This window comes from Bubalus kerabau, chromosome 17 (assembly GCF_029407905.1).
Source record: "Bubalus kerabau isolate K-KA32 ecotype Philippines breed swamp buffalo chromosome 17, PCC_UOA_SB_1v2, whole genome shotgun sequence".
Lineage (NCBI taxonomy): Eukaryota > Metazoa > Chordata > Mammalia > Artiodactyla > Bovidae > Bubalus > Bubalus kerabau.
Window position 1 is genome coordinate 42,106,007 of NC_073640.1, and position 121,896 is coordinate 42,227,902.

At 45.0% G+C, this 121,896-nt stretch overlaps 4 protein-coding genes across 5 annotated transcripts; 2 read left to right on the forward strand and 2 right to left on the reverse strand.

Moving 5' to 3' along the window:
- Nucleotides 1–41,618: 41,618 nt before the first annotated feature.
- On the forward strand, nt 41,619–82,488 carry PMFBP1 (polyamine modulated factor 1 binding protein 1; the record flags this gene model as incomplete). The annotated part of the gene is made up of 19 exons (XM_055551129.1): nt 41,619–41,780; nt 50,600–50,842; nt 54,474–54,695; nt 60,689–60,859; nt 62,239–62,349; nt 64,556–64,682; nt 64,776–64,933; nt 68,296–68,536; nt 70,772–70,961; nt 71,145–71,298; nt 71,990–72,157; nt 72,425–72,562; nt 74,499–74,663; nt 75,434–75,601; nt 75,943–76,110; nt 76,943–77,043; nt 77,545–77,619; nt 78,876–79,114; nt 82,373–82,488. Coding segments are annotated over 19 exons (3,117 nt in total), but the record flags the coding sequence as incomplete, so codon positions are not given.
- Nucleotides 82,198–100,186, reverse strand: DHX38 (DEAH-box helicase 38). Its single transcript, XM_055551964.1, has 27 exons — nt 100,032–100,186; nt 97,664–98,004; nt 97,114–97,301; nt 96,325–96,429; nt 95,586–95,733; nt 95,364–95,482; nt 95,173–95,249; nt 94,559–94,714; nt 93,867–94,028; nt 93,580–93,687; nt 93,121–93,233; nt 91,312–91,449; nt 90,779–90,965; nt 90,449–90,634; nt 89,702–89,842; nt 89,255–89,365; nt 89,048–89,164; nt 88,756–88,863; nt 88,257–88,369; nt 87,211–87,419; nt 86,963–87,117; nt 86,394–86,549; nt 86,160–86,294; nt 85,837–85,962; nt 85,231–85,326; nt 83,763–83,884; nt 82,198–82,684 (listed from the first exon to the last, which is right to left on the reverse strand). The coding sequence occupies exons 2-27, from the start codon at nt 97,984–97,986 to the stop codon at nt 82,600–82,602; spliced, it is 3,684 nt and encodes a 1,227-aa protein (XP_055407939.1). The 5' UTR covers nt 97,987–98,004; nt 100,032–100,186; the 3' UTR covers nt 82,198–82,599.
- Nucleotides 100,187–100,203: 17 nt separating this feature from the next.
- On the forward strand, nt 100,204–107,803 carry TXNL4B (thioredoxin like 4B). Of its 2 annotated transcripts, none has more exons than XM_055551965.1 (5): nt 100,204–100,328; nt 100,534–100,711; nt 103,681–103,849; nt 105,193–105,344; nt 106,231–107,803. In XM_055551965.1, the coding sequence occupies exons 3-5, from the start codon at nt 103,718–103,720 to the stop codon at nt 106,394–106,396; spliced, it is 450 nt and encodes a 149-aa protein (XP_055407940.1). In that variant the 5' UTR covers nt 100,204–100,328; nt 100,534–100,711; nt 103,681–103,717; the 3' UTR covers nt 106,397–107,803. The 2 variants fall into 2 exon arrangements, with proteins under 2 accessions (XP_055407940.1, XP_055407941.1); XM_055551966.1 differs by lacking the exon at nt 100,204–100,328 and adding an exon at nt 102,921–103,113 and having other exon boundaries at nt 100,420–100,711.
- Nucleotides 107,804–110,161: 2,358 nt separating this feature from the next.
- Nucleotides 110,162–116,358, reverse strand: LOC129631231 (haptoglobin). Its single transcript, XM_055552089.1, has 7 exons — nt 116,303–116,358; nt 114,305–114,378; nt 113,925–114,023; nt 113,571–113,642; nt 112,915–113,016; nt 112,009–112,083; nt 110,162–111,056 (listed from the first exon to the last, which is right to left on the reverse strand). Exons 1-7 carry the CDS (start codon nt 116,305–116,307, stop codon nt 110,278–110,280), a joined length of 1,206 nt encoding a protein of 401 aa, XP_055408064.1. The 5' UTR covers nt 116,308–116,358; the 3' UTR covers nt 110,162–110,277.
- Nucleotides 116,359–121,896: the final 5,538 nt, after the last annotated feature.

Genomic DNA, 121,896 nt, shown 5'->3' on the forward strand with positions numbered 1-121,896 from the left:
AGAGGTTCAGGACAAGTAAGAAACTAGAGTTGAAAGAGAAGGAGGAGGAGGAAGTTGAAACATGAGAGAGGTTGCTGTCCTCTCCGTCCTCCCCTTTAGGCGAATCACCCAGAAGCTCCTGCTTTCAAGGGTGGAGCTGCACCTGGGCTTCTAAGACAGTGCACAGCAAGGGAGGGTGCACGCAGCGGTAAGGAGAGAGGAGCAGGGTGAGCTGGAACAAAGGGAAAAGCTCACCGAACGTGTGGCACCTCCTCCAGTGGAGCCATTTACTCCAGGGGGGAAGGCCCTGTGCTTTCCACTCAGGATTCCAGATTCAGATCCCTCCCTGAATCAAGCCAGTGTGCTTGTCTTCCCAGAAGTCCACCCAAAATTGTTTGCAGGTCAGCCAGAACCAAACCAGTATTAAGATGATTCCCCTAGTGCCACTAAACTGTGACCATGGATATACGATTGTGTGCCTAAATCTGTGTGCCCAGCAGGAAAAAAGAAATAGTATATGTGAGAGAATTCAGAAAGAGGAAACTATTGTTTAGGTAAGAACATGAGCACTTAGCAGAGTGAAACCAAATGTGAGTGTGATTATATCCTCCTCTGGCAAGTCCCTGGTGGCTCAGATGGTAAAGAATCTGCCTGTAATGCAGGATACCTGGGCTCAATCCCTGGGTCAGGAACATCCCCTGGAGAAGGGAATGGCAACCCACTCCAGTGTTCTTGCCTGGAGAATCTCATGGACAGAGGAGCCTGGCAGGCTACAGTCCATGCGGTCACAAAGAGCCGGACACAACTGAGGAACTAACACTTTCACACTTTCTGGCAAGTTCACTGAAGAAGTGACTAAATCCAAGAACTGGTTTCTCTCAGGATCTGAAACCCTGATCTCTAAGAATTCTATGAAAGAGATCACTGTAAGCGAAAGGGCCCTACACGAACATTCTTAGAACTTCATGGACGGGAAGCACTCCATAGACAGAGGACCACGTGTCCGTCCGGAGCAAATACCGTGCTCTGTGTCTGCCACAGTGATCCCAGTCCTGTCCTGGCATCATACCCTTTCCTGTATGTGTAGCAAGAGCTATCAAAGTTGGGATCAACATACCCACAGCAGTCCAGGATGCCCACAGGAGGTGGCTTTCATCCTTGACATCCAGATCTAGTTTGACATACACTTGTGGTTGCTGTAGAAGATGCCACAGAGAGGAGGAAAGTCTTGATGAGAACGTGATTATCCTTTCCAAAAAGAATCATCCATTCAGCATCAATTCATGGGAGGAGATCCACTCAACACGTAGCCAAACAATTCTTCTAGCAACTTTCTGCCTTTCTGCTCCCACAGCCCTGCACTTCAATGGGGCAAGATGTAGGAAGAATCATTTGCTCTAAAGAGTCAGGTCACTTTTTTAAATTATGAAAAAGAGTGTTTGAAAACAGTCCCCTGTTTATAGAATCTTTGATGAAGCTTCCACTTCTCTGTCTTTCTCTTAAGCTTTAAACCTGGTCCATTGCCAGAAAGACAAACTCCCGGCCCACTAAATACCAGAATGACATCCACAGCGTTCTGGCCTCCTGTGACAGAATGAACAGTTAATACAGACTGGTCTGTGTGCCGGTTAGAACAGTATGGACTCTTCTGTTGCAGCGTCCACTACAGCAGCCAGTAGCCGCTATGGCTCCTTCAAGTTACATTCATTAAAGTTAAACAAAATTTTAAAATTCCATTCTTCATCCACACTAGCCATGTTCAAGTGGTCCAAAGTCACCTATCCTAGGGACTATCACACTGGACAGTGCAGATCTAGAACATTTCCACCATCACAGAAAGCTATGGGGCAAATTTACTCCTCTCACACCATCATTTAAATCAGCATGAGGCCTTTGAAGGGCCCCAAAATCCATGAAAAAACAAATGATGAAAAAAAAAATCATCAATTGGTTGCTTGCCGGGGAGTATAGCTAGGCACAGACCCTCTCCTCTGGTCTTTCCTTCCTGTCTTGTATGTTATCATGCATCTCCCAGGGGTGGGGGTTCTCAGGATCTACCAAAACAATTCAGATTCTGCTCTTAAAGGACTAACAGTCTGATTCAGGAGCTAAGAACTTTTACAGAAGTACGATAATACCAGTAGAAAGTGATCCTTTCTTTGGAGAAGTGTGCTGACTGTTCATAGAGTTCAGAGAAGCAAAAACTACTTCCAGCTCAAGAAAAGAAGTGGCTGTCAGAGCAGGAGTAATGTGGTGGTGAAGGAAGGACTCCTGAGCTGGAGGAAGCGTCTGGGCACAGGCACAGAGGGAGAGAGCTTCTTCCCTTGGCAGAACGCCAGCCTCCTCTCTCCCAGCCTCCAGCCTGAGGCAGACCCCTGCCGGCTAGCTGATTACCTCCTCTCATCCCCACCAAGCAGTGGGGGGGAAGCGTGTCTGGCCCAGTTGCCCTCTGTTTTGATTAAGGGTCAGTCATAGAGAAGAGAATTCACTCTAGCAAGTCAAAGCAGGATATTAAATGATTTACAAAATTACCAGCGAAGCCAAAGACACAGACACTAGGTGGAGTTTTCAAGAGTGACTCTGAGCACCAGACCACAGAAGGGACTGCTGTCTGGTTTGTGACCAGGAAGCCACCCTAATCAGGAAGTCATACAGTGAGGAACCTGCCACCATGGGAAACCCCAACACGGTGGCAGTGGTGCCCCTGGAGAAACTGGCCCCAGAGAACATGGGCTTCCCCCGCCCCATGCCACCTTCTGCGTCTCATGCAGGGTCAGCTAAGTGGCAGGACTTAAATCACATTCAAAACCTTAGGTGCAAAAACACCTGGTAAATAAAAAATAGTATGGAAAATAATGGTTGCTAGTTTTCCAGGCTCTGAAGCACAGGAAGGAATGTTGGAAAAAGTGGGAATTCGTTCCACCTCCAACTTGCCACAGCCTCATACCCCCAGTGATGGGAGACTTAATGGACAGTCGTACTGCCTGATGATTAGAACAACTTTCAAAGGTCAGAAACTAAGACCTTTGGGAACGCTGCCAAAAGCAGAAAGCAGGAGGCAACACTCATATAATCACATTAACAGGGAAGAAAAATCTAGAAACATTTTAAGGCAACTGCTTTCCAGGCAGCGCTAGAGGTAAAGAATCCGCCTGCCAATGCAGGAGACACAGGAGACATGGGTTCGATCCCTAGGTCAGAAAGATCTCCTAGAGGAGAGCATGGCAACCTACGCCAGTACTCTTGGCTGGAGAATCCCATGGACAGAGGTACCTGGTGGGCTATGGTCCATGGGGTTGCAAAGAGTCGGACACGACTAAGTGACTGAGCATGCATGCATGGGAGTCCTTTAAAAATCAAGAGTTCTAGAACTATGCAACCCCTTTGCTTGGATGTAGCCACTGTGATTTCTAGTTTTTTGCAAAGAACTACAGGAACTGGTGGAGTTGTACAACATCTCACCCAGCCACACACTGATGAAGACTGAGGGAGGCTCTTTTTGGGGTGAATTTCCAAGTCTGACAAATGCTAGCAGGAAGCTGGCACCCAGCTCCTGGTTTTGTTTGTCATATCAGTCCCTGCTGAGGAAAGCAAACAGCAGGTAACTGTAGAACACACCTGTCTATAGCGGCTGTTTGATGTTAGCAGGCTTTGATTGTCAACTGAGCAATTTGCTTAGAATTTGGAAACAAAGGAAGGAGACTGTCAAGAGCTGGAGGAGCAGGTGACATGTAGCATGCCTACGTGCTCCCAGCAGTCAGGAGGAGGACGCGGGAGCAAGAGATTGGCACCAGAGGCGGTACACTTAGGGGACTGACAGCCTCCTATGGGGAAGTGATGGGATCTCTGCAACAAAGTGCCAACTCCCTCTTCCAATAAAGCCTTGATGTCACTAAAGACCGTGTTACTAGGGAACAGTTCTAATGAGTATCAAGGTCGGACCTAGGGGAGGAAACGTGCATGGGTAAACAACAGTAAGTACTCCAGAAGGATGCTAGCCAAAAGGGTCTATAGCTTATAGTGATTGACTTATTACTTTTTAAAAAGCATCTCAACCTGCCTGTCTGTCCTTCAAGATCCAGCTCAAGATGCATATCAATTCATTCACTCATTCATTCATTCATTCAAGACTATCTATTCAACTTACATCACACCATGCTAATCAAGGTGTCCACAGGGAGATAAATGAAAGAGACAATCTTCTCTAAAGCAACTTCTGTCTAATAGAGAGGTAAGACACAAATAAGTAACTCTAGGACAGGAAAGCAGGTGAAATAAAGTTATGTGAACATTTGAGGATGAGATCGTTTACTTCACTTTGGTGAAGGGAAATGAGGAGAAAGATCTGGGAAACCTTCCTGGAAGAAGAAACCTCCATGAAAGCCTTCAGGAGTGGCCCTATATTTGGGGTTCAGCCCCTCCAAACAACCAGAGCACCTTGTCGCTGAGCTAGTACCTATGGTGTAAATGTAGTGGTCTGTCAATATATCTATTCTTCTAGTTATATGTGATCTAAATAATGCACTTTGAGTGTTTATTCATATGCTGTTCAGTCGATAAGTTGTGTCCGACTCTGCGACCTCATGGACTGTAGCATGCCAGTCTTCTTTGTCCTTCACTGTCTCCTAGAGTTTGCTCAAATTCATGTCCATTGAGTCAGTGATGCTATCTAACCATCTCATTCTCTGCTGCCCCCTTCTCCTTTTGTCTTCAATCTTTCCCAGCCTCAGGGTCTTTTCCAATGAGTCTGCTCTTCATATCAGGTGGCCAAAGAATTGGAGCTTTGGCTTCAGCAGCAGTTTTTCCAATGAATATTCAGGGTTGATTTCCTTTAGGATTGACTAGTTTGATCTCCTTGCAGTTCAAGGGACTCTCAAGCGTCTTCTCCAGCACCTCAATTTCAAAGCATCAATTCTTCAGTGCTCAGCCTTCTTTATGATCCAACTCTCACGTCCATACATGACTACTGGAAAAACCATAGCTTTGACTATATGGACCTTTCTCTGCTTTTTAAAATGCTCTCTAGGTCTGTCGTAGCTTTCCTTCCAAGGAGCAAGCATCTTTTAATTTCATGGCTGTAGTCACTGTCCACAGTGATTTTGGAGCCCAAGAAAATAAAATCTCTGACTGCTTCCACTTTTTCCCCTTCTCTTTGGCATGAAGTGATGGAACTGGATGCTATGATCTTCATTTTTTTAATGTTGAGTTTTAGTTCAGCTTTTTCACTCTCTTCTTTCACCCTCATCAAGAGGCTCTTTAGTTCCTCTCCACTTTCTGCCATTCGAGTGGTATCATCTGCATATCTGAGGTTGTTTGTATTTCTCCCAGCAATCTTGATTCCAGTTTAGCCATCTAGTTGACAATTAATAAATATATTAAATAATATATTAATATATTGATAAATTATTTATTTTCTGAGATGGGAATGAACCCCAGAGGGAAAGAAAAATGTTATGATGGAATATCGGCTGGAAACGCAGGACAAGCCCTGGACAAACTTCAGTGTTAAGGATTGGTATTGGCAGCTTTGCTTGAATTCTTTATTATTATTTGTTTTAGAGCCAGTCCCTTCTGTACTCTGGAAGAGTTCTCACTGTCATGTTGGAGAGAATTGCTCTGAAAATCGCTATTTGTTTCTAACTATGACAAACAGAAGAGGCACGCGTGATTCTAATGAATTAAAAACCAGATGTAATGTGGGAAGTGTTGAAGATCTTTCTAACAACTGTTGGGAATGAGGAGTATCTATAATGAAAATGTGGACATGGTACTTTTGACTTTTACACCTCTCAAACTCCAATTTAAATTTAAATCCAAATGCTCTGTTCTAAGGGTATAAAATTTGAACTGAAATGAGCATAAAATTTGAACTGAAATTAGCATCTCATCACCCTCACAAGGGGAAGCCTGAAAACTGACTCAAAGCCCAGTGTTAGCTTTCCCATCAGACCCTTCCAGGTCATTGCTGAAGCATCACTGGAAAAGAGCTGGAAAAGCACTGGAAAAGCAAAGATGCCCTCACAATTCTGTGACAGTCTGGGGAGCTCTGTGAATCCATCCCACGGGTAGGGTGGGGACAAGGAGTTCTTCAGACTATGAAACAGAAAGTGGAGGCGCGATGAGTGGACAGTCGTCCAGGGGATTGTAATGCAGCTAAAGCACCCAGTGTGTGCATGCTAAGTCGTCTCAGTCGTGTCCAACTCTTTGCGACCCCATGGACTGTTGCCCACCAGATTCCTCTGTCCATGGGATTCTCCAAGCAAGAATACTGGAGTGGGTTGCCGTGCCCTCCTCCAGGGGATCTTCCCGACCCAGAAATCGAACCCAGGTCTCATTATATCTCCTGCCTTGGCAGGTGGGTTCCCAGAGACCCCACCAAGGACAGTCTCCATGTACGTCTCCAGCAGCATGCAGAATTGGGGCCCATAGCCTACTGCCCACTTCCCCAGGTATCCTGCCATCACCCAAGCCCTGATGAAGAATGCCCAGCTAAGACACGAGCTGTTTCCTTCAGGCAAAGCCCATCACTAAGTGAACTGTTCCTTGCCTCCCAAATGCAGAAGAGGTGGGATGAAAGCGCAGGGTATGGTAAATTCTGGACGTGCACCCAACTTCTACAGATGTTCCACGGAAGCTAAAAATCTTGTGCTGCCCACATACAAGAGGATGTAGCTCAGATGAAAGTTCCACACACTGCTGAAGCCAAGACATACCTAACACTGCGTGCTTTAAAACACTCACCTATTTTTGTCAATTCAGTAAGTCTTCTCATTGCAGCAATGCTTGTTGAATATAGAAGCATTTGTATCACAGGAGACTGTAAGAGCCCTTAATACTTAAAAAGTGAACGTTCTCTCCCTGAGTTGATAGGCAAGGTAAATAAACTGACTTCAATAAAGGGAAATGGTGCAGTAGTCAGGCCTTAGAGCAGAGAGAAGCTGGGGCTCTGGGATCACAGGGCCTGAGTGCAAATGCTTACCCTTCACTTACTAGTGTGTGAGTTTCGGTGAGTTTCTTAGTCTCTCTGTGCCTCGGTTTCTTCATTTGTAAGATGAGGTTGTGCCTGCTTCATAGGGTAATAGTGAGGATTAAATGAATTAAAATGTCTAAAGTGTTTAGAATGGTGTCTGGCACTCACAGAAGAGTTCACTGTTGCTGCTGCTGTTCCTGTTGTGGTCATCGTTGTCACCTGGTTGCTATACCAGTTGAGTTTGCAACCCCTGGCCTAGAGCAGTGGCTCTCAACTAGGGACAGGTTTGCCCACCAGGAGGTGCTTGGCAACATCTGGAGACATTTGAGCTGTGACTGAGGAGGAGCTTGCTATTGGCTTTTAGTGGGTAGAGGTAAAGAACACTGCTGAACGTCTTAAATACACAGGAAAGTCTCACAACAATTATCTGGCCTAATGTCATCCGTGCCAACTGCGTCAAGGTTGAGGACGCCTCAGCCTTGTGTGTAGATGCATCCCACACGCACGGTACTCTGAGGTCTTGCCCCTCATGTAGAGGGAACCAGGGAACAGGGAACCAATCTCTTCTGCAGTCAGGATGCCGAGTTCTCTCTACTCTTCCTCTTCTCCTTCCCGCTCCTCCCCTTTCACTCTTCCCAACTTTGGGGGAATCTCTTTTAGGCTGTCATCTTTCTGCCTTCATGTTTCTTCAAAACTCCTGCCCGTTCATTCACTGTTAGTTGTTTACCATCCCCAGCTCCTTAGAGAACAAAGTGCCAATGATACCTCCCAGCCATTTCAACTACCAGTAACATTCAGGAGGGCCATTCATTTCCAACACCCCTTTTAGGTCTAGTGACACCTTTATCAGAACCATTATGCTAAGAAGTTAAGCTTTAGTATTATGGAAGTCAGAAGGACCTTCACCCTGCCTTACAACATGCCCACCTTGGAGGCAGAGACCAGACTACATGCCTGTAGAAAGAAAAGGAGAAGAAAGAGAAAATAGATTATGTCTAAATAATATCTGGCCACATTCAGGATACTTTCTGCAATAGATGTTCAGTGCAAGGATCCCGAGAAACTTGGAGCAGCACAGGGACCTTTTTTCCATCAGCCAGAGAGTCATCAAGCTAGATGTTTTCGTGGGGCCATTTCCATGAAGCTTCTTCACAACAGCCAGTGTGGAAACTCTGGGTGTTTTTTTTTTTTTTTTTTTACTGCTAGTAATGTATCTATCAGACATCCCTAACTCTCAACCCATCACTGACCCTGTCCCTGTAGCACCAAGGACTGGGTAGGGAAGAGGGTGGGGAAGGAGGGAGGCACAGGAAAATGTCTATTTCTTCTGTTACTCAGTAACTGAGATGTGGTGGCTTGTGTTTCGGCAGTCAAAAGTGCTACATCAAAACCTCAAATGCCATCTTCACTCTGAGTCCTGCTGCTTATTAGGCACATTTGTGCATCAGGCTTCTTGCAAGAAGAATTAGACCCACCTCCTCATTTTCCACCAGGATTCACACTTCCCAAAGAAGAAGCTGGGTTGAGTTGGGTTGTCTCTATTCAATCTGAAAAACCCTAATGAGCAGAATCTACACCAAACTTGTACAGAGGCACTGACCCTCATGTTCAACCCATAGACAGTGCCAACCCCTCTCCGTTTACCCATGGGCCAGTCCTTTCTGCACATAGAACTATAGCAAATTGTGCAGGAAGGAGCCTCTTTGGGCCATTTTCCCTGAGAAAAGGCAGGTACTCCGGCTCTCAGCCTGGCCAGCACAAAGGGTGGTAGAAAGAACACAGCATCTAGTGTCCTAAGATCTAGACTGTGTCCTTACTCTGTGTGATTTTGTTCCAGTCCCTACTTTTGTAGCTCTTAATCTCTCAGCTGAAAACTGTGCCCCACCTACATTATAAGGTTGCTGTGCAGTTCAAATAAGGTAAAAGTCATGAAAGCACTTTGAAAAGCTATAAGAACTGTAATAATGTTATTCCTTGGCTATAGATTAATGAATATAATAAGACTTCTATTGCAGGTATTAGCATAATAGCACAGATTGTCCTTCCCTTTAATGAAATTCATCACAGATAAAGCCTCAGGCTCTTTTCTTAACCTTCTCTTGCCATCTTTGTTCAGTCAGAGGCCATGAGGTTCAGTGGTCCCCCAGCCAAGTACCTCTGTGTGGATAAAGTTTCCAGGCCACCTTGCCTAAATAGACATTGCTTAGGTAGATATTAGACAACCTCCTGGAATGTTTCAAGGCTCTGATTGCCTGAATGACTCTCACAAGAGGGTCAACAAGCATTTCTAACTAGTAAGTGTGGAAATGCTTCAGTACAAACCAAACCAACTTTGATTAGAAAACATGTTCAAAGTTGTAGATAACTGAGCGTTTTGCCATTTACAAAGACAGTGCTACTCCTTCCTAGTTAGAAGTACCTTGAGCTGATACAACTTCCCTGGTGGTCCAGTGGTTAAGAATCCACCTGCCAGTACAGGGGACATGGGTTTGATCCCCAGTCTGGGTAGATCCCACGTGCTGCAGAGTAACTAAGCCCGTGCACCACAACTTCTGAGCCTGCACTCTAGAGCCCACATGCCTAGAGCCTGTGCTCTGCAACAAGAGAAGCCACTGCAATGAGAAACCTGTCCTCCACAACAAAGAGTAGCCCCCACTCACCTCAACTAGAGAAAGCCTGCTCACAGCAGCAAAGACCCAACGCAGTCAAAAAATAAAATTTTTTTAATAAAAAAATAAATGAAGTCCCTGATAGAGGCTGAAGGGCTGGCTTGACCTGAGCTACCCAGACAAGTGGACAGGCAGTTGTGGGGCAAAGCTGTCTGGCAAAGGCCTTCCAGAGACTTCGGTGCAGTAGGGCAGGCACAGAGCCATGCGTGCTGCCAATAGCTTGGCATGTGGTTTTCTCTCTCCAGATCCAAATGTCACACTACTGATAGAAAATTCCTTGCAGTGCTTCTCTGCATTTCCTCTCTGGCTTCTTTTCTCTCACAGCCTCCATGGATACATCTGCAGTCATCAGGTTCTCTGTGTAGAGTCAGGAACCACTACCAATAGCTCGTCCAATTCCATGCTGCTGCCATTCTGCCTCTTCTCAGTTTCTCTCCATGTTTCCTGTCCCAGCATAGCATTAGAAAAACGGCTTGGTAGTAGCTGAGTAAGTGAATTGTGACTACATTTTCCCCTGTATTAGAGGACCCTACCCTCTAAAGGAAACCACTTCAGAAACTATCTTTTTTTTCTCCCTTCAAAAGACCTTTCCATAATCTCCCTATATTTTTAAGTTTCCCATTGCTTGACCTTTAGAATGTGGACTGTTTCAGGCCCATCTCTGCCTTGTCTTCATTTGGCTATTAAAGCTGGCTTTCTGTCTTTTTAAAAGAGATATTCATAAAGTAGAGAGATCATCCAAGAACTAGAGCCACATCCAAGAACTAGAGCAAAGACCATCAGCCTGGAGAATGCTATCTCCGGCCTGGGAACACAGGCAGGCTGCTGACAACACCTTGATGCAGGGAGAGGTGACCTTCCGTGGGAAAGAAAGGGCTGGGCCCCGGAAGCAGGCCTCTTAGCCCCCACAACAATACAGCCACTCACCCTGGGAAGAGCAAGAGTGCAGAAAACAAAGACTCATTTGGCATCTCTGATATCATCTTTGGAAGTGAATAAGACAAATAACTTAAAAGGGCCAAGGGAGATCAATGATGCTGCTAACTTGAGACTGTCCATACGAGAGTCTCTGATTTATCAGCCTTCATAAGAGCGGATAAGCTCTCGAAATGAGTGCTCTGTGATCGGCGGCTGGACCTCCTGCTAACCTGTGTCTCTCTCCTGGTTGGGGTTGTACATGTGGAGGGGGAGGTGACTGTCACAGGGATTGAAAATATGCACTTTGATTCCATTATTCACTGATCCAGAAGTTTGCCTTCTTACTCCGGGGCTGTTAATTGTGGCATTCCAAGGTACAAGCCAAAGCTGGCAGGAATTGTATTTCACAACAGGTTTGGGACGGGGAAAAAAGAAAGCTATTGCTGACAGAGAAGCTCTTTCTTTTTTTTTTTTTTTTTTTTAACCCCTATTATTATGAAAGCTGCGTTCCTTGTATTAGCAGAATGGAGTCAGAGAGACCGTGCAGCCATTCGGAAAGGAGGAGGGGAGTTCTCCCCAGGGCAGGGGACATGCGGGACCCAGCAGGGGGAGGGAAGCTATTATGAAAAATAAAAATAAGAAAATAGAGCTGTAAAGTGGGTGAGTAACTGGACTGAATATTGGTGCTGAACAGCATCTGAGCACTAGCTGGGCCTGCCTGAGTAAGATTAAAATCTGCAGGGAAATTTTGTTCTTTAGCACTGGCAGAAATTAGGAATAAATTCAATTGCATTCTGCACAATAGCTGGAAGCGATTGAGGTTAAGTGGCCTCGCTCTCTGATGTGTTAGTATTACTGAGCACTCTCTGCCCATGTGACTCCCTGCAATCTGCTCCTGGAACACGTCGCCATGGCAACTGATGATTTCTATTACAGTACATTCAAGTTCACATTCTAGGCCTGTCATATGCTTGGAAATTTCCAGTTAAAATATTTATTTATGAAAAAAGCAAAAAAAAAAAACACCCCCAGACTCTTTCAGGGATAGAAAACAAAAAGATGCCACAATGCTGCGTGATTTATCTACAGTCGAGAAGAGAATGTTGCATTTTCAACTTAGCTGTTTGTTGCCACCAAACAGAAAATTCCCCGCGGAGTGGCTGACTTTGTTGGGGAGGGGGAAAGTTGAAATCTCACCTACTGTGGTTTGTGTGCAGGTGTGATGTTGGTCTGAGTGCGGAGTAACAGAAGTGGCCTGAAAAACCTGCAGATCAGAGGTTCTGCTTGGCTTTTTGAGACACATGGTTCCAACCTCAGCCTCCCACTAAGGTTCTGCATCTCTTTATCTTAGTCAACTCTCAGCTGGGAAAGAGCAGCACTCATTCCCCAGCTATGATGAAGGGGAGGTGGGATCCCTCATTGGGTGGGTCAATATTCTGGAGTCCTCAGGAGTTCTCAAGCTGACCCAGGAGAGGAGGAGGGCAGCCAGGAACGTAACAGGGCACACTGCTCTATCATAGAAGCTGTACCGTGTTCCACGACAAAGGTTGATGTGACCCTCTGTGTACACCTCCCAGGCACTACCCATAGGGCCCCAGGCACACCCAACTCTTTCAGGAAGACTTCTGTTTAGGCTTGATTATGCCAAGTGATTTCTCCCCAGAGAAGGACAATCAAGGGTTAAATAAGCCTTTCCTGGGAAAGAAAGCATTGTTTCCTAGCCCTGCGCTACACAAGGAGGAGTTGCTAACAAGGCCTCCTCTACTTCTTCCCCTTAGTCAAGCACATTAAATATGTTAATAAAAGAGTCCCCAGTGCTTCCTCCATCAGAATCTTCCAGGTAGCTACAATCACCCTAGGTGCCCAATTACCTGGTGAGGGTGTCCCACAACTCACAGATGGTTCTCTCTAGCTATTAACATCTCCAGTATCTTTTATTTTATTTTTGCATAGTGGCTTCTGCTGTGTCTAACTGGAATCATAACCTTGTTTCTAGCTAGAACCCACTTCGTTTAGTGGGGCTGTGTTTTCTTAACTTGATCAGCAGAGTCACTGGATTGCTTGTTTAAAATATATACTGCCAAGTGCACCTCAGATTTACTGAGTCAGATTCCCCAGGGGAGAGGTTCGGGAATCTGTGTCTTAAAATCAAGCACACTTGAGTCACGCTGCACTTGTATTGTGAGCGTATTGGCAGTGTGAGGGCTATATTGAAAACTTTCTGGTGACACACTCCTGATGTCTCTATGTAAGGTAGTGGACCAAAAGTCTCCTGGGAAATTCCGAACCATTATGGGTGTAAAACGTGATGAGAAGACTGAGCAGTATATTGAAGAAACATGAAGAATAGATGGATGGTTGTGGTCCTGTAGATTCCCCAATGGAAGCATGAATGAATCCAGTCCTAATGAAATGAAAGTATTTCATATGCAATGAAATACTCATTCCACGTGTAAGACAATGACTTTTTTCTTAAAACTCAGGTTGACAATGTGCCTACTGAGAAGCTCTAAGGATGGAGTACCGTGCATGCACAGCAGATAAGACTGCTTGGGGATGAGGGGTGATTTCTAGGGTTAAGTTTTTAGTGCCACTCAGCAGCTTTGTCCATGAGGATTTACAGGACAGGTGTTATGTTTACAGACTGCTGACTGCACACATGAGAAGGTAGGAGAGGCAGCATGAACGACGGCAGCGCTCAAGCCAGAAACCTGACCTGGGAGATGCATGTTCTGCGTTCAGCAGAGAGGACGCCAAGCATGACAGTGGCCCCCACACCCGATACTCCTTGTCTCCCTACACTCCTAACACAAGTGAGTGAGGCCTGGGTGTGCAAATCTATTAAGGGGCTCTAGATAAAGACCATGGTGCCGATACCACTCAAACTGATAGTTCTCCCATATTGTTCTGTTGATCTGAAAGGGTAAGTAGTCATGTGAGGTGGATGGGCAGACAGTTGGAGAAGTTAGAACAGATATGGTTTGTTTTTTTAATCAGTTTAAGAGTTTCGGAGAACTCCTTCACACACATTTCCATAAGCTGTAACAGAGAGAGAGAGATGTGGCATGCTCTTCTAGAGCCTGGTCTCATGGACCCAGAAATTACCTTTTCAGATTCTGGGGTGGATTACAGACATGTGGGCTCTATCTAACCAAGGAAACGGCGGACCCCCAGCCCCGAATGGCTCTGTCCAAGCCTAGCTCAGGCTGTCGCCTTAATGTGGGGCAGCAGCGTCACCTAGTGATCCTGTGGTTTAAGTACACGCTCTTTTCCTGAGAACTATCCAATTTGATCAAACTCTAATGAGATCGATTATTCATATTAATGAATGAGAGTAGTTGTATGTATAATCCCAGACTAGAGATGACCTCCAATTCTGTTTCCGTTTAGCTTGAAATATGTTCTATGACTCTGTAGCATTTGGATTTTCCATCGACTAACAAAGGAGAGTATGACTGAGCTCATGCCAAGGCAAGATGGGTGGGGCAGGCAGAGGGGTTGGCAAGGTTAAAGGGGGATTGGGTCCTTGTTATCAGTTCAGATTCTCTAAGAAGCAAATGCTGAGATAGAGTTAGACATACAAGTGACTTAGTGGTGTTATCACCTGTCAAAGGAAAAAGGGAGATGGATCACTGGTAAGCAGGGAGAACCTTCAGACCACCATGCTGGTCTGACATCTGTGAAAGAAGATGAGGTAAACAGAGCCTCGGGCTGTAGTATAGCACAGAGAAGGGGTTGCCAGCCCAACTGGGAAGTCTGGTACAAAAATCCAGAAAAGGGGGGGGTCCCTGCTCCCACCACTGTGCCTGGTCATTGAGTAGCAGCTGCCTTGGAGACATCCATAGCAGGAAGCTGCCAGCTAACTGCACTCCTGGGGACTGATCCACTCTGGAAGGGAGACCTGAGCAGCAGGACTCTATGGCTACCATAGACTGGAAGGGAAACTGCCGAGATCACATACTTGCCAGCAGATCCACATGTCCACACACAGACCCAGTCAAAAACAGAGAATGAGGGAACACTGTGGTCTGGTGCATTTAAATTGATGAGCATAGAATCTAGTACTTGTCCTCATTTCATTAATTAATGTAAACTAAAAAGTGGAACTCCTGGGAAGCATTTCTCAATCCCACCTTTCTAAATAGCAAGCTGTTTGCCATCCAATGTATGACATTGAAACCAAGTTCAATGTCAACAACTTGGAACACCAACAGTATTTTAGCTTTTTTTCATTGAGGATGGATTTGGGTCTGAAAATGTCTATATCCTGCCTAAGGCAGGAACAATGACCTCACATCTGTGCTGATTCTCTCCTTCCTGTAAACGGTCTTTGTTGCTGTTGACCATGAGACTCCACTGCCCTGGCAGTATGACCTGATCTCTATATTTAAAAACATTAAGGAACTTTCTCAAGTTCAAAGATTTTCAGAAATCCAATTTGGATGAATTAAGAAACCCAGATAGCACTACAGACAAGGGCAGAAAGTTTCCAAATAACAGTTAAGCCACAAAGGCCCAGGATACCTTGAATTAAAAAAAAAAAAAAAATACAAGGAGCGCTTGACAAAGAACCTCGAAAAGATCTAAAGGTAGAAGAAAGCCCACTGCGGAAAAAAAGAAAGGATGAAGAAGAGCACACCGCCCCCACCACCATCACCACTCCAAAAAAAGAAAAATGGACGCACAACTCTCTCTAAAGCTCCTCAAGGAAAGAAAGATAAGAGCAGCGGAGAAGGCAGAATGCGTTAGTACCACCAAAGAGGTTGGAGGCAAGGAAAACAGGCTGGGGAGGAAGAAACCTGGGCAATAAGGAGGCTGGCCTAAAAAATGAGAAGGGGAGCGAAATTAATGATGACTCTGAGTGGCAGAGAGACCAAGCTGCTCTTTTAAATTGGTCTTTAACAAGAAAAATAAGGGAAGGGAGCATAGATAATTAGGAAGTAATGAAGACCTTTAAATATAGATGTGAAATAAACCAGGTAAGGGAATACTTGAAAACATAGAGCAATATGTACATCAGCAGGTCCAGATAAGGCACGTTCCCCAGCCTTAAGGGAATCATTAATGAACTTGTGCAACTACTGGCCATTATTTCCAAAGGCTCCAAGAGACCAGGGATTATACAATGAAAATATTTGACCAGTATTCTACCAAATTAAAAAAAAAAGTGCCCTTGATAATTACTATACCTGCCACTGAACACTCTTCCCACCTCATAGGAATGTCATAAAAATAGAAATTATGGAATTAGAAATATTAAACCACCCAGAGGAAAACATGGTGAGGAGGGAAGTAGCTGGTGGTGGTATGGATGATCCAGGCTGAGAGACCAGAGCTGGGACATATGATTATGTGCAGAGCTAATGCAGATTTTTTTTGTTTGTTTACTTTTTGTTCAGTGAAATGCATTTGGGGGTTGTAGAATTATATTTTTTGGTTTGTGTGTGTGTGTGTTGGCTGTTAGAAAATTTGTTTACATCCCCAGAGAGCAAGAGAAAGTCTTCATTGTAGGTGACAAGCTATGATGTTAAATTTTCTAAGGATAATCAACAGATTGGATAATGACATGTAGGCAGTATCAAAAATCTCCAAGCTTTCTCTTTAATAGACTGCCACAAGTTATTTTTATTTTAATCAAGATAAGTAATGCATTATTTTTATAGAAAAAGTGAAAAAAAACGAATAAGCATCATCATGATTATCACCATCACTTAAAGTCCGTCTCGGCACTATAACATGCACATCCTTCCCTCGTTTAAAATTCCTAAATAGTTATTTAACCAATAACTTTTGGCCATTTAGATGATCCCTCCTTTCTTTTTGCTAGCAGTAACTCTGCAGGTATCATCTTTAAACAAACATCTTCATATACTTATTCTTCTCTTCCCTTAGAATAAAATCCTATAAAAGGAGTTGCCAAGTAAATGGAAATTTTTTTTAGGATTTTTGCTCCATATTGCTAAATTGCTTTCAAAACGAGGCAATTAACACTCCACAAACAATAAATGAAAATGTCAGTTTTGTCACATTAACACCAACTAGATTTAGTACCTTCTTTAGTCTTTCAGTTCAATAACATGTAAACATCCTATAGCCATTGGAGCTGGATCATTAAATAGAACAGAACACCTAAGGAAATTTATGTATCTTCTATGCTAGCCTTAAACTATTTGAAGGGAGTTCTCTTTTCTCCCTCTCTTTTCCAACCCTTTTCTCTTTTCACCTACCTTCTTTTCTTTCCCTCCTTCCTTCCTTACCTGTCTGCCTGGCGCCTTTCTTTTTGAATCACAGCTGCATTGACATATTTTTCATTAAGGGGTAAAAAATTCAAATGGCGGTGTTGAGAATAACAGTCTGGCTGTGCGTTATAAAGTTTGCAAGCCTCTGAACCAGGCATACACATTAGAGAATCACTTGCACAAGAGCATGACCGTGCCCAAGAGTGCATACAGCGGCCCTGTCTGGCTTAGCTCAGAAACCTCCAACAGCCCAAGTGTACACCTGCGAGACAAGGGCTGAGCAAATTGTGCCATATTCCCAGAATGGACTGTCACGCAGCAGTGAAATGGATGAACCACACCTAAGTGCAATCACATGGATGAATCTTTGAAACAACACTGAAGGAAAATAACAAGTTGCCGAACATTAAATAGAGTATGATACAATTTTTATAAAGCTCAAAAGCAAGCAAACTTTAAAAAGCTTATTGCTTAGGGGTACATACATATGTGACAAAAGCATTTTTTTCATCAGATAAATTATGAACACAAAATTGAGGACTGTGGTTACCTCTCAGGGGGAGACAGGGTTAGAAGAATGAAACAGAAGGAACTCTTAGATGCCCCATCGGGAATGGTTCAGCTCCCAGAGGGGTCACACATATTCACTTTATTGTTCTGTTTTATATGTGTTATAAGCATCTAAATGTATCAGCCGCAGAGAGGTTGGTTATGTATTGCAGAGTCGCTCGTTAGCAAATTTCATTTGCTAATACGGCAAATAGTTCTCTCATGTCCCCAAAGAGCAAGGCAGTTTTTCACCGCTAAAACCAGGCCCCATACTTTGCCGGCTAGATGCCTGCCACCGGGAATACAAAACAGAGCCTCTTGGCAGGATTCCACCATTCCCCAGAGAAGCGGCTGTGCCCTCACACCTCAAGTGGAGAATTCCCTTCGCTCTGGAGAATCCAGAGGGAGAAAAATGAGCCCACAGGTACAACAGACACAACTTGAGGAGGAATTCCCCAAGGCCCGAGGCTGTGACCTTACCCATTCTCTTCTACTTTTCTAAAAATAGATCTCCAATTCTGGTAAATGGTTAGAGGGAAATAGCCTATTTTTAAAGGAGAGGTACTAAATAGCAAAATCATTTTGCTTAAGCAATGAGCCAAGTCACTTCTAATGAGGTTGTGGCATTACTGGAAATAGGAGAGATATTTAAATAAATAGTCCATACATTACCCCCCAATAAATCACTTGAAAAATATTCTTGAATGTACTGAATGTATTTTTAGTGGCATATGCATGACCTTTCTGGAAAAAGAAAGATAATGCTGAAACAGTGAAGAATAAACATTTATTCAAATTAGTAGTCAAGACACTAGTGAGGATTGTAGCATGTTTTCTTAACACCTTCAACTATATCCTGTGCTTCAGAAACAACTTATTTTTTCCCTACCTTTAATAAAACACAGAATCTGTCTGTGAAGTAGCAGGAATATGAGAGATGACCCAATGAGAAATCCTATAATGGTCCTATTACTTCAAGGCCTCAGGCAGGATGGATATAGGGTATCTGCAACATTTCATAAAATGATTCCCAGTCCATAAAACGTTAGTTGTTTTTTTTTTTTTATGACTGTGTCTCCAAGTGTTTTATAAGTACTGTCTTATTCTTTTTTAATAATACTCACAATAAAAATGTAAATAAGACCCATTTATTCATTCAACAAACACATTCTAAGAACCTGCTCTCTACCTGGTGCTCTGCTAGGAACACAAACCTCTTCTCTCAAAATCCTCACAGCCTATGATGTCTTCTAAAAACCCCAGTATTAAATCTGCATCTGAACCTCTTGACATTATGTTCCACTGCCTGGAAAAAATAATATTGACCTTGTTCTCAGGAAATGCTTCAGGTTGAGGTTTGGCGGGAAGAGGTTCCGCACCTCAATCTTACCTTGTCTCTGATGCTTCCTCCCCACTCCCCACCCCCCTCCTCATTCTGCTTTTCCCCCTTCTCTGATCCTTAGCCAAGAATCACTGTCTTCCCTTCCTTTCCCTTTACTCTCTCTCTCCCCCTCTTCCCTTTACTATAAAACTTCTAGAAAAACATTCACACCGCTCTCCTCCAGGAACTCCCCATCAACTAAAGCATTCATTTCAGTCCCCTGTTCTACCAACAGTGCTCGCAAAGTCATGGATGGCCTCCTTATCTCTAAAACAATGGCCAGGTTCTCCTCATCCTACTTGGACTTCTCTCTCTGCCCTCCCATTGGAAAGGTCCTTCTGCGAGTTCTCCTTCTGTAGGCTCCTTCTCAGCCCTCCCCACCACTTCCCCTTTCTCTTCCCATCCCTCTAAGACTGGCACCCACACCCTAACCACATCCCCTCTTATCCTGTTAGTGACCACGAGGGTTCTCCTTGAATGCCATATGTACTCACCTGTCAGTAACCCTGGATAAGTTTGTCCCTTTGCCTGGAAGGCTAATCCTGATATTCTCATCTCACCCATTCTCTCTTTTTTTAAAAATAAGTAAGTTCAATGTACCAAGACATAGAAGCAACCTCAATGTCTATTAATATCAACAAAGAAACAGATAAAGAAGATGTGGCACATATGTACAATGGAATATTATTCAGCCATAAAAAGCAGTGGAATTGTGCCATTTGCAAAGATGTGGATGGACCTAGCGTCTGTCATACAGAGTGAAGTAAGTCAAAAAGAGAAAACAAATATCACCCATTCCTCTTTTCTCCTTCTGCTCAATCCCACTTGTCTTCCAGGGACCACAGCATGTGGTGGCTAGGAACTTTGAAACCAAATGATGGGAGTTCAAATCCTAATTCTGCACTGACAAGCTGTGTGACCTTGTTACTCAACCTTAACCTCTCTGTGCCCCAACTATAGAATGAAGGCAATGATCATACCTGCTTCCAAAGATTGTTGTGAGAATTAATGAGTTAATATTTGTAAAGTTCTTAGAGTGGGTGTCATTGTAAGTCCCGTGGATGCTTAAGAAGGGAAAAAGTCAACTCTCAAAGTATTTCGCAAATGTCCATGCTTTTAATCATCTCTTATTAGTTCAATTATAACCATATATTATGTTTTTAGATAAGTGTTTTCCCAGTATACTCTGTGCTCCCTTGCTCAGGGACTTTGTCCCTGTCTCTTCTGTATTCCAACCTGGCGTGTGGCAATTCTCTGGAAGCATTTGTTAAGTGAGAGGAAGTTCAGAAGAGATAGGTTTACCATGGCTACTCCATCTTAACAGCAAATCAGAGAGCGTGAGCCTAGAATTTCCTTGGGAGGTATTTTGGCAAGAAATGAGGTTGGGGTACTGTTAGGCACCAGCACTTTCCATTCCTGCAGTTTCTTCAGTCCAGTAAACTGATCGGGTGACAGGAGTCATAATGGTGCCAAGCCCAATTAATCTAAACCAGAATGGCACACACTGTACCTTTCTGTATCACATCAGTTGAGTTTTATTTTCCATTCTTCATACCTGTTTCCTTCTCTGTATGTAGCTAATGAGCTTTACATTTAAAACATGAAAGGCCCATAAAACATAAAAATCACAAATCAACAGTGCTTTGTTCAAGAATATCCTATTTAAGCAAGAAACGTTCCCAAGCAATGCAGTTAATTCAGCCACCAGGTGCCAGGTGGCAATGGGTGCTGTGAGGGGAGGGCTGGGAAGAATATAAGAGAAAGCTGTATTCCCTTCCCTTGGGTGTAGGAGCTCACAAAGCTGTAAACCATCCCCCTCCTAGGCAAGCATCTTAAGAAATCAAAGCTATCCCCATACCGTACTAATGCATCTGTACCTTTAATTAGCCCAATCGAGCATATAACTCAGTAGAAATCTTTCACCTTTTTTGCTCCTTTCAGCTAATTTCTGAACATTTCATTTTCTAGTAAGCTTTCACAGCATAACAAGCAGTAATGAAATGACCGATATTAACCCGTTGTTAGATTAAGCACAGTACATCATTGTCAGATAGCATTCCATAGTATTGAGGCTTGAAATGGGTCCTATCCTATGATGAAAACATTTGGTATTTGTCTAATGAGACCATTCTTGTACCTACAAAGGAAAAAAAAAAAAAAAGACATTGTATTAAAACATTTCCTGTTAACAACAGCCTGTTCAGCACTTTCTGCTCCCAGCCACATCTAAGGGTGAAGCAGGTTTCTCAATATTAAATGCTGCAGTTGGGCCCATATTCTTAGCGAGCTGTCTGATTGGCTAGTCCCCAAATATAACTTAAATTGGCTTAAAATAGAACAATCACATGCTAACCCGGTAGCATTAGCAACTCTATTAACAGCCAATTTCACATCCACACCAGAGGGAGTAAAAGGTAATTTGCTCATTATCAACACCCTCTGGCAGTGGAAGGAAATGACTGTTCATCAAAAAGTATTTTCCTATATAACAATAGCAGCGCCCATATGCAACCACCTCACTCTCCCTTCCCTCCAAGACTCCATCACTGGAGAACAGCTACAGAAAAAGGACTTTGAAATGTAAATGAGTTTGAAATAGGTAGTCTACTGTCCCCACCCAATTCCAAAACCAGCCTTACCTTCATCTCACCTCAACAAACCTTTAGGGCTACAACTGAGATGTTGGACACATAATTCTATAGGGCACAGGGCAGGTCCAACTGCAGCAGAAATTGTTTAGATTGGAAAGGTTTCCAAGTCCCCACAACCTGACTAAGTACCTAAGACTTCTTTGAGCAAACCGTTCAATGTGGACAGATCTTGGAGCCCATTGTAACCAGATCTAACCTGTAGACTCATCTAGTAATTGAAGCAAATGAACCATTCAGAAATAGGTATCATCCCTTTGGGGCGATTTTAAATCTCACACACCACCTATCTTTCTTTAGTAAGTATTTCTTCAGAATGAAGTTCTTTTGTTTGCTTGCTTTTAATTGCTATTCAGGAAACTTCAGCATGATGTGTTTGTGTATTTGGATATAATATTGTACTAGTGTAGTGAAAAACTAAAGACACAGATTTCTTACCTGTTACTCTGCTCAGCTGGTGAACTTTATTTGAAAATCGTGATCTCCTAATTCCTGTCTAGCTCTCTGGGCCTTCTCCTCTTCTTCCTACATCTGTCTACCCTGTCTCCTTACACACAGAGGCCAGGCTAAACTGCCTGGAGCAACTCTTGCAGTGTCACTTTCCAGCTCAAAAACCTTCAATGACTCCCTACTGCCTCTAGATAAATCCCAGACTCTACATCCTAGCATCTAAAGCTTGTCACAAACCTGCCTCTCCGTGCTTTTCTGGCTCTCATTGGAAATTCTCATTATTCCCCAATACCTTAGACTACAACCCATCTTCCCTTATCAGAATCAAAGGCAAGATCAAATGCAGTCATCTCCATGGTCTTTCTTGATTGTTCCAGTGAAAAGTGAACCACTGTACCTCTGAATTGCTATAAAATTTTTGGACATTTTGCCACTTCATAGTGAATTATGGGGGGTTACCCCAGAACTTGAAAATGAGAAAAAGATATATTATGAAATCTAGAGTCCCCTTAGAGAGACAGAATAGCTTCCATATCTGCAAAACCAGACTGTACCAGAATAGACTATTTAAAGAAAGAGATTATCAATCTTGTGATGCATAAAGGGAGGAGGGAGCATTGTCACAGAGGGAATGATGCCTGGACCCTCCTAGTGATGTCTAAGAGACAGAAGGCCTTGGCCAACAGTTGCTAATAGTAGCTTCATTGCTAACACCTTTGCTGTCTGAGATGGTTTTATGACGCCATCCTTGCCAGCTGCCATTCAACCCTGGACTCTTTAGATACCCCTTAGTCCTGATTCTGTCAACCAAAATCCTTCTGGGTTTTTCATGTTGGTCTTCCTATATATAGAAAGAACATGTGCTGGTCACATGGACTGAGAATATTCTAGCTCCTGTGACAGTGATTTCTCACTGTATATTAGTTAGTTGGCTAATCATTCTTTTAATTAATGTTATATCTACTATAAGAAGGAAATGGCAACCCACTCCAGTATTCTTACCTGGAGAATTCCATGGACAGAGGAGCCTGCCAGGCTACAGTCCATGGAGTTGCAGAGTCAGACATGACTGAGCGAATAACACGCACAATGTGTCAGGTATTTATCTACTCGTTTGAGATAAGATGGTGAACAAGGCCACACAGTCCTTCAATCTAATGCATTTGCATTCTAAAGCAGGGGTCCCCCCAGGGCCACAGACCAGTACCAGTCGCTCAGTGGTCTATTAGAAACTGGGCCACACAACAGGAGATGAGCAAGTGGGAGAAACCAGAATCATCCCCACCCCACTCCCGGTCCGTGGAGAAATTTTCTTCCACAAAACCGCTCCCTGGTGCCTAAAAGGTTGGGGACTGCTGGTCTTGAGGGAGATACAGACAAGTATGCCCACAATCCTAACAAGGTGCGGTGCCTCGTTAGAAATGTTCAGGAGACCAGGTGGGAGCACATGCTTGGAGAAAGAATCCAGGCTCCAGGAGCCAGATAAGCCTTTGTAGAGAAAATAATATTTACCTGAATCCTGAGGCATCAGCTGGAGTCAGCCCAAAGATGATAGGAGGAGGGAAATGGAATGATGCACATAAGCACAGACATCATGAAAAAGATTCAGGGTGTGTCTGAGAAACTGAACATAGTTCAGTGGAGCTAGAGTGGGGAATGTGAATAAGGGCAGGGAGGAGGGCCAAGAGAGCAGCACACAGATCAAGGAGGGCCCATAAACCATTTTAAGAGTCTGTTCTCTATCATGAGAGCAATGCAGAATTATTGAAAGGTTTTAAGCAAGTAAATGCCATGATCATATCGCTGGTTGCTGGAGGAGTGGGCAGTGTCATTGGAGATGAAGAAAAGAGGACCGATAGAAGATTTATTTAGAAGATACAACAGGCAGGACTTGGTGAGTAATGAGATAAAGGGACTAGGAGTGGAAGTGAGCAAGAGAGAGAGGAAGACGGAAGAATCAAGACAGTGCTCGCATTTCTGAGCTTGAACAAATAGAGTGGGTGGTTGTGCCTTTCAATGAGGCAGCATGTGACAGCGATTAAGAGCACAAACTCAGAGCTGGACTACCTGGGTTTGCATCCTGGCTTTACCACTGTTTCATTTGGGGCCATTTATTTTTCTCATCTATGATGAAGATAACCAGAGTACCTGTATCATAGAGTTGTTATTTGGATTACGTGGGTTAATATTGACATGTTCAGAACAATGCCTTGCAGGTAATAAATGTTATACGTGTTTGTTATATAACCAAAATAGATGACAAAGGAGGAGTAGCAGGTTTGGAATAATGGATTATGAATTTCGTTTTGGAGATCCTGAACTGCATAAATCTGTGGAGCAATCAAGAATAGATCTCTAGAAGGCAATTGCATACATAGATCTGGAGCTGCAAATGGGATCTGTGCTGGGGATTTTGTTCTGGACAATCTTCATACAAATAGTAACTGAAAACAGTTACCTTCAAGTCTTGGCTCTTCTTCCAAGCCTGTGTTCTCCCCACCTCCTTCCCCTGAACATCTCTAACAAGAAAAGAAAAGGGTAGAAAGTAACGGACAAAGAGAAACCTGGCCCAATGCCTTTCCACGTTTTGGAATCAATCGGCTGCGTTATGTATTCAAATGTTTAAACCTTTAACTTGCTGATAAGAAGAATCATAGAGAATGAGAAGCTGCAGAACAGGGCTGCACACTGTGTGAGGCCCCTTGCAGGAGAGAAGTGGACTGTTCTATGGAACCACTATCCTGGTAGTTATATTCATCTTTGTTCATTTCTGCTTCACCTGATGCATACTGGGTTCTTGGCACTTTTTAATTACTGAATACATTAATATTTGTATTTTTCTATTTCTCTTTTTTTCATCCACTGAGAGGGACTTTTTCTGCTATCACCTAACCTCTTGATTATTTAAAGTGACTGGGGTATATCTCTTTTCCCCTAGGAGACCTTTCAGATATGCCAGTGACTGTAAGAAGAACAGGTCTGGTTTAAAGTATGGACATATAAGAGGCAGGAAGGGACTCCAGGAAAAGCTTCTGTTTATAGCATAATTGGTAAGAATCATTTCTTTTATCTATGGCTATAAACATTTGCATAACTAAACTTACCACAAAAATTGTATTATCTAAAGCTAATACATGTTGACATGCTATCATTTTTCTATGCTTCTATATTAGATTTAGCCAGTGCTTTATTTCAAATAAAATTTTAATTCATTACAGAATTTAGCATGATAATCATTGATAATCATCAATAAGAATAACAAGTCTTTTATAATAAAAGCCAGCATTCACATGTTCATAGCAGTTCATCTTTGCAGTCTGAATAACTTTTCATCCCACAAACCGGCACCAGCTATGTGATAGTCTTTGGAGCCCTTGGGTTGGCTTTTCCAAGTGAAGTTAAGGAATTGGATTGTCAGAAGTCTTCAGCTTCTCACACCATAATTAAGGCTTCAGTCCATCAGTTCTCTCTCTCTCTTGAAACAGAAAGACCAAATTTGGAAATCAGTCTAATGACTAGAATATCCATGTGAAATTCTGCACACTGTATTATTTACCTATGGCAGAAAAGAAAAGATGCAATACAGAAATTTTTATAATGGGAGGGAAAGGTTGCTCCTGGGTAAATCATTTGAGGAAAATCAAAATTGAACTTCAACTCAATTTCTCCCTCATATGAGTAATGGGATTAAGGGAAGGAGAGAGAACAGACCAGAGAACATCAGTGATGCCAAATGAGGAATCCAGGTGAGTCAGAGGCATGCCCATGCTGGGCTAAAGGCAGGCAACCCAGTAAAGCAGCATTCAGAATCTTTCTAGGGGAAAAGATGTTTGAGAGCTTGACAGCATTGTGGAAAATGAAGTTTGTGAAGTGGTGAGGAAAAGCAATAGGTAGCCAAAAACTTTAATCTAAAAAAATAAATAAAAAGAAAATTTAAAAAGCAGCAACAAAATGGAGAAGTGCAGTGTACCCCACAACCCAAGCTATCTTCAAATAAAATTCATTTCCATAAAGGGTCCTGACCGTTCCTAATTTTTGTAAAAGTCACACCTACATGCTGTAATGCACAGTAATCTTTTAATTTTCCCCTTCATTTTGGGGACAAAAATTCCCTTTCACGCCTGCTTGTGATGGAACTGAGGGAGCGCCAGCGTTCACCTGGGGCCTGGTGGCCTTCCTGCCTCATTGCCACCCGCGCAGTTGATGTGCTCCTAGTTACACAGCGCCGGACTGCTGCTGCCTTCCGTCAATCCGTTTAGCCGAAGGCCTCTGATTTGTTCACATTTACTACAACACATACAGAGGGCTGGAGGATTTTTTTTTTTTTTTTTTTTTTTTTTTTACTATTGATCTGGTGCTTTAAGAGGGGAAAAAATCTCCTTGGCTGTCTAAACACTATTGATCCCTGCTTGGGAGTCGCAGCAGAAGTGTAGAAAGGGCGTGGATGAATTGAAATTTCATTTCCGACAACTTGTTCCTGTTATTTTTACCCTTTTGGACGGGGAGAAACACGTTGCTGCGGCTTCAGTCAATGTGGTCGATAGCTCCACTGAGAAACTCAACACGGCTTCTGCCAGAGGTTTGGCAATGAGACATGATGTTGGATTTAGAGTGTATGAAGCTAAAGGATGCTGGCGAAAAACACGAGGTCTTAACGGCAACTGGAGGCAAAACAACTAGCTTCGGGCTTGCAGTGACCTAACAGGCTTTGGACAAAAAGGATTATGGGCACTTATGACACTGCCATTTGGGAAAGGCCCCGAGTAGCCACACCAGAAGCTTCACCAGGTTACAGAGTCCTCACTTCTGACTCTTGGGTGGCTGTACGTTACAAGCAGAGAAGAAACACTCTCTAGCTGAAACTAAATCTCGGGCTTCAAAGAAGAGCATTGGGCTGAGCTCTTCCAGGAGGTTGTCTGTGAACTGTCCAGGAAAGGACAACGTGAAAACCGCAGCTGCAGGCCCACAAGGAACCCGTGGATGACACCGGGCTCCCTAGGGCACGCACCTACAGCCAGCGGCCTCAGGACACACACCCAGCCTGGAGCACACTGAGTAGAGGTGGTCTGGTGCCAACAGCACCAGCTTTGTTCTTTTATTAGATGTTCAAAGAATACAGGAGAAAACCAGGCTCCTTCTTTCTAATGGCAACATCTGGCGTTTATGCAGCCATGCACCTTCGATCGTTAAGGATCCCGAAACCCTTAACAACTTGCTGTAGTGCTAATGTGGCCAGAGCAACGAGCCAAGTTCTTCCCACACCCGTTCGCTTCTCTCCGTTTTGCAGTGTACAGAACCATTCTCCATTCTAGGAGGAGAGTCAGTTTGGATCCCAACCAAACACCTCTTTCATTTGTCACTTTTTTGCAGAGTTTGTCCAGTACTGCCTCCTGCCTGTTTTCATCTAGAAGTATTTTATCACTGTTCTTACTATCAACAGTACTTTATTTACATTTCCAATTATTTTACAGGCCCATTTCTGCCCTTATCTCCATCCCTCCCATTCCAGAGAAAGACGAAAATTTTCTCCTCCCCTGGGAGCCAAGAATCTGCATTGCTGATGAGATTGCAAATTCAGACACAATAAACAGAATTAAGAAAAACTGAGCTGGCATTTGACAGAAATTGTAAAATGACACTCAGAAATGTTGCTCTTGTGGAAATTACTGATATTAAAATATAAATCAGTGTCTTGTGTTTCCCGAAGCACCAGGGGCTCTATTAGGTTATGCAGTTTGATTGCTGAGCTGAACCTAAGAGACTTGGCAGTTCAGTGCTGAAGTTATACCAAAGAATTTAACCCCTCTCCTGCTGGAGAGCAGGCACTCAGGCAAATGCTCGTGAATCATAGCATCTCCAAGAGGCCTGGGCTTTTCCACTGAATCATTGAAATCTGCAAGAAGGTGGAGGGGGTTAACATGAGGAGAGAAGGTAAAGGAATTGTGGAAAATCCTTTCTCAAGATAAGAATCTTATTGTATGGTATTAGGAAGAAAGCAGCAAAGGGCAACTCAAGAAGCAGATTCTATGAAATTTTTTATTAGTTATAATGGGGAAAATAGTAACTCAGGAGACACCAACATAACCAAATGACCAAGGTCAATATCATTGGTAATAAGATATACTGATGGTGTGTAAGAGGCTAACAACTGGGGACGCGAAGGAAAGGGTATATAGCAACTCTCTGTACTATGTTTGCAACTTTTCTGAAAATCTAGCTTTATTTCAAAGAGGTCTGTGTGTTCCTGTTTTTTCACCAGAGTTGACCACTGCTACCTTTGTGGAGAGACAAAGCAAATCACAAATAGCCTAATAAAGGCAGATTTTGTTGCCTTTAAAAAGTGAATAGTTAAGGACTTCCCTGGTGGCCCAGTGGCTATTAATCTGCTTCCCAGTGCAAGGGACGTGGATTTAATCCCTGGTAGGGGAGCTAAGATCCCACATGCCAGGGGGCAAGTGGCAAGCCTGAGCTCTCTAGAACCTGCGCACCGCAACTAAGACCTAATGCAGGCAGATAAATGAATATTTTTTTAAGTGAACAGATTAAGTGCCACGGGAGTCTGAGGGGTTACCTACCTGGCAAGGCTGCTGTGAGAACTGTTGCTGTTTATGTTTGGTGCAGTGCCTCACGCTTAGTAGCTACCACACAAGTGTTGATACGTGCATGTGGTTGGAAAGAAGATGACAGAAATGGCTACTGCGTTGGGTCTTGAAAGTGTGTGTTTTTTGGACAGACAGAAAGAGGATGCCTCATATTCAAAAAAGAAAGATAACTGAGACATCAGGTGGGAGAGTTTTCAGTATGTCAGTTTATCCTAAGGGTAACCAAGATTAGATGGAGTATGTGCTTCAGAAGAGGATATTTTACTAAATGGCATGGGAGTAATGATGGCGGCAGTAGGAGGACTAAGTATGTTGCTCCCTTCCCCACCCTGGACCTTTGTACTCCGTACATCAAGTGGAAAAAGAGAAAGAGTGAAACAAAGAGACTGTATCAAGAGAAAACCAAGTCAAGGAAGGGAAAGGAACATTTGAGAAAAATGTTCATGGGGTCAAAGAGTTGGTCCACAATGAAACAGAGGTTCCAAAATGTAAAAGCAGCTAGTGGAGGTGCTATAAACGGAGAGTGAGTTGTAAAGACGTCTCTTGAAGAGGACTGTAATTAAGGGTACTTTATCCTTTTGCGTTAGATTTAACTGCTTAAAAATAGAAAAAATCCAAAACAACCATGACTTAAGATAGAAGTCACTTAAGTGATGGAAATTTCTCCAGTGGTTAGGGCTCTGTGATTCCACTGCCATAGGAGCAGTTTCGATCTCTGGTTGAGACTATAAGATCCCACATGACGTGAGATATGACAATAAATAAATACATAAATAAATTTAAAGTTGCTCGTTCTCTGTCTCCAGGGCTGGCATGGTGGTTCCATACCAGCAGAGACCTAGGTTCTACGTCTATGAGCATCACATCATATCCCAGATGGTTGCTGGAGCACCAGCCCCTAAATCATCATTCCAAACAACCAGAAAGGAAGAAGGAACAAAGAGCTGTACACTACTCTTTAGGATTTCCAGGAAGTCCCCACAGTCTCTCATCTTACATCTTATTGGCCAAAACTTAGACGTATAGCCATACTTGGCTACCAGAGAGGCTGGGATAGGTAGTTTTTTTGGATGAGTACATAGACACCCTGATAAGGTTCTGTTACAATGAAAGATTTATAGTATGGATATTGGAACAGACAACTGACAGCCTCTGTGAGAAGAGCTATAGCTGTAGGGAGAGATTTTCACCTGTAGCAATGAGTCTGATAAATCCTGGGACCCCCTCCTCTTGTTCCTTCAAGACCCTTGTTTCTTCAGCCATTCCAAAGTCTCCTTTAGGAAGACCCAACTGGCCCTTCTTCCTCTCCAGAATAGCCTCAGTCATTGGGTTGGACTAGTCAGTAACCTTGGTGTCAGGTTCCTGTCACTAAGTCATGGCACAGAATCCCCAACCTAAGCAAAACCATCCCCTTCTCCCCCCCTGCTTCTCAGATATGCACTACATGACCAGAGATTATTTTCTTTTTGAACTGGATTTGGATCCAAAGAAGTAGATCGTTCATGCCAGGCCTCCACACATGTCTATGTCTATGAGCTCTTGGCAGAAGCAATTTATTGTATGTACAAGGGGCATCCTGTCAATTCATAGTGTTCACGTATTTGTAAACTGGAAGAAATATTGAACATCCTTTCATCATTTCAATAATTAAGACCCCCTAGGAGTTATCACCCTTTTATATTGGTGTGTGTGTGCGTGCTAAGTCACTTCAGTCGTGTCTGACTCTTTATGACCCTATGGACCATAGCCTGCCAGGTTCCTCTGTCCATGGGATTCTCCTGGCAAGAATACTGAAGTGTGTAGCCATTCCGTTCTCCAAGGGATTTCCCCAACCCAGTGATCAAACCCATGTCTCTTATGTCTCCTGCATTGGTAGATGGGTTCTTTACCACTAGTTTTTATTGGTTCAGTTCAGTTCAGTCGCTCAGTCGTGTCCGACTCTTCGCGACCCCATGAATCACAGCATGCCAGGCCTCCCTGTCCATCACCAACTCCCAGAGTTCACTCAGACTCACGACCATCAAGTCAGTGATGCCATCCAGCCATCTCATCCCCTTCTCCTCCTGCCCCCAATCCCTCTCAGCATCAGAGTCTTTTCCAATGAGTCAACTCTTCACATGAGGTGGCCAAAGTACTGGAGTTTCAGCTTCAGCATCATTCCCTCCAAAGAAATCCCAGGGCTGGTCTCCTTCAGAATGGACTGGTTGGATCTCCTTGCAGTCCAAGGGACTCTCAAGAGTCTTCTCCATCACCACAGTTCAAAAGCATCAACTCTTTGGCGCTCCACCTTCTTACAGGTGGAAAGACTCATGGCTAAGTGTAGGTAAACCTGTTAAGTTTGATTAACCCCAAAGGATAGATTTAACTTTAAACTAAATAGTATCTCTTTCTGTGAAAACCCAGAAATGTGTTTTAAATTAAAAAAATAGATTCTTGATATTCTTCCATCTAGGTCATGAAGGAAAAGTAACAGACAGTGTTGCTTTAAGGCCAGTAGTTCATCCATATGCCCAAGCTGTGAGCAGTTTCATGGGGAGTCAGCACCAGTAATCTGTGTTGATGGCATGTGTGTAACCTCAGGAAGATACTGATAGATGGTGTAAGAAGTACTAATGTGTGTTTCCCATCCTGCCCCCACTCAACCTGTGTTTCATTGAACTTATTCACTTAGACCTTTTTCCTTCCTCTCCCCACAAGGAAACAAGGACTCTCTGAATTAATAAAGAGGAAAGAGAGGAGAATATGAACATAAGTTAGAGAATTTGACCCAGGTAAGATCAGTATAATTGTCAAAAATTGAGAAAACAATAGAACCCCAGATGGATTTAGCAGTCCAGGGGCAGAAATGCTAATGCATACCAGGAATGGGGTAACAGGGAAGTGAGTGAACAAGATCTTAAAATCCTATCCCTTTCCTCTCAACTGACCTTTCTAGAGAATGGTGGAAATGATAATGGTATAATGATGGTAGAGCAGGTCCAAGAGAAGAGAGCCTGAGACCAATCTCACATGTGTGTGTGTCTTTCTGCATTAGCAGCTTCCTCAGAGGAAGAAAAAGGCCCAGAAGAGCTACAGTAAGAAGATGCAGTCTCTGCAGCCTGATGACCAGCACATAGACATCTGGGCACACTCCAGCTGCGAGAGACACCCTTGACCAGGGACCAGAGCAACCAGGACCCCAGAACTGAGGCACACTCTGGAGAGACCTAAATAGGTGGAAGGAATCTTGAACTGCTTCATTTTTTAACTGAAAAATGATGGCTATTTCTTAGAAATAACTAAGATTCTATTTTTTGCCATTTGGTATAAATGGAATTTAACAAAGAGATTGAGTAATACAAAAATAGTTACTTTTTCTTTGCACACTTAAGTTCATACTGCTACCCTAGTCACTGATGTGATGACTAGATGTAATATAAGTGTTTCTTGAGAATCTCTAAAGTGCTCTGTGTGGGGGCTGAGGCCAACTTCAGAGGCACAAAACATCACTAGATCCCCTGACCAAGTTTTTGTCTTTTGTTTTTTTGTGGTCACGACTGTCACCAAGCAAAAGCCTGCTAGAAAAGCAGATGGCAGAACTTTCGAATACAAAAAGAATAGTTCCCTGGGGAGACACAACAGAATTGGAGATGCCAGTGGAGGAGATGAGGCACAAGGATGTGAAGGTCTCAACAGTGATGCAGGAGACAATAGCACAGAAAGTGCAGAATCAAGAGTTTGAGAAGAGAGGGGACATTCAGGTCCTGTGCCCAGAGATCAGTATCCATGGATCAGGTGGGGAGCCCCTCCCTCTTTGATGAATTCTCTCCTCTACAAAATATTTGTCCAGCCACACTAGACACACACTCCTCAGAAGGCATCGTGAAGGTTCCTGTGATCATTTTATGAAGCACTGAGGCTGCCCCAAAGCACTCTTCCTTACCCATCTGGCACACATTACTGTCAAATGCTTCCAAACTTATTGTATAACCCTTCCCTTTTTTTTCATCATAAACACTTCCAAATTGCCCACTTCTATTGTTAATGACTCACAGGATTCCCATATTTCCTTCATGGAACACAGTTCAGCTCTCTATTTTTCCTCTAATTTATTTTACTTAGTAAATATATTTCCATGCAAATATGAGAGCCTGTGCCTGCCACTTTTCCTTCCAAATGCTCTTGGCCCTTGCAATGGTAGCTGTGGAACTGCATAGTAGATTAAACGATCATGAATTAGACAATCATTTTTCTGCCTCTGGGACAAGATTTCATTTTATTTAAGAATCATCTCCTGACGATCCAGTAAGCCAGCTTTTGTTGTTAGTTGCTCAGTCGTCAGCCTCTAGAGGAATATTATTCTCAAGGATATGTTTACTCCACTACAACCTTTGTGTGATGCTTGGGCTGCGTTCACGATTCCTGTTAAAGAAGAATGTCCATCAAGGTAGAACCAAAACAGTAAACTTTAGAGCTAGGAAAGAAAGCCATCGTTCAGTACAACTCCTCAGTTCAGAGAGGGAGAATGAAGGCTTGGAGAGATGAGTGCTTTTCCATAGGCTGCTCCTTGACTTAGGTGCTGAACCAGGTTTAGGAGCTTCCTGGCATAGAGACCTGTTCAGTGTTCTTTTAGGCCATGCTATTTTTAATCTTCTTGGCTGTCTAACACTGTAGAGTAAATGTTTATGTCCCTTCAAAACTCATGTGTTGAAATCCTAACCATCAAGGTGATAGTATTAGGAGGTGGGAGACTTTGGGAGGTGATTACATCATGAAGATGGAGCTGTCATGAATGGGATTAGTGCCCTTATAAAAGAGACCCCAGGAGTCTCCTTTGTCCCTTCTGCCATGCGAATTTACAGCAAAAAAAAAAAAGAAACAGCCATCTCTGAAGTGAGTCCTCACCTAATCTCCTAGCACCTTGATCCTGAACTTCTCAACCTCCAGAACTGTGAGAAAAAAGTTTTTCTGTTCTTTATAAGATACGCAGTCTGTGATATTTTGTTACAGCAGCCCAGTCAACTAAGATATCTTGCATTGAAGTGATTTGTAACATTCACCAATATTTCCTCTTGAGGGTAAAGGAAGAAAGTGGGCATAGCCATAGGACTTGTTTTGGCCAATGAAATGTGAGCAGAAGTGAAGTGTGTCACTTCCACTTTAAGAACCTGTGTGTGATTCACCTAATTCCCTTTCTGCTGCCATGGCAACAGGCAGCATACTAGATGATAGAGGTTCTACTAGCTGAGGACAATAAAGAGCAGAGCCCCAGCTGACTCATAAAGGACATGTAGCACAAGTGAAAAATAAACCTTCATGGTTTTAAATCACTGAGATTTGTGGATTATTTGTTACTGCGGAATCACCTAGCCCCTCCCTACTGGGTAAGCCAGATGGACATCACCATTCCCATGATGCATCTCTCTGCATGAAGCCGTAAGAGGGTAAACAATGCAGCACATCAGAATACAACCCCATAAAACATTCCAAATTCTCACCAACATTCTTTCTTCCTCTTGGCTTATATTAGGGGTGGGGTATGTGGTTCATTACAAAGAATGAGTATTTTGATAGCTTCTCATTCTTGGAACTATTCTGCAGGTAAGTGCCTGATGGAAACTTCCTCTAGTCTTAGAGTTTAAAACATAATGAATTAGATTATTTTAATAATAAGTGCAGTGCATTATGACCTCACATGCATCATCCTATACTTACACACACATATGTGCAAATATCTGTGGTTTTCCTTGAGGCTTTTTATTTGGATAATTCTCAGGACTTTCCAAGTTTCCTAGCTTCACAACCACCAATATAAGAGTAACTTGACACTGCAAAAAAAATCACATCATCAGATATTTCCAAATTAATAAGTAGAAATTAATGGAAGGGAAGATCCCCATGGAGTAGTAAGAGAGCCTGTCTGACCTTGGGTAAGTCACTTAGCCTCTCTGGGCTTCCATTTCCTCCTCTGTAAAGTGGAGACAGAAATAGTGTGTACTTCCCAGGGTTATTATGAGAATGAAGTTGATGTGCGTGCACATCCCAACTGGTTCATAATTAGTACCTAATATTAACTATATTTGAGCCATAGAATATTTAGAAACCTAGAAAGTAAACTCATTTCAGACCTTTTACTTTCCAAGAAGGATGAGTTCAGAAACTATCTAGCCTACCAACTGGTGATTTTTTGGGAAAGATGTAAAACCACGGTCCTGTCTTCCTAACAAAGGCTTTAACACACTTTCGAAAACACAAACAGATGGGTAGGCAAGTAGGTATTGCCAACAGTTCAGAAATTTTTCCAGACTCCCTGCTGAGAGCACATATCCAGGTGGGAAAATCTTTAAAGGGCCAGACTAATTTATGCTTTTTCCATCTTAAATTCTTGGACTTTTTCAGGTTTATAACAAAGCTCAGAAAATGCTAAAGCTTAAAGGAGAATTGAGAGGTACCAAGGAAATGAAAGATGAGGTAAGTCTTCTTACTCCTCTGTATAAAGGAATAGAGTTGATTGAACCTTTGTTACAAGGGACATCTTTTCAAATTTCATGATTCAAAATTCCTATAATAAGCATCCTCAAATCTCAGACAGAGTTGGGCAGCAGAGCGTACATAACACATAAGAGCCCAGACTTGAGTTAGGTGAGTCTGGGTCCATATCTAATAGCAGTGTGATACTGGGCATTTTACTTAACCTCTCTGAGCTTCCTTTGCCTTACCTAGAAAATATGAATAATGAGCACTTATTTCCAAGGCTCACTGTGAGAATTAAGTAAGATACCACATGTAAAAAACCAGTGCTTGGGACTTAAGCACTTATTAAATATTATTGCCAACATTTTCTCTTTATCTGGACTGATATGGAAACAGAGTGCTCTGCTGAGTTTAATATTTCAGTCAAACTGTGTTTATGTTTTCCCTGACTTGTTCCAGAAAGGACTTAAGGGGGATGTTTTTGTTAGTGTAGGGCTGTCCCACATGACATATGCTTTCTAACAGACCTCCTACCGAGAGGTAAGAAGTTTCCAAAAGAGGTGTTTCAACTCCTTTCCTGCTAGATTAGTAGTGGGAGCCCTTCAGGATTCACTGAAAGTTCTGCAGGAAGAAAAAGGGCCTGATATGGCTTTTCTAGAAGGGCATGTCTTCATTCACCTGATGTCTTTGGGGCACTTCACTGTGCCAGGCATTGCTCTAAGGCCTGGGGATGAAGCAGTGAACAAAATAGACAAAGATCCCTATTCTTGTGGAGCTTACTCTCTAGGGACATAATTTCTCCAAGGATATGTTGGAGGAAATTATATGCCAATGAGAATTGGCCTATATTCCATAGGTGGTGGATCTCTGACACAGGCCATGTGTATCCTAAGCCATATACTTATACAGGGTGCCAGTTTTTAAAGAATTTAAGACACAATAAAATATTCTCAGTCTTCACTATATGAACATAATTGGATCCAAAATTTTTACTCACAGGCTAAACCTTGGGTAAGTGCCCATTAATTCCCATCATAAGTAAACAAAAACTGTAATGTTTTTATAGATGGAAAAGTAAACTCAGGAATCAAGTTAGTAATATCAATAGCAATGTTTGGAATTACTGTAGATAACTTTAAACTCTTTTACTGTAGAAGTAAACTATAAAAATTCCTGTAGCAATGTTAACTTTTAAGATTTCATGCTTTTAAAAACATAACTCTGACTATAAACTGATATGTTTTGAACAGTAGTGAGGCCTAAGGATGGTTTTCCATTGTTTATTGAAGACCTTTCTTTATCCTCACAAAAATAATTTCCCAGATAATAACTTTATGGTATTGTTGGTGGACTCCAGAATTACTCTGGAAACTGCCATCCAAGCTTTATCGTTCAAGTTCCAAATCCTGGGAAATGCTGCCATCTTGAATCTTTGTAATGCTCCTGGGGCCTGAGTGCGCTACTGAATCACAAGCTTCAGTTTAACATCAGCTCCCCCGGAGAAGAAGCGTAAGACTCTCTGTCAATACTTTTTAAAAAATCTTTTGTTTATTTCTATGTTTTGGTTGTGCCTAGTCTTTGTTGCTGCACAGGCCTTTCTCTAGTTGCAGCAAGCGGAGTTGGGGGCTACTCTCTAGCTGTGGTACACAAGTTTTTCACTGTGGTGTCTTCTCTTATTTCAGAGCACGAGCGCTAGGGCACTCAGGCTTCAGTAGTTGCTGCGTGTGGGCTCAGTAGATGAGGTGCATGGGCTTACGTTGCCCCAAGGCATAGGAATCTTCCTGGACCAGGGGTCAAACTTGTGTCCCCTGCATTGGCAGGCAGATTCTTAACCACTGGACCACCAGGCAAGTCCTGTCAATACTTTTGAAGCCTAGAGCAAAATTTCTTCCCATCTTTTGAAATATAGTTCAAGAAGGCATGATCTTTGAAAAAAGACTCACTTAATCAATACAGAAAATTTGCTTCAGTAAGTAACCTATTTTCTAATAACTATCATGAATATGGTAGCAACTGCGGCATCAGCACTCATCACTTAGCCTGTGGTTGGTAGCTGCTGCTGCTGTCACGGGCCTTCAAACAAAGTGACCAGGTTCCAACCCCTTATAAGCAAAACTGGGTACAGGCAGGCTTCATTTTATTGAGCTTCACTTGATTGCACTCTGTAGATATTATATTTTTTACAAATTGAAGATTTGTGATAACCCTGTATCAAGCAAGTCTATCAACGCCATTTTTTTTCAATAGCATTTGCTCACTTTGTGTCCCTGTGTCCCATTTTGGCTTTGGAGCAATATTTCAAACTGCTCATTGTTATATTTGTTATAGTGATCTGTGATCAGTGATCTTTGTTACTTTTGCGAAAAGATTGCAATTCGCTAAAGGTTCAGATGATGGTTAGCATTTTTTAGCAATAAATTATTTTTAAATTAAGGTATTGCAGCAATGAAATTAAGACACTTACTCCTTGGAAGGAAAGTTATGACCAACCTAGATAGTATATTGAAAAGCAGAGATATTACTTTGCCAACAATGGTCCGTCTAGTCAAGGCTATGGTTTTTCCAGTGGTCAGGTATGGATGTGAGAGTTGGACTGTGAAGAAAGCTGAGCGCCGAAGAATTGATGATTTTGAACTGTGGTGTTGGAGAAGACTCTTGAGAGTCCCCTGGACTGCAAGGAGATCCAACCAGTCTATCCTAAAGGAGATCAGTCCTGGGTGTTCATTGGAAGGACTGATGCTGAAGCTGAAGCTCCAATACGTTGGCCACTTCATGCGAAGAGTTGACTCATTGGAAAAGACCCTGATGCTGGGAGGGATTGGGGGCAGGAGGAGAAGGGGACGACAGAGGATGAGATGGCTGGATGGCATCACCGACTCGATGGACGTGAGTTTGAGTGAACTCCGGGAGTTGGTGATGGACAGGGAGGCCTGGCATGCTGTGATTCATGGGGTCCCAAGGAGTCGGACATGACTGAGCGACTGAACTGAACTGAGCTGATATACTTTTTTAAATACAATGTTTTTGCAAACTTAATAGACTACAGAATATTGTAAACATAACTTCTATATGCACTGAGAAACCAAAAAATTTGTGTGACTTGATTTACTGGGATATTTACTTTATCTCGGTGGTCTGGAACCATGCCCACAATATCTTCAAGATTTGCCTGTATCTAAGTATGTGGTTTATGTACATGAAACCCATTTAGCAGTGGAGGCTTGTAATTTCGGATTGTTCATGACTTCATATTTAGAGCAGGATCAGATGGCGCCTGAGGGTCAGCATTAGACTCTCAGTTCATCTCGTATCCCAGTACTGGTTACAGAGCTCTGATTGATGAAATGTCAGATTAAATCAATTTCTACTGCATATTGATACTCAAAAGGCATCTGCCTGGAATTTAGCGTTCATAAAGTAGATAGGATTAGAAATAGTGTACAGTGACCTCTGTGCATGATATTAGCAAGAAATTAAGTTTACTGAAACCTCAGAAACACTGGCCTTTATAGAGTTCTGAGGTGAGCACAGCCCCTTCTTACAACCACTTACAGTAAAAAATAATACATGGTTCATGGAAATCACCTTAGTGCTCTCCCAGCATTTTCACTCTTATTCTGGTGAATCAAAACCCTTGTGTAATTTGGCCTTTAGGTGTGAATGGTTAGGTTCTGATTTCCAAAGCAAATTTCATTTGACGTTCAGCAAAATACCTTTGTATTCAACTGGTTTAGGGCATCCTCAAAGAAGGGATTATTTATTCCAAACTTCTTGTTTTATGAACAAAGAAATTGCCTCAGAGACTCTGAGTTAGTGCTGCTGTTGCTGCTGCTGCTGCTAAGTCACTTTAGTCGTGTCCGACTCTGTGCGACCCCAGAGACGCCAGCCCACCAGGCTCCCCCGTCCCTGGGATTCTCCAGGCAAGAACACTGGAGTGGGTTGCCATTTGCTTCTCCAATGCATGAAAGTGAAAAGTGAAAGTGAAGTCGCTCAGTCATGTCCGACTCTTAGCGACCCCATGGACTGCAGCCCCCAGGCTCCTCCGTCCCTGGGATTCTCCAGGCAAGAGCACTGGAGGGGGTGCCACTGAGTCAGTGCTAATGTCCAAATTAGATGGGATCGTGTACATTAAAGATCCAATTCCGAAGCCCTGGTGGTGCAACAGAATTGGGCTAGCCGGCCTTCTTCTCAGAGGACATCTAAAACTAGAAGGAGTGGGGGTTTTTTAATTGGCCTGAGAGGGTATTAGGCTTTTAACATGGAGAAGCTCAAGTTGTATGTCACTGGTACTTTGTTGGTGAGTCCTCAGTGTGCCCAGCTTCATACACAACAATCTGTTGACATGGTCCTCACCTAAGGATGCATATATTCAACATCCAGGTAAGAGTATAGGGCACGTGGCACTTTCATAGAGCAAGCATTGTATGGTCACCTAATCTGCTCATAAATGTCAAAGAGAGAGTCCTGTAGCAATAGGGAATCCCTAGGCTCCCCACCCCCAAATCCCCAATGAGTCTCCATACTGTATTCCCAGTAAGGAAGCCATGAGAAAAGGGCTTTTAAAAGCACTAGAATCAAACTGCTGCTCCTTGTCAGATAAAGGATTTTGTTTTCTAGTTAGAGAACAGTGTCTGTACACCTTTTTTTTTTTAGCTGCTCTACACATATTCTCTTAAGAGAGTCCCTGGTAATTGTCTTAATGGTAATTACATGCTTGGGGCAGTTGACATCCACTGTTATTTTTCTGAAAGTGGGGAACAAGGGACAGGAGCTGGAGAGGAAGAAGGAGAGTTTTGAGATAATGAAATCCTTTTAATGACAGAGCCACGCCGTTAACCTAATTAAACTGTAAAGTGGTAAAAAAAAAAAAAAATGTTCAGGTACTAAATGGAAATGATGGAATAAATCAGCTGAGACAGCAGCACTTCTGGGAAACCTTCTGAATTCCGAATACTCTGACATTGAGGTGTCCGATTCTCGTGGTTATTTCTGCCCCCTCCCACCCCACCCCCAGCCTTGTGCAGAGGTCTCTTAAACTGACCTGTCCAGCAAGGCTTGATTTATGATGTCCATATCAGGTCTCCAGCTCCCCCTGGGAGTATGCCTTATAAAGCTCATATATTTAAGAAGTCAGCGCAATCAGTGGGACGTGGTGGTGGAGCACTGGCTGCAGGGTCAGGAGAGCTGAACTCTCCTCTGCTAACCACCTATGGGACCTTGGACACTATCACTTGGACCACTTTGCCATTTCTGGGCATTCATGGCTTCTGTGTGCTTTTGCACCTACAACTCTCTTAGAAGAATTGCCCTTGGGCATTTGGGGTCACTTGACTCACAAGAGCAGAAAGCCGGAAGTCCTTGGGAGCTTACACTCCATGAGGCAGCCCTTAACCATTGACTGGCCGATGCTGAGGCTGACAGCCCGGCTTTCATTGCATCTAATCAGGACAGGCTCTAAGGTGTTACTTAGACTCTGGAGTTCCCTGTGGAATTAGGCTGAAGCCATTCCCACAAAACTTTGTCTGAAACTGTGCCCTTCCTTAGTTTCTTTCTCTTCCCTGTCCTGCTTCCCCCACCTACTTGCTGATTTCTCTTGGGATTGTTTTCTTTAACAGATGCCAGGAATCCTCACCTAAGAGCTTGCTCTGATAATTTACACAAGCAGGCACCTACTATAAAAGCACCAGCCTCAGTTCCAACATCTAAAACTCGGAGGTGGAGGTGCCTGTCCTCAGAAGTATCACGAAAGTTTGCACAGTGATAGGACTAAACCACTGGACAGGTTCACAGAGGGCTGCTTGCTAATTTCTTTTCACACCGTTGTCACCCACAACACTGGGAGTGGAAGGTGGCGTCCTATATGACAGAGTCCCCACCTCCTTCCCACGGCTGTACGCCCCAACCCCACCCAAGCTACTATGCCCCACATTCTCTATTTTGATCTTGATCACTAATTTCCATCTGACCTAGCAGTAATTAACAAATCTTCTTCACTTATAATCAAAGACAGGGATCTTATGCAATCAGTCCAGGGATTTTACTTTCATTCCCATTGGTATATGTCTCCAAAGAAAAGCACAAGGTTTATAGGTGTAAAAAGTGTAAAGTGTGAGTCGCTCAGTCGTGGCAACTCCATGACTGTAGCCTGCCAGGCTCCTTTGTCCGTGGAATTGTCCAGGCAAGAATACTGGAGTGGGTTGCCATTTCCTTCTCCAGGAGATCTTCCTGACCCAAGGATCGAACCCTGGTCTCCTGTATTGCAGGCAGATTCTTTACTATCTGAGCCACCAGAGAAACCCAAGTTTGTAGGTGAGGGAAGACTTTAGTGGGTAGAAGGGAAAGTGAAGAGACTTTTCAGAAGCCACATCAACTCCAGCACTGATTCACTAGAATCTTGACAAGTCCATTTGACATCTCACTAGTTCATCTCATCAGTGGCAGAGCCATTAATATTATAGATAGCTCACCAGGTGCCTGGAATTGTTCTAGGCACTGACTTTCTCTTGAAAGCAAGAGAAACATCTATGATGCACCCACAGCAGTGGGTGAAGATTAATTAATGTAAATAAGTAATTGTCTGAATAATGTAGAGCACTCAGACACCTCGCAAATGGATACTGTGTAAACGTTACACAGGATGAGTAATAACAGCGAAGGGTTGATGGACAAATTTCCAGCAAATTTAAAGTCTCTGTCAACCAGTGAACGAAAGTAAGCATTTTCTTGATAGTTCATAATTGATGCTTTTGTTTTTCTGACTGCCGAGGTGGGGGAGAGAGACAGAGACGTAAGCAGTCTGAACAGCAAGCTCTTGAGCCTGCAAGCTGACATCAAGAATCTACACAATGTCTGCAAGAGACAGGGGAAGACCTTGCAGGAGAATCAGCTCTGTGTGGAGGAGGCCATGATGAACAGCAGCCACGTAAGGGATTCACTGTCCACTTCCCACCTCTGCTCCCTCTGTTTCCACTTCTGCCTCCTTGGGTAGGAGAAATAATAGAAAGTTCTCCCACTGGTCATTCAAGAGCACTTACTGAGCAAACAATGAGAGAGAACTAAACACACACACACACACACACACACACATACACACAAATGCCATCCCTGCCCTGAGGACTTTTCAGTCTAGCTATCTTATCTCCAACGTTATTTACATCTGAGCTCTTTTCTTTACCTGGTCTTTCACACTGAATTAGCACCTGAGGTCCATTGCCCTTAAAAAAAAAACAAAAAGCCAGATCATAGTTATGTAGTTATGTAAAGAGAATAGCATCTCTGAATGGATTTTACTTTATTTATTTTTTGGCCAAGTCTTGTGGCATGTGAAATCTTCGTTTCCCAACCAGAGATTAAACCTGTACCCCCTGCCTTGGGAGTGTGGAGTCTTAACCATTGGACTGCCAGGGAAGTCTCTTAATGGATTTTGGACAAATTTCTACATCACCCATGAGAATAGTAGCCATTCCACCTGCTCTGAGGTGTCACTTCCTGTCAGTGCCGCCAGAGCTCTTTATTGCCACACCTGCAGCTCTCTGCCTATAAGCTTTACTTTTGGATACAGGAGCCCAGTCACAGGACAGGCTGAAATGCAGAAGAATTAATGCCCCTAGAAGCAGCCCTAAACCAATGACTGATGGGGAGAGGGCTGATTAGCAACCCGTCTCCCTTACTCTATTTCACTGGAAATAACTCCAGGCACGTTCTTTGCTCCTCCTGGAGTTCCTCAACGGGGCCCAGTACCAGGTGCTCACAGTGGCAACTGGGTTGGCCTCCTTTCACAGTATCCTTCCCTGCCTTGTTCATTTCCCCACTCCTGTACCTGAGTTTCCTAAAATTACCTTCCACACAAGCTACTTACTCGATGCCTGGTTTTTGTCATAGGACTTGCTTCCAGAGGTGCCCAAGCCACGATACTCGGTAACACTTGTCCTGAACCTGTGTGAGCAGGAGGATCTCCTGGCATGATCATCTTTCTTGAGACTCTGATTTTGAACTAACCTCCTAGGCAACTCATCAGCTGAGGCAACTTCACTTCATTCTGAGGTTTTTTCTTTTTGGAAACTCCAGCTCTAAGCTCTTTAAACCAGTCTCTAAATTTATGCACACAAGCTGGGGAGCCAGCTGGGAGATGTTTTCCCAGAGTTTCCTAAACACTTTGGGTTTCCAAGACTTCCTAACTTGAGGTCGTCATTTCTACTTGGGGACTTGAGTTATTGGCGAAGATGAGGCAGGTACTGGTTGCACAGATCTGTTGCCAGACCTCCAAGTTAGCCTCCTAGGTGCAGTCAAGGATCTGGCCTCTCCTAATTGAGAGAATTAGAATTAGAGTTAATTAGAACTCTGTTAAGAGTTCTCCCAGGACTTACCACTTTCCTATGGAAACCACAAATTGTTCCTCTGTGATGCCCTAAAAATGTTAAAAGCGAAGAAATTCTTTTTTTTCAATTCTACTTTTTCTTACTGAGCACTACTGTCCTTTGGAGAAGGGCATGGCAACCCACTCCAGTATTCTTGCTTGGAAAACCCCATGGACAGAGGAGCCTGGTGGGCTATAGTCAATAGGGTCGCACAGAGTTAGACATGACTGAAGCAACTTAGCACACAGTACTGGCCTTTCTGCAGTAAGTCACAAATATAGAAAAACTCATTGGTTTCCCTAAATGGATCCCAGGAAGGATATTACTGTAATTTTTTTTCTAAATATTAACATTTTAGGATATTTTCACCATTACTGTTGCAAGTTTATTCCCCCAGTCAGGGAAAGTCATGTGGCTTATAAATGTTCCTGGCAACTTGGAGGGAGAAAGGTATTAAGTCCCATTTTATTATTCTAATTGCCCAAAAGAAGGTCTAACAGCTTGAAACAAGCTTTAAAACAGGCTCTTTTTTTTCCCCCAGCACTTAGCAGAGAATTTAAATTGCAGACTACACATACAAATACACAATTAGATGTAGACTTACACTCATCCACTCAGAAAACCCCTGCAAGACCTGCCTTCCACAAGGAAATATAATATGGGAACAAAGGAGGAACCCAAGGCTTTCTGAAATTTTGACTAATATCTGACAAGGAGCTGGAGAAATAAGCAAGAGGTTTAGAACACAGTTATGCAAAAAATTAAAATATGACATCAGATGTTGTGTGTGTAAAAGAGGGACAGGCAAGGTGACCTTGTAAATCAGGAATACATTGTGCCCCAAGTCCCAGGAACAGACAGAGCTGGGCCCAAGGTAAAGCAAGTCAGGTGCCTGGGGTGCAGAATATCGGGGGCTCTCGTTATTTTTTTTAACTTTTATTTATTTATTTCTGGCTGCACTGGGTCTTCGTTGCTGCCCGTGGGCTTCCTCTAGTTGCGGCGAGTGAGGGCTACTATTCTCGAGGAGCACAGGCTTCTCCTTGTGGTGTCTTCTCTTGTTTCAGAGCCTCAGCTCTAGGGCTCATGGGCTCAGTAGTTGTAGCACATGGGGCTCAGATGCCCTGAGGCATGTGGAATCTTCCCAGACCAGGGATCAAACCCGTGTTCCCTGCATTGACAGGTGGATTCTTAACCACTGGATCACCAGGGAGGTCCAAGGGCACTCATTCTTTAGGTGCCAACCCTGTACTTGTTCAGTCCTAAGACTGAATGCTTCCTTAAGATGTGCCCATCACTTACCTCACCCTAGTCCCAACCCCAGGATGAACCTCTCTAGTGATATAAGACTAAATCAGGCTTACAGGGGAAATATCTCACTTCCCACCTCAAAGATACGGAAAGAAGTTCTGACAACGACTGGGAAAAGATGGGGCTTTTTCTCTTAAATGAAGAAGAATCATCAAGGATTCAGTTTTCAGAGCAGTGCCAACCTGAGACAGAAACTAAAAAAGAGAATAAAATGGTTAAAAAGTATTTTGAAAAGCTGGCTTTAGGCAAAGCAGCAGGGCCTGATGATATACTTCGAAGAGTACTTAAGGAATTGGCAGGTGTTATTACATAGCTGCTAGCGATTATTTTTGAAAACACAAGAGGATAAAGAAAGTCCCTGCAGACTGAAAAGGGTAAATGAAGTGCTCATCTTTTAAAAAAGGGAAAAAGGACAATCTCAGTAATTATAGACCTGTCAGCTTAACTTCAATATCAGGGAAAATATAGAACTTAACATCAATCAATTAGCATCAACTTGAAAACCACCAAGTATTGGGTGGAAACCAACATGACTTTTCAAAAGGTGAAATCATGCCAGGCCAATTAATTTCCTTCTGTGATCAAATGGCCACATAAGCAAGGAAGGAGCAATAGCTATAATCTCTTTGACCACAAGGAGGGCTGAAAAGTAGTCTAAATATGAGAACAGGTTCCTACAGGTGGCCAAGTCCTCTATTTTTTAAGACAGCTGAATCCTGGACAGAAATCAATCTGAGAAACATTGGTAGACCAGATGGCCTCTGGTATCATGTCCAACTCTGAATGGTCATTTTAAGAACTAGTCTTACTTCCATAAGATTATTTCCAACTTGCTCATTTTCTCCAGATTTCGGTTTAAAGGTCAAAGCAGAATCTAATAAAATATCTGCCTTCACTATAAAGAAATTTTTTAACAACAGAAGACAAAGAAGCAGCAGGAAATGCATTATGCCTTTGTGACACGGCTTCTTGGTACAAATATAAGTGAAATTCAGGCTTAATCCATAGCATGTCATTTTCTATTCATTTAGAATTAAGAAAAATAATCTTTTGAACACTTAAGGATAAATGAGTAGAAATTTAATAAGTCTCAAATAAGTCTAGGCATTTCTCCAAGTCTTTGAAATTTGATTCCTTTAAACCCATAGGTATCTACAGTGTGCAAATGTTTAAAATCCTCATCCAAGAAAACTCTAGTTTCTCTGCAGGTATGAGCAGTTCTTGGATCTTTATTGCCAGACAAAATAGGTCAGATGCTACCTGTGACCTATACTGAAAAACTTTAGTGAACTCTCATCATCTGGTCCATCTATCATATTACCTCAAACCAAAATTAAACCCAGAAGATTGAACACGACCTCTGATGAAGGGATATTATTAACAATTTGCCAGTATCACTGCCAGGTTGCTAAGCTTTACACTAGGAAAAGTCACTTTTTACCCACAGGAGGCTTTAAAGTCAAAGAACAATTATGAACACACTGAAGTATAGATGATATGCTTGGAGGGGAAGCCCTAAGAAAAGAGTTTGGCTTGTTTTAAAAAGAAAAGCATTTCTTTTATTCTTTTGGGTAATGAAAAGAAAATGGGGACATGGAAATAAGGGGAGGTAGAGAAAGAATATATAATAAGGAGACTGGTCAGTTTTCAACTGGGGCATACACATCTGGCAGTAGAGTGGCAGGTCCAAATCAACAATTGCACACAAGTTCTAGAAGGACCAGAACTCCAGTTTCTTAATTTTTAGAGATCAAGCCAGCTTCAACAAAGCTAAGAAAAACAGAACTGGAGCAAAATAGGTTATAGGTAGGTACTTTACTAAAATAAGCCCTTCTGCAATAACCATACCCAGGTGTTCACCCTTTGCTTTAGTTCTACCCACATTAAGTACATTTATCCATGACCATGTCTTTCTCCAAGTAGTTCCCCACTCCACAGTTTCACCTATATAGACTGAGGACTTGGGCTCTTGAGAACCTCCCCCATGCATGTTTGTGTTCATGCACACATGCAAGCATGAGCACGCACACACACACACACACACACACACACACCACTCCCAAGCCCCTTCCCTCTGAACCTAATTCACAGATGAGTTGTAAGAATAGCACCATTCTTATCTTGAAAAGAATGAAAACACTTAATTTAAAACATTTATTGTAAATGTTGGCAATTGTATCTGGGTAAATGAAAAATTCAACTTTGGCCTAGGAAAGAAGTCTCATCCACTTCCCTCTGGCCACATACACCAAATGTTCAGGTCAAGGGTTCAGCTTGTCTTTGTCTGGAAATTCTTCTGCCTACTAACCATCATGGTCCTTCTGGTTCTGAACTGGGTTGAGCCTCCCTGACCTTACCTGTGCTGCCCCTACCCACTCTCATTAGAGAAGATTTTTTCCTTTTGGGTGCCAGCTCTTACTGAAGTAATCTCTTTTTTAAATCTCCATCTTTCCAGGACTTCCCTGGTGGTTCAGTGGTTAAGATCCATGCTTCCAATGCAGGGTGCACCAGTTCAGTCCCTGGTCAGGGAACTAAGATCCTACATGCCATATGACACAGCCAAAAATAAAATAAAAATAAATAAAACTCCATCTCTCCAGTTACTCAGACCAAAACCATGGAATCATTCTGCCCTGGATGACCATTATCTCCCCTCATTCCACATCTAATGCAGAAGCAAATCCCATGGAGTCTACTTTCAAATATGCATCTAAAATCCAGCCACTTCTTTCAGCTTTTACCTTGGTCCCTGCTGCTGTCCCTTCTCACCTGGATTCTTGCAGCAGCCTCCTTGCTGGTCTCCCCACTTCTGTCCTTGGCTCCCTACAGTTTGTTTTCAATATAACAGCCAGTGTGTCTTTTGTGACATCTACAGGAGATCATGTCACTCCTCTGCTCAGTACCCTCTAATGGCCTTTCATCTCCCTAAAAGGAAAAGTTAAGGATTTAAGGATGGCCTACATGGTCCTCAAAGACCTCTCCTCCCTTTCCTTTCTCGCCTCACCTGGTACCACTCTCCCCTTACTTTCTCTGCTATGACCTGAACAAAGTGGCTCCTCAAACACCATCAGGCGCCTCCTACCTCCAGGTCTTAGCACTTGCTGTTACTTCTGTCTGGAGTGTTCCTGTTGTACGTTCCCACCAGGCTTCTTCCTTGACTATCTTAACTCAGATGTCACCTTCTCGGTGTGGTCCTCCATGAGAACACTTAATTCGAAATTACAACTGCGTCCATCTTGGCATTCCTCATCTCCCTCCTCTGCTTTATTCTCCTCCATAGCACTTTTTCCTCTTAATAAACTACACAATTTACTTCTTTAATTTGCTACCTCTCTCTCTCTCATTCCCTCTCTCCGACTCTCACTCCCTCCACACATCTCCCCCACCAGTAGATGCAGACCTCACGAAGGCAGAAATTCTGTTTTATAAAATTCTGTATCCCCATTAACTAGTAGAGTGCTTGGCACATAGGAAGTGTACCATAATATTTGCTGAACAAATTAATTAAATGAAAATATGACATTCACATGACAGCTGTTAATGTTCATAGCAGTATTATTCATAATAGCCAAAACCTGAAACAATCCAAATATCCATTAACTGGTGAACAGATAAACAAAATATGGTATAGTCACACTGTTCAGCAGTAAAAATGAACAGAATACTGATTCTTGCTACAGCCTGGATGAACCTCAAAAACATTATGCTAAGTGAAAGAAGCCAGACACAAAAGATGACATATTATACAATTCCACTTATATGAAATGTCTGAAAAGGGCAAATCCATAGAGACAGAAAGCAGATTAGTGGTTGCCTGGAGCTGGGGTAGGAATGGGAGTGACAAATGGGCATGAGGGAATTTTTGAGGTGATAGAAATATTCTAAAACTGGATTATAATAATGGTTGTACAGCTCTATAAATTTGCTACAAATTATTGAATTGTATACTTAACAGTAGTTAAATTTTATGACATATAGAGAAGATGCTGATAAAACTGTAAAAAAAAAAAAACAAATTTAATTTTAGAAAAGTTTGAAAGTACTCTGTTAATTGGGCCAAGGCCACAAGCTCAAATTTTTGGGAGTCAGTTTTCATGTCTTTCTTTCCTTCAATACCTGGCTCTGTATGAATCTCTAATCTAGGCCCTGTACGAGTAGACATGACCCCTGACCTTCAGAAATTTATGGTCTAATTAAAAGATAAGATGCACAGAGATCATTACAATGCAAGGCAGAATGTGAAATGCCACATTAAGGACATGCCCAGAAAGTCTATGGTATTGGTGCAAATACAGCTTTGCAGGGAAAACAACAAGTATTTGGACAGGGTTTTAAACAATGAATAGGAAGACAGTATGCAGAGGAAGGAACTAAGGGATGCCTACAAGCCATCTTCTTCATCCACCTCTCCTTCACAAGTCACCATGTTACCAAAAGTGGGACCTGGCTGCTCACCACTCTAAAACCAATACTTGAGAGGCAAGGTTGGTGAAAGGAAAGTTTGCTGTATGTGAGAGGCCAGCAACTGCGGAGGAGGGTGGGCAGACTCATGTCCAAAGGCTGACTCCCGCCACTGACGATCAGTGGCCAAGAGCTTTTAAAGGGGAGTTTCAGGGGTATATAGATGGAGGAAAGGGGCTACATACAGAAACAGCACCATCAGCTGTGACAATCATCTTGAAGTTGGTCATGCAGTGGTCTGATCAAGCGTCATCTTGATTGTTTTAAGTATAGTTGATCTTCAGTTCCAGGGTCGGTTTGTTCCCATTTCTTTGAGGCCAGTTCTCAGAATTGTGGCAACTTATGTCATGGCTACCAGAGAAGGCAATGGCAACCCACTCCAGTACTCTTGCCTGGGAAATCCCATGGGCGGAGGAGTCTGGTAGGCTGCAGTCCATGGGGTCGCGAAGAGTTGGACACGACTGAAGTGACTTAGCAGCAGCAGAAGGAGCAGCATGTCATGGCTACAGTCGGGTCATCAGGTAGTTAACTTCTTCCACCTGGTGGGGGTTTCAGTATCTACAAGACAGCTCACAGGGTATGGCTCAGAATATTATCTATATAGCCCTTGAGAAGGAGCTGAAGTTCCTTGACTTTGTTTAATGACTAAGCTGTTATGGTTTGGTCTTGTTGGACTACTTTCCTTTGCTTCTGCATTTTCTCACTTCTCTGATTAAACTTAGGCTTTGGCTAAAGTTTTTCTACAGACAAAAGACAGGTGGAGGACATGCAGGAGAAGGACCATAGGGTCCTGCTTCTGTTTCAACTGGGAATGTTGGGCAAGAAAATATAGAAGCATCCATGCGAAGACCTCAGTTGTACCAGAATAAACAACTCAGGGATGTGTCCTATGAGCAGAATACCTGATACAATGTAGGTGCTCAACATATGCTTATGGAATGAATGAATGAGTGAAAATTTAAGTGGGGTCTAGCAGCATTTCAGGTTGACTGTGGACTGGCAGGGAGAGATCTCTGTCTCTCTCTCTCTCTCACACACACACACACACACACATACAGACACACACACACTCAGCAACTGCAAGCTCATATCTGCCTTCAAGAGGAGAGAGAGTCAGTGCTCAGATGTGCCTTAGCAATATCTCTGGCTCCTGTTTCCCAGCATTCCAGAAAGCTATTTCCCCAAGAGTTTGTCCTTTTATTTGGGCATTTTTAATAATCAAGTTTAGTCCAAGAACCATAACCAGAAATCCATTCCGTTCCAGGTCAATTGTGTTTTCTTTTCACATGAAGACAAAACATAAGCATATTATCGAGTGTATCTTTATAGTGCTCTCTAGGTCCCTTTCGTGTGTGTGTTTTCTTCTGACCTACATAATAGGGATGGTAGATCTAAATAGTAGAAAGGAACTATGGTTTTTTCCTTCTTTTAAATTGTTCATACAGAGTGAAAGTACAAAGTAATGCTTTATTGTGAACAGGGTGAAACATTTAATAAGTGCTCTGGAGATGAAAAGACAAAAGGGTGGATAGATGGATGTGAATGGTTGAACAAAAAAAAAAATCAAACAGTGACTGCCTGCTTGGTAACAATCTAAAGCCTTTCTCAATTACAGAATAAGAAGACAGCCTTAGCATTTGAGGAGTCACACATGAATTTTGAGCCTAATAAGCAATGTCATCTAAGGCAACTCCAACAACTCAAGAAAAAGCTGCTGGCCCTTCAGCAAGAACTGGAGTTTCGCACCGAGGAGTTGCAGACTTCTTACTGTTCCCTCTTGCAGTATCAGTCAGTCCTGGAGAAGCAGACTTCTGACCTGGTTATTCTCCACCATCACTGCAAGATGAAAGAAGATGAGGTATAGAGAAAGTAACTATGGAAGTGTCCTATATGACCATGTATCTACAGAAATCAGGTCAAAACTACTAGAAAGCGAGCAGTGGACTTAGAGGAGAGCTTCACATCTTGAGCAGATTTTATCAACTTGCCCTCTTTAACTCTTGATTTCTTTGAAACTGAACAGAGGGAACTAAACAGAATGGCATAACTGGGTGAGAGGTCCAGTATTAATGCATGTGGGGTGTGTGGTATGTGTGTACGTGTGTGGGGTGTATGTGTGCACATGCACATACATGTGTGTGGTGTGCACGGAGCCTTATCATCTCCTATTACATCATCTTCTATTACCATGGCAATTTAAATGCAAAAGACTCTAGGTCTCTAAGGGTTATGAAAGAGGTATAAAGTCCACTAAATCAATCATTTTTTTAGAAAAATCAGATTTCAATCATATATAAATTCCTGGCACTTGCACAGGGGATAAGATAACCAGATGTTGAGTCTGAGTTAATCACTGAGAGTACCTCGTCAGTCATTTTTGCAGACTGGAGTCTTAGATCAAGTAGACTCGACTTAAGTACATTCTGGGTATTCATTTCTATTCATGTCCCGGGGTGGTATTTTTTTTTTAACCAGAGTATATCATCTTTGATATCCCAAGTAAATTACAAAGACAAAAGCCTTAGAACTAAAATCAGCTGGGCAGTGGTAGCACTAGCAGTAGGAAAACCATGGGTTTGAAGTAATGGAACAGGCAGCCTCCTCTGGCATTGTCCTCCTCTGCCTTTAGAGATAAAATTCCAAGGACTGTCTTGAATGGTGCTATTACTTAATGACTAACTCCAGGGAATTTATGAAGGGCCTTGAAGAAACATGGAATTTTTTTTTAAGGAAATATTATGACCAATGAGAATTTGCTGTAAAGGATTGGGAGGGAAAGAAACAAAGAAAGGTTATTCTACAAAATATAATCTGGGACAAAGCCTGTGAGCATAAACCATGGTTTAATAAAGCTAATGCCAAGCTGTATTAAAACTGGTTGGTTCACCCTAACTTAAACAAGAGCCCAGCCTGAATAAAGTGACCCTGAATTATTAATAGTTGGGATTCTATTTGGCTTCATATAACAGAAAACGCCAAAGCAATAGTGTCTTAAATAAAATAGTTAGACACTGTTGTTTTTAAAGACACTGGACACCAGACAATGAAAGACAGTAGTCTTGAGAAATGGGAAAAACAAATGAGGTGAGCGCTACTATTGTCCTTGGCTTATTATTTCGAGTTTCTAGTCCATGACACAAAAATAGGAATCTGGGAGAGCCTGGTAGACTCCCTTACTTGAAGGGAATCGTCTAAGGATCCCAGAAGACTAAGTTCTTAGAGTTTGTAAGGTAGAGGAACAGAGAAGATCGAGTTGCACAGAAAGAGAACTCTGGGGATCACCAGATCTTTCTTTAGTAATCAGAAAATACGAAAAGTGTATCAAGCTAGACTTGTCTGTCTAGTGGAAGGATCTTTCAAAAACAAAAATAAAATAGTTAATTTCTATGACATAAAATAAGAGAGAGGTAGTCTAAGACTGCTACCTGTGTCCTGTCTTTCGGCTCTACCATCAACAGCTGAGAGCTTCCATTTTCCAGGTCACCTAAGATGGCTGCTGGAGCACCAACCTTTACATCTTTGCTCCAAATAATCAGGGTGAGGGTAGGAAATGGGGTGGAGAGAGAAAGGCACACTCCTCCCTTTTAAAGGACACTTTCCAGAAGCCCCACACAAGACTTTGACTTATATACCACTGGCAACAATTAGTCACATGGCTGTAACAATTTCTTAGGAAGGCAAAGAAATGCAGTGTTTTAGTGAGGCACACTTTGGTCCCAAACGAAGTCAAGGTTCTGTTACAAGGAGGAGAGGAGGAATCGTTGTGGGATCTGGTATGCAACAGTCACTGACACAGAGCCCAGTATGGGAAAGTCCTGAAAAAGGTACTTTCAGCACTCTGCCAAGTTCCCTCAATACTTTGTTCACAGAAGTATCAAACTTCTAAGTTTGGGTTTCCCAACAGCAGATCCTAAAACAAGGAGATGGTGCAAGTATGTGTTGTCACTGTCTTGTCTGACTCTATAAGTACTAGTTAATTCAGGAGGGAGGTGATCCCACGAAGCACAGTGAAAGAGTAGGGAAGTGTGTCAAACAAGGGCAGGAAGCCCATAAAGAAAAGTACTCTTAAGATCATTGCTGAACCTACTGGATAGCTCAGAGAACTCTACTCAGTGCTCTGTGGTGACCTAAATGGGAAGGAAAGCTTAAAAAGGGGGGAGGGAGGGGAATATATGTATACATATAGCTGATTCATTTTGCTGTGCTGCAGAAACTAACAGCATTGTAAAGCAACTATACTCCAATAAAAATTCATTAAAAAAAAAAAAGATTATCACTGCTGCAGGAAACCAGGGTTCAATCCCTCTGGAGAACTCCGGTAGGAAATGTAGGACACACTGAAAATTGATCCCAGCCAATCGTTCCAGTCATTGGTTGAGGGTTGCACCTGATATTGTTAACTCCCCATACTTGTCACTTGTCTTGTCTTGCTCCTCGGCTTGAGTGGGCTCCTGGGGCCAGTGCATCCCTCAGGCAAAAAAAACTAAAGATGCTTGCAGTTGGAAGGGAGTTAACATACGGAGGAATGGTGAGTGTCAAGGGGGTATAGGCAGGCCTCCTGACAGCTTCTGTTATAAACATATGAATATAAAATATTCATTTTCTCTTTTTGTTCCCTAATAAACACCTCAAAGTAAATGATCCTTTCCTAAGATGACTCTCAAAATGGCAGGCAGCAAATACATCAGCTTAAACCGACAGAATGTGTTCTATCTGAATTCTGAACTATTTGAACCCAAATAAAGCCTTCCTTGATGACCCTCCTGCTCTTAACTCCTTCAATACATATAATGCAAGTCATTTCATTTAGCACACGCAAGAGTTGTTTGCTAATTTTAAGTTGTATCTTCCCAATAGAAGTTTGTAAATGCTGTGAGGGAGGAGCCTGTGCTGTGTAAGTATAAATACCCCTAAGCACCAAAGACATTGTTCTTGAGCATTCAATAAATATCTGTTCAATTGGTTCACTAATTAACTGATTAGGAAGAAAAAGAACCTAAATAAGGAGGATGCAAATTCCCCAGGAACTTCAGGTCCTATTCCCCTACTGTCTGTAGGGGCCTTTGCTGAAGCAGACTTGTGTGCACCAGGGACTCCACATTTTCTAAATTAGACCTCTAGAGAATACCTAGTAAAGAAATAATACTGCCATCTCAAGCCCTTTAAAAATGGAGCTATACATTCATTCCTGTTAATCAACTAACATTATCTTTATTGAATTAACTACATACCAGGAAGAATGGGAAACAGAAATGGTCCCTGCCTTTAAGAAGCTTACCATCCAAACAGGACAATCTTTTTAAAAATTTTTCTAATCATTACTATTCTGATTTTACGTACGGTAGCTTTTAGATCTGTGCTGGGCCTATTCTTTGCATCTGCATTTCTAGTTAAGGTAAAAGACTCCTCTGCATGCTATCTTACAGCCATATCCTTTCGTCATTAGATGCTTCAGTCGGTTCAGTGTGGTTTCTTTACTATACCAACAGGTGATTCTCTATGAGGAGGAACTGGGAAATCATAATGAGAACACAGGGGATAAGCTCCATTTGGCCCAGGAGCAACTCGCCTTGGCTGGGGATAAAATTGTCTCCCTCGAAAGGAGCTTAAACCTCTACAGGGATAAATACCAGACTTCCCTGAGCAACATCGAGTTACTTGAGTGCCAAGTGAAGATGTTGGAGGGGGAGCTCAGCGGGATCGTCGGTCAGGTAGGACTTCAACCAAACCCTCTCTGTCAGAAACCCAAACTTTCAACTAGTTGTCATTCCTTCCCTTGACTTTTGTGGCCCTCAGCTTTGAACTTCAAGCCTTCACATCTTTTGTAAGATTGCTCCTTAGGAATGTTAAGGCTCCTTAATTAACATAAGGAGAAGAAAAGAAAGTGTATTCAACTCTTTGGGACTGTATGGACTGTAGCCCACCAAGCTCCTCTGTCCATGGAATTATCCAGGCAGGAACACGGGAGTGGGTTGCCATTCCCTTCTCCAAGGGATCTTCTCCACCTAGGGATCGAACCCAGGTCTCCCACATTGCAGACAGATTATTTACCATATGAGTCACAAGGAAAGATAATATAAGGAACCACCACTTCAAATAAGGCAGAAAGTAAATGACCAAATGAGCTTCCAAATCTTCCATTGTTGCCTCTTCTAGGTCACAAGACTCATGCAAATCATAGCTTCAGAATCAAATAGAAGGAGAAAGTCATGAAACATAGCAAAGAAGAGCCACACTGCCTGAACTTGTCTCTTTTTTCTTTTAATTGGTTTTTTAAATTATACAACTAATACAACAATATAGGCTTTCTAGACAGAATTATGGAGATTAAATGTAAAAGTCCACATTTGCCCTTCTCCATGCCACTCTCCTTCCACTAGGCAGTCACTCAAAATGTGCTGGCAATCTTCCCCAGCCTATTGCTATACACTTACATATATAAAATGTTGAGGTTTTCTTTTTTCATAAATGAGTCACTTTAAAAATGTGGTTCTGCACTTTGCTTTTTAAATGTATATCTTGATGGTTTTTTCTTTTCTTTCTTAATTGATGATTTCTTTTAGTTACTACCTTGTATTCTGTAGTATGACTGTACCCTGTGCCATCTACTGACCTGTTTTTCTACCACATACAGGGGTTAATTCCTGAAGTGAGATTTTGCTGGGTCAAAGGAAATGCTTATTTTTAATGTTTAAAGAGAATTCTACATTGAATACTAAAAAAGGTTCTACCAGTTTACACTTTGACCAACAATAATTCCGCACACTCACAGGGCATGTTTTCAGTCTCTTTAAGTTGTGTTAAACTGATGGATGGGGGAAAATAAAACAGATTTTCTCATTACAATTTTTATTTCCTTTCATTCTAATAATTGTGGGTTGGGCTCCCCAGGAAGCAGACTCTGAGACAGACTGGCATGTCAGACATTTTTAGAGAAAGGTCTTGGCATCAGCTCCTATGAAGGGAAAGGAAGCAGGGTTGGGCAGAAGGAGACATTGGGCTGTTCCAGCAAATGCTTTAGTCAACCTCATGGTGAGCTTTGAGACTGGAAAGACCTCTAGAGCAATTATAAACTGGGGAGAAGGGAGCTGGCCTTTATACCTCCATGGTGGTCAGTGATTGGATGTGAGCTGTCTTCCTAGGGAAAGACATGACCTTGGGCAAATGTTTTCTTCAACCCAGGCAACCCCCAAGAAGGGCAGCACCCCACAGCTAGAGGAGTAAGTCTTTCACTGCTGAAGGGGGTCAGGGAGGCAGGCCACAGTGCCCACCTCATGAACAAAGTATTGAGCCCTGTTCATAAGTGTATAACCATTTTTTTATTGGATTGTTAGCCTTTTTTGTGTTGACTTATAGGAGGTTCTTTGGAGAAGGAAATGACAACTCACTCCAGTATTCTTGCCTGGGAAATCTCATGGACAGAGGAGTCTGGCAGGCTACAGTCCATGGAGTCCAAAGAGTCAGACACGACTGAGCAACTAAACAGCAACCGCATAGATGGTTCTACACCTTCTATGATATAGATTTAGAAGGTTCTTCTATATCTATATTATAGGTAATAATGTTTCATTATATAAGTTACAAATATTTTCTCCCAGTTTGTCATTTTTATTTTTTCTTGTTAATGGTGTTTTCAACATACAAAAGGTTTTAATTTTATGAAACTAAATCTCTTAGCCCTTCTTTAAATAGATCCTAGGTTTTATGTCTTATTTAGGAAGGCCTTCACTACCCCCCCCCACCCAGATTGCAAAAGTTTATCTTATACTGTCTTTTAGCAGTTTTATAATTTTGTAGTTATATTATATATATATATATATATATATATATATATATATATTTCATTTATAAATAATGAGCTGCTGTTGCTGTTTTGTTGTCCAGTCATGTCCAACTCTTTGAGACCCCATGAACTGTAGCCAGCCAGGCTCCTCTGTCCATGGGATTCTCCAGGCCAAAATACTGGAGTGGGTAGCCTTTCCCTTCTCCCGGGGATCTTCCCGATCCAGGTATTGAACCCAAGTCTCCCACATTGCAGGCAGATTCTTTACCCACTGAGCCATAAGGGAAGCTCAAGAATACTGGAGTGGGTAGCCTATCCCTTCTCCAGCAGATCTTCCTGACCCAGGGCCAAGAAGCCCCATATAAATAATGAGAGAAGGCTGTAATTTTATGTTTATCAAAATGGATCTCCAGTTGTCCCAGCTCCACTTATGAAACATCCCCACCTTTTCCCATTGACTTGAAGTGCCAGCTCAAAATACGTACTAATCTCTTTCTGGATTCTATGTTCTTTTGATCTACTCGTCAGTTCCTGCACCAAGATCAGAGTTGTTTTTGATAGTAACTTTAACTGATACTATGTTTTCATACCTCCTTTTAGGGCAGGTCCAACTTCACTGTTCTTTACATTCAAATATTTCTTGGTCTTTTTTGTATCTTTTGTCTTCGTGAAATTCATATTGTCTTACTTTCAAACTTTATATTCATTTGGGGGAAATTATCATACCCTATGGAACATGACAGGCTTCCCCAGTAGCTCAGCAGTAAAGAATCCGCCTGCAATGCAGGAGACACAGATTTGACCCCTGGGTTGGAAAGATTCCTGGGAGGAGGGCATGGAAACCCACTCTGGTATTCTTGCCTGGAGAATCTCATGGACAGAGGAACCTGGTGGACTACAGTCCCTGAGGTCGCAAAGAAACAGACACAACTGAAGTGACCTAGCACACACACACACGGAACATGATGTTTCTACTTTTATTCAAGACTTCTTGTGTGTCCTTTAGTAAGATTTTACACTTTTCCTTATAGATCTCACATATTTCTTGCTTAAGTTTATTCTTAGATGTATTACAGTTGTTATTGTTTTATGAATGAGCTCTTTTGTACATTTAATTATGTTAATTATTGTTGATGTAGAGAAAAACTCTTATCCTGGTATTTTTGAGCTCTGTTTCCAGATTTTTAGTTGACTATCTCAGGTTTTCTTAAATTGCTTTCCTTATTGGCATTTATACAATTTATTTTCCATCTTACCACATTGACTAAGACCTCCAGAACAGTGTAGAATTGTAGCATCCTTGCCTTGCTCCTCATATTTTTAAATGTTTCTAATATTCCACTTTTAAATATAATATCTGTTCTTGGATTCTTGTTAATATCCTTTTTGAAGTTAAAGATGTAACTGTCTCTACATAGCTTATCAAGAATTTTTACCAGGAATAGATATTGGATTTTATTGGATGTTTTTGTTAGCACCTATCAAAGTAATCATAGAGTTTTTTTCCTGTAATGAAGTGTAATAAATTAATAGATTTTCATTTATAGAACAATCTTTACATTCCTGGAACCAATCCTCCTTGATATATGTTATTATTTTAATTAAATAATTTAATTTTAATTAAATAATATATATCATAATAAACTGCTAACCTAAATCATAATAAACTGCTATTATAAGCTTATTAGCATTTAGTTTTTATCTATTTTCATAAGTGAGATTATTTTGATGACTTAAATTTATGTGTTCGCATCTCATATTGGTGTCTGGATTATGCTACCCTAATGTAAATGAATTTGAAAACTTTTTATCTTTTCTTTAATTTCTTGAGCTAGTTATATGACAGACAAAATGTACATGTCTTTAAGATTACAAATAAAGCCAACTTTTACTTACTAAGCGGTATACTCCACCTCTTCTACATTCTTGGACTTTTCCTTTTGCTGCAATAATTCCTTGTTAATTATTTCAGAAACAACAGTGCATGGAAAAAATTCTCAAAATTTCCATGTCTGAACAAGGTTTATTTTGCCATCATTTGTGAATACTATTTTGATTGGATATACAGATTTACAACCAAGTCTTAGAAAACTATAGCTGTGTTGTATTATACCATGCAGTATTAAAGAGGAATTGTTAGTTTTCAACCTGTTTCTCATTTTGTGTGAGTCACCTGTTTTATCTCTGAACTCTAGAGGTTTTTAGGCTCAGGATTTTTTAAAATTTATTTCTCATTAAGTCTCTCAACACTTAGCTGATCCTTTGAAGATCTACATTTTTTTCAATTCCAAGAATTTTTCTTCTATTACTTTAAAAGTAATTTCTATTTTTCATACTGTAAGTATTAAGATATTGGAATCTGTAGATATCATCTTTCTGTTTCTTACCCTTTTTATTCCACATAGACACTGAATTATTTATATACTCATGGGCAACTTTCACGCTCAGTGAACATGAACTATTTCTAACTTTGCCTGAAAAAGCCCAGTTAGGGATATAGTTTAATGGAGAAAGGATCTACCATCCAAACTAGGACTTTTTGTTCTTTTTTGCTTCTCTGCATCAGTTCACCCCATTATTAGTGCAGACCAGTGAACAGGTAGTAACCTTCATGCATGATTTCAGATAATCTAGAGAAAGACATTTAAAAATAAAAAATGCAGTTTTAGGAAAACAGACACATTCATGTTGATGAGAGTGTCAATTGGTAATTTCCTTGAAGGATAAGCATGCAACAGCTATCAAAGTTTTAAATAGACCCTGTTTAGATAGATTCCTATAATACATCTACAGATTTAATCTACACATAAACTAGAATAGCTACTCAAAGATTTATGTGCAAAAATATTCACTTCAGCTTCATTTTAGAAAAATACTTGGAAACAGCATATATTCCCATCAATAGGAAACTAGATAAACATATTTAGAAGAGCCAAAATAGAGGCATGTGTACCAACATGGATAAATTTCTAAGACATCTTGTTGAGAAAAAATTTGTTTCAAAAAGTGAAAATAATATCTGTATTCTGCAATATTCATTTGTATGTATGTAAATGTATAGATAAAGTTCTAGAAAGATATGCACAAGTTATCATCTATGGAGAATGCAGTAAGTATGCGAGTAGAGGTGGTAGTCAAAGAGAAATTTAGACTTGCCTATAATATTACAGTGTTCTTCATTTTAGAGGTTTGGGGTGGGGCAGTTTAGGGTTTGCTTTTTTTTGTTTTTGTTTTTGTTTGGCTGTCAGGTCGTAGCTGCAGCATGCAGGCTCCTTGTTGCAGCACATGGATTTCTCTCTAGTTGTGGCATGCAGGCTTACTTGACCCTTGGCGTGTGGGATCTTAGTTCTCCAACCAGAGGTTGACCCTTGAGTCCCCTGCATTGAAAAGTAGATTCTTACTGAACCACCAGGAAAGTCCCTACAGTGTTCTATAAAGATTTTAAATGTATGTGTATTACTTGTGCAGTTTGAAATTAATTTTAAAAGAAAAATAAGATAGATCTATGGAAAATATCTTAAATAAATGTTAAGAATAGTATTCAGAAGACTTTCACTTGGGTAGGGAAAGAGTAAGGGGTTACACACACATATATAAGTGATATGTAAATATGCATAAACTATCCCCAGAAGGATATACAAAAAACTGGTAACATAGACCATCAGGGAAAAGGGGACCTGGGTCACGGAGGGTCAAGATTTACTTTTCAGTGTTTTCTCTTGTGAACCATTGAACTTTTTATTGTTTGTGCACTTTTTAATTTGTTTTCTTTTGTTCTGGAAGATCTGATTCACATATATGAATCAGATACGTGAACATGAACTTTTAGAATATTGGTCTAGAGATTGTTCATGTTCATGGCATTCTGAAATTGACTCCAAAATTGGCTCAAAATCAACCTATCACTTTTAAATATCCCAGGAGCCTGAGAACAAGGGTGATCATTCAAAGGTGCGTATATTCACTTCTCCCTGCATGATTCAAGAGCATCAGGAGACCCTGAAACGATTATCTGAAGTCTGGCAAAAGGTCTCTGAACAGGATGATCTAATACAGGAACTTCGAAATAAGCTAGCCTGCAGTAACGCTTTGGTAAGTGTCTCCTTCTAGAACATTTTCCCAAGAGACCCAAAATAAAGTCTTGAGTAAAGGGAGGCGGGGAAAGAATTGCCTAAAGTAATCTCTTTGCCAGCACTCCTCACATGTCTTACGCATACATGCCCCTGCCTCTTGTCCATGTTCTCCTCGGTGTGCATATCCCCGACTCACACTAAGTCTGAGATTCTAAAGAGACTTAAAATCTCACTCAACAACCAAGGAGTCCATCAGCAAGGAAACAGTTAAAGAGATTGAAAGAAATTATTAAAGAGACATCCATATTATGGAATAATAATATGCCAAGGAAAAGGATAAAGTAGATCTGTAAGGGCTGCATGGAAGGATATTTGTGGTATATTATTGAGAAAAAGTTTCAGAATCCTGTGTAGAGTCCAATCCAGCTTTTATTTTTTAAAGTCTTAGATCATAATATAGAAGTATATATCAGTGATCCCCAACCTTTTTGGCACCAGGGACCGGTTCCTGGAAGACAGTTTTTTCACAGATGGGGGAGGGGGTGGAGATGCTTTCGGGATGATTCGAGGGCGTTACATTTATTGTGCACTTTATTTCTATTACTATCACATCAGCTCCACCTCAGATCATCAGGCATTAGATCCTAGAAGTCGGGGACCCCTACTGTAAATTATCAATAGTGTTCCTCCTCCTTAGCAGAAGTGAGAAAAAAGAGAATAACTAAATAGGAGAGTCTCACTTCTTTTTATTTTTTTTAAGTATTTATTTATTTGGCTGTGCCAGGTCTTATTTGTGGTACACTGGATTTTTAGTTGCATCATGCAAACTCTTAGTTACAGCATGTGGGATCTAGTTCCCTGACCAGGAGCAAACCCAGGCCCCCTGCATGGACAGCTCAGAGTTTTAGCCACTGGACCACCAGGAAAGTCCCTCACTTCTTATTTTTGATGCTTGGGTTCTATTTGAATTATTTTCAACAAACAAAAACTAAAGTTTCTTTTTTTATTATTTTAAAAAACATACATATTCACTCGATCCATAAGAAGCTTCCTTCTTTACTTCTTGAACTTTGAATCCTATCTTCTGAGAGATTCAGTACATCTTTCCATCACAGTCTCCAAAGAACCTTCTTCTGCCTCATAAACTGGACCATACAGACAGGATCAAGAGGGGGTCCAAAGTGTGGCCACTGATGGACTCGAGAAAAACCACTGTCTGTGCCTTAGTGAGCCTTGATATAAGACTGAAAACATAATTCTTTCTCCCTAGTTTATATAATATGAATCACACAATGCTGAAATAAACTTGGGCTGACAAAGGAACACCTTGCAAAAATAGCACTAGTAACAAGCCACTGTGTTGATGATCCAGAGTAACTGATTTGTGCTACGTTGCAGGTTCTGGAGCGTGAAGAGGCTTTGATAAAATTACAAGCAGACTTTGCTTCCTATACAGCCACCCACCGACACCCCCCTAGTTCCTCAGAAGATTGTGAAGACATCAAAAAGGTGGGAGAAATTTGCCTATTTGTGCCTGATGGGATGGGCTGAGTTGCGTTTGATTCTGGGTTCTCCTTCTTGTTAAAATTTTTATACTACATTTTATATTTTATTCTATATTTGCGTCACTTTGTTCAGCCCTGCCATAAGGATACTGTATATAATGTACCCAAGGAATGTGTCTGGCATGATTAGATTTTGAAATTGAATTTTGGCCTTACACCTATCTCTTCATTCATGTCCAATGGTATAGCTAAACAAGACAGAGACTCCTGTTGGCTTGCTAGATTCAGAAGAATCATCCAGCCTTCTGGTTTCTGGCTGAAATTGAAAAGCAACAAATTTAGGGAAGATTATTCATTCAAATTCACTCCCTTTTTAAAAACTCTTACATTTTCAAAATTCAAAGCCATCTCAAAATAATGAAAAAGCATTTAAGCCATATAAACAAATCGTAAGACTTGACCAACCAATAAAATAGTGAAAACAAGGCGAGGGTCCCTTCTAGGAGATCTGAAGTCAGTCATGCCTGAATTTGAGATGTAAAATAAAGCCAGCCACGTGAGGCCATGCTGATGCCGAATATTGTAGTGATAAAGGGAAGTGGCAGAGAGTCAGCACACATTAGCTCTCCAAGGGAGCCCCTGCTTGGGGAACGGAGATGCATCTTTTCCCAGGGCTTTCTCTTTCCATGGAGTCTGGATGAACTTTGGAATTTCTCCTTGTACGTCTTTCAACATATATTTTAAAGGTCAGTCCCATGTTATTCACATCCTGACATATAGCAAGATCTCATACACTCCATGTTTGAGAAATGTCTTTATTCCTCCCTCACTTTTTGATGTTTCATAATGGAAAAAAAAATCATGACATTAAATTGACCACCTTAACCATTTTTAAATGTGCAGCTAGTTGTGTTAAGTATATTCCCATTATTGTGCGATAAATCTCTAGAACTTTCTCATCTTGCAAAACTGAAACTCTATATCTACTAAACACAAATTCTTTAACACTCTATTTTTTTTTTTAAAGGTACAGGTTTCTTCAAGAAACAGAATCCAGTTTCCCATACGTTTTATATATCCTACCCAAAGCCATTATGTAAATATTCTGTTAGGACTGAGACTACTCACATCTCACTTAGGGCCAGCCACCTCTCTTCCCACACTTGGCCCTACAGGGCCGCACCCAGGTCATACGGTGACTGCCCTGCACTTCTGCAGCTGCTCCCCTCAGTCCTCACAGTGCAGCCCACCATCACTGTCAACTCTGAAATCACATAAACTATCTCCCTAGCATCCCATCATGCCCAGACAACTAATTGTTCCTCCTTGGTCACCATCTCACTGAGGCTAACCTATCCAACCCATTTAAGGTTGCAGCACACCTCACCTCCACCCCATACATCTCCATTCCTCTTTTGCTGACCTGTTTCTTCCATGGGCTTCCCTGGTGGCTCAGACGATAAAGCGTCTGCCTGCAGTGCAGGAGACCCAGGTATCAGCTTTTCATGTTTTCTGTTAGTCACTACTTTATGCTCTTTGTTTGTCTCACCCCACCAGAAGGTCAGCTCCCTGGGGTAAGAATTGGTGTCTGTGGTGTTTGCGGCACCCCCGATAGTGCCTGGCACACAGTAGTGCTTCGTGAATTACACTGAGTATGGCAAGAAGGAAGGGGGTGGCTTTTGTGCACATTCCATTCTGTGTGAGCAGGTGAAGTCGGCCATATCCTTCTTTTTTTTTTTACTCTTTATTTTTTAATTGAGATGTAATTACATACAAGAAAAGTGTTAGTCACCCAGTCCTATCCGACTCTTTGTGACCCCACGGACTGTATCCCACCAGGCTCCTCTGTCCATGGAACTCTCCAGGCAAAAATACTGCAGTGGGTTGCCATTTCCTTCTCCAAACATACCAGAAAACTCACCATTTAAAGTGTACAATCAGTGGTTTTTAGTATATTCACAAAGTGGGGCAACATCACCACTAATTTCAGAACATTTTCATCACTCCAAAGAGAGACCCATAGCCATGAGCTATCACGGATCGCTCCCCATCCTCCCCGTCCCCACCCCATCCCCCACCCCCCACCCTACCGCAGCAACTACTCTGCTACTTTGTGTCCCTCCGGATTTGCCTGTCTGGACCCTCGCCATTCTAGGGAGCATTCTCCCCCCAGGTCCTCACCCCGCCCCGCTCTTCTCCCGTCTGCGCAGATACTGAAGCACTTGCAAGAGCAGAAAGACAGCCAGTGCCTGCACGTGGAGGAATACCAGAACCTCGTGAAGGATCTGCGCATGGAGCTAGAGTCCGTGTCAGAACAGAAGAAAAACATCATGAAGGGTAAACCGTGGGCCAGTGGCGGAGTGGGGTGAGGGGAGCCCCGGAGGGCGGAGCACCCCTCTGAGCACAAAGCACTGTCTCCTCCCGCTGTAGACATGATGAAGCTAGAGCTGGACCTGCACGGGCTGCGGGAGGAGACATCTGCCCACGTGGAGAGGAAGGATAAGGAGGTCATCATCATGCAGCGGCGGCTGCAGGAGCTGCAGACGCAGTTCACCGAGACCCAGAAGCTTGGTTTGAAGAAAGACAAGGTAAAGCGAGGAGCTCCCTGATTGGAACCGCCACAGGGCAGGTGCGAGACTAGGCCTGGCAGGAGCGGGCTCTGCGGCTCTGCCATCCTCAGTGTTGCTTGGAGAGCACTTACGCATGCGCAGTGAGATTTCGGCGCTTTAGACACGGGGAAGGACATCAAGAGGCCAAGGGGGTGTGAGGGCCAAGGGGGTAGGGGGCCCACAGGAATGGAGGGCGGGGTGGAATTCTGAGCTCTTCCTTGAAATTTCTCGTGGCACACTCCAGTATTCTTGCCTGGAGAATCCCATGGACTGAGGAGCCTGGCAGGCTACAGTCCAGAGGGTCACAAAGAGTGGACATGACTGAGTGCCTAAGTACACATGCACTCTGGGCAATGCATATATATGGAATCTAGAAAGATGGTACTGATGAACCTATTTGCAGGGTAGCAGTGGAGACGCAAAGGCAAGATATACCCATCTGAATGCAGAGTTCCAAAGAGTAGCAAGGAGAGAAAAGAAAGCCTTCCTCGGTGGTCAATGCAAAGAAATAGAGGAAAACAATAGAATGGGAAAGACTAGAGATCTCTTCAAGAATACTAGAGATACCAAGGGAACATTTCATGCAAAGATGGGCAAAATAAAGGACAGAAATTGTATGGACCTAACAGAAGCAGAAGATATTAAGAGGTGGCAAGAATACACAGAAGAACTGTACAAAAAAGATCTTCATGACCCAGATAATCACGATGGTGTGATCACTCACCTAGAGCTAGATATCCTGGAATGCGAAGTCAAGTGGGCCTTAGGAAGCATCACTACAAACAAAGCTAGTGGAGGTGATGGAACTCCAGTTGAGCTGTTTCAAATCCTAAAAAATGATGCTGTGAAAGTGCTGCACTCAATATGCCAGCAAATTTGGAAAACTCAGCAGTGGCCACAGGACTGGAAAAGGTCAGTTTTGATTCCAATCCCAAAAAAAGGCAATGCCAAAGAATGTTCAAACTAACACACAATTGCACTCATCTCACACGCTAGCAAAGTAATACTCAAAATTCTCCAAGCCAGGCTTCAGCAGTATGTGAACCATGAAATTCCAGATATTTAAGCTGGATTTAGAAAAGGCAGAGGAACCAGAGATCAAATTGCCAACATCCGTTGGATCACTGAAAAAGCAAGAGAGTTCTAGAAAAACATCTATTTCTGCTTTATTGACTGTGCTTTATTGACTGCTTCTTTGACTGTGTGGATCACAACAAACTGTGGAAAATTCTTCAAGAGGTGGGAATACCAGACCACTTGACCTACCTCCTGAGAAATCTGTATGCAGGTCAAGAAGCAACAGTTAGAACTGGACATGAAACAACAGACTGGTTCCAAATAGGGAAAGGAGTGCTCAAGGCTGTATATTGTCACCCTGCTGATTTAACTTATATGCAGAATACATCATGCAAAATGTCAGGCTAGATGAAGCATAAGCTGGAATCAAGATCGCTGGGAGAAATATCAATAACCTCAGATATGCAGATGACACCACCCTTATGGCAGAAAGCTAAGAAGAACTTAAAGAGCCTCTTGATGAAAGTGAAAGAGGAAAGTGAAAAAGTTGCTTAAAACTCAACATTCAGAAAACTAAGATCATGGCATCCGGTCCTATCACTTCATGGCAAATAGATGGGAAAACAGTGAGAGACTTTATTTTGGGGGGCTCCAAAATCACTGCAGATGGTGAGTGCAGCCATGAACTTAAAAGACACTTGCTCCTTGGAAGAAAAGCTATAACCAACCTTGACAGCATATTAAAGAGCAGAGACATTACTTTGCCAACAAAGGTCCATCTAATCAAAGCTATGGTTTTTCCAGTAGTCATGTATGGATGTGAGAGTTGGACTAGAAACAAAGCTGAGTGCCAAAGGCTTTTGAACTGTGGTGTTGGAGAAGACTCTTGAGAGTCCCTTGGACTGCAAAGAGATCCAACCAGTCCATCCTAAAGAAATTAGTCCTGAATATTCATTGGAAGGACTGATGCCAAAGCTGAAACTTCAATACTTTGGCCACCTGATGCAAAGAACTGACTCCTTGGAAAAGGTTGATGCTTTCCCCTGATGCTGGGAAAGATTTAAGGCAGGAGGAGAAGGGGACAACAGAGGATGAGATGGTTGGTAGGCATCACCGACTCGATGGACTTGAGTTGAGCAAGCTCTGGGAGTTGGTGATAGACCGGGAAGCCTGGAGTGCTGCAATCCATGGGGTCACAAAGAGTTGGACACAACTGAATGACTGAACTGAACTGAGTGGAGACACAGCCATAGAGAACAGACTCGGACACAGTAGGGGAAGAAGAGGGTGGGACGAATTGGGAGAGTAGCATGGAAACATATATACTACCATATGTAAAACAGATAGCCAGTGGGAATTTGCTGTAGTGACTCAGAGAGCTCAAACCAGCACTCTGTCACAACCTAGAGAGGTGGGATGGGGTGGGAGGTTGGAAGGAGGTTCAAGAAGGAGGGGACATATGTATATCGGTGGCTGAATCACATTGGTGTATAGCAGAAACCAACACAATATTGTAAAGCAATTATCCTCCAATTAAAAATATATTAATTTTTTTTAATGGAGATATTTGGAGAGATGACAACAGGAAGTGAGGAATCTGGATAAACATCTTTGAGTCACTTGTATGTTCATTCAACAGATATTTTTTAATTTCTATGATACACCAAGCACTCTTCAAGGCATGAAGAATATGATAAAACATGTGCCATCCCTTCTTTCATGGAGCTTGCATTCTAGTCTATAGAGACAGACAACCAACAAATAACAAAACTTACAATAAAATGTTAGGTACTAATGAATTCCTAAAACAACTTGGTGGCTGTTTTACCCAGGGTAGTCAGGGAAGGCCATCTTTGATAAGGTGACATCTGGGCATAAATCTGAATAAAGAAAGAGGGCCACCCAAGCTGAGATCCTGAAGAATATTCCAGGCAGAGGCAATAGCAAGGGCTGGCACCCTAAGGCGGGAGTGAGCTGAGAAGCAGAGCAAGTGTGGGGTGGCAAGAGGTAAAGTCAGACAGGTAGCCAAGTACCAGATTGTGAGCATCTCGGAAGGTCTTTGTAAGGACTTTGGCCTTTTTCCATGTGAGGTGGACCCAGTAGAGGCTTTGAACAGAAGCATAACAAGATCTGGCTCGCATTTGTAAAGCCCACCTCTGGCTGCTAGTCTCTGTCAGAGAGTAGCCCGAGGGGAGGAAGGGAGCCCAGGTGGAGGCTACTACAACATCCTGACAAGAGAAGACGGTGGCTCAAGGTGATCTCTAGCTGACTTGGCCCTGCTGCTGCTCAGGCCTCCATCAGCATTAACACTTCACTTTCTTCAGCTCCTCCAGGAGAAAGACGAAATGCTGCACGAGCTAGAGAAGGAACTGGCGCAGGTTCAGAACAACCTCGTGAAAAAGGAGATGGAGCTGGAGAAGCAGCAGTGCATGACAAACGAACTCGAAATCGCCATCCAGGAGGAGAGGCAGGACAAATGCAAGGCTGAGTACGGGCACCTGCGAGCTGAGATCAAGAAGCTGAAGGAATGTCTCGAAGACGCCAAACAGCAGCAGAGGCTGGCTGGTGAGGCCCCCGGGCAAGCACTGTCCCCTCTGCCCCCATCGCACTGGACCAGAGCAGTCACCTCCCCTCTCCACTGTCTCACTCCAATAGCCTCAGGATCCCATCTCACCTCACAACAGTTAGGACCACCCTCTAAGCCCCTTCCTCACTCCAACCTTATGCTCCCTGTGAAGCGCCCGCCACACAGCAGGTGCTCAGGCTGGGAAAGCAGACTGCTGCTCTCACATGCCCACGTTTTCTCGGCAGCCTCTCCTTTCCTCCACACGGGAGCACAGAACTCTGTACCCTGCTTCTTTGCACCACGCTCCTCTCCACCTTCTCTGGGACCTTGATCACACCACTCACTTCTTCCTTCCCTGCTTTTTAACTCTCTCTCTCCTTTTTTGGCCTCCAAACACATTCACTTAGAGCGTGGGTTATGTTCTTGCCCCTCTGCTGAAAGTGCTTTCTCAGAGGTCACTAGTAACTTCCTGCCTTGGATATGGGTTGTTTGGGGGTGATAAAAAATGTCCTGGAATTATATGCTCATGGTCACACAACTTTGTGAGTCTATGAGAAACCACTGCACTGTACAATTTAAAAGGATAAATGTTAAGTGAGCAATGTATCAATTTTGGGAAAAAAAAAAAGAAGTTCAAAGCTTGTGTCCTTCCTCACCCTCCTCTAACTCTGTGTATGTCCATGCCATTGGCCCCCACACCTCAGTGGTTGTCTCTTAGCTTTGGAGACATGACAGGTCCCTCGTTCTTCCACAGATCTGACCCTTTCTTCCACAGATCTCACCTCGTTTCCCTCCTGCCCTGACCCTGGTCACCCATCTCTAAGACCCCACCCTCTGCCGTCTCTCCTCTCCCTCTGCTGGTGAGCGCCTCTGCTCCTTGTGGCCGCATTCCTCTGCAGGCAACTCCAACGCCTGGAGCCCCAGCCCTGCCATGGCACCTAGTCAGTCTTGTCTTTAGAAGCTAGATGCATCCACCTTCCCGACTAAACCAACATTCCCAAAGCTGAATCTGCTCTCTTCCTTGTTTAAAAAAAAAAATCCTCCTCCCTTCTCCTGGGTATATAATCATTTCCATAGTGACACCATCTTTCTTCCAGTATTCCAGCTCCCCCCCCCAAAAAAAAAACAAAATACAGAGAGAGGAGTGATATTTAACGTAGAAATGATAGGAGAAACAACAGGAAGTGGGGAGGTATTTGGTGTTGAGAAACTCCAGTAAACAAATTATTTGAGTGCTTCTTCGTACCCTGAAATATGGACTTCCCTGGTGGCTCAGACAGTAAAGCTTCTGTCTACAGTGCCCAGGGAGACCTGGGTTCGATCCCTGGGTCAGGAAGATCCTCTGGAGAAGGAAATGGCAACCCACTCCAGTACTCTTGCCTGGAAAATCCCATGGACGGAGGAGCGTAGCAGGCTACAGTCCATGGGGTCGCAAAGAGTCGGACACAACTGAGCGACTTCACTTCACTTCACTTCCTTCATACCCAGTGTAGACAAGGATGTGGGCTAACAGGATGTTATGAGAAATCTTTCTCCATTCTAAGACATTCCACTTTTCCTAAAACACTCTTTCCTTTATGGCAGGTCCCTGCTCAAGAACCCACTAAATCATGTCCAAATATTTCTCTCAGCCTTTTGACATTCTTCAAAACCCGCCTCGAGTCCATGCACTTAACTGTCTCCCACCATTCCTTTTCACTTTCCAGTTAAACTGGTATCTTCCCATCCTCTTCAGACGTGCCCCCGCTTCCTTTCACTGTGCATTTCCTCTAACAATCCACCTCTACCCCCCACCAATAATCACCTTTCTCTTCCTTCTTCTAAGGCCCGGGCTCTACTTACCCACACTGATCTTGCTTCCTGTGTTCACAGTCAGTGTGAGTTTAACATTACTGTGTTCTCTACGTCAGGTGAACCAGGTACAGCTAAACTCCATGAGGTCAGGATTTGTACCCAGAGACAGGGTGAGTCGCAAAACAGATACTGAGCAATTTCTACCAATTTGTTTAACTTAACAAGAAGTCCATGGCTGGTGGGTAGGTTGAAGACAGATAGTTTAACCAAGCTCTTCAGGACTGATAATGAAATAGAGAGGAGGACAGATTGGAAACTGAAGTAAGTCACAACATGAAGGAGCAGACTTTTTTAAACTGGTCTCATCTGAGAGTCCAATCTTCACACATACTCCTCTCACACGTGGACACACCCCAGGGGTCATCTCCTGTCTTCTGCAGCTCAGCAAGCAGCCGACTACAAAGAAGAGGTCTTTATGGCAAATGACAACCTGGAGGACTGCCAGAGGAAGCTACAAAGCTGTATTTGCCTGGAGAAGCAGAAGGCAGAGACCATCCAGGAGCTCCAGAGGGAGCTTCAGAAGTTGCAGAAGGATTCTTTGATGGCTGAGGAGGAGCTCGCCCCTAGCAGGTATCGCAGGTCCACCTCCAGACAGAGGCTCTGTCCCCCGTGAGCCAGTTGGGCACCATGGGCCGCTGCCCAGGAGTGGGGTAGCAAGCCCTGTTGCAGCTAGCCCACAGTCCACTGACACGGACCCTGAAGTCCAGCCACCTGTGTGTGTGTGTTTGTTTGTTTGTTGCCATTTTGCTTTAGAAAACGGATAGAGGAGCTGACACTAGAATTCTCTGAGGTCACGAGAAAGCTTGAGCTTTCGGAGAAGGAAAAGAGGCAGCTTCAGAAGACACTGGCTGAGCAAGATGTAAAACTGAATGAACAGCTAGATCGTATAAACCACATTCAACACCAGGTACGGAAGGCAAGCAGGTGGCCAGCTCAAGCATTGGCTCTGTTTAAGACTAATTGCACAGCTCTTGGGAATTTCCCAGCAGTCCAATGGTTAGGACTCCCCTCTGTCACTGCTGAGGAACTGGGTTTAATCCCTGGTCAGAAGCTATGATCCCACAAACCCAGCGGCGAGGCAAAAAAAAATTGCATTGTTCTTTATCTGGGAAGACGCTACCACCAATCCATTGCAAACTACTTGTCCAGAATTTGTGTTAGAATTGCCAAGCCGGCCAGTCAGCTCCAGTTCCCACGACCAATAATAAGCATTTTCAAGGGCTAAGCTTAAAAACAAAAGGACAATATTATTTCTTTTTCTAGGACTCAAGCTCTCCTTCTCAGTCAATTTAAAATTTTTTAAACTTTGAATTATTCTTTTTGTATTTTTCTACGATTTTTAAAAAATTTATTCAAAGAGGTTTTTATGTGGAAAGACTTGGTAAATAAGTGAGACCTGTATCTGTAAATAGAAAGTATGTCTAATTGAACCAAAAAAAATGTTGCTCAGCCTGAGGGAATTTTTTATTATACATGCTAAATAACCAAGGAGTTGTCCTCATATTTATTTCAGTCATCTCTGGATTGGGTTTCCACCCCTCCCTGCCCAGCCAAATGGTGTCTAACACTGACTTTCAGCCCAGCGTTTGTTTTCTCAGAACAGGGAGCACGCCTCCTCCAAAAGCAGTCTAGAAGAACAACTTCAGGAGATAAGCAGATTGCTGGAGGATAAAAAGGAGCAGCTGAAAAAGAGCAAAGAGCAGCAGAAGTTAGTGGAGCAAGAGCTCGAGACATTCCGACTAGAAGGGAAAAGGAGAGAAAAGATGGTGAGGATAATCTGGAAAGACTCAGGGTTAAGAATCCCAGGGCTGGACCTGAGCCCTGCATGGCCTGGCGGGATATAGAGGCTGAGGGTACTCAGGCCTCAGGAGAGAAGGGAGGGAAGGTGAGAAGGACGCATGAAGGGGAGAGAGAAGGCCTGAGATACACCAGGCACAGAGCAGAGCTGTGCCTGAGGGCAGAGGAGGAGGGGCTTCTTCGGGTGTCTGAAGTAACGCCTCCATTCTGGGTGTTGTTCCTTAATTCGGGAGCAGTCCATGGAGAATCTGAGAAAGATGGAGGAGGAGAATGATAACCTCAAATCACAGGTAAAGCAATTTAGTATGCAACTGGACACCTCTCTCTACCAACAAAACAGCACCCAGCAAATCAACGAGGATCTGACTAATAAGGTGAGTACACAGAAACCCCAAGGGGGTGAGAAATTTGAGCTCTGTGACTCTTGACCCTTAAGTTGGCGCCCAGCTCTTCACAGAAATGCCACTAACTGCCCAGTCCATGAGCATTCTGGGGTGCCTGATGCCCCACTTCTCTCCTGAAGTAGGGTATGCCTCCATCACCCACCTGCTGGCTGAGAAGGATCTCTTCCAGTTGTGGAAAGTCTTAATATCTGGTGAAGCCCCAAACCATCTGTGCTTTGGCATCAAATCTTCCAGAGTTGCCTTTTAGACCAGAGTTGGGGGAACTCATTGTTTGGGGGCAATTTGCTAGGGAACACTTCCAGAAATAGTCCCAAAACACAAAAAAATGAGGTGGAAGGGGGACTTGGTTCAATTTCATTACATGAATTAAAGACAAAAAGGAATCACTGGCTTCTAATGTATGTGAGGCACTGTGCTCACATTCAGTTATCACTGATTGACTATCTACTTAAGTCCTTGACATGGCTTCCCTCTGCTGGTTTACAGAGGAGAGAAAGGCTGAGGCTCAAACTGACTTAATTAGGGTGTGATGGGATGGAGCAGTGTTTGAACCTGGACCATCTGGCTGTCGCACCAAACCTCTTTTTTCTCTTCATCATGAATGGCAATACTCCCACCTGTCCAGCCAAGAAAAAAATACAGCATCTTTATTAGGTGGTCTCCTGAATTATAAATGAGAGACCAAGCAGCTCTGATTCCTTCATAATAAAAAAAAATTCACCTTAAAATACTATGACTATTATAAGTGTAAGAATAGCACTACCCAGTAGAACTTTCCATGATGATGGAAAAGTTCTATATTAGAGTTACTTGATACTACATGCACTAGCCATATGTGGCTATTGAGTGCTTGAAATATGGCTTAGTAGGACTGAGGAACTGAATTTATAAGCTTAATACTCACCAATTTTAGTTTCTTTTAAATGTCTATAGTCTCATGTGGCTAATGGCTGCCATTTTAAATAGCAGAGGTCTGAGGCACCGATGTTTCTGGAGTTTTGTCTCTCCTCTAGTGTGATCCAGACTTGAGGTCTGAATCACGCAAATCCCCAAGGAACTGTTCTCAATATAAGGCATACTGCCTAAATATTTAATATAGGCCTGTTATCACATTTGGGCTTCCCAAGTGACGCGAGTGGTAAAGAACCTGCCTGCCAATGCAGGAGACATAAGAGATGCAGGTTCGATCCCTGGGTTGGGAAGATCCCCTGGAGGAGGGGATCAATTTTAAACACACTGTGTCAGGACTACATGTTCAGTTCATCCCTAGTATTGCCCAATGCAGTATTTCATTCAGTCTAAACAAATCATTTGGTATATTTAGTGAGCACCTGTTTGGTGTGCCACGCCCTAAGCTCTGGGTAATGGGGACACAGTGATGAAGAGAACACACACAGCCCTCCATTCACGGTGCATTAGGTCTAGTGGGTTATGTCAGGAATTGAGGCACAATGCACACAACTGAAAGGATGCATCATGCTTATAACCCAGAACTGAATTCCAGGTTAACCCTAATCCTAACTCTAACCATGAGACAATTAGCTGTTGACAGAAACCATCCAGTTACGAACGTAGGACGCATGCTTGGTTGGCATGCATCAAAGCTGTGAAGTCTGTGAAAAAGACTTTTCATGTGCTTGCGACATCAGGGCCCAGTGCTTCCAATATTCCTTGTAGTTGGGGGATGTGCTAACTATTAATAGAAAGGAAGTTTGGGGAGAGGAGTGCAAAAGAATTTGGAAAGCAGCTTTTCCTCTTACAACGGTGAGGGGAAGTGAGCATTATCACAGACTGCTTGGCAAGCTGGTGCAGAGAGGAGAGAGACCAGTGCTTGTTTATCTTCTGTGAACACAGAGAATGCCTCTGTGGCCATGAACCCTGACAGTGATGTTCCCCTGCCCTAAAGATAACCTCTCAGAAGGAGATCATAGCGAGTCTGAAGATTCAGCTGGACAAGGCTGGGGAGAAAGAGAAGCATTACCTCCAGACCATGATCAGTAAGGACGTCTATGAGGAGTTATGCCGGAAGTCAGCCTGCTGCCAGGACGACCTCACACAAGCCCTGGAGAAGGTGGGCCACACCCTGGCATCTCCTAGAGATGTGTGCTAAGTCACTTCAGTCATGTCTGACTCTGTGCGACCCTATGGACTGTAGCCTGCCAGGTTTCTCAGTGCACGGGATTTTCTAGGCAAGAATACTGGAGTGGGTTGCCATGTCCTTCTCCAGGGGATCGTCCCAACCCAGGGATCGAACCCATGTCTCCTAAGTCTCCTGCGTTGGCAGGCAGAGTCTTACCAACAGCGCCACCCATCCCAGGGCTGTTTAATATCAGAGTTTCCCCAGAAGCATGAGAGGTGCAGGAGTCAGTTTCCTGCATGACCGGCTGTCACCAAGGCCATCTGCAAACCCTTGCATCGGCGAGGATGTCTGTCCAGAGAAGGCTTGCTTCTTCTTAGTGAGGCTTTGGGAAAGAAGGGGAGAGGGGCCAAATTGAGCAAGTCTTTGTGCCAATGGGTGATCTGGAGCAAGGTTTTCTCAATACCTGGGTTTTCAGGGAAATTCATGCCCTACCCCTTTGCTGATCACCCCTGGCTGATCAGTTCATAGAATTGGAAAGAGAGGAAATGGGAGCGCGAAAGGGGAGATGCATAAGACTGACCGTTGTCACCTCTCACCCCTCTCTGGGACACTAAACAAGGTTGACCGGGTGTCTCTGCCACCCTTGGGAGAAGAGGGTGGGGGATGTAGAACCCTTCCCCGTTCAGGTCTCGGCAGAGAGGGCCCAAGCACAATGACAGCCACTCTCCACCCCCCTCCCCACATCTTTGTCTTTATCAAAGCTCAATCATTCGACCTCAGAGACAAAGAATCTGCACCGAAGCCTGACACAGGCCCAAGACAGGAAACTTCAGCTGGAAGAAGAAATCATTGCCTATGAAGAGAGGATGAAAAAGCTGAATGGGGAGTTAAAAAAACTGCAGGGCTTCCAGCAGCAGAGTGAGCTAGAGGTGAGGAGCAGCCGAAGGCTCGGGCTGCTGTCCCATCCAGGGGCCCAAGGTCACCTCTTGCACTCAGAACTGTACACTTCGCCCTGAGCTACCCTTTGATTAACGGGCTCGCTCCTTTTTGCTGGGCTCCCTCCCTTTTGCTGGGCTCCCTCCCTTTTGCTGGGTTCCGCAGGTTTCTGGAAGGTGGCAACGAATCAGAGCAGGGTCGCCCTCTGCTGGCCACCGAAAATAAAATACTCCCAGAGACTCTCCCAGAGGAAGGTCCCTCCCGCTTTGTAGGGGGTACTCAGGATCTGGGTGGCAGGCCAGGGTCTCCCTCCTCACCATGTGCTCCCGAGCAGGTGCAAGCCTTCGACAAAAAGCTGGAGGATATGAGCAACCAGGTGCTGCAGTGGCAGAAGCAGCACCAGAGCGACCTCAAGATGCTGGCTGCTAAAGAGGAGCAGCTCAGGGCATTCCAGGAGGAAATGTGCGCCCTGAAAGAGAACCTCCTGGCGGATGAGAAGGAGGTGGGTGCTCCTCGTCTTCCGATCACTTTCTCCCCCAAGAACATCCATAGTCCACCCCCAAGAACATCCCAGGACCACAGATGGGATGACAGACCCCCTTGGGTGGGACTGGGGGCGGGATGCCTGGGAGCAAGGAAAGGATATCTTCCCCATTCAGTACCAAAGCAGGGTCTGGGTGTTCAAGGCCCACAGCTGCTGTCTCAACCCGACAATCTTCCTATGACTTTATCGATAGAGATATTGAGCAGAGCAAAGGTCCCAATCCAGAGGGGAGAGACTGCCATCTCCCTGTCAGGTACCCCAGCAGCCCCCTGACTTAGGTAATCACTGGTCCGTCTCCCTCCAGACCGCGCCCCTTCTGACACCTCAGAATCGGCTGAGAGCTCCGTGGGCATGCCCAGCTCTCTGAGTAATGAAGTCTGTAGCAGGAGGCCGCCACGTGTCCGGAGTGACTACAGGCCTTTGCTCAAATTAGGGGGAAAAAAAAACACATCTCTTCCTACCTGATATTTTTTCTTCCATCTGTTTTTTAAAAGGTTTAATATACTGCTTTCTTAGAATAAGTCACTTTGATACCCTGAAAATCATTATTATAAAGGTACAAGCCTACTCTGTCTCTAGCATAAGTGGTATCTGCTCAGAGAAATCACCTTAGTGACGGTGCGCTGCTGGAGGAGAAGTCCTGCTGCGTTAGTTCCAACTCCGGCCTCAGGGTTGGACGGCAGAGTCAACGCCTCCTCTCCCAGGAAGAGAGGAGGCCTGATTTGGGAGTGGGGAGGTGGTAGGCCTGCGCTCCCTCCCCTTACTATCTCGTTTACTTCTTGTGCCAAAGCCCTGCCTGCCCCAGCGGTCTGCGCCCAAAGACAACTGCAAGATGCACCGAGAGAATGATCAGATTATGTCCAACATGGAGCAATGGGCAAAAGAGCAGAAGTAAGTGAGGAAAAAGCAGTAAGGCAGGGTTCTAAGGGCTGGAATCAGACATGTGCTAAAGAATAGTGTCACACACACACACACAGAGCCCTCCTGGGAGGCTGATCCAGTCTCAGCCTGGCCCAAAGGTTAGGAATAAGATGAAGGGCCCTCAACCCTTCACGCAGGTTCAGAAAGCCCATCCACCCAGAAATGGAGCAGCTCCCTGACAGAAGGGATACTTCCTCTTCCCAGCCTGGCAACGGACTTTACTGCATTTCATTGCCTGGATCCCTTGAACACTCTTGGGACCACAGTGGTTTTCCATTGAAGTATAGCGAGTCCTCTTCATTGCCAGTTGCAAGGAAAGCTTTAACTCTGGGGGCTGAGGAACAAGTGGGAAGTGGGGGTCTAGGCCCAGCAGAGGCCTTGCCAAGAACACCCAATGTCCTTTTCAGCCAACTTGCGCTCTTGCTTACAGGGGTCTGGGAAACTCTTTCTCTTCTGTGAATTTTATTATAGGATCGCCAATGAGAAACTAGGAAACAAGCTCCGGGAACAGGTCAAATATATCGCCAAGCTGACTGGTGAAAAGGAGTAAGTCATCCCATGCCACCCTGGCTGCAGCTTGGCCCCCAAGGAGAAGAGTCAGCCGGGAACCAGGGATTCCTGGATGTGTGCAGAAGGACCCCGAGGCCTGAATCTGTGTCTGTGTGACCTCTTGACACACCACTTGACCTCTTTGGGCCTCAGTCCCCCCACCAACGACTAAAGAGAGGTTTAATAGTCTCTCTGTCCATCTCTGTCACCTCCCACAGTTCTCAGAGGTCAGAATGCTGAGAAGGAAACAGGAACTGAAAAGCAGACTGTACTAGTTAGGGTAGTGGCTAAGCTGTGGTAACAGAGAGTCCCTCTCCAAGTGAGGGACGTAGAACAAAGAAGGGGCTTCTCTGTGAGGGGAGCAGTCGTCCCCTCATAAAAGGAACACCATCTTTTCATCTTCACAACAAGAGCTCAACTAATATTTGTTGCTTCCACATATGAGGCACTGTTCTAAGTGCTTTACATGTGTTCATTTATTTAATTTTTATAAGACCTCACACGCGCAGTGTACTTATAATCCACATTTATGGATATAGAAAGGGAGGGATTCAGGCTACATACCTAGCCCGTGGTCTCATGACCAGTAAGCAGCAGAGTCAGAATCCCAACATGGGAGGCCTGAACCCAAAGCCCCTGTCACCCACTGCCCTCAACACTGGTTTTGGAGAAATGTGGCTGTTAGTATTAGCAGTTGCCATTTATTGAGCCACAGGGTAACGCTCAGTTACCTTTCCCCTCACCTATATGGAGCTGCCATTGCGTCCATAAAGTGGGGACACGTAATTTGCCCAAGCTCTCAATGGAGCCAGGACCCCCTGTTCTCTCAACCTTTCAGCTGAGGGAGGCGAGAGAACTTGGGCATTGGCATCAGAACTGAGAGCAGATGTTTCCAAGGCGTGGCCATGAGAAACTGAGGACACGCAGCCCGAGTCCTTCTGGCTCTTCTGGCTTTTTGAGTCAAATTTCTATTATTTATCAAACTGGATTTTTATATGAGCCCCAGAAGGCAGATCAGGCTGAATTGTCCCCATCTAACAGTTAAGAAAGCCAGCCCAGAGCTGACATGACACAGTGGGTCAGGAGTGCCGGCTCTGGGCCCACCCCAACCCCAGACCTGGGCTTCTTCCAGGGGATGCACATAGGCCTCCATTTCCACAGAAGACATGAGAGCCCGAGCTCTGGAAGGAACTGGGTGTCCACAGGGCCAAAGCAGACCAGACACCCATCTGTCCTTCCCTCTCCTTCCCCAGCCACCTCCACAATGTGATGGTCCATCTGCAAAAGGAAAACAAGAAGCTAAAGCATGAAATAGAGGAGAAGAAGCTGAAAGCTGGGCCCTCGAGGGTGTATGCCAAAGCCCTCTGCCAAAGCAAAACAGAACCCACAATCAGGGGGAAAGTATACGGTACCTTGGGCTGGAGGGGGATAACCCAGGATGTGAGCCAAAGAATGGACATCACCAAGTTTGTCGGGATACCCCACTGCTCAGGTATGTCTGCCATGGCTTCTGCTACTTACTAAGATGTTGTCTTAGTCCAATGAGTAACCACCCACCAAAAAAGGCATGATATTATTTTTCAAGAGATCACTAGATTGGAAATTCAAAGAGGTGGGTGGGAAATGATCGTTTGCTTAGTTACTCTGGACCAGCGGGGAAGGAAATGGCAACCCACTCCAATATTCTTGCCCAGAGAATCCCATGGACAGAGGAGCCTGGCGGGGTACAGTCCACAGGGTTGTACAGAGTCAGGCACGACTGAAGCGACTTAGGACAGAGGAGCCTGGCGGGGTACAGTCCACAGGGTTGTACAGAGTCAGGCACGACTGAAGCGACTTAGCACACACTCTGAACCAGAGATCACTGTTTTCTCCTCTGTAAAGGGAGGAGGCGAATGAATTAAGGCTCATTCTGATCTAAGATACTTTGATGATGACCCAGGTGCCTCCTATCTCAGACCTATCCCTTCCCCAGACCCAGTCTCTTTTGGGAGGTGTGGAGACAAGAGGGGGACAGACAGAATAGGCATCTTTCTCCTGTAATGTGTTCTGGAAACCTCCCAAGAAGCCCTGGTGTCCCCTGCACAGCCTGGGTCCCAGGCTACCTTTTTTGCCACCTCTAGACTCCATGGTTCCCCCGCCCCAGGGAAGGAGTCACATGCAACAGAGCTGCCCCACCACAGGACTAGTCCTTAAGGAATCACCTCACTAATTTCTTCTCAAATTAAGACTGTCATTTCTTCCCTGTTCCCTCAGGTTCCTCATTTTGCTAGAATCAGCACCTTGCCCTGAGCATCATTTCCACACATGTTTTTCAGAGGACAGTGAGTTCCCATCCCTCTCCCTTGACTTGGACCAGCTCTAATGGGAATATGTCAAGGTCCCAGGCTATTCTGCAAGATGCTAACATTTTATTGAGTTTTGTCCACTTCCTGCCGTGGAGTGAGCCTTGTGAACCATACTATACCCTCTCCGGGCCCAAATTCTAAAATAAAGACATGAACACAGACGTCTCAGTGCACTCTCTGCGTCTCGCAGACACTTGTGCCTACTCAAGTCCCCAGCAATGTGCTTATCTCCATTTTCTCTGCATTCTAAAAAAACAAGAGCTCTCTTTCACATATGTAGTGAAAGTCACTCAGTTGTGTCCGACTTTTTGTGACCCCGTGGACTCTAGCCCTCCAGGTTCTTCTGTCCATGGAATTTGCCAGGCCAGAATACTGGAGTGGGTAGCCGTTCCCTTCTCCAGAGGATCTTCCCAACCCAAGGATCGAACCAGAGTCTCCTGCATTGCAAGTGGATTCTCTACCAGCTGAGCTATGTATGTAGGGGGACTGTAATTCCCAAAGCAAGCTTCTGGCTTGTCTGGATTAGTTTTTAAACCAACAAGAGATAATTCGCTCCTTTTTTATTCCTTCCATTTCTGGAATTTAATAAGAAAAAAAAATACTTAGAAACCTCCAAAAGAAAAGTAATCCTGAGATCCAAAAGAGAGGGAGAGAAATAAATTATGCACTTTTCAAATGGAGGAGGAAGAAATGGCCATCTACTTTCTCACTGCCCGCCATATTCCTTTAACAGTTTTGTTTTTTTCCCCAGCCAGCTCAGTACAAGTAAAATTCCAGTTATAACAAACTCCAAGGACAGCTAACCTATTTTATTGTGGTTGGATTTTGTTCAACTGAGTACATGTCTAGAATTAATATTTCTAGTCTATAGAAAATTGAGAGAAATATGAAAGTGAAAGTCACTCGGTCATATCCGACTCTTTGTGACCCCATAGACTGTATGTAGCCCACCAGGCTTCTCTGTCCATGGAATTCTCCAGGCCAGACTATTGGAGTGAGTTGCCATTCCCTTCTCCAGGGGATCTTTCCAACCCATGTCTCAAACCCAGGTCTCCCATATTGCAGGCAGATTCTTTACCATCTTGAGCCACCAGGGAAGCCCAAGAATACTGGAGTGGGTAGCCTATCCTTTCTCCAAGGAATCTTCCCAACCAAGGAATCAAAAATAGAAAATTGAGAGAAATAATAATAGCCAAACGTAAAGTAAGAGAAAGAAATCAAAGAGCTTGCATTTCTGGGTGAGGGGAGAGGAAAAATGAAGGAAGAAACCCACTAGTTGGTAGCAATTCTTTAAAGGTTTTTATAATTCTATTATTTGGCTGCGCTGGATCTCTGTTGCTGGGCACGAGCTTTCTCTAGTTGCAGCAAGGAGAGGCTACGCTTCATCCCAGAGCACAGGCTACGCTTCATCCCAGAGCACAGGCTCTAGAGCGATGGCTCAGTTGCCCTGTGGCATGTGGAATCTTCCCAGAGCAGAGATTGAAATTGTGTCCCCTGCACTGGCAGGCAGGTTCTTAACCACTGAACCACCAGGGAAGTCCAGCAATTCTTTAATATCTCACCTTCCTCCCCAGCTAAACTAAAGCCAAGAAAATGCTCTGCTGATCGCAGCAATCTGTCATACAGGATGCCCCTGCTACGACCCAGGAAGGGCAAATACTAGAAATGCAGTGTGAGGCAGGAGTGATGGGCTCATCTGGTGGTGACCCAAAGGGTCAGATACACAAACCATCACCTCCGCACACTGCTGAGGCTGCCTAACACAAGAGAAGACTTGGGATTCCAGTGTAGGGATCACCTTTTACGTGAAAATCCATAAGCAACATCTTATGCTATTTTCCATCAATACATAATACTATCAGAAAGTTAGAAACTTCTACCATTTGAAGCAATAGGGCAGCCAACCCAACCATGGGGGACAGAGGGTGGGCAGCTGGTCGCCTTCCTCCCATGCCGGGCCATCAGGGCCAGCCTTGCTCAGCAGCCGTAGGGGCAGCCAGGCACCCTGAGAGCCTGACCCAGCTGGTGCTGGCACCCCAAGCTGCCCTCCTTCCCTGTCAGCTGAGTCCCGCCCCACCGGCCCCTGCAGGCACTGCCTGAAGAACAGACAAGGGCGAGCTCAGGCCCTAGGAGGCGCCGTCTCAGGAAAGTCACGCCAGGGCTTGCCTGTTCTCCAGCGTGTGACTCAGGGCAGTGAGGGGAGAGAACCATCAGAAATACAATAACATTTTACAAACAATAAATTTATTTCCAAATCCTGAATTATAACCAAATTATAGTTCCCTCTAGGTCTTACTGTGATGTTTTACACAAGAACTTTTTAAAAAAACATAGTCACAGCCATGTCATTGATACACCAAGTGTCCTGGAACCATGTATTTGTCTTCGGTGGGTCCGGCCAGCTCTTGTGGTCCTGGCAGCTGCTCTGCGGCCGCGCGCGCACACCCAGGAGCTCCAGCCTCCTCCACAGCAGAGCCTGGCCTCAGCAAGGGCCCGGGGCCATGATGTACACAGATGAAAGCTGTGTGCAGTATTTTGTCAAAGTGGCCTGGGTTCTCAGGGTTTGCCGATAGGCCGGGCCTCGGGACTCAACACCTGGCTCCCCTCCCCTGCAGGGACAAGCCTCGGCTCAGAGCCCAAAGCGGGCTGGCGTGCGGCGGGGGGTCATGGGTTCCCCCTGCTCCTTCCGACCAGGAGTGTAGATCTTCGTAGACCTGGAGACACAGAAGAGGGATTAGGAATCACACTGCAGCTCACTTTGACCAGGACACACAGTAGAACGAGGATCCTGAAACCCGGCTGTTTCTAACTGTGTGTGAGCAGGCTCTGGGGCTGCAGGTTCTTCTCCCCTAACATACTTCACTCCCCTTGCCTTCCCTATCTGTGACTGGGAGCAGAATGAGATGGGCCTTCTTTCTTATATCCACTGAGGCACGCTGTGAGATGGCTTTACTAACAAATCCTTTCATACCCCCTAGGTGAGCTATGGGCTTCCCTGGTGGCTCAGCAGTAAAGAATCTGCCTGCAATTCAGGAGACTCAGGTTTGATCCCTGGGTGGGGAAGAGCCCCTGGAGAAGGAAATGGCAAGCCAGTCCAGTATTTGTGCCTGGAGAATCCCATGGACAGAGGGGCCTGGTGGGCTACAGTCCATGGGGTCGCAAAGAGTCAGACACGACTGAGCAACTCAGCGACAACAGGTGAGCCTTGGAGGAGGTCTCCCTTCTGCCGCAGCAGGCTGCCACTCTAGCTGAGTTGGGGCTTTGTCCCTACATCCTGGAGGTTATCTCTAGACCCTTGGAATTTCCCTTGGCCTTGGGCACCACAGTGGGGATCCCCAAATTTGTAACAAGTTGGTGAGAAATGAGGGTGACCCTGGGTACCCCCCACCTTGCAGGTGGTGACTGAGGCTCTGAGGGCGGTCTTGCCGGGACTGTGCCCTTCACCTGTGGGGTCTGACCCAACTCCAGACACCAGGGCAGACACACAGGCCCACAAATCTCCCCACCTCACCTCTCCACCATGATGCCCAAGCCCTCACTTGCTGGTGAGGCTGTGAGACCCACTCTGCGCTCCAGCCCACCTTGGGCCCCACCACAACTTAAGAATGCCAGGAGTTGCAGCCGGATCACCACCCCTTGAAAGTGTGTCCAGAATTCCTCCATGTGACCACAGTCAACCTGTCACCAAGTCACCTCTGCATGTTTAATCTCTCTTCAATCACAGCCTCACTCGGGGCCTGGGGGGTCCAGCCAGTGGCTCCCTCCCAGCCCAGGTCCTGAGGCCGCACTCACCTGACGCTGCCCAGCGGACTGCGCTTTTCCTGCTCCTGCCGCCGGGCCCGCAGCTGCTCCTCAGCCAGTGCCATCTCCTCCTCCATGGCGGACGCTTCCTCTTTGGCCCGTCGGCGGTTCTCCTAGAGAAGGGAGAGGTACTGGGGTCGCTGGGGACCAGCAGTGAGGAGGCCTGGCCTGTACCCACCCTCTGCTGCCAGCCAGCCGCGGTGTAGACTGCACCAGCTCCCAGAGACAGGGCCACACAACACCAGGGCCGAGGCCTGCTCCTCTCACTGAGCCAAGACACAGCCTGGAGGACTGAGTCCTAACCCTATCACGCCTCAGCCCTCTTTCAACCTGGTAAGTGCTTACACGCTCCTAGCAAGTTCACAGCCATGCCAGGACACACGGGAAATAGAGAAGGTGCAACATCCGAGTGGAGAGGACGGACACGGGAAAGCAAAGGTCTACGATCTTATGCAACCCTGAATAATGGATCCAGGTGGTGGCCACCGGTGGCCACTGAGACTGTCAGGAGGGGTCAAGCGGAACCACTGAGCACCCTTAGTGTCACCAAAGGGGGACCAGAGACCATATGTGCCTCCTTGACGGAACCTAAAAGGAGGTTCACAGCAACACTTGCCTTTATGCATTCCTACTCCAAAGAGCTGAACCCGAATCTAACCAAGACTTTAGATTAACGACTAGTTTACAGAAAACACATGGGACAGAGGCACAAGTTAAACATTCTGAGGAACCAATTAGCCTAAAACTATGTGGAACATTCTACAAGATGACCGACCTGTTTTCCCAGTAAGTCAATGCCATAAAAATGAGAGGGGGCAGAGCTTGTTCTCAAATAAAAGACTTAATATATATAATGACACATTCTAAAGTCTGGATCCTAATTCAAGCAAAGCAATGATAAAAAATTATCTTTGAAATAAAAAGGGAAATATGACTAAGAACTGGAGACTTTGGTGACATTAAGGATTATTTTTGCTGAATGATACTGTTGTGGAGGTTATGTTTTAATTTTTGAAAGTCTTTTTAGAGACCTATTCAAGATTTGAGTGAAAAACCACAATGTCTGAAATATGCTTTAAAATATTCCAGGAAAAAGATCACTGTGTATGGAGCAGGGTGGGAATAAGAGAAACAAAGGTTGGGAAAAATGTTGATAATTACAGAGGCTAGGTGAGGAATCTGTGACTCCTTATCCTACTTTTGTCCACTTTCACAGATATTTGGACTTTTCAACAATAAGGTTTTTTTGGGTTTGTTTTGTTCTTCAAGGCTCAGCAGACCAAGCAAATGGAGTGGGTGGGAGAAGTGAGACAGACCAGCCTGCCTGGATCACAGCTCTTACGTCTGACAGAGACGTAAGGGGAAGCCAGATGATGACGTGTCTTTAATACCAGGCTGAGGGGGAAAAACGGATCCCAGAGGCAAACAGACCCACTATAGGAAAGCACAGGACCCTTACCTGCCGAGACTTCCCAGCCTGTTTCACACTGTAGAACATGGGGCCCAGCTCTGCCAGCCACTCTCCGTCCACAGCAGTCACACACTGCATGTACTCCTGCAGCAGAAGGGCCACCAGCAAGGGTCACGGACAGACCACTGCTTTGAGCTGTCCCTCCCGGAGCGGTTCCATAACTAGGATCCTCAGGGGCAGGGCCCTACCCCCAGCCCTGCCAGGCTGAGAAAGGCAAGGAAAAGCCACAGACACTGGCATTCTAACCCCTTCTCCCATCCAAAATCCTCCACACTTGTGAGAAAGCCCTCCAGTGTCCAACAGAACTGGTCCAGCCCCTCAGAAAACCCTTCTAACACCACCCAAAGGGGCTGCTTGTCCCAGGCAGCAAGCAAGAAACAATCCAGCTGGCATAACCGAGGCCACCGGAACCCAGAGGTCAATTAACTTCCCCAAACCTCCCACTGGAAACCAACCTCAATTCCCCTCAAAGCAGCACCTGTGGCCCCAAGTCCTCCAAGGTCAAAGCTCATCCCAGAAGGCAGCAAACAGTTACAAAGGCCTGGCCCAGCCAAGCGGGATGACGTCATGCCAGCTACCTTGGAAAATACTCACCTTGGTGGTCATGACCAACTCATGATACACAATGTAGTCTGGGGTGTAGCCCATTCCAAAGAGGGAGCTAGTAGGGTGCAGGTGGCAGGGCATGCCTGTCCGGATGTTCACATACTCCCCGATTCCCTAGGGAAGAGACCCAACAGGTGGCTGCCTCAGCAAAACACTGCACATCTGGGCAGCCTTCCCCACCCCTCCAATGCTGCCTTGACACCAGCTTCCCAGGGAAGCCCAGATCTGCAGGACTGTACAGTGAGAAAGGAGAACTCTGCACTCGGACAAAGTGTCAGGCCAGGAAGGGGCCACAGCTCCACCAGGCTCACCTTGAGCTTGGCTGCCTGGTGGAAATAGGCAGCACAGATGCACTTCCTGACGATGTCCCAGTCAGTGCCACACGAGGCCAGGCTCATCCGCTGCTGCACCATGATGTCCTTGAGCTGAGCCCGCACCTCCCGGACCTGGAGCGGGACGCAAGTGGTCAGGGATGGAGCACCCCCTCCTTCCCCCGCAGCCCACCCCGCCTCCCAACATCCTGCTTATCCGGGCCACAGACTCACCTTCCGCATGGCCTTGGCGTGGATGAAATGATCATTACACCAGATGGTGGAGTAATTATTGTTCTTCCACTGCAGGTAGACATTCAGGTAGCTCAGGTGGTCACTCTCAGGAACTGCGAACTTCTCCCGGATTTGATCGCTCTCCTCCTCTCGGCCCTGGGAAGGGAAAGGGGAGTCCAGGCCGCTGAGAAGAGCTGTCTCAGGCTGTCACCTACCTGCCCCCAAACTTAAAACACATTGATGTGGTGCCAGACGATATAGCAAAAACAAAATTCATTTATAGCAAAATATTTATTCTAAGATGTGAAGGCTCAGGCACAACCATCCTAGAAAAAAAGGATGCAAAAAAAGGATTGCAAAACACTCCCTGAGAACCATGGATCTAGCCAACCCCTTCCCCCACCCCAACCTGCTTAACGTAACACAGTAAAATCACTCTTTGGAAACTCCGGTTCCACCCCCTCCATTCTATCTTCACAACGGGGGACCCTCTCCCTTCTCTCAACCTTCCTCCAACCCATACACTCCCGAGACCCCTGGGAGGACAGGAGCAGGGCAGCGCCTCCCACCTTGGGCCTGTAGAAGATGGCTGGGACCGAGAGCATGGAGACGATGAGCAGGATCTCGGAGCTGCAGCCCATGTCACAGGACACGATGAGCATCTTGGACAGGGCCGGGTCCAGCGGGAACTCCACCATCAACCGCCCCGTTGAGGTCAGACCACCTGAGAGAGAGGAGCAGACCCAGATAGTCAGCAGACACACGGCTGTAAGATGGAGAACCCAGGCCCCAGAGCCCACCGAGCCCTGCCCAGCACCTGTGTTGTCCAGGGCCCCAAGGATCCAGAGCTGGTACATGGAGTTGAGCATGTTGTCCTCCGGGGGTGGGTCCATGAAGTGGAACTGCAGCAGGTCCTGCACCCCCAGGGACTTGAGCAGCAGCACCACGTTGGCCAGGTTGGTCCGCTGGATCTCGGGCACCGTGGTGGTCAGGAGCTCGTTCTTGTAGGCACTCTGGGTGTAGAGTCTGCCAGAGAGAAGACCCAGTGCTGCCACGCCGCCACCACAGGCCACCCAGCTGAGTCCCTAGAACGTGCCCAGCTGCCTAGGTGAGCCCACCAGCACCGTGGGCTCGTGCAGCCGGAGCAGCCAGTGCCGATGAGAGCCACAGGTAGGGAGGAGAAGGCCTCATTTCTTCCAACCCCCCTTGTCTCTTGCAATCACAAATCTCCACCTATTTAAAACTCAGTTGTGCCAATTCACGCTTCTGCTGAAGTCTCTTGTTTCATTTTTGGAACCATTGAGCCTGGGACTAGAATTATGGCTGGGTTATAATTTCTTTATATTTTTCTGAATTTCTATTATTTTTAAGTCAGAACAAAAAAAAGAGGGAATAATTAGAGAAGTAAAAAAAAGAACCAGTGATATAATTTGTTGACATTTATCCTCTAAGGATAGGTGCACCGTAACACTGGTCATCCACTGCAGGGACGTTCAACACAGGTCCTCCCCAAACACACACTCAGACCTCAGGACTGCCAGGAGGGTGACTGCTCCCACTCAGCGGCATGAACATAGGTCCTCCTCAAACACACACTCGGGCCTCAGGACTGCCAGAAAGGTGACTGCTCCCACTCAGCGGTATGAACATAGGTCCTCCTCAAACACAAGGCCACTCGGACCTCAGGACTGCTGGGAGGGTGACTGCTCCCACTCAGTGGCATGTGACGAGAGAATCAACAAGTGGCAGCCCCACCACTGGTCCCCAGCCTCAGGGATCACCCCTCTGCAGGAATGAAGGCCAATCCTGCCCGCCCCTGCCTGGGCCCCCACCCTGGAAAGCAGGCAAGCACAGTGCTCCTACCTGAAACACTGACCTGGGCCCGTCCTGCCTGCTCGTCCCGACCGCTGGTTGGCATTGGCCTGGCTGATGGGGTAGATCTGCAGAGCATCCATGCCAATCCGGGGGTTGAAGACCTAGGTGAGGCCAGAAAAGACATGACTAAGGACACAGCGAGGCAATTAACGGGAGGCAGCCTTGAGACAAAGAAAACCCTTGGCTGCTACACGTTAGAGTGAAATGTCTCAGTGATGCAGGCAGCCATCTTCTGGAGTCAGGAACCTCAAGAAATTTCCCCTCATCACCAGCTCCGCAACCTTTATCAAGTTAAACTGTCCACCCTGAGTTATCACAAGGATTGGATGTATCAGGAACATGGCAAAATCAGCACTCAAACCACCACCTCCACTTCCACAAGCAACCATTGTTCAAGGTCTGAGGACCCAGGTCCTGCCTTCCCACCTCCTAGGCCGGGTGAGCCTGCGTGAAGGCCCAGGGCCCAGGTGCCTGTGTCTCCTCTTACCTTTAACTTACAATAACCGGAATCGATAACAAACATGATGCCGTCGACGGTCAGGGAGGTCTCAGCAATGTTAGTGGCGACAATACACTTCCGGACGCCATCTGGAGCCTGGAGTCAGACAGGACATGCAGGGAGGGAAGGCTACAGGCTGGCAGGTAGGAGAGACCCCACAAGGAGAAGAGCACACCCCACCCGTGCCAGGAAAGTAACACCTTCTCCCTCTTGCCCTCCTGGGGGGAGTCTGGGAGGTTCCCAAGGTGGAGACCCAAACCAGACACTCTTGCCGTCTCACCTTCTGGAAGATCTTGGCCTGGAGGTCAGAGGGCAGCTGGGAGTAGATGGGCAGCACGGCCAAGGCGGGCGCGTTCTCTAGTTCTTCCAGGTGCTCCACAATCTGATCTGAGGTCACCTGAGGGCAGAGAGGAGTCGTCAGATGCCAGGGCCCCCGATCCTCACCAAAGACCCACCCGCTCACCAAGGTCGCGACCGAGGCACGCACCTCAATGTCCTCTTGGCCAGGCATGAAGATGAGGATGTCCCCGGGGGCCCCTGACAGATGCACCTGGAGGGACTGCTTCACCGCGGCCTCCACATAGTCTTCCTGTGGGGTCTGCAAGCCAGCCAGGGGCACCGTCAAAGGACATATGGGTCAGGCCCGCTCTGGGAACCAGCAGCCCAGTCCCTGGTCTGGGGCCAGAGCTGGGCGGACTCTCGGGGTTGTGCACATGCAGATGGGCCTTATGGCCCTCCTGGGTCCCAAGCCTCCACCCCAAAGAAACAATCAAACCAAATGTCCCCAGAGTACAGTCTTTCGCCTCCAAGCCCAAAAGCCGTGGGCTCCCATGGCGCCCACAAAACCTTTCCCCGCTCAGTACCCCCATCCCACGCCCCCTACCCTGCTCTTCATCTGAGGTCGGGGTCAGTTAAGAAAAAAGGGCCTTGGTACCTTGCTGAAGAGAATGTCCACAGGGAAGGTACGTCCAGGGATGTGGAAGATGGGGACGTTCCCAAAAAAGGAGGCAAATTTCTCTGCGTCCATGGTGGCTGATGTGACAATGAGCTTCAGGTCTGAGCGCCGAGCCACCACCTAAAACAAGAAGTCATTCAGAGGCTTCCCCATGGGTTCGGAACCCTTGGCTTCTGCCCTCCAGTCTCATCAGCATCACTACCAAGTGAAACAGAAGCCCAAGCTGACGGGGGGCTCGTTAGATTTGTAACAGTCCTAAAGGCTGAATCCGGAGAAGGCAATGGCACCCCACTCCAGTACTCTTGCCTGGAAAATCCCATGGATGGAGGAGCCTGGTGGGCTGCAATCCATGGGGTCGCTAGGAGTCAGACACGACTAAGCGACTTCACTTTCACTTTTCACTTTCAAGCATTGGAGAAGGAAATGGCAACCCACTCCAGTATTCTTGCCTGGAGAATCCCAGGGACGGGGGAGCCTATTGGGCTGCTGTCTACGACTGAAGCGACTTAGCAGCAGTAGCAGCAGCAAAGGCTGAATCATGGAGCCACAGCCAGGAGAACCATGAATCACTCGACTGAGCTACAACGGAGTGAACCACCACTGGGCAGCCAGAGGCCTCAGGGGCAATTGTGGCCTGTCAGAGGCCCCCCAAGCTTCCCCGGGCTAGACCCCAGATGTCTCATCACTGACTCCCAGCCCCACAGGCACAGAGGCCCAGACCCACACCTCCCGGAGCAGCCCGAAGAGCACGTCGGTGTTGAGGGAGCGCTCATGGGCCTCGTCCATGATGATGGCGCTGTAGTGATCCAGGTCCGCTTCCCGCAGGGACTCTCTCAGCAGGATGCCATCAGTCATGTACTTGATCAAGGTGCTTTCTGAAGTGCAGTCTTCGAAGCGGATGGCATAACCCACCTGGAGGCCAGAGAGATGGCTCAGGGACTCTGGGCACCCGCGCACTGCTGCACACCCCGAGCTGGGTCTAGGCCTCAGCAGATCAGTTCAAGTGACAGAGGCCACAGGTATGAAGTTCATGGCTCAGCCCTCGGGCCCACTCACCTCCTCACCGAGGTTTCCCCCCATCTCTTCACTGACTCTCTTGGCCACCGACATGGCGGCCACACGGCGGGGCTGGGTGCATCCGATCATCCCATAGTCCGTGTAGCCGTCTTCATGCAAGTACTGGGTCAGCTGTGTGGTCTTTCCACTCCCTGTCTCCCCAACCACGATCACGATGCTGTTGTCTCTGCAAGGGGAGAAGAGACTGGTGAATCAGCACGAGTGGAAGGCCGCCTCTAGCCCCACCTGCAGCTATCCAAGGAATGTGCTTGCTCGGAAGGGAGGATTTCCCTGGGAAAACAGTCTCATACTGAAATCCCCTGAAAAGTCTAAAAGACAGTAAGGTTGAAACAAGTGCCATGCTGTTTCATGAGGCCATGTTGCTTATTTCAAGCAGAGTAGCCTGGGGCACTCAGGAGAGGGGGAAAAAAACCTTTCCCTTCTCCACCAAATGTCATACCCCAAAGAAAAAGAGCCACAGAGCATGCACAGGACACCTGAGCTGGGGTCCCATCCCGGGGCTGGGGAGTCACCTGATGATCGTGAGGAGTTCCTGCTGCACGGCGAAGATGGGCAGGTACTGCCTCTGCTCCAGAATCGACTTCTTCTTGGCAAACTCGCTGCTGGCCTCGCTTTTCTTCTTCATGTGGTCGGCAAACTTCTGCTCTGTCCTGAGAACACACCAACGCGGCCTAAGTGCCCTGCATGGTCTCCCGCATCTTCCCTGCTGACTGGGCTACTGCCCTGCTTCCTATGCCCCGAAGTGAGAACTGCTCCTAACACGCAGCGAATCTTTGAGATGCGAGGGCTGCCAGCTGCTGCTCATCTCCTCTGGCCTAAGGGACCACACTGCTGTCTAAGCATCCATCATCCAAAACCTGCTCAACACCCTCGGGACAGAAACCCACGGAGGGCTCCGAAGAGCTGCAGATCAGTAAGCATGCATATCCTCTGCCCTGGAACAGTCCACCCAGACAAGGAGCTGAGATGCACAGGCCATACCTGATATAGAACAACCTTGGGCAATCTCAGCTCCACACTTACAGGGCTGGAAGGAGGAGCCATGGTTAACAGTCATGACCAAGGTCAGACTCCCTCCCACCTCTCAGCAGGACAGCAGTCTGTAAGGCTTTAGCTTCAGAGAACTGTGAGAACAGCCCTACTTGATGTTTACAGACATCTTCCACTAAAAGCACTGAAGTGTCCTACACGTGAACACCCCTAGGCCGCACAGCAAAGATGTCCCAGTCCCACCTTACCTATGTAAATCTACAGTCTCCACCCGCCCCTTCCCCAGGAGACTTTTCCTCCATCAGATCAAGCCTGTGGCCTGTCAGCTTCCTGTTTCTAATGCCCCAGTCACTCCTGGTCAGCTAAAACTCAATACCAACAGGATTAAAGTAACTAGAGACTAACAAGGCTGATCAACAGCACCAGCTTCTCATTTCCCACAGAGGTACAGAGAATTATTAACTGAGACAACAGTTTGGAAGGACTTTAGAGTGTTCAAAGGATGAGTTTCAGAAGGACATCTGAGTTCAACCATCTACATGATGAGGGAAGTGCAACAAGTGGTCATCCAACATTGGCTTAAACACCTCTATGAATGGGGAAGCTCTAGCTGAGAAGACAACCCTTTCTATTTTCAAACCTCTGTTAAAAAGTTTCTTCCTTCAGTTCAGTTCAGTCGCTCAGTCGTGTCCGACTCTTTTTGACCCCATGAACCGCAGCACGCAGGCCTCCCTGTCCATCACCAACTCCCAGAGTCCACCCAAACCCATGTCCATTGTGTCGGTGATGCCATCCAACCATCTCATCCTCTGTCGTCCCCCTCTCCTCCTGCCCTCAATCCTTCCCAGCATCAGGGTCTTTTCAAACTCAATACCTGAACTAAAATCTAAGAGGGCAAAGCACATGTTCCCACACCAAACATCTAAAAGGCTCTCTAGCAGAGCAGCTAAGAGCACAGGCTCCTAAGCTAGACTCGGTGGGATCCTCACTCCACCACTTACCAGCTGGGTAACCTCAAACTAGTTACTTGACCTCCCTGGGCTGCATCGTCCTCACATGAAAAATAGGAAAGATTACACCTGTCCCACAGGACTGCCATGAGAATCCAACGACCAAGTATCCATGAGGCGTGTGGTGCTGCTCGGCACAGAGGAAGCGCCTACGGTGGCAGCGGAGGCAGTTGGGATATTATCTCGAGAAAGGTGAAGACAGACCAGGAGAAAGGAACCACAGACTCCCAAGTGACATCATACTCGTATTAGTGAGTGACAAGACATGTCGGTCCCCTTAAAGCCTGTCTTCAGGGGTGCCGGCTGCTGTGAGACTCCTACCTGTAGTCCACTTTCCCATCCTCTGTCAGAGATTTATCCGGCTCTTCTTCTTTTTTGACGCCCATTATATCTCCCAGTTTGGTTCCAGCCAATTCCCAATGTTTGTGTTGAGCCTGAAAAATACATGGAAAGTCAGTCTGCTCCATCCCGTGATGGAAAATCAATCCCGTCTGACAACAGGCTTCCTCCAGCAGCAGTAAGTTCCCACAGCCAGTGGCGGCACCGAGCCAGGCCCGCCTCCCACCTTCCCTCCTAAGTTCCCGAGCCCGCGGCCCCACACCGTCCTAACTGAGCCCTGCAGGAGGAACACAGTTCCCTCCCCCAGAGGCTGACGCTCGCCCTGTGAGTTTCCTCTAACTGCCGAAGAAACCCTACCTGCAAGATACAACATGATCCTTAAAAAGAAGACCAAAAAAAAGAAAAGAGAGACCCTCGGGCCCCAGATGACCAGAAACCAACCTTCTTGCGCTCCTTTTGCTCCCTGTGTTTCCGCACTGTTTGACTGCCTTTCCGAGCAATGATGGCTAAGTCTGAAGTGGCGTCCTTGACTGGAATCACAGGCTCCGGCTGCAGGAGGTTGAGGAAAAAGCAGAAATTCCACACTGATCGTTAAAACTCCACACGAAGGTCTGCTTCGTAATGGCACTGGTAAACGAAAGGCTGCTCCCCACCCGCCTTTTCCTCTCCCTCTCCCTCTGTCTTCTCCCACTTTGGGGCTCTCCTCTCCGACGGCAGAGCACCCCCACCTGCTTGGTGAAGACGATGCGCCCGTCCAGGAAGGGCGGCACCAGGTTGTGCACCATGAGGTGCACCTTGGCCGCGCTGTCCTCCTCGAAGTCCTCATCCACCTCCAGCCGGTGCACCACCCCGCTGGTGAGCATGCGGTTGGTCTCCCAGCGCTCGTTGTCCTGAGAGGACACAACGGGAGGAGGCCACGTTCAGACTACAGCCACGCGAGGTCGTCCTAAAAGGGCCCAGGCGAGGCCACGCAGCAGATCCCAAGAGAAGGGCGGTGGGGATGTCATCAGTCTCTGGACCCTGCAGCTCCTTAAGACGGCAGAGGCCCTGATCCCAAATCACTTGCAGCACATTTTCCCAGAAGCCACCTTTTATGTCTAAACCAGAACCTCTACATGGACGCACAGAGTGGCCATTCCCTAGTCCCACTCAGAGACACAGAGGACACAGAGCCAAGCCCACCTTCTCAGCTCCCATCAACAGCTCCCTCCAGGAAGCACTGCCAAAGAGCAAAGTTGGGATTTGGGGTTTTTTTTCTTTTTTTCCAACCTACTGAAAAGTTCCCCACCCACCCCTCCGCTTGCACGGGTATCACTCCTTCTGGGACTTCAGCCATGGGGAGAAGAGCCGTGCTGTCGGCTGGGCTGCAACCTGCCACTACTCCATCGGAGTCTGCTCTGCCTCCCACGGGCAGCCTCACCTCATTGATCTGTCTCCGCTGAGCTGAAATGCGCTTCTGCTTCTGTTTGTGTAGGTGCTGCTCCCGCCTCCTCACATAGTCCTCGGAGGAGTAGGCCAGGGGGTTGTGGAACTCATCATACCCCTCGTCCATCATGTACCAATCCCGGTCGGCTTGCTGTAGTGCAAGAGACAGAGCCGTGAGAACAGGGAACAGAGTGAATGTATGTGCAAGACAGGGACAGAACGGGAGGAGATGCTTGGCAAGAAGTCACTGGTGCAGTGAACAACTCAGGAGCGGCCACCCTGCTGGAGGGCCAGCTGCCTACAGGAGAAGCACGGTTTGCAGCCCAGGCCACCATGATGGCACTTCTTAGGTTTACCACACAGTGGCGCCAGCACGAAGAAGAAGTTAAGTCTGATCTGCACTTGGTGAGAAGTTTCACCAGGGAGCCTATGCCCGGAAAAGGACTCCAGGGCTTCAGGACTGAATGTAGCTCAGCCTTCCCGAGACTGTCCGGATTCACCAGACTCTGGTGTACTGTACTCTGACACCCTGTACTCTGACACCCATCACTGGCTTACTGAAAGACGGCCACCACCCCTCATTCAGTCGCTCGGAGATGTATTTCTTACCCTCTGGTCATCCTCCCACTGCTGCCGTTCCTCTTCTGTGTCAAATGAAATTCCTTCTTCGCCATCCTCACGTCTCCCTGCAGGAGAACACGTGGCGGGTCGGTGTGCAAGGCCCCAGCTTGTCCCCAGTGGCCTCACGCACGCCAGCCACACCAGGAGTGTCCCACCCTCCCACTTTCACCCCGTCTTACCTCGGCCCCTGGACAGACGTGGGGTGGACCCCAGGTGTCTTCTGTCATCGGCCCACTCGTTGTATTTGTAGGATGGGGTTGGCAGAGGGGTGTCATCTGAGTACCTGCTCCTCACAGACCTGGGAAACAGTAAAACCAGCTTCACTAAACAGTCACTAAGCTGAGACGTGTTCCCAGCCACCATCCGCCCGCCCAGCCCCAGTCACGCGCACAGAACATCACCTGTCCCTGTCTCGACTGGACGGCCGATGACTCCGCTCGGAATCGCGATAGGAAGGCGTGGGGGAGGGCGATTCCCACTGTGAGCGCCTCGAGGAGCCACAGCCACTGTCCTCTTCCTCCCAGGTAGACCGTGAAGGGGTGGCAGCATCTGGGCCACAAAAGACATGAAGCTCAGCATTTGCTTTAACTCAGACATGGCGCTAGAGCCATTAGGGGAAAATCAGTTCGCCAAATTTCTTTCTTATACTCATAAACTTTACACCTGTTTGCAATGGATATGATGGGTTTGACAGCTTTTAAAGATATCTGAATTTGAAGAGTTCCATTTTTCATCTGTGTTTATAAGAACATTTTAAGGAATATCCAATTTGTCTCTGCAAACATATCTCTATTGAATATATGTATTTCTTTTTTTTTTTTTTTGAATATACGTATTTCTTTATAATCAACCCTTCTTCTGCCCCTACCCCACTATCACTCCCCCTACTCCCCACCCCCAGCTCCCTATTCTTTCCTACCATTTGGAAAACTGGCCACTCAGCAAACGGGCAAGTCGCATTAAGGAAGCATATCAGTTTCCAAAGAAGTCCATGGCCTTCCCAACTGAATCAACCAAGTATTCCAAGTCATTCACGGTGGAATCAGGAATTCCGACCCACTTCCACTGAGGATGGGAGTCACTCACCCTGCCCCTCATATACGTGGCTCTCAGAAACCACCATAAGCAAGCTCAGACTACCTTTAGGCCGGTGTCGGGGGCTCTCGGGTTCATTTCTTCTGCTGCTGCGATCTGACCCTCCATCTCGCTCCGATCTGCTGCTGTGCCTGCTTCTGTCCCGCTCATCTGTCGGGAGTCACCAGCAGAGCTTAGAAAACAGGTGCCTGTCCTAATTTCCACCCATCTTCACCCAAGAGAAAGGATAGGCCTCCCCACTCACTCACAGGAGCAACCTCACTGCTCTAATGCAATCCAGGGGTTCCTGAATCTCACATATTCCCATTCTTTCAAAGGGCAAAGATTAGTTACTGGCTACAAAGTTTCAAACTCACAGTAACAGTTATTTTCCTGCAAGAATTCAAAAAAGAATAGTTACAAGTCTATCCTGAATAACTATTTAGTAGTTACAAGTTTACAAGCTACAGACCTCGAATATTACCAAGGAAAGCCAGCGATGGACCTTACGTCTAGCTGTGCTCCACAGCACTGTCCTTTCCCTCTCACCACCGCTACTGGTTTCTCAAACACATTACCCACTATCACCTTTAGCACCAGTTTTCAAGATAAAGCGCAAAGAGCCACACACTCAAGCAAAGTAGCTATGTTGCAAGTAACAGTTCTTCTCTTAGCCGGCCTGCTTGTGCCCGCTTGTCCCAATACCAACAGGGTCAAATACCCCATACCACCAGGCTGACATGAAAATGGATCTCCCTAATTAGCAGGCATTATAAAAACTCCCACGACGGCAAAAAGGCCAATGTGTTACTCTGGGTGCCTCGCAGGCCCTACGAACTCTGCTGGGCAGTTTACCTCTGTCTCTCTTGCGGTCACAGTCTCGATCCCTCGACCTCTCCTTCTTCCGATCCTTTTCGTCTTTGGATGAGGCATAGACGCCATGCTCCCGCCGCTCCCGCTCTCTCTGCCGACTGCGTTCCCAAAACTCTTCGCTTACACCACCAGGATGGGATGGAGTCTCCACCCGGGCTGATCGGTAATGCCTGCAACACAGAGGGCAGCTGGTGAAGGGCTCAGCCAGAGAAGAAAAACCTGCCCCAAACCTGTGGCCATGCCAAACAAGCAACCTGGCCCCTTCCACTTTATCTCCCTGGTACGGCAGGCTTGCATATGGCAACAGCCATAAGCACTTCTAACGCCCCATCACCTGCTCTTCAGTTGCTTTTGACAGTTTCCCCAAATCTGAAAAAAAAAATACCAATTCCTACCTAGCCTCAATGTTATAGAATCCTAGTAAAAATTAAGCCCTAAATATCCAATAAGAAAACTGAGAGATAAACATGAGACATTATTTTCTGGCCTCTATTTTTATTCCCTCTCGGGCAATCCGCCCAAAGGCTTTTACCTGTCTTTTCGGCCACTTCGGCCAGCCTGGTCACTGTCTTCTGCCTCAGCGTCCCTCTGGTCATCCTTGCTCTCTTCCCAGTCCTTGTATGAAGAGATTCTGGACTTCTTCTTGTCCTCGCCATCATCCTTCTCCTCTCTCTCCTTCCTCTTCAGAGAAGCCAACAAGTCCAGTCCCAGCAATGAAGGCCGGGGTGCAGGGGCCTTGAAGACATGCTGCTCACTAGCCGCACTTTTGGTCTTAAAAATAAGGCCGCCAACCTGAGAGTCCACGTCCGTGCCTTCCAACCGATGGAGCGAGGCATCCTCACCACTGTCCTCCATGACAGGCTCCAGGATCCCCTGCGAGGAAAACAAACCACTTGCTATCAGATGTAAGAAGGGAAAGACTTGGCTCCACTACATCCCAAAATAACTGTGAATATATGTATACCGGGGTGGGGCTGACCTCCCCCTCAAGACCTGAATTCCTTTAGTTACCTCTTCGCAAGACTCTTCCATCAACTCATTGACAATCTTAATCTTAAAAGATCTATTTCCACCTAAAACACATCAGAAATAGATAAACACATACACACACACCCAAGATCCAAGAGGATATCATTCAGACAAGAACAGACCTCACTAAGGAGCACTTACTAGAGCAGGACAGCATCTATAAAGGGAGTGTAGGGAAAACACTAGATCTGAAGTCAGAAATCTCAATTAGAACCCTCTCAACATTTTCTACCTGTATGATCATAAGCAAATAGATATGAATCTTAATCTTTGGTTAGGCATAATTTCTATACCTGAAAAATGGAAGTACTTTTTGCTCTCTTAAATCCATGAAGTTACTGTGAGTATCAAACAAGAAAGTTTATATGAAAGCACTCACTCTGTAACCACAAACAGTTACATAAATGTCATTGTTACATTATTTCATTTGCTGTGCTCTTGGGTACTGATTGGGTTCCTCACCATTTTTTACACAAGTTCTTCCTACTCTCTACTCCTTTAAACTACAGATACAGTAGAGTTGTTGAGATATAAGGCTACCATCCATGTGATCCATTCTTAAATGAGTTTTCTGGGCCAGTTTTGTTTTGTAGAGAAGAATTACTTCACAGCAGTCGAAATCTGTTTAACAACGATTCAAGTTCACCAAAAAAAAATTGGATGAGAATCACCAGGCTAGGAAATGGTGTTTCTGAAAAGTATTTAGGTGACTGTAAGATTTCCTGGCACTCAACTCATAACAAATTCCTCTTTACCTCCCACTATACACCATCTGCTTATAAACATATCCCATTTTGTGGTTGAATAATTTCCCTCATTCCAACAAGTCAGTGAAGCAAAGAACTATCAAGAGAATCACCAGAACCCAGAATGTTTCACGAAGCTCTAATTAACTATAGAAAAATATAGCCAAACAGACTGAACACACAATATGGACACAGAAACAAGAGCTGCATTCTGGAAAATGCCATCACACAGAAGAGAAATGGGAAAGCTAACTTTTAGTGACATCTGTACTCATGGGAGGAAATCTACATGGGAAGGTAAGATATACATGCTCTGCTCAGTAGACTGAACTAGAAAATATACCCCTAGAACGTCCTTTTATGCAGGAGAACTTTGTCTGTCTTGTTGACTGCATTGCCCAGAGCCTAGCAAAATAAACATTTGAGGAATAAATAATTTTAAACTGATTAAAGGAAACAGGGAGCCAGAAATCTCTAGAGACAGTAAAGAAAGGTACCAAGCAGAACAGGAAAAAAAAAAAATCTGACAAACAGGACAACTAGCGGCTGAGAAAAACAAGAAGTTTAAGTGTTGTCTTCTGAAAAAGGATTAGTGGCAAAGAAGTCACAAGAGGTACAAGAAAAATAATGAAGAAAGAAACTGCATACATTCATTCAACAATTACCGAGTGCCTTCAGTGAGCCAATCGCTTGTTCTGGGCATTAGAGATAAGAGACCAAAACAAAAATCCCAATCTTTTTGGAGTTGACATTTTATTAAAAGATATCGCCTGGAAGAGATACCACTGTGACAGAGAAAAAGAAAACGAAAAGAGCCCTTCTGGGCTCGGTGTCTGTCTGGGAGTGGGCTAACGAGAAGGTCTGAGGACGTGGGCGGGGTGACTCCCGGCCAGCATCCCTGGGCCTCTGGGAGGCCGCGTCAGTGTGCGCGATCTGAACCGATCAAGGAGAAAGGCCGGGGTCGGCAGAACCTGCGCAGCATTCCTACAGTGAGTAAGGCAAGCTGGATGACAGGGACACGACTTTACAAGCCCGGGCCCGAACTAGAGCGAGAGGCCGAGATTCGCCTCTTGGAGCTGCCACGACTGGCGAAGAAAAGGTCGGAAAGGAAAAAGGGACACTCACCTCACCAAGCCTGACTCTCAGGACCTGCTGTCCGGGATTCTGGGGCGCTGGCGCCGCCAATCCCTCGCTCAGACCGCTTTGAGAGTCAAAATCAACTACATGAAAGCGGCCATTATTGTCCCATAATACTTTACGCGGCTCCTTCTATCCATCCAAAGATACCATCGAGAGCAGCCCGGAAAACGCCCGTTCCCGGTGCGACACAGAACGCGACCACGCATGCGAGACTAGACTGTCTTTCTCTGCGGCTCTGATCAGAGACACTTCCGAGTCCCCTGGCGGCCAATCATGCTTAGTGTAAGAGACGAGGCCCCGCCTCTAGGTGGGGCGTGGGAGGGAGAAGTAAAGAGACCAGTCAGGTTTATTAAGGGCGGGAGTGACCCTAGGGCTTCCGGTCAGAGCAGGGTTAGGTGGGCGGTGACTAGAATAACCTCTTCTGCTCATTGGGTTATTGAGAGCGGAACGCGCGTTCATCACTGCGCCTGGGCATTTTCTTTTTCAGTTTCCATCCGCTCTGGTGGTCGGCCGAGAGTTGCTAGGCAACGGCTCCAGGTTACTTTGAATTGGGGTGGCCGCCGCGATTGGGGCAGGAGAAAAAAAGCCGTCTGAGTCGGCTTTTTCGAGAAGGGGTCAGGGTTGTCCACAACCCTGAAGTGGAAAAGAAGGAGGTGACAATTAAAGTAAGTATCGTTTTCCCCAGCAGTTGTGGGCCAGAAGTAGCCCAACCGCAGGCATCATTAAAAATATATATGTCGGATATTTGGGAGAAATAAAGACGCGCGCCCACAGTGTAAGTAAAAGTCACTCGTCTGTTCACACGCAGAGATAATCTCTGACGGAGTTGAAAGTGAAAGTCGCTCACTCGTTTCCGACTCTGTGACCCCATGGACCATACAGTCCATGGAATTCTCCAGGCCAGAATCCTGGAGTGGGTAGCCTTTCCCTTCTCCAGGGGATCTTCCCAACCCAGGGATGGAACCCAGGTCTCCTGCACTGCAGGCGGATTCTTTGTCAGCTGAGCCACCAGGGAAGCCCAAGAAGACTGGAATGGGGTAACTTATCCCTTCTCCAGAGGATCGTCCCAACCCAGGAATCGAACTGGGGTCTCCTGCATTGCAGGCGGAGTCTTTACCAACTGAGCTATCAGGGAAGCCCTGGCATTTTCATTTTTATTTATTTTTCTATGTGAATATTTATATATGCATTATAGTTAGGTTTTTGTACAAAAGTGGGAGCACACTTTATATACTACTGTTTTATAAAGTTTTTTTCTTTATCATGAGGGTTTTTCAATTATTCATCTCTAACCCAGTATATAATGACACTGTGCTAGTACATCATTGGGCTATATTATCATTTATTCCCTCTGTCCACTACTGATGACTGTTTAGATTGTCTCCAGTTTTTCACACTTACAAATGGTACACAAATCTTTGTGCCCATGTCTATTTATTTACTAGAGATTCTCAGAAGTGGAATTGTTGGTCAAAGAGTATTTCAGATTTCTTTTCTAGAAAAGTTTCGTTTCTCTACCTTCCATCAGGTATTGAATGCCTGCCAGTTCACTCACACTCTTGCTGTTTTTTTTTTTAATCTTTGCCAAATGAATGACTTTTAAAGATATATCTTTTAATTTGCTTTCCTTTGCTTACAGGTAAAGCTTAACTTTCCAAATGTATCTGTCCATTTTTACCTCTTCTTTTGTCAGTTCTCTATTGGTATCCTTTGCTGTGGACATTGTCTTAGGCATGGTCTCTCCCCATGCCTAAAGAGAAATTTCCCTCTCCTCCTTCCAACACTTATCCAGTCCCAGTCTCTTACATGCTTACCTCCGCACTCCCTGTTGACCGCTTCCTCCTCTCTTAACAATACAGAAGTTGCTGGTCATTTGATTTCTAGTGGTGGGACAAATCCATCTTCTCTTTGACTTTCCCTTTCATCAGTAATTTGTTCTGCCACTCCCATTTGATGAAAGTCCCTTTTGGCAGTCTTCTTTCCTATTAAAAGTATGACCTATTACTGGGACAGTTTCCTTTCCTATATGAATTTTATCTTAAAATGTGACTTGTCACTGAAAAAGAATGAAATCGTCCCTTTCCATAGCATTCAGTCCCCTGGGACTGAATTCGAAATATCAAGTATCTCAGTGGAGTCTCTTGTGGATCAGAAATAGAGCTCCTTGATCAAAGAGTATTCTTGACCCTAAAAATAGGACTTATTGTAGTAAATAAGTTGGGCTTCTCTTGTAGCCCAGCTGGTAAAGAATCACCAGCCATGCGGAAGAGCTGGGTTCGATTCCTGGGTTGGGATGATCCCCTGGAGAAGGGGAAAGGTTACCCACTGCAGTATTCTGGCCTGGAGAATTCCATGGACTGTATAGCCCATGGGGTTGCAAAAAGTCTGACACAGCTGAGCAACTTTCACTTTCACTTCCACTGTAGTAAAAGGACTACTGGACTAGAAATTCGATGGCATGGATTCTGGTCCTTGTTTTTGTAGCTAAAAATGTAAGTGTGAACCTGAAAATGAGAATCCCCTTCTATCTCAGTGTTTTGCTCTTTATTTTGTGTGTGTGTGTGTGCGCGCGCATGTGTGGTTTTTACGCCCTCTTAGTTGATCTGTTTGCATGTAATGAGGTACACTCAATAAGACATACACCAAGAATCTTTAAACTAGAACTCATGATAATATAAATGTCTGTCAATAAAAGACTGTACAAAAGGGATGGAACATGCATGAAGTAGTATGGCACTGTAACAAGCAATGTGTGGGTTTTCTGCTTAGAGCAATGGGAAGATATTCACATGTGAGGTAAAGTGCAGAAGAGTGGGTAAAGTATGTGTGCGGGACATCTATCGTTTACCCTCCAGATCCACTCTTCCTCTCTAGACTGCTCTGTGTCAAGGAGACTTGTTCGCCTCTGCGGCTCCCCTGCCCTCTTTGTTCCAGTTGGAGTCAGTCAGTGGGAGCGTTACTGTTAGCATCAGAGGGCGGGAGGAGAGTGGCTGCGTCCCCTCTCTGCAGGCTGACCCCCCCTTTACAGTGGCCCTGTCCACCCATCAGCGTGGGCCACGCCATTCTGGTAAGTACTCGCTCCTGTGGCTGCTCCGGGCCTGGGGGTGAGAGCAGCGCCCCGTCCTGGCCCTCCTAGCCGCGGGCTCTTCACTACACCCTGTTGTTTCCTATGCCCCGCCTCAATGAAAGTCTGCAAATGACCAAATTGGAAGATGGCATCTCTTTCCCGCTGGAACCGACTGATAGAATACACTATCTTTTGAGTGACAAGGGGAAAAACATCTTTGTATTTTCTTGTGAATGCATAACAAACTCTGAAAGATATCTGAAAAACTAATGAAAGTTGTTGCCTGGTAACTACCCCAGGGCGCTGGCAACCAAGCCCTCTGAGGGGGGATAGAGGGAAATTTTATTACAGTATACCTCTCTGTGTTGTTTCTTGATAACTGGTGGACTTACTTGCCACCTGTTTGTGCATTTATTGTATTCCTTTTACTTTTTTGTTACTATGTTGTATGAAACTTTTTTTCATCTAAGAGGGAAAAATATACATGTCACTTACTCCAAAAATGAACAGTGTTTCAAAATTAGGGACTCATGCACTTAATCTGTGTTTAAACATTGCAACTTTCAGGACCAACAGTGAGGATTGATAATCGGATTATTTCAACATGAGCTTCCTGTTACCCAAACTGAGTAGCAAAAAGGCAGTAGACCAAGCAATAAAAAGTACTGCAGAGAAGGTGCTGGTTCTCAGGTTTGGGAGAGACGAGGATCCGGTCTGTCTGCAACTAGATGACATAGTAAGTGAACTTTTTAAGATTTTTATTAAAAACCTATACGTACTTACTCCAATGTCTGCAGAGTGCATGAGCGGGGGCAGGCAGCGCCCAGGTGTACAGCTGTTCAATTGTTGGCACACTTCCACCAAGAGCCGATCATGTGCCTGCCTGAGTCAAACCCCCTAGTCTGTGATTGTGTGGAATCCACCCTAGATGTCCTTCCCCACTAGCAGCTGCTGAAGCTCAGTTTCACCAACAAGCAGTGGAAGACCAGAAACGTTAAGAACTAGAGTCTATATGAACATTGTCTTATTCAGTGCTCCCCACAGTGGGATAACTAGTATTCCCAAGAGGGGAGATGCATGCCAGGGAGGTCAGGTGACTTCCCACGGGCCCAGAACCACTAAGTTGCAGAGCTGGGATCTGAACTTTGTTTTCTTTGCCTGCAAATATGCTTTTCTGGGGTGCCGCCTCCAGTGTGTGCCTGATGATAATCTATGATTTCACATCTTGACAGTCTGATGAGTCGAGAGGGGAGTACAGGACAGAGTAAGCTTATCCTGGTCTCGGACTTACCCAAGACTAAGACCTCACCCACGTTTTCTGTTGCTGCCCCCCACAGTGTGGATCCAGTGTAAGAAACCCCATGACTGTGATCAACAATGAGGGTGTGATGCATTAACCTGGTGGGAAAGCGGCCAGAGCATTTTACCCTCAACTGTGGGGGTGTGGAATATCACAGAGTGTAGACTCTGAAGCCAGGCCGTCCGAGTTCAGAGCCCAGCCTTACTGCTTACAGCTGTGTGACCGGGGGCACATTACCTCCTCGTGGCTCAATTTTCTCGTCTGTGAAATGGTACCTGTAGCCTTGCATACCTCCTAGAAATGTTGTGTGGATTAAAGGAGCCAACAAGTGTTAAGCACTTAGAACACTTAGCACACAGCAAGTGCCACGTACGAGTCTGCTGTTTCATCATAACTCTCATTTATGGGTGAGGTTGGAGACAAGGAGATTTGGGGGAATTGCATTATCTGTACCACATATTTCTGAGTTTACTTTTTTATTTAAGTGAGTATGGATTTTATAAATCCATGAAAAGTTTAAAACACATATTTTAATCAAAAATAAAAGAAAAAAAGAAGTAGTATATTCACCCAGTTTGCTCAGGGCCCTCTCATTACCCTACCAACAGTGATTCAAACTCTGAATAAGGTTACACTGTCTCTTAACGTGGAACTCCCAACAGGCTAGATTCTTGGTCCGGGAATTTTTTTCACACAGAAAATTCTTCTAGTAAAAAAGTTCACAAAAGAAACGTTAACAGCCCTCAAGTTGTAACCCACATCTCTCTCTTCATCTGCAGCTTTCTAAGACCTCTTCCGACTTAAGTAAAATGGCTGCTATCTATCTAGTAGACGTGGACCAAACCCCAGTTTATACACACTATTTTGACATCAGTTATATTCCATCTACTGTGTTTTTCTTCAATGGGCAGCATATGAAAGTGGATTATGGGTAAGTTAGATTGACATGAAGTCACTATAGTCTTCAAAGTTTCTTTTCTCCAGTCAGTTTCAGTAGCTCACCCACTTGGATGTGATGGGGGCTTTGTGTGTCTTATGTTGGTACTGTTTCCTCAGTTGATGAAGTCTCCAATTGTTTTGTGTGTGTGCAGAACTCTGGTACAAAATGAGAGTGTTTCCAGTATGAGTGGCGAATGTTAACTTACTACTAAAATCTGAGAGACTAGTACAGTTTGTGAAGCACTCACCATCCGTCACTGCAGAAAATACAGAACAGCTTTTGCCAAAGTTTCCCAGGAGTTTTATTTCAAACAAAATGGGCCATTGTTCTTAAACTCTTGATACTCATTGGCTGCATCTATGAAAGAAGTGATCCTTCAGCAAATTAAGACATGCATTTCCCTTACCAAGTGTTCCGTCTGCTTTCAGTTAAGAGAATTTTGAAGTCGTCCTTTCTCAGAGTGTGTCAAAAATAAGTAAGATGAGGGACTTCCGTGATGGGCCAGTGGTTAAAACTTCATCTTTCAAAGCAGGGGGTTCAGGTTCGGTCCCTTCTTGGGGAGCTAAGACCCCATATGCCTGGAGGCCAGAAAGCCAAACCATAAAACAGAAGCAATATTGTAACAAATGCTATAATGACTTTAAATGGGCCACCTGGAAGGGCTTCCATGCTCTCCCAGCAGCCCCCAGCACAGTTTTAGTCGTGTATCAAATGGGCCCTGTAATCACAAATGGAAAATCAGTGTCAGGCTTTGTGTCTAAGGGCTCCCTGACCAGAAGAAAGTGAGAGAGCTGTTGTTTACTTTGTTTATTCTGAAGGCCTTACAAGTACTTTTGAAAAGTTCTGAGCGAGGTTGTTTCTCTCCTACACTATTTAGGTCTCCAGATCACACTAAGTTTGTGGGAAGTTTCAAAACCAAACAAGACTTCATAGATTTGATTGAAGTAATTTATCGAGGCGCAATGAGGGGGAAACTTATTGTGCAAAGTCCTATTGATCCCAAGAATATTCCCAAATACGACCTCCTCTATCAAGACATTTAGTGCTTTCACTGCCATCAGAGTTGAAGAGAAAGGCCCATCTCGAAACAGGACCTAACTCCAGCTGTGCGGTTTTCCTGGGGTCCTTCAGAAACATGGTCAGCATCCCAGAGAATAAGAGGTTTGACCTCAACAGAAAGTACCGGCCGCCAAGCAGAAGACCGCACTGGTGCTGGGACATTCGGGGATGCCCAGATGTCTACGCCCTGCAGACCTCAGAGAGGTCAAGCCAGCCGTGGTCAATTTCCCCAGTGTGGGTGTTTTAATTTCTCTGTATATTGTGCTTTTCTTTATTCTTTAAGATAATACAGAATCCTTCTAAATTTGGCTAGGACAGTTTGATTCAACTATGTTTATTTGATACATTGAGTAAACTAGAAAATCAGTTCACATAAGAGCAAAAACACTTGTTTTCTACCCTACGTGTACATACCCACCCCTTCCTTCATCCTCAGCCTCGCCTTCCCTCCGCACATGTATTTATCTCATGTTCACCTGCTATCCCAGGTTCTCTTGGAATAAATCTTCTCTACTGATAGTGGCCAAGTTTGTTTTATCTGCAAGACTTTCTGGCTCAGAATTTTAAAGATATCTTGGCTTGTTCATTTTACCAGCTTTTATGTTATTAAATTGCCCCAGGGGTGAGAACTTGAACTTCCTTTACTGTCCAGCACCCAATTTAAGCTAAACAAAAAATTAAGTACCCTTAGTCAGTAGGAGCCAATCTCTCCCAGAGCTCCGTCTCTTTCTGAGGAGATAACTGTACTTCAGGGACTCAAGACTGGAAAGAGATCTCAGAACTGCTAGAAAGAAGTATCATCTATATAGGACTTGCCTGTTTTAATAACTTTATGAAGAATTCTTGCTCTCCCAGGGCCCCCTGGCACAACCTTCACCACTTGGGCAGGTTCCTCCTCTTCTCATGGAGCTAATGGCACTGACTTTCCAGAGTAAGAACGTATGCAGAACCAGAAGGCAGTGCGCCGGACAGCACACGACCCGCTTGGCAGCTGTTGGCCTTCAGGCGGGGCAGCTGCACAACTGTCCCTCTTTGCCGGGTGCTTCCTTTCCAAGTCTCCTGTGACAAACGTGGCAGAGGAGGAAGGTTGCTGGGCACCTGGGCGGCCTTCATTGATAAAGGAGAGAGCCATTTCAGGAATGAGACAACAAAATCCTTTTACCACCACCTTCATTGTCTCCTGGCCCCCACTTCCTGCTCACGTTGGTAATCGTGATGCATGGAGCCACAGCAAGCCGTCTTAGGACCATGAGACAACCAGCCCTGGGTTTCATGCTGAAAAGAAGGATGAAAAGAGCCTGGGTCCCTGATGACGATATCAAGCTCCCGAGTGGACTCTAGACCTGCCTGGCTTCAGATTTCTGTGAAAGAATAAAACGTCTTTACCACGTGTCACTTTAGTTGGATTTTCTGTCCCTCATAGCCTAAATTACACAGCATTTGAGGTGTGAGAAGTGCTCAGATAACAGCAAAAACTCAGCACTTTCACACATAAGATTCTCATGTTGTCTTTCCTCCTGAGGGCTTTTTGGTGATGTTTCTCTGAAGTCCGGGTTTGTGTTTTTGTTCCCATCATAGTTGCTCTCCCTTCCACAAGTGTTTATTAATTACATACTGTATGCCCCCATCCTATGCCAGATACTGCACAAAACAAATGACTCCTGGATGGAAAAAAAGCTTCTTAGAAGAGACAGTTCCTGAGCCTTAAAGGAGAGTAGGAGGTACTCATGGAGAAGGGGGAGGGCATTAGGGGGAACCAGGGGGAGGCAGGCCCAGGGGCTGGAGACAGCATGCGTGTTGAGAGGGCTCCACAGAGTTCAGTGTCACTGAAACCCCAGGGGGAGGCAGGTGGGCAGGAGGTGCTGCCGGGGAGGAAGGTAGAGGGGATAAGGAAAGTGACAAAATAGCGAAAGTTTTATTTTTCTCTTTAGAGGCCGCCGCCGCCAAGTCGCTTCAGTCATGTCCGATTCTGTGCGACCCCACGGACTGCAGCCTACCAGGCTTCTCTGTCCATGGGATTCTCCAGGCAAGAACACTGGAGTGGGTTGCCATTTCCTTCTCCAATGCATGAAAGTGGAAAGTGAAAGTGAAGTCACTCAGTCGTGTCTGACTCTTAGGGACCCCATGGACTGCAGCCTACCAGGCTCCTCCATCCATGGGATTTGCCAGGCAAGAGTACTGGAGTGGGGTGCCATTGCCTTCTCCCTCCTTAGAGGCAGAAGCCACTTAATACAATCAGATTTTTCTTCAAAAAAAACTTGGATGGTTTATTCTTCAAAAAAAAAAAAACCTTAGTGCTGAAGATATTATTAGAAGAAAGAGGTATAACTGTATGCTTAGAGGCAGGATTTTACATGTTTGTATTATTTTTGACTTTCTGGCCATCGTCTCTTGTGCAGGTTCTAGAATATAGGTCTCACTTGTTCCTTGGCCTGTGAGCTCCAACCTGCTTTTCATTATCGATGGGTCTGGAGAGCGCCTGTGACAACATCACAGGGAAGGACAGAACGCTAGAGAGAGAGTAGTGACACCAGTCGACATTTTAAGCTGTAAGCAGGGGAGGCCGCATTTTGGTGTGACAAGACTGTATGCTGGTGAAGGGCCAGTGTGCTGAATAAAGGTGTGTGGCTCAGTTAGAACTCTTCTTCAGTGAGGAGAAGAGCTTCATGGGCTGGGTTCTGGAACTTTTGTTCTGGGAAACTGTTCATAGCAAGAACAGTTTATCTTTGTGAAATGAAAGACTCAGATGGCTGTGGTTTGAGTCCTAGTTGAGGGTTGCTTTCTTCCAAATGGGAAAAGCAGCCCCTCCTCAGGAAGAGACTTCTGACTTCCCCCAGCCCCAGAATGTTTCTACTGATGGCCCTTTAGAGCCTGTCTGGGTTACGCCTCCCGTGGGAGAGCCCAGGAGACTAATAGGCAGGGAGCTCAGGGAACTTGGCAGGTTTGTCATCGAGCTGTGACTTGGACCCAGCAAATCTATAAACCCTGCCTTTATACATCTTACTGTGTTAGCTGAAGCACTGGTGTGTTGGAGCACAAGCAACGGAGTAGTATCTGTCAGACACTCGTGCCGCTCAAGCCAGCGTCTTCCTCACCAGCCTTCTTTCTTTCTCCTCCTCCACTCGGAAGAAGTAGAGGATGCTGTGAAAAGAGCTCGGGGTTTGTGTTCAGACAGACCTAGGTTCAGAACTCAGCTTTGGGCTTCCCTGGTGGCTCAGTGGTAAAGAACCCACTTGTCGATGTAGGAAATGCAAGTTTGATCCCTGGGCTGAAGATACCCTGGAGAAGGAAATGGCAACCCACTCCAGTGTTCTTGCCTGGGAAATCCCATGGACAGAGGAGCCTGGTAGGGTCTTCATGGGGGTCGCAGAACTTAGTGACTAAGCAACAACAAAGGTTCAAGATTCAGCTTTTCTATTTAATAGCTGTGTAACCTTCAGCAAACCACTTCTCTGACTCTCTATTTCCTTGTCTATAAAACAAAGGATAACTGTGACCTCCCTGAGGCCTGCCATCGAATAGGCACTCATTCAGTGATCATGAGTTCCCCAGTGGGCCAGTTCATATCACCTTAGGGATTTCCAGTTGGCCCGGGGTGTTTTCTGCCACACTCCCAGTAAACTCTAGAGCACTTGGCTGCTGCTGTACCGTCAATGAGAGGAAAAAAAAAACAAGGCTAAAAACAGCACAGACGGGCTTCCCTGGGGGCTCAGTGGTAAAGAATGCAAGACGCATTGCAGAAGTGAGGCAAAGCAAGCTCTTTATTGGCTGGAACCCACCAGTGCCACACTGCACTCATGTCCCCTCTGCTCCTGTGTAGCTTTCCCCTCGTCCTTCCAGGCAGCTGCTCCTAGCCAGCCCCGCCTTAGTTGTCAGCGATGGTTTTCCGAACCCAGTCCAGAATGGAGGTCACCTTCACGTACACACCATACTCAGCCACAGCACAGCTCTTGTCAAAGCTCAGGATCCCGGCCGCATACCAGGTGTCATCTTCCTTGTCGTGAACGACGAAGGCGCTGCCGGCGTCGCCATAGCAGGTGTCCTCCTGGTACTTGGACAGGCCGACGCAGAAGGTGTTCTCATTCAGTATGGGCTGCACCCCTACAGGGCTCTTAGCTGTCTTATTTTTAGGCGCGTCGACGCCCTCATAGTGCTTCACACACTTGTCTTGGTCAGCCACAGGCAGCATGACGTACTTCAGATGCTGCGTAAAGTTGAAGTTTTCATTTCGCCCCCAGCCAGACACATAACCCACACGATCCACCTTCACATAATCTTTTGAAGGTAGGCAGATGGGCATTACTTTGTCATTGACAGGTACCTTCTGTCTGAGTTTGATGAGCCCAATGTCTACCTTGGAGTGGTCAGGGTGGAGAACCACCTTCTCCACCTCTACAAGCTGGTTCTTCCCCACGTACAGTCTTAAAGTAGGAGTGATGTCCTTGGCTTTTTTGTCACTAGTGTGACCCAGGTAGAGATTTTTAGCTGTGGTGAGGAGCCATCGTTCATTGATGAGCGTGGCTCCCGAGATGAGATTATGGTGGGAGACTATCTTGGCCTGCCAGGGAAAGCTGCCCTTGGCATCCAGGAAGCCACCTATGATCCTCTGCACCTGGTCCACGGGGTGCTTGGGCTTCCCACACACTGTTGAGAGCAAGACCGTCATTAATAGGAGTGGGGTGTGAGTGTCCTCTGGGCCGGGAAACATAAAAACGCCAGGTCTTGCTGCTGTCCAAAACTATCGCTCTTCATGTCTCCAGGGCTAGAAACATTTACATGCTTTGCCCTTACCTTCTGCTCCTCCCTTCCCCAATGTTTACAGTTTAAAATTATTTTTTTTTTAATGTTCACATCACTAAAGCAGAGTTCTGTTTCCTGCTTTTCTGACTCACAAACAGCACTGATATTTTCAAATCCCAGCTGCTGAACTCTAGGTATATTTAAATGATTTATCACAACTAGAGGTCCACGATCCCTGAAATTCAGTGTAAGGACAAGGAGCTACTAAGGTTCATTCTCTGAATAGGGACGTGAAGCAATGTTGGCTGGAACACAGATTTTATAGATACTGCAGTCGATACCCAGCAGGTTAGCGGTTCCACAGCCCAAGTAGCAGAAGAGGATGGGCAAAACCCTCTTGTTCCAGGAGGGAAAGGAGAGAGCACAGCCCCTCCTGGTGAGAGTCCTGACCCTCCTCCAGCCTGTTGTAGTACATTCCCACGGATTATGGCTTTGTTCTGCCCTCGCTCAACCTATTCTTCCTGCAGCTTGCTTTACCCTTGGCCCAGGGCTCTCCAGGTGGGCTCTGTATACATAGTGCCCTGATCCTCTATGGACAGTGTAGACAGTGGACTCGGTCAGTGCCTCGGAGGCCAGATGAACACATCCTTAGTGAACTTCAAGGGGCGGCGTCACCTGCCTGCTCACATCTCTGCCCAGCCACCTCTGGTCCCCCCGCTCCCTGTCCTTGGCTTGTGTATGCCCAGAGGAAGCCTCATAGGGAGGACGTGCCTTGATGTTCTGATCAAGATGCTTGTCGTGCACCAACCCCTCAGTACCCACTTTCAGTCTGCTTCCCAGGCCCCTGGCTTCCTACCTGCCTCACATTCAGGGAGTTGCTGTCCAACGTCCTTATTTATCCACTGCTTCTTACTGTTAAAGGTGTACACTCCTGAAACAAAATGAAAGAATACAAGCTGAAAGGGACACTAGCTGGACCTAGCACTGGGAGAGAGCATATTTAAAGAGCACAGTCAGAGAAATAGGAGGAAGGACGGCCAGGGAGGGGGAGGGACAGAAGAGCTCGGTGCTAGAAGCCAAGTGCTGGGGGCCGGTGAAGCCCAGCAGGACGGATGGTGGTCTGGGTGGCCGAGGCGATTGTGTCAAAGCAGTACAGGGTTGGAATCAGGGTTCAAATCCTGACGTTCCCTCATACAGGCTACCTGAACTTAGGCAAATTTATCAACCTCTCTATGCCTCAGTTTCTTCAGAAGTGAAATGAGAATAATAATCCTGTCTCTTGGAAATTCCCTAGTGGTCCAGTGGTTAGGATTCCAAGCTTCTAATTTGGGGGACACAGGTTCCATCCCTGGTCAGGAAGTTAAGTTCCCACAAGCTGTACAACTTGGCAAAAATAAATAATAGTCTCTCCAGAGGGGTGTTGTGAGGACCTCATGAGCAAATCTGTGGAGAAAACTCCCCAGTGCGGGAGCGTTGTGCTCACAAGGTGAGGGCTCCCTGCCATCATCACCATCACCATCCTATTTTATATAGATCTCACCCTGAGATGCGTAGGCTACGTGGCATCTCCTCCACTTAACAAGGAAGAAAACTCGAGGCTGAAGAGAGTTAATTTTCCCAAAAGGCCACAGCTGCCAGTGACAAAACCTTCATTAGAACCTGAATCTCCTGGCTCCAGAAAGCACATGCCCTTTCTGACCAGTCACCTTGGCTCCATCCCCCGTGGAAGTGGAGGGACAGGAGGCATTCGTCTAGGCCTTACCATCCCCACTGGTGCGCAGTTTGTAATAGGTTTTGCACTGATAGCGAACTGAGTACTCCACGTAGCCATTTTCAATCTTGGGGGGCTCTGGGCAGCTGTCATCTGCAAAGGAAAAGAGGAAGAGAAGATTCATATTGGGGAACAGCCCCTGGAGACGCGAAAAGTCGGAACAGAAGAAGCTGGTTTGCACATCAAACTCCCTCCATCCCAAAAGGAGAGAGCACCGGCTCTTCCTGGTGACAGTGGAGTCCTGACCCATCTCCAGCCTCTTGTAGCACATTCCCACGGATTGCGGTTTTGTTCTGCCCTCCCTCGACCTGTTCCTCCTGCAGCTTGCTTTACCCTTGGCCCAGGGATCTCTAGGTGGGCTCTCTGTACATACAGGGTCCCCTGATCCTCTGTGGAAGTGGATTCAGTCAGTGCCCAGGAGACCAGATGAACGCATCCCTAGTGAACTTTACGGGGAAGCATCACCTGCCTGTGCACATCTCTGCCCGGCCACCTGTGGTCCCCCCAGTCCCTGTCCTCGACTGGTGTGTGCCCAGAGGAAGCCTCACAGGGAGGATGTGCCTTGAGGATGTTTCCATCAAGATACCTGCCATGCCCCAACCCCTCAGTACCCACTTTCAATCTGTTTCCCAGGCCTGACTTCCTACCTTCTTCACATTCAGGGAGTTGCTGTCCAATGTCCTTGTTTATCCATTGCTTATTGTTAAAAGTATACACCCCTGAAACCAAACGGAAAAAAAAAAAAAATGAGCAAAAAGCTGGACCTAGCACTAGGAGAGAAGGTATTTAAAGAGCAGAGTCAGAGAAGTAGGAGCAGGGAGGGCTGGGGAAGAGGAGCAAGGGAGGAGCGCTATGCTAAAGCCAAGTGCTGCAGGCGCCAGTAAAGCCCAGCAGGACAGATGATGGTCAAGGTGACTATGGCAGTCGTGGCAATAGTGAGACTGTGTCGAGGCAGTCGTGGGCTGGGAGAGGAGGACCTGAAGGCATTCGCCCAGGCTTACCATTTCCAGCACGCAGTTTGTAATATTTGTCACACTGATAGCGAACCGAGTACTCCACATGGCTATTAGCAATCTCGGGGGCCTTTGGGCAGCTGTCGGCTGCAAAGGAAAACAGGAGGGCAAGGTTCATTTTCAGAAACAGCCCCTAGAGACTGGAAAAGTCAGGAGAGAAGAAACAGCAAATCAACCTCCCACACCCCAAATGGAAGCCCAGGAGAGATTGCGGGCTGGCTGGCTCCCCAATGTTCTTTACGATACTGAAAGACCAGAGATCAGGATAAGGAGCAACTGGATTTTCCCCGAGAGGATGCAGATCTGATGGGCCCAAGTGGGATGCAGCAGTGTGGCCAGGTACAGCCCTCACCCAAAGGCAGACCTACCTGTGGCCTCACTGCCGGTTTCCACAGCGAGAAGCTGCCCGCAGAGCAGGAGAGTGACGACAGCTTGCAGGGCGCTGCAGAGAAGACAGAAAGGAGGGCGCTACTGGTCTCCCCACTTCAACACACACACTCTCCGCTCCTGTTACCTAAAGACCCCTCACCCACCCACATGCATACTTTAGCAGCTTCCCAGTCACAGAGGTTCCAGTGTGGTCCGTGCTGCTGGGAATTCTACAGCAGCTTCAGAGAAGAGCAAGCAAGATTAGGAAGGGATCAGGCCTCAGTGCATAGCAGGATTCAGGAAACACTAAATTGTTAACAACATATGAGCTCCTCAGCAAAGAGAAGCCTCCCTTGGAGTGGGAAGCACCCTGAGGTGCTGGGCTACGAGGATTCCACTAATGCATGTGGATATCTAGACGATGGGGTGGTGGTGCGGGGGGTGGTTATCATTATGCTACTCTCTCCACTTTGGGGAAATTTTCAAAATAAGAGGTTCCCTAAAATATAAAACACTGATGTGGTTGTTTCTATTATTTTATGATAATTTGACTTCAGGAAGTCGTATAGTGAACCCCCAAATTCCAGAAGGTTACCTGGATGATAACTGACTCTGTAAAAGCTTGACTGTGCACATGGGCATCAGCACACAGGCCATACCCACCCGTGGACCATCTCCCTGGAAGACGGCAACTACTCAGAGATGGCTTGGTTAAGTTCCTAGTTCATTATTTCAACATTTCAGAAAAAATGTTTTTTCTGTTTTGATAAAATCTGAGTGCCTTGTGTCACTCAAATGTTTCACTTTTGGTCTTTCTCATTGTACGTTTTTTTAAAATCTGCTAATAGGCATATTCAAAATGCCAGGGAGAACTCCCTGGCAGTCCAATGGTTAGGACTCCAAGCTTTCACTGCTTGGACCCAGGTTCAATCCCTGGTTGAGGAACTAAGATCCTGCATGCCATATGGTGTGGCCAAAAAAGGGGGGAAAATGTCTAGAGGCCTACCACAGGAGCTTCCCCACAAAGACGAAAACTTTATAATCTCAAGGAAAAAGCTATTCCTTAGAGAAAGTCACGTCTCATGGGAAAGACAGCACCATCTGAAAACATTACCTTTTATGGACACAGAAAAGCAGAGAATCTTTGCATAGTAAACCTTTATCCACTATGTGTGTGCTCAAGTCACCAAGTCATGCCCAACTCTTTGCGACCCCATGGACTGTAGCCCGCCAGGCTCCTCTGTCCTTGGGGTTTCCCAGGCAAGAATACCAGAGTAGGGTTGATCTCCTGGAGAAGGGGATGGCTTCTCCAGGAGATCTTCCCAACCTAGGGATCGAATCCTGCATTGTCAGGCAGATTCTTTACCACTGAGCTGCCAGTGACACCCCAGAGAGAATGTTACAAAAAGAATAGTAGTATGGGCAGCACAGGAATATGGTGAGAACCGTGAAGCTGATGTGCAAATGAATGAAATTTGGAAAACAATGAGGTAATGACTGAAAGGACTGCTCCAAACTCATAATTCCTAAAAGTCAAGGACCAAGCTTTAATCCATTTCCAATATCTCCTCCAGAACCTTATGCAGCACATAGAACATAGAGGATCCTCTACAAACACGCTACTATTTGGAAGATAATTCTTATTATAAATACAGGTTGAGCCTTGGTGCTTCCGGGCTCTAAAACCAAACACATGAGTAAATTCCCTCAGGCAAAGAAGAGTGAGATCCATCCTAAATAATCGGGAGTCAGAGCCAAGGACAGAACAAACCCTGAGAAGTTTTGCGAGGATAAAACATATTGTTTGCATGCTGTGCATCAGAAAGCAAACAAAGTCTATAATTTAGTCCATTTGCCTTATTTATCTTCGTTATATTTTTGCATTTCTCCTGTAGGCCTCTCCTGTACTCAGGCTGTCATGTAGATAAAAGATATATCCAAAGAAGGATGAAATAATCCAGAGAAAAGTGAGGGATAGGAGCAAACTGTGGACTCACCTCATCTTTGGTGTGTCTGGCTCTGGAAGTGCAGTGCCGTTGGGGGCACCTGCTGATGCTTTTATGTCCCCAGTATCTCACTCCACCCCCTTCTTGATTTTGTAATTGCTGTGTCTCCACACTTTGGCCTTATTAAGGTTACTCACATTTTCCAGTAACAAAGCCACAAACAACCTCCCTGTTAAAGAGTCCAGCTATTGCTTCATGCTTAAGTTTCCCCTGGTGTTCTTCATGCTTGAGCCAAAGAATCCTGGCCACATCACTACCCCGTGCAGCTGCCAAAGGGTTTCCCGAAATGAGCCAGTGTGCAAGATTGGGGGAGGAACCGTCAATCTGGGTCTCTTTGTTCTGGATGCTTTTCAGCACTGGACAAAGCCCTTCTTGGGGTTGTTTCAAATCCATTAGAGGCACTCCTGCAACCTGGCTGAGACAGGGCTCTCAAGTAAACATTTCCTTTTCACAATCATGTCCCCCACACTGTGTTGCCATCTCCCTGTTTTGCAAAGCTCTCCAACCTGAAATCAGTAAAATGTACTCATTGTGTCTTCTCTGATTGCTTGTTCCAACAAATCACACAAAATGGATAAGGCTATAGTGTAGATGCAAACCATACTCAATGGCAGTGGTTATCATGGTTTTATTGTTGTTGTTGCTCAGTTGCTCAGTCGTGTCCAACTCTTTGCAACCCATGGACTACAGCACGCCAGGTTTCCCTGTCCTTCACTATCTCCTGGAGTTTGCTCAAACTCATGTCCATTGAGTCAGTGATGCCATCCAACCAGCTCATCCTCTGTTACCCCCTTCTCCTCCTGCCTTCAATCTTTCCCAACATCAGGGTCTTTTCCAGTGAGTCAGCTCTTCGCATCAGGTAGCCAAACTATTGGAGCTTCAGCTTCAGCATCAGTCCTTCCAATGAATATTTAGGGTTGATTTCCTTTAGGATTGACTGGTTTGATCTCCTTGCTGTCCACAGGACTCTCAAGAGTCTTCTCCAGCACCATAGTTCAAAAGCATCAATTCTTTGGCACTCAGCCTTCTTTATGTTCCAACTCTCACATTCATACATGACTACTGGAAAAACCATAGCTTTAACTATACAGACCTTGTTGGCAAAGCAATGTCTGTGCTTTTTAATATGCTATCTAGGTTTGTCATAGCTTTTCTTCCAAGGAACAAGCGTCTTTTAATTTCACGGCTGCAGTCACTGTCCACAGTGATTTTGGAGCCCAAGAAAATAAGTCTGTCACTGTTTCCATTGTTTCCCCATTTATTTGCCATGAGGTGATGGGACTGGATGCCATTTTTTAATGTTGCATTTTAGGCTGATTTTCATTGTCCTCTTTCACCTTCATCAAGAGGCTCTTTAATTCCTCTTCATTTTCTGCCATAAGGGTGGTGTCATCTGCATATCTGAAGTTATTGATATTTCTCCTGGAAATCTTGATTCCAGCTTGAGCTTCAGCCAGCCCGGCATTTCACATGATGTACTCTGCATGTCAGTTAAATAAGGTGACAATATACAGCCTTAATGTATTCCTTTCCAAATTTTAACCAGTCAGTTGTTTCAGGTCCATTTCTAACTGTTGCTTCTTGACCTGCATACAGGTTTCTCAGGTGGTAAGTAAGGTGATCTAGTATTCCCAACTCTTTAAAAATTTATAGTAATCCAGTAATCAAGCCAAATAGGCAGAGAGAAAAGTAGATATACTTCAGTCAAATGTCTGCAGCTGAGTACTATTCAATTTTAGTAACACTCATTTCATTTCTAAAAGCCCAGTGGTTCTCAGAGTGTGCAGAAGAATCCCTCTGGGATATTTAAGGTGGTGCTGATGTAAATAGCAAAATAACTGGAAACAGCACAAATGTTTATCAATAGGAGAATGGCTAAATAATGTGTGATCTATTTGTATAACAAGATTACACAGCCATGAGAATGAATGAACTATGAAAGAACATGGATAGTTTTATAAACATAATTTTTAAAAAGAACTTCAAGTTTCAGGAAACTATATTGTGAATGATACTGCTTTTATAGAGCTCAAAACCAAGCAAACTCAGTAATGGATTCTAAAATATGACACCAAAATCGCAAACAGAAAAAAAAAAAAAAAGGATAAGTTGGGCTTCATCAAAATTTAAAACTTTTGTGCATCAAAAGAAAATACCAAGAAAGTAAAAAGATAATCTACGAATAGGAGAAAATTTTTACAAATCATGTATCCAGTAAGGATTTACGGTCCAGACTATATAAAGAACTCCTACAGCAACAAAATGAAAAACAACCCAATTAAACATGAACAAATGATATGAATAAACATTTTTCCAATAAAGGTATACAAAAATGATCAGCAAGTACATGAAAAATGGTCAACACTGTTGGAAAACGTCATTAAGGACATGCAAAATTGCAAGATACCACCTTACACCTACAACAAGCATGTGTGTGTGCAGTCAGTCGTGTCCAACTCTTGATGACCTCAGAATAGCCCACCAGGCTCCTCTCCATGGAATTTTCCAGGCAAGGATACTGGAGCAGGTTGCCATTTCCTCCTCCAGGGGATCTTCTCAACCCAGTGATCAAACCCACATCTCTTGCATCCCCTGCATTAGCAGGCTGGTTCTTTACCACTGAGCCACCTGGGAAGCCTCTACCTACAAGTATGGCTACAATTAAAAGAAAACAAAATTCAAGTCTTGGCAAGAATGTGGAGAAATTGGAACTCCCAGACATTGCTGGTGGGAATGTAAAATGGAGTAGTATTCAGAAAACAGTATGACGGTTCCTCAAAATCCTAACCTAGAATTATTAATACTATATGACCCAGTGATTCCACCTCTAGGTATTTAAGCCCAAAACAATTGAAAAGGGACTCAAACAGATTCTTATACACCAGTGTTCATTGCAACATCATTCACAATATCCAAGGGTAGAAACAACTCAGAAACAACAGATGAATGGATAAAAATACATACAGTGGAATATTGTTCATTTATAAGAACATCTGATATATGCCATGACATGAATAAACTTTGAAAATATTATGTGAAGTGAAAGAAACCAGAAACAAAAAACAAATACATGGTTCCACTGGTATAAAATATCTAGAAAAGGGAAAATCATCAAGACAGAAGGTAGAATAGAGGTCACCAGGGGTGCGGGGGAGGGGTGTGTGCAGCAGGGGAAGGAAAGGGAAGATATTGCTTAATGGGTACAGAGTTTCTGCTTGGAATGATGAAAAGTTTTGGAAATGGTGGTTGCACAACATTGCAAATACAATGAATGCCACTGAGTTGTATACTTCAATACTGTTAAAATCAGAAATTTCATATTATATATATTTTATTACAATAACAAATTCAAAAAAGTTAATGAACTGTTTCTTGGTCATTTTAAAAAAAAACTAGCAATACTAAACAATATAATGTAGAGGCATAGATACCAAGAAGACAAAAACTTTATTTTTAAAAATTTTAATAGAATGGAAAACACAAAATATAAAATATTACCTCTCGTAGGGAGGCAGAAGGAAGGCATAAGAGAGAGGCATGTTCAGTTCAGTTCAGTTCAGTTGCTCAGTTGTGTGCGACTCTTTGCGACCCCATGAATCGCAACACACCAGGCCTCCCTGTCCATCACCAACTCCCAGAGTTTACTCAAACTCATGCCCATCGAGTCGGTGATGCCATCCAGCCATCTCATCCTCTGTCGTCCCCTTCTAGGTAAATATAAATACAAATACATTCTTGTTAATGATCCAGCTTTTGGACTGGGTAATGGGCTCAGGAAAGTACATTTTATTGTGCTTTATTTTAAACAAGATGTATCACACATATACACATTTATCTCTCACAGTATTTATGTGCTGTGCTTAGTCACTCAGTCATGTCCGACTCTTTGCAGTCCCATGGACTGTAGCCCGCCAGGCTTCTCTCCATGGGGGTTCTCCAGGCAAGAATACTGGAATGGGTTGCCATTCCCTTCTCCAGGAGATCTTCCCAACCCAGGGATTAAACCCAGGTATCCCTTATTGCAGGCATCTGGATTCTTTACCCTCTGAGCTGCCAGGGAATCAAATAACATTTAAGAATAGGAAGGTAGAGGAGTCACCTGATAGACTTAAGAAGCAAAGCCCAGCCCCTCCTTCCAGAGACACCTGATAGACTTAAGAAGCAAAGCCCAGCCCCTCCTTCCAGAGATGTGATTCAGCAGGTCTGAGCAGGGTCTGTGAATCTGCATTCTAAATGGCCATAACTTCTCCTGGCCTGCACTCCCTTCCACGGTCCCGTGAAATGAGGCAGAGGCTTTCTCTTTGGGCTGCAGCTGCCCCTTGAAAGGGATCTAAAATGAAATATTTCTCACCAGCACTATCGAATAAAAATTCAGGTGCACAAAAATTTGCACTTCTCTTCCAAACAAAACCTGAACTCTGTTACACCAACCCCAGCTCTGGGGCAACAAGGGAAATTTATAGCCTCCCTGCCCTGGGCATGTTTTATTAGCTTTAACAATAAGCTGCTTGACAGTAAAGCTGCTTTGAACATTCTTGCACATGTCTTTGGAGAAGGAAATGGCAACCCACTCCAGTGTTCTTGCCTGGAGAATCCCAGGGACGGGGGAGCCTGGTGGGCTGTCGTCTCTGGGGTTGCACAGAGTCGGACACGACTGAAGCGACTTAGCAGCAGCAGCACATGTCTTTCGGTGGATGCATCATTTCTCTTGGATAAATACTTTGTTGTGTCAATGGTGGGAATATATTTAGCTTTGATATTAATAGATACTACCAAACAGTTCTCCAGTATACACTCCCAACAGCAGTATGACAAAGCTCCTATTGATCCATATCCTTGCCAATGCATTACAATTTTAGCCCTTCTGGTGCAGTGAAATATAATAATGGCTTTAATTTGCATTTCCTGAACATCAAATGATATGTACTCTTTTTTGTATTCTTGTGGGTCCTTTTAGATATCCTCTCTGTGAAATGTCTTTGCTGATTTGATTTAGGAGTTTTTTGTTTTTTTTTTTTCCTAAGATATTTTGAACACTAATCTTCTGTTAGGTAAATGTATTGTCAACATCTTTCATTCTAAGACATGTCTTTTCACACTCTTCGCTGTGTATTTTGATGAATAGAAGTACAAGTAGTTCTGAATTTTAATAAGTCCTAATTTATCAGTTTTTTAAATTTTATGGTGAGTGCTTTTTTGTGTCCTGATAAGAAATCTTCACCTGTAAGATTATGACAACATTCTCTCTTTTTAAAAAATCTTTTTATTTTGTGTTGGGGTGTAGCCAGTTAACAAAAAATGCTGTGATAGTTTCAGGTGAACAGCCAAGGGACTCGGCCACACATACACATGTATCCATTCTCTCCCAAACTCCCTCCCATCCAGGCTGCCACATAACACTGAGCAGAGTTCCATGTGCTCTATGGTGGGTCCTTGTTGGTTATCCATCTTAAATACAGCAGTCTGTACATGTCCATCCCAAACTCCCTAACTATCCCTTTCCCCCATCCTTCCCTCCGAGACAACCATAAGCTCTATAACAACATTCTCTTAAATTATATTCTAGAAGTCTGTGATCTATACGG

Coding starts and splice junctions, on each gene's coding strand:
- DHX38 (XM_055551964.1), bottom strand. CDS start 97,986: ATGGAGGACAGTGGTGAGGATGCCTCGCTCCATCGGTTGGAAGGCACG. Junction 88,864..89,047: donor AGGCCAAGATCTTCCAGAAG/GTGAGACGGCAA, acceptor GTCTGACTCCAG/GCTCCAGATGGCGTCCGGAA. Junction 83,885..85,230: donor AGGCTGGGAAGTCTCGGCAG/GTAAGGGTCCTG, acceptor TCCCTTCTCTAG/GAGAACCGCCGACGGGCCAA.
- TXNL4B (XM_055551965.1), top strand. CDS start 103,718: ATGAGCTTCCTGTTACCCAAACTGAGTAGCAAAAAGGCAGTAGACCAA. Junction 103,850..105,192: donor GTCTGCAACTAGATGACATA/GTAAGTGAACTT, acceptor CTTCATCTGCAG/CTTTCTAAGACCTCTTCCGA. Junction 105,345..106,230: donor CATATGAAAGTGGATTATGG/GTAAGTTAGATT, acceptor TACACTATTTAG/GTCTCCAGATCACACTAAGT.
- LOC129631231 (XM_055552089.1), bottom strand. Junction 114,024..114,304: donor AACCGGCAGTGAGGCCACAG/GTAGGTCTGCCT, acceptor TTTCCTTTGCAG/CCGACAGCTGCCCAAAGGCC. Junction 113,643..113,924: donor CAAACTGCGTGCTGGAAATG/GTAAGCCTGGGC, acceptor GTTTGGTTTCAG/GGGTGTATACTTTTAACAAT.